General features: G+C 43.9%; 1 protein-coding gene across 5 annotated transcripts; it reads right to left on the bottom strand.

Annotated features, from left to right (window-relative positions):
• Positions 1–36794: 36794 nt before the first annotated feature.
• ZBTB38 (zinc finger and BTB domain containing 38) lies at positions 36795–122784 on the bottom strand. 5 transcript variants are annotated; one of them, XM_047783578.1, is made up of 6 exons: positions 122466–122784; positions 121232–121306; positions 102066–102131; positions 101125–101483; positions 85444–85548; positions 36795–43380 (listed from the first exon to the last, which is right to left on the bottom strand). In XM_047783578.1, exon 6 carries the CDS (start codon positions 43378–43380, stop codon positions 39787–39789), a length of 3594 nt encoding a protein of 1197 aa, XP_047639534.1. In that variant the 5' UTR covers positions 85444–85548; positions 101125–101483; positions 102066–102131; positions 121232–121306; positions 122466–122784; the 3' UTR covers positions 36795–39786. The 5 variants fall into 5 exon arrangements, with proteins under 5 accessions (XP_047639534.1, XP_047639544.1, XP_047639554.1 ...); XM_047783588.1 differs by lacking the exon at positions 101125–101483; XM_047783598.1 differs by lacking the exons at positions 121232–121306; positions 122466–122784 and adding an exon at positions 102459–102668.
• Positions 122785–125197: the final 2413 nt, after the last annotated feature.

The following is a 125197-nucleotide window of genomic DNA, read 5'->3' as shown; positions in this document are numbered from 1 at the left end:
TAGATAGTGTCAGAGACTGCACAATGTCAAGGTGAAGATAGCCCCAGCTCTCCAGCAGCTCAGAATTCAGGGAAACACAGAAAAAGACATAGGGACCAGGAGGAAAGAATAAGGTGATTAAAACTGGAAAGTCAGGAAAGAACTTCCTGGGAAATGTAGAGATGAACCGAAGACACCAGGGGAGAGGCAGAAATGTGCCAAGGAACAGAAGCCACTTGTCCAAAGGCTGGACAGCCAGAGAAAATGGCCTTGGTATATGTCCATGGCCGGGGAGTGACACTTCCAATTCTGCTTGTGTTGCCAGTGATTTTACACACGTTGGAGGAAGTGAACCTACCTCCTCTTATATGAATGCTTTGCTGTCATTTCAAACAATAAATCCAAAATTTAATTCCCTATCTTCCTTTCCAAATCTGAATTCATAGCCATATTCTGTTATCTGAGCTAGAGACTGACTCTTTTTTGAATCCCTTGTCCCCATACAGTTTTCAATTGCCACATCCTTCTGACTCTGCTAAAATATCTTTTCTCTCTTCCTTCCTTTCCATTCATTCCCTATCAACATGTTATAGTGGGGTTTTTTTTGTGAGTTTTATTTTCAAAAAAAAAGAGACAAAGCTGGGTTGAAGCCTAATTCTATCCTTTTTACATGCAACATTTGGGCAAGTTAATCTTTCTGAACCTGTTTTTTAACAGTAAAATAGGAATGTTGTATACTTACTCTTCCTTCTTTAGAGGGTGATTTTTGAGCATGTATGTGTGAAGCAAATAGAGGAATGCTGGGCAGTTAGCAGAATTAACTCAGTAAACGTCACCTCCTGCTCTTGACTGGAACTCTTGTCACAGATCTCCCATCCCTCTCATTCCTCCTGCACACCGCTTAAATTAATCTTTTTAAAGAAAAATTGGAGTTTGTTACTTTGCTCAAGAAAGCATCAGTGGCTTCATTTATCCCTTCAGCCAGCAAGCCAGCTATACTACAGGTCATGAAGAATACTAGAATGACTAAGAGTAAAGTTCAGATTCCTAGGGCAAGTTTTCAGGGTTGGTCCTGGACCCAGCCTACCTAACTTCTCTTATCTCTGGCTACACTGAGCCACTTGGAGGGCTTCCTGCCTCGCCAAATGCTGCCCTATCCCTTACGTTTCTTTCTTTCTTTTTTGTCTTTTTAGGGCCACACCTTTGGCATGTGGTAGTTCCCATGCTAGGGGTCAAATTGAAGCTGCAGTTACCAGCCTACAACACAGGCACAGCAACGGGGGATCCGAGCCATGTCTGCGACCTGCACCACAGCTCACGACAGCACTGGATCCCTAACCTACTGAGTGGGGCCAGGGATCGAACCCGCATCCTCAAGGATACTAGTCAGGTTCGTTACCACTGAGCCACAATGGGAACTCCCATGTCTCTCTTTCTTTCACAGAGTTTCTGATTTGTACCTGTTTGTGGCATTGATCATTTTCTACCTGTGGTCATGCACCTGTGTACTTGTTTATCTCTTCCTCTAGATTCATTTTTTTAACTCTCCCAATAAATAGCTGTTAAATGAATGATTTGAATCATGTTAGCTCTCTTACTTCCTCTAGTTCGCAGACTTGAAATTTTCCTGTTTTGGAAATTCTGATTGGTACTTATTATCCATTTTCATACCTGTCCAAATGGTTAAAATGGTAACAGGAAAAATTAACAGCACCCTATAATTTTGTTTGTTTGTTTATATGCACCTACAATATATGGAAGTTCCCAGGCTGAGGGTTGAATCGGAGCTGTAGCTACCAGCCTAGCCACAGCCACAGCAATGTGGGATCTGAGTCTCACCTGCGACCTACACCACAGCTCATGGCAACACCGGATGCTTAACCCACTGAGAGAGGCCAGAGATGGAACCTGCATTCACATGGATACTAATCTGGTTCTTAATCTGCTGAACCACAATGAGAACTCCAACATCCTATAATTTGAAATTAAAAGTTTTTAAAGATTTGTTCTTCCCTTCAAAATATCTGATTCTCTTAATATCCAGATTCTCCTAATTTCCTTTCTTTTTACTAGCTTAATTCCAAATCTATAACTCTATCAGTAAATTGTATGAAACAATTCCATGTGGAGTACACAATGACATTTTTTTCCCTCCCAAGCAGCCTTCCTGCTGCAGATTGAAGAATTATGATACTCTTTCACTAAAATGCAGAAACTCCATTTTTTTCATCTGAAATCATTCCCAATTACTCTAATTCTGAATAAACATAGAAGGACAGTAATATTCTTTTTCTGGTACTGGTCTGGCTTGCAGAGATTTTTAGCAGAGTCAGTGTTTCCTTGATGAAAGATATTTGGGAAATAAAGTTTTGTAAAGACACAGAAGATCTACTCACAATACTATGACCAGAAGGCTGGTCCCTCCCCTCCCTTCATCGTCCCTTGCATTGTGTTTTAAATTCAGCTAAGTTCCTCTCATTTCTTCATGATGTTTAGCAACTGGAACAATATTGCATCATACACAAACTTGCCCTTCACTTCCTTCCTCAAATTATTAATGAATGTGTTTAAAGGCCCTCACGCCTATCTCTACCCCCTCCATTCACTACTTTGTCTTTTCCTATTTCTTCACCAGTTTTTAACCCATTCAGTGATTTCACCTATAAATTGGCTGGCTTCCTGGTGGCTGAGGTAGGGGAACTCAATAAGAATATGTCCTGCAGTTAGAAACTAATCGCAGAACCCTGTCAGTTGTACAGCATTGTTTTGAGTCAGCACCCACCAACCTGTAACATGGTGATATAAAGGGTGTCTTCCGCCCTGAGTTATTCATTCATTCACCTTCTTTCTGGTGAGTCAGGGGAAGAGAAATGTGCTTGCTATTTAATATTTAAATGCAGATCATTTCCATAGGGCTGTACACTCAGGAGGCAGGGCTGGTGGAGAGGCAGGGTCCTTTGGTCATTGACGACTTAATGAATTCCCCATTCATCGTATTAGAGTACCCTTTGTATCTCAAGTACTTTGTATTCAGTTATGTTGTACAAATAGCTTCTAAATCCAATCAGCATTTTTCTTTTGGATGAGTGAGAGTGTTGGAAGGTGAGGTAAGAGCTTACATATTCAGAATATTTTGCAAAATATTCAAAATGTACTTTTTTTTTTTTTTTTGGTCTTTTTAGGGCCGCATCTGAGGCATATGGAGGTTCCCAGGCTAGGGGCTGAATTGGAGCTACAGCTACTGGCCTACACCACAGCCACAGCAACGCCGGATTCTTAACTCACTGAGCGAGGCTAGGGATAGAAGCCACAGATGGATTCTGGATCTGACTAGCTTCCAGAACTCATGGATGCTAATCAGATTTGTTTCTGCTGAGCCACAACAGGAACTCCTCAAATGTACTTTTAACAGTTTACCTCAAGAGCAAACAGGGCCATAACAGGGATGTGCTCAAAAATATGCCCACATTTTTTAATCCTAAAGCCTCCAACTCCTTTAAAAATATTTTCCGGAGTTCACATCGTGGCTCAGTGGTTAACGAATCCGACTAGGAATCATGAGGTTTCAGTTTCAATCCCCGGCCTCCCTCAGTGGGTTAAGGATCCGGCATTGCCGTGAGCTGTGGTGTAGGTCACAGATGCATCTTGGATCCCGACTTGCTGTGGCTCTGGTGTAGGCCGGAGGCTATAGCTCCGATTCGACCCCTAGCCTGGGAATCTCCATATGCCACGACTGCAGCCCTAGAAAAGGAAAAAAAAAAAAAATTCTAATTCACTCAGCTCTAGGAACAGAACATTGAAGACCTGAATGTTGGAGCATGAACAGCTCTGTGCCCTGAGGCCTGCCTGACTTCAGTTTTTTCTCAGCCTTTCTCCTTTGAACTGTGATGGTATAGCCGCTCCACCTCCATTACAATTTTCTTTCATTTTAGACTGATAAAATGATGAGTGCAAAGAAAACTGAAAAGTTGGACAATCATGAACTTGTTTCATCTGCTACTCTGTACTCAAAAAATTTCTGTATGTCTGGGCAGATTTGTCCATTCCCCATGAACTCTGGAGACATGTTCCATCCAGCTGGCAAGAACTGGACCATGGCCCAGCTGATTGTCATGTTCTGAAGACAAAGCTAAGGACTTCTGCGGCCAAGAATCCTGTCACTTGCCTGGTTGGTACACATTTTTTTTTTTTTTCTTTTTAGGTCCACACCTGTGGCATATGGAAGTTCCCAGGCTAGGGGGATGAATGGGAGCTGTAGCTACCAGCCTACACCACAGCCACAGCAATGATGGATCCCAGCTGCATCCTTGACCTTTGCCATAGCTGGCAGCAATGCTGGATCCTTAACCCACTGAGCGAGTCCAGGGATCAAACCTGCATCCTCACGGATGCTACATTGAGTTCTTAACCTGCTGAGCCACAACGGGAACTCCCTGATTGGTACACATTTGAGTTAGCACCTCCAGGATTCATTGAAGGATGATGGGGCCTCCTGGCTGGATCCACCTGGCTGGACTCACGGCAAGTTGGAGGTCAGTGTGTCACCTTCCCATCCCCTTCCCAGTGCCATGGGAGAAGAATGGAGTGGCATCTGGGTAAATGACGCCCTTGAGTACTTCCAAGCTCTGAGGAAGAAGAAAGAAGACTTGGGAGGAACTAGAAATGATCTGGCTACAGAGCCGTCCCAAAGCCTCCTCCAGCAGCAAAGCTCAGGGGCAGGGGTAAAACATCAAGAAGGAGAGAGGTTTAGCAACGCAGGTCCAAAGGGGCACTTCTCCAAAAAGTCTCTCTACCCTCTGGCAAAGCACAGGAACAAATAGTGCCCCATGTTGAGCACTTACTCTGTGACAGTCTCTTCACATGGAACCACAAGGGTTGATGGTATTGTTAAATATTCATTTATTTGGGGGTCCTTTTAGGGCCACACCCATGGCATATGGAAGGTCCCAGGCTAGGGGTCGAATCAGAGCTGCAGCTGCTGGCCACAGCCACAGCCACAGCAATGTCAAGTCCGAGCCACGTCTGCAACCTATACAACAGTTGGCAGCAACACCGGATCCTTTAACCCACTGAGCAAGGCCAGGGATCAAATCCATATCCTCACCGATACCAATCAGATTCTTAACCCACTGAGCCACAACGGGAACTCCAATAGTATTATTATTTATTGTTGCTTTTGTTGTAGTTATTCCCATCTTCTAAACGATGTGTCTGAGCACAGAATGGCTGAAAAATCTCACAGGTCAGACAGTTAGTAAATAACGTACCTGGGATGGGAACTGATGCCCTTCTGACTACAGGGCACCAATCACACCACTCCAGTGCCATCCTGGGAAGATCTGTCTCCATCAGGGCTGTTTTCCTAGTGGTAAAAGGTTGGGAGAGCCCAGTTTGAGAGACAAACACTCCCGATGGTAAGAGCGACTTCTGAGCAGCCTCTGTGGTATTTTGAAGGTGAAAAGCTGTTTGGGCATTTAGCTCCAAAGCGGCAACACCAGCTCCAGAAAAGAACCATAGGAGAATCTTATTTGAGCAGAGAGGAGCATGAATTGCTCCTGGAGACAAAAAGGACTTCAGAAGGAGGGGACCTGGCTGGAGGAGGACGAGCCAGCAATTCCTGCACCAGCCATTCCTGCAAAGCCATTTTATTGCATAAGCAGCATTCTGTGGGTACAAAAACAATTTTATTTCCCCCTCCATGGCCTTTACTCTCAGCCCCGAGTGAACTCTCTCATGAAGCGTCCACTGCTTGTTCAATCACTTTTAGTTACAAAGCAAGGTCTCAGGTCAGTAATTTAAGTGTCTAGTTGAGACTAATAATCAAACCTTTTCAGCTCAAAGTTCGGGCTTCTCCTCTGCCCTGATTTAGATCTGCCCCTGACTGGAGGGCTTGCAGGAGGAGGGAGGATGAGTTTGAGTCCTTGCCTTTTTCCTGAGCTCTTTCTGCGCTTGGGGAGGTTGAGGAATCCTTGGTCACAGGTAGGGTCCAGGGGAAGGGGGGGATGGAGAACAACACTATCTTAGATGACCTGTCCCATCATCTAAGACCTTGCTGCTCTCTGAGTCTGACGATGCCCAGAGTAGCCCCTTTCTTTCATGGGCCACTTAGATGGGTTTCCTGAAGAGTCTCTGCTCTGAACCTCAACTCTGGCCATTTCCCCTCCAAACAGTGGTTGACAACTCCAAACATTTGGCCCCTAGATTTCCTGAGCCCACCCCTCTGCTTGGTCAGTCCATCTGGCACCCCCTTCTTTGGGGGAAGCCCTTTATGAGATGCCTCTGGTCACTCCTTCCTGCGAAATGTGTGCCCACTCAATGGACGGGAACCTCCCTCCTATTCCATCTTACTCTTGCACCTTCCTTCTCTCTCACTCTTGCTCTGCCATCCTGCAACCTTAGGGCTCTAGCCTCAGCCTCTTGCCTTTGGATTTCTCAGGTGTATCATACTCCAGTGCCCCCCACCCCCGGGTGCAAGGAGGTGTCCCTTGGAGGTCATTTTCATTTGTCTTGATAAAAAATGCTCTCCTTGCCTTTGCCCAAAAGGGGAGCATGGAGAAATGTCATAGCACAGAGACAAGTCTTTCTGAAAGACTTCTCTGCTGTCTTCCTGTTATAGACCAGAGTGCAGAGTTGGCTATAGCCAGCCCACAGAATGGATCCCCTAGACTCTTGCATAGGAGGTCTGGCCTGTGAGAATGTGAGAAGACACCAGCCAAGTAAGACAAGAGAGGCTAAACATGCAACTCGTCACTCCCAGACAGAAGAAAGTAATGGACCTTAAAGGAGCCTGGTAAGGAGTTCCCGTCGTGGCGTAGTGGTAAACGAATCCGACTAGGAACCATGAGGTTGTGGGTTCGATCCCTGGCCTTGCTCAGCAGGTTAAGGATTCGGCGTTGCCGTGAGCTGTGGTGTAGGTCTAGATGCAGCTCGGATCCCACTTGGCTGTGGCTCTGGAGTAGGCCGGCGGCTACAGCTCTGATTAGACCCCTAGCCTGGGAACCTCCATGTGCCATGGGAGCGGCCCTAGAAAAGGCAAAAGACAAAAAAAGGAGCCTGGTGGGGCAAGGTCTCCCAGCTCTTGGAAGGGAGTGGTCCAGAGGCCCTCTCTGACACCCTGAGAGGAGAGTCCAACAGTGTGAGAATCAAGGGCTGATGAGTTTGTTGAGGCTGGAACCCTGAGACTGACCCAGGAAGACATCCCATCCGAAACTGCTTCTGCAAACTGAGGACTCTCATCCCCAGGGTACATGGAGTCTTGGAATCTGAATGACTGGCTGTTCTTGGGGAAAGTAGTGTGATGGCCTAATAGCGGAGATCTTCCAGAGGGACTGGAGAGGCCTGCCAAGGTCTGTGGAGGGCGAGTGAAGGTTAGCTGACCTGAACCCAGGGAGTGAATTCCCTGAGGACTCACTCTCCAGGAGTGGAGGAGGAGCGCTTGTTCAGTAGAAAATGCACTGAACCCTGATAACCACAAGCACCTACATCTAACTCATCAAGTCAAAAAATGTATTCTTTCAAAACACTTTCTCTTTAGAGATATTTTAGGCACACACACACACACACTTTACCCAATTCTCTAAATGTTAAAATTTTTAAATATTTGCTTTTTGGCTTTACAATTCATTCTCTTTCTCTCTCCCTCCCTCTCCCCTGCAACCATTTCAGAGTATGTGGTGCCTCTACCCATAAATACTTCTGTGTATATACTCTACAAACAAAAGTTCTCTTACATGACCTGATGCAATTATCAAAATCAGGAAATGAACATTGGTACCTGATACTCTCTAACTTATAGGCTTCATTCCAATTTTACCAACTGTCCCAATAATAATCTTTCTAGAAAAAGAAAATCTTGAATCATGAGTGGCCTCTAGCATTCAAACTTATGTGTCTTTAATCTGGGACCGTTCTTCAGTTTTCTGTTGTCTTTCATAAGCTTGACATTTTTTATTAGTAAGGCCAGTTATTTGGCAAACTATCTCCTAATTTGTGTTCTGCATTTTCAGTGGGAATACTCCAAAAGCAATGCTGAGTTCTTCTCAGTATGTCTTTTCAGGAAGCTCCTGGGGACCATCTATCCCACTACTGGTGATATTAACTTTGATCTCTTGGTCAAGGTGATGTCTGCCAGATGTGTCCTCTGTGAAGTCACTACGTTCTCATGTCATGAATAAGTGTCTTGTGGGGCGATACCTGATATTGAATAAAAGTTCATTTCTTTTTCTTCCCAAACCTGTTCCTCCTTCCATATTCTGCTTGGATGAATTGCACCTTCACTTGGCCAATGGCCCAAGCCAGAAACTAGGCAGTCGTCACTCTTTCCCCTTCCTTGTCTTTCATGTTCAATAAGCAAATCCTGTAGATTCTGCCCCTTGACACCTTTCAAATGGATCTTCTTCCCCATTTCCATTGCCACTGTTTAGCTCAGCTTCTCATCATCTTTCCCTTGAGTTACTGAGACACCCTAAGTAGACTCTTTACTTTCTTTCCATCCTCCTCCCACCCTACCCACTTTGCCACAAGAGCTGTCTTTTAAAAATGCCAATATTCATTTTCCTGCTGAAAAAATCTTTAATGAAAATGTTGCAAACTGGAGGTTTTCAGGCAGTGATAGGAACCACATGACACATGTATTACCACTTTGTACCATAACAAAATACCACAGACTGAGTGGCTTAAACAACAGAAATTTACTTCTTACTGTTCTGGAGGCCAGAAGTCCAAGATCAAGGTTGTGGTTGATTCTATTTCTGGTGCATGCTCTTTTCCTGGCTTTCCGATGATGCCTTCTTGCTCTGTCCTTGCATGGCCTTTCTTTGATGCCTACACATGGAGAAAGAAGGAGCTCCCTCTTGTCTCTTCTTTTAAGGAGACACTAATCCTCTTGGATCAGGGCCCCTCTCTAATGACCTCATTTAACCTTCATTATTTCCTTAAAGGCCCCGTCTCTAAATACAGCCACACTCCATAGTACATACATAGGTTAGGGTTTCAACATGTGAATTTCTGAGGGAGACAGATATTCAGTCCATAGCAAGCTCCCAGACCTTCCTTTCTTATACCCTCAGCAACACTGTTAATCAATCCCAGCATCCTGTCCCATGAGCCTCAGAACATTGTGTCCCGCCTTTTCAAGGTCAGAGTCTCTCTTAGAGCTGGGATGCATGCGTGTGACTCAGTTTCCCCAGCGAGCTCTAGCCATAAGAAACTTTAATTTAGAGGAGAGGAATATGCAGAAGAAGAGGACATTGATGGCAAAGGTAGCAAAGCATAGTGGAAAGACCATAGGTAGTAGAGGTAGAGGCTTCGGCCACTGTATCCTGTGTGAACCGAAGTGCCTGTACGTGTTGACCAGATGTGTGACCTGGGTGTTGTTCTTAGATGAAAAGCTTTCCAACTTGACCCTTTGACCCTTCAAGAGATTCTTAGTAACCCAAAACCTTTAATGTATTTGTTTCCTGCTTAAACTATCTGGGGCGTGTTCCATTGTTTCAACAACAAATACAGCAGATAGATTCCTGCACTTTATGTGCTGATATGTGGGGCTCTTTTCAGTTTCCTAAATGTGCCAGGTGGTTCTAAGCACATCTAATGTACTTTAACTGTTCCCTTTGTCCAAGATCCACTCCCTATCCCATCCCCCATCATATTACGTAGGAGGGTCTTGGCTGCAAGTAACAAAAAAACAAAAACAAAAACAAACTATCAGAAAATGGCTTAAACGATTATAGTTTATTTTGTCTACTAAAAAAAAGAAGTCCCTATGGGTCCTTACAAATTTAAAAATAAAATAGTGATTCTATATGATCCAGCAATTCCACTTCTGGGTATATACCCCAAAGAACTGAAAGCAGAGTCTCAAAGAGATTTGTACACCCATGTTCACAGCAGCATTATTCACAATAGTGAAAAAATGGAAGCAACCTAAACGTCCACTGACAGATGAATGGATAAGCAAAATGTGAACTATCATATAATGAAATATTATTCAGCTTTAAAAATGAAGGTAATTCTGACACATATTACAACATGGCTGAATCTTGAGGCTATTATATTAAGTGAAATAAGCAGGTCATAAAAAGACACATACTGAATGATTCCACTTATACATAGTACCTAGAGTAGTCAAAATCCTACTATCAGAAGGTAGAAAGGTGGTTGCCAAGGGCTGAGGGGAGAGAGCTATGGAGAGTTACTGTTTGATGGGCACAGAGTTTCGGTTTTGAAAGGAGTTCTAGAGATGGAAAGAGGTGATGGTTGCACAACGTGACTATACTTAATGCTACTGAATTGAACACTTAAAATGACTAAGATGGCAATTTTATGTTACCACAATAAAAAATTCAGGGAGAAAAGTTCTTAGATACACAGCCCTAGGATGATTAAGTCAACTCAACACTGTCAAAGTTCTGAGTTAGCTTCTTTGCAATTCTCTTGGCTTTGGCCTCATAGGCACAAGATGGCTGCTGCAGCTCCAAACATCTCACTATCCAGTGATAGGAAGGAGCATTTTCTCCTAAAATGTCCTTTTTTTTTTCTTTTTTCTTTTTTTTGTGGAAGTCACCCCCTACCCCCTCTGCATTCCCTCCCACCCTGTTCAGGTATCTTCTCCATTAACATCTCATTCACAATCATGATGAATGTATACTTATCTTAGCCTGATCAACAGTAATAATACCCTGAATCTGGAGATGGACTCTCCTTCCCAAACTGTACTTCTGCCTGAGACATGAGACCTGAACTAAACCAATGTTATAAGAAAGGGGATCAATAGCTTCAGAGTAGGCAGCCAGTTCTGTGCACTGCACCAACATATCTACTTATCTTTCCATAATGAGTCTAACTGAAAATATTTCAATACATGTAATACCTGAGATTCATCTCCTAGTTTGCATAAAACTGACCTCTTCTTTTTTGGTACCACTATAGTACCCTGTATGTACCTTCACTGTAATGCCAAAGCACATTTACCTTTCCTGTTTGTCTACCTCTATGTAATATTCTCAAAGACTGGACTTCTTTTTGTCTTTGCCTTTCTTGTGCACAAAAACATGGAAGAACATGGGAAGCACTTATTAAACAACTGCCAAATGATGAATGAATAAATGAATGAATGAATGAGCAAATGAATGAAATGGCCTGTTCAGAGAAGCTGCTAATAAATGAGCTGAGAATTTTGAATTTAAAACCCACAGGGGAAACCAGAGCAGACCACATAACCATGCTGGGCTGAGCCTAAGCTTTGCAGAAAGCTGAGGTGCAGAAAAAGTCAGCCTCTCAAAAGTCAGATGAGGAAGGAGGAAGGGAAGGAGGCAGGGTCTGGGGTTTGCAAGCCTCCCCCTGGGCTGGGGCTGTGCATGTCACAAACAGCTCATTTTTGGCAGATCTAGCAAGGAGAGCAGAAGCTCACAGGTCATGAACTGCTGTCTAGTAGTGTTCTAGCTCTAACTATTTTCCATTCATTGTGGGTTGTTGTAGAAGCTGGAAAATTGATTTCAAAGTTGCAAGTTGTTTTCATGCTTGTTACTATCGTCAAATCTCCAGGCAGCTAGATCAGCCTGTGGCTACATCCTTACTCGTAATAATCTTTTTTAGTACATGTCTTATCTGCAACAGCACAAAATAAATGTATTGGGACCTCAGTGAAAGTGTCCTGAGGGGTGGGATGGGAGGAGAGCAAGATTCTGAGGATTCTCTGGTAGTGAGCAAAAGTTGGAGAATAACCATGACTGCTCATATTGATCACATCTTGAATGTGATCTTTAACCCACTGAGCAAGGCCCCATGTCCTCATGGATAATAATCGGGTTCATTACTGCTGAGCCTCAATGGGAACTCCAGGATTTCTACTCTTCATCTCAAGGACTGTGAGATCCCAGTATGTAATCCAGAGAAGCTCTAATCAAAACAGCTTTCCTCTTCTCTAATATCCAGTTATCCATTCCTCACTCTCTTTCCCAGGAATAGCAATTCTCTTACCTACTCATCCTTCCCCTACACAACTGATGCTTCTGGACATATTCGTGCCCCTGCTTGCCACTTTTTCCCTTAGAATCTACCCATGTGGCTTATACCACTCTATCCCTCTGCCTTTCCCCTGATTCTCCAAAGATCCCGTCTGGACCCTCCAAGCTCTTCTCCGCATTTGGGTGTGGGTGGATGGGAGGAACTGAGCAGCCCAAGCAGCCCCAAATTTAGCAGCAGGGAGGAGGATGGGGAAAGCTGGCAACACTCACATGTGTGAAGGGTTGCAGATTTTTTCACCCTACTCACAACTGTGCAAAGATGCAGCATTTCATTTCTCCAAAATTGTTCTCATCTTTTTTTATGAGCCTCTAACCACTAAATAGAGGGGAAAGTATTCTGGCACAATTTAAACAGGCATTTTAGGTAAATGGTCCATCTCTTTAGGTAAAAAAATGCTACATCTTGGGAGTTCCCTGGTGGCTCAATGATTAGGAACCCAGCATTGTGATTTGCTGTGGCTCAGGTCACCACTGTGGTTCCAGTTTGATTTCTGGCCCAGGAACTTCCAAATGCCACAGGCACAGCCTCCAATCCCCCCCTCCCCACACACACACTGGCCCCAAACCTACATCTCTCAGTTATCTGCCTCCTCCTTGTCTGTCTTTTTGAGCTTGTGTCTGGGTGTTTAGTGGAGTTGTGGCTAACTAACCCTGGATGGACAGAGAGTGGATGGGATCCTCAGGTCCACACAGCATCTCTGCTTCCTTGCTGACTGCTATCATGGGGTGGGGGGGTGGCTCTGGGCCCTCTTGGTTTGTATCTAACCCTCCCCTGGGAGTTCAGTGAGGACCTGCTACAGAAGCTATGTCTATAGCACCTGTGGTCTGGGTCCTCCTGGCTCAGAAGCTCACGGATGACTCCACTTCCACTCTGGCTGCTACCACAGCCCCTGCATCCCCCATCTGGCCCTCACCTAGAATTGCACCCCACTGGGGGTCTTGCTGCTGACTCACTGCTCCCTTAGGATGGCTAAGGTGTGGAGGCCTCTTGGCTCTCAACTCAGCTCCTTTCCAAGTCTCTTCTCCGGAGCAGGTGAGGACTCCTTCATCCAACCTATTCCATGCTGCTTCCGAGGGCAGCCAGGGACGTTAGGTTCTGCCTCTCTCCCTGCAGAATCTCGCTGTGCCCTTGCGTTCAACCTGGAGACACTCCCAGGGTGTGGCCAGCCCACCTGCAAGGTGAGCCCCTCTCAGAGTCCCAAAGATGAAGTCTTCAGAATCCCTCCACCTTTCCTCCACCTCCTTCACAAACCTTCCCACTTGGGGTGAATCAGGGGAAGAGTGATTAGTCACCTCCGACAACCCAGGACTGCTGGGAGGGCATTCCTCTTTCCCTCTGTGTCTACTCCACAACTTCCCTGTGTAAAACTCTGTGATCAATTTGGGTTTTGATATGCCCATATGAGAAACGAAGGAATCTGGAACATCTTTTCTCCCTCTTACATAGCCTAGCTTTTAACATCACCTGGTTGAAAAATCCTACAATCCTATTTTGACGCTAACTTTTTCTTTCTTTCTTTCTTTCTTTTTTTCTTCATTTCCTGCTGTAACAACCCTAAACCTCCCTGAGACAAATGGAAACTACTAGAAATACAGGGCCGGGGGTGGGGGAAAGGCAGTGTAAGGAAATTAAAAACAGAAAGCAGCGTATTTGGGTGTTTCAAGATGAAATTATCACCACTGTATACACTGATAATTTTTCCTATCACGTCATGTTCTTATGCAGTCATTCCATAGAGGCGTGCAAGGCCAAGACCACAGCCTGTGGGTAGACTGCGTCTGTCCAGCAAGTGGCCGGAAGTAGATGTACGTCCTCAGACAGGAAACCAGAACTCTGAGGCAAATCTTAACAGACAGGAGATCTGTTTACCATCCTTGAGGTCTCTTGGCCTGGACTCACAGGGCCTCAGGACAAGGACAGCCCTCCCAGGTGTGGGCTAATTTTCTCTTCCAAACGATGTCAGGCCAGAGCCTGCCAAGGGAAACTTCTTTGCAGCCATGTGCTTTCCTGACTCCGCAATTCAAAAGATCAGTGTAATAAAATATTCGAAATGGGAAGACTGCCATAGAGTTATCAATTTTTCACTTTGCCAAGCAAGTATGTTTAAAACAAGCCCCTATTCCTATCATCAATGTTGATTAAAAAAAAAAATTAACACCTAAAAAGTTGGTGATTTGGGGAGTTCCCGTCATGGCTCAGTGGTTAATGAACCTGACTAGCATCCATGAGGACGCGAGTTCAATCCCTGGCCCTGCTCAGTGGGTTAAGGATCCAGCATTGCTGTGAGCTGTGGTGTAGGTCACTGACGTGGCTCCAATCCCAAGCTGTTGTGGCTCTGGCATAGGCCAGTGGCTACAGCTCCGATTGGACCCCTAGCCTGGGAATCTCCATTTGCTGAGGGTGTGGCCCTAAAAAGAAAAAAAGACAAAAAAGAAAAAAGAAAAAAGAAAAGACAAAGAAAGTTGGTGATTTTGTTTTAAAGAAGGCATCATTTATTGATAAGAGAAAAATCCAACAGATACCTGGAAAAGCATGGAACAGAGGTGGAGAAGGAAGATAGGCAACGTCTATTCCAGAGAAGTATGTATCCTTCTTTGCCTCTAGCATTTGTATCAGGGTAAATGGGAAATGGACTGGAAGGAAGTTAGAGCATGTCACAGAGATCCCTTAGGAACAGGGTGAGAAACCAGAATGTCAGCTTTGAGAGAGCCAGAGCTTCTGACTCTTTTTTTTTTGCCATTTCTTGGGCCGCTCCTGCGGCATTATGGAGGTTCCCAAGCTAGGGGTCTAATCCGAGCTGTAGCCACCAGCCTACGCCAGAGCCACAGCAACGTGGGATCCGAGCCGCGTCTGCAACCTACACTACAGCTCATGGCAACACCGGATCCTTAACCCACTGAGCAAGGGCAGGGATCGAATCCGTAACCTCACGGTTCCTAGTCGGATTCGTTAACCACTGCGCCATGACTCTTTCATGAGAAGGGAATTGACACAGCAAAACCATGTTGGGGAAATGTAAGTTGTAGGTTGTGCGCAGCCTCTGATGGAATTCCTACAGGTCGAGGGAGAGAGGCTGGAGGAAGGAAAGTCATTTAGGAGAGAAAATATGGAACCATCTCAGACTTTGGCTGAAACAGAACCTTTAGCAGGAGATGAATGGGGCACTTTTTCTATGTCTGTTGATTCTCGTGTCAATCAGTTATTATGGCAAGAGTGGTGGGTGATTTTAAAGACTGCTATATATACTTCTAACAACTTAATGAAATAGTCACAGGGTAGTTTTTGTCTTGTTTTGTTTTGTTTTGCTTTTTAGGGCCGAACCCACGGCATATAGAGGTTCCCAGGCTAGGGGTCTAATCAGAGCTACAGCTGCTGGCCTATACCACAGCAACGTGGGATCGGATCTGCATCTGCAACCTACACCACAGCTCATGGCAATGCCAGATCCTTAACCCACTGAGCGAGGCCAGGGTTCAAGCTCACAGTCTCATGGTTCCCAGTAGGATTTGTTTCCACAGCTTCACAACAGGAACTCTCACAGGGTAGATTTTAACATTTTAGAAAATTCTCGTTTCCAGAAGTTAGTCTGTATTTATGCAGACTTTCCACCTTGATTCATCTTATCCTGGGATCTGTACAGTTACACGGATTGTACTTTTCCTTTAGATCACTTACCACAGTTTGTGATTACTTCATTCATATGAGCATCTCAGTAATGGTTATTTCATCCACTAAGCCCTAGGAACAGGGTCCATGGATTTTCTTCATGACTGGTTCTCTAGTACCAAGCAGGGGCCTACCCAACAGAGCATGGGTACTCAATAAATACTAATTGACTTAGTAAATAGGTGAACAAATAAATAAATTTACCCTAGGAAGAACAATTGGAATCATCCTCCTCGAGTACACTCCATTAAGCGCCTCTCTGTGTGTGGGCCTGTGCTAGGTTATGTTTTGTGAAGGAGTGAAGCTCTCGAAGGCCACAATCAAACACAAATAATAGATCCCATGATCTCTGCTGCAGGAAGTGGTCTTGGTGGTTCCTGGTGGCCTTTCCCCAGCTAGTGTTCGTAAGGCAGGGTGTTAGTGCAGTGCCACCTGCTGGAAGAAAACAGAAATCTAGCTTTTTGCTCAATCATGTACTTCATTCCAAGGTTCATCCATGTTGTGGTATGTATTAGTACTTCCTTTCTCCTTATAGCCAAATAATATTCCACAGTGTGGATACATCACATTTTATTCATCCTTTTATCAGCTGATGGGCATTTGTGTTGTTTAAACTTTGTGGATTGTGTGTGTGTGTCTTTTGTGTTGCACATGTGGCATATGGAAGTTCCCAGGCTGGGGGTTGAATCAGAGCTGCAGGCCTAGGCCATAGCCACAGCAATGTGGGGTCCAGGCCCCGTCCGTGACTTACACCACAGCTTGTGGCAACACTGGATCCTTAACCCACTGAGAAAGGCCAGGGATTGAACCTACATCCTCAGAGAGACAGCATTGGGTTCTTAACTTGCTGAGCCACAATAGGAAGTCCTACTTTGTGGATATTATGAGTAGCCCAGTGCTGCTATGAACACAGGTGTACATGTCTGCATGCAGACATATGCTTTCATTTCTCTTGGATACATACTTAGAAGTGGAATTGTTGGGTCATGGAGTGACTCTATGTTTAATCATTTGAGGAACTGCCAGACTGTTTCCAAAGAGGCTGCAACTTTTCACACTGCCAGCAGCAGCGTACAGTGTTTCCAATTCCTAGACGTGCTCCCTAACACTGGCTATTTATTATCTGTCTTTTATATTATAGCCACTCCCTTGGGAGTGAAATGGTATCTCACTGTGCTTTTGACCTTGAAGATCAATGGGGTGGAGTATCTTTTCATGTACTTACTAGCCATTTGTGTATCTTCTTTGAGAAAATGTCTATTGAGAATTTTGCCTATTTTTAAAATGGGTTGTCTTTTTATTATTGAGTTGTAATTGTACATTATATATTCTAAATAGAGGTCCTCTATCAGATATATGGCTTTCAAATGTTTTCTACCATTTTGAGTGGTGTGATTGTCTTTACATTTTCTTTTCTTTTTTTAAATTGATTGATTGATTGATTTTGCTTTTTTTTTAGGGCCACACCCATGGCATATGGAGGTTCCCAGGGTAGGGGTCAAATCGGAACTACACCACAGCCACAGCAACGCAGGATCTGAGATGTGTCTGCAACCCACACCAGAGTTCATGGCAACGCCAGATCCTTAGCCCACTGAGCGAGGCCAGGAATCAAACCTGCAACCTCATGGTTCCTAGTCGGATTAGTTTCCGCTGTGCCATGATGGGAAATCCATTTTTTTTTTTTTTTAGGGCCACACCCACAGCATACCGAAGTTCCCAGGCTAGGGGTCGAATTGGAGCTACAGCTGCCAGCCTATGCCACAGCCACAGCAATGCCAGATCTGAGACACATCTGTGACCTACACCACAGCTCACGGCAATACCATATCCTCAACCCACTGAGCGAGGTCAGGGATTGAACCTGCAACCTCATGGTTCCTAGTCAAATCTGTTTCTACTCTGCCACAATGGGAACTCCCTTTTTTTTTTTTTTTTTTTGTCTTGACATTTTCTTGATGAAAAGGTTTTCATTTTGATGATGTCCAATTCATCTATTTTTCTTTTGTTGCTTTTGCTTTCACTTTAAAAAGTTACTATGATATGAAAATAGATGTTCTTTGTGTGTGTATATAATAATTTAAACACTTTAAGTTTATATGTACATTCTTAGTGACTGGAAGTCCAGTAAACAAGATGTGACCCTAGGCTCAAATTCCATTGAAGAAGAGAGTTATTTTCTGTCTGAAACAATTACTTTAAAAGTTGGAGGAGGATGGGGCGGGGACTGAGGGGATGGCTTTTATCCATGTGAATGGCAATATTTGTTATAACAAGAGCACTAAATGTGGGAAATAATTCTAGAGCTTCTGTGGTAGGAAAATATCTTTTACCTAGGAAGGTACTCAGTTCAGGAAGCACCACCAACAGGTTTCCCAAGATTGGGGTAAGAAGGAGTAATCGTTTTACTCACGGATATCATAAAACAGATTTAGTGACTTCTTTAAACCCAGAATCAGTGGAAATTTGTTTTTCTTGGGACTGGACACTAGATGTCTCAGTTCCATTGAGCCTGCAATGAGAAAAGAGGAATTTGTTTAAAAGATCGGCTAGGCTAGAGATGATCAGACTTAAGTGAAGTTAGTGAAAAACAAACATCATATGATATCACTTATATATATGTGGAATATAAAAAAGATACAAATGACCTTATAAGCAGAACAGAAACAGACTCACAGACTTTGAAAGCAAACTTATGATTACCAAAAGGACAGGTGATGGAGGGAGGGATGGACTAGAGGTTTGGGATTGGCATATGCACACTATGGAATGATTAGCCAATGAGGACTTGTTATATAGCAAAGGGAACTCTACCCGATATTCTGTGATGGTCTACAGGGGAAAAGAATCTGAAAAATAATGGATGTGTGTACATGTAGAACTGAATCACTTTGTTGTACAGCAGAAATGATCCCAACCTTGCACATCAACTATACGTCAAGAGAACTTTAAACGTGAAAAAAATAAAAAGATGGACTAGGAGGCATGAGTCATGTAATCTTGTATATGATGTAGCTTTTTATTTGGGATACTGAAGTTCGATTTTAATTGAACCAGATTTCTTTGAAACCAAGCTATAGGTATTACCTTTAGAATTCTGAACTAAAAACTCACTGAAATGTCAGTAATGTAATTTCCTGGATGAGGAAATAAAAAGAAAAATATTTAGAAATTTATCAAAAGACTTAGATGAAAGTAGGAATAAAAAATTGGGGTACAAATCCAGAAATTACCGCCTTCTTCTATTATCCTTTAGAAAGCAGCTATTTCTGTTGAGTAATTTACAAGAAGATTTTTGTTACTGTAAAAACAGAAAGTGCTCCAGAGGAGAGATATATTTAACAAAAGTATGGTGTGGAGGAGCCCAAAGCCTTGATTTTTTTTTTTTTTTTTGGTCTTTTTAGGGCTGCACCCACGGCATATGGAGGTTCCCAGGCTAGGGGTCAAACTGGAGCTGTAGCCACCGGCCTACGCCAGAGCCACAAGCCACATCAATGCGGGATCTGAGCCTCGTCTGTGACCTACACCACAGGTCACAGCAACACCGGATCCATAACCCGTTGAGCGAGGCCAGGGATCAAATATTTGTCCTCATGGATACTAGTCAGATTCATTTTCTGCTGAGCTACAATGGGAACTCCTGGGTCTTTCTCTCTCTCTCTCTCTCTTTTTTTTTTTTTTTGCCTTTTAGAGCTGAACCTGCGGCCTATGGAAGTTCCCAGGCTAGGGATCCAATAGAAGCTACAGATTTTTTTTTAAATAATGAAATCACTGCTCTTATGCTCTAAGATGCTATGATTCACGCTCCCTGTCTCTGGGTCCAGCACTAGGGAGAGTTTAGTATTCTTTTCCTGGAGGGGGAGCCAGGAATCGATGGTATTCTCACAAGCACCATACAACTTACAATGTTTTTTTTAATAATGAAAAGTTAAAATAAATACCATCAAGTGTTTGGCTATGAGCTGTTGAAATGATCTCGGTGCCTTTAATGGTACACATACCCTGTTCTTGGGGGAGGTGGGCTCCAGACTATTACAGCTATAGATAGAGAACAGGAAAAGGAATGAGGGTAGAAGCAGAACATGGATGAAGGTAGAAAAGAGGTCCAGAGACCACATGACAATGGTGATGACCTAGCACACATGTGTTCTTCACCCAGTTGCTCTCATGGCTCCTCCCAACCCAGGGAGGGAGGAAAAAGAATGCCATCCTGTGGACCCAGGGTGACCCCCGAGAGTGGGTTAATTACAAACAGGTGCCATTCACTCTCTGGCCCTCCCCACTACACACACACATCCTGCATCCAGGGTAGCCTTGGTCCTGCCTCCATAAATGCAGAGAAGGGGTGGAAATAAAAGGCTAATTGTTCGTACATGAGCTTCTTAGGTGACATTTTTGGTACTTCCTGGGAAATCACCCCTTGCCCTCAACCTCTACCCCCACCAGGGTCATTGCTCACCCCCACAGCCCTCCCTCACTGGGCCATTTATCCAGGCTCCCGTGGGTGTGCTCTCGAGGTGGAGCTGGCCAGGGATGTTGAAGGGTACTCAGTTCTGTTCCCACACTGCTGAGTTTCACTGACAAGGAACAAATGATGACTGTGTTACAAGGCCATACAATGAGCAGCTTTCTCCTAGAGCCATGACCTTTACCCAGGAAGAGGCCAAGCACACTTACCAAGTCTCTGCATTTGCTGGAGAAGATCCGTGGCAAACAGAGCAAGAAGGCTCTCATTGTCACTGAGGGCCTCCAGAAGCCACCAGAGCTTTTTACTCAGAGCCCTCAGTTGCCTGGGCCATGGCTGTCATCCAATTTTACTATGGAAGTGGATTATTTAAAGTTAAAAAATAATTTATTTAGTTGAATTTGGAGTGGCCTGGATGATGGCCAGGGACTGCCCATGCGGCTGCACTGCAGCAAACATGTCGGCTGCGCATTTGTAGCTCATCTCTTCTCCTTTTGTGCTCAAAGAGCCCATGTTTTGTGTAGCCATTTGGTGATGAGCCCAGTTCAAGAGGAAAACATTTAGTGTGACCATCAGTTTCCTTTTTTTGTCAAGGATTGGTCTCAGTTGTGGCCTACTGAGGGCCTCTGATGAAGGGAGAAAAGCCTGGCCATGCTGCCCTTTCTTCTTCTTGCTCATGGGTTTGTGTAAAGGCATGTTTAGACTGGCCTGTCTGTGAGGATAGATTTTACAGAGTTGACAGGTGTGAATAAAGGCCTGAATCCTTGTTGACACAAATGAGCTTCAGAATTGCCTACTTTAAGCCTTCTCATTAAGATGGTTTTTCTGTGGATTGCAATCCAAACCATATATATACCTTTTTTTCTCCCCAGTGGATCTAACATTATTAGGCATAAAGCAAACCCTTCAGCAAACAACTGATGAACACTCTGGGTTCATTATGGCTTAAAACAAGATGCTAGGGAGTTCCCGTCGTGGTGCAGTGGTTAACGAATCCGACTAGGAACCATGAGGTTGGGGGTTCAGTCCCTGCCTTTGCTCAGTGGGTTGACGATCCGGCGTTGCCATGAGCTGTGGTGTAGGTTGCAGACGCGGCTCGGATCCCACGTTGCTGTGGCTCTGGCGTAGGCCAGTGGCTACAGCTCCGATTCAACCCCTAGCCTGGGAACCTCCATATGCCGTGGGAGCAGCCCAAAGAAATAGCAAAAAGACAAAAAAAAAAAACAAGATGCTGGACTCCAGAGGACTTCTGGGGAGTCTGATTCTGCAGTTAAACTACCAAAGAACTAGAAAATGATTTGAACAATAAGCATCAGGCTGGATGACTTTCCCATCAAGACAATACCCTCAGAATTGGTTTTCTTTTTTGTTTAGTCCTTTTTCTCTCCCTGAAAGATTTGGGACAGAGATCAATCCATCCATCCATCCATCTAGAAAATATTGATTAAATTCTCTCTGTGTGAGCATTTGCCAGTGTGGCTGTGATGGGGTCCCCTGGTTCCCCTTTGCCAGTGGCTATGTGCACTGTAATAGGTACAGCAGTGCTGCGGGCCATAGGCTTTTTAGTCAACTGCCTTCTGCTCCCAAAGTTGGGCTTTTCTGGAGGGAGTGTTGAGGTGGCCCTTAGGGGAACTCAGCCTAACAAAGAATTACCCTGTGCCAATCATGCAGGGCCCCTGTGTCAGGTATGGAGTAAAAGGCCTACTGCAATTGTGATGTAGGTGCTATTGCATCAAAACACACTGAATGGGTGTCACTGACTTGGAAGAAGTCCCTAGGAGAGACTTAAGAAGTGCTGCCTCACTAACAGTCACCTGACACATGAGGACGAGTTACTTGTTTAATAATTAAATTAAATTCATTAATTAATTTATTTATTTTGTCTTTTGTCTTTTTTAGGGCCACACCCACGGCATATGGAAGTTCCCAGGCTAGGGGTCCCATCAGAGCTACAGCTGCCGGCCTGCGGCACAGACACAGTAATGCCAGATGCGAGCCGTGTCTGCGACTCACACCACAGCTCACAGCAACACCAGATCCTTAACCCACTGAGCAAGGCCAGGGATCGAACCTGCAACCTCATGGTTCCTAACTGGATTTGTTTCTGCTGCGCCATGACGGGAACTCCAAGTTACTTGTTTTAAATGTTAAATCCATCAAAGTTTACACTTGAGGCTTGTGTGCTTTAGTTTATGTTTTTCTTCAATAAAAAGGCAAAAAAAGAACAAAATAAAAAATGACCCTAGGTATTTTTTACCACCACACAAAGAAAGGAAGAAAGGCAGAGAACTTTGAATAAAGGGAAAATCAGTGATACTTTACCCAGTTAAATTAGTAATCATGGGAATGATCCAACCAAGTTAGCATCCTTTGCCAGCTGGAAGCTCTTCTAAATCTTAAGTTGAAGTTTCAACTTCACTTGCAGGGAGCTGCTTCTAAATATGTATTGTTTTCTGCAAGTGATGTGCCAAAGAGAAATGCTGGTATCTCAGTGTTGACCTTAGGGTTCAAATTCATACCTTGAAGTTGTTGGCTTCCACTCTGGGGTCAGGAACTGTCACCACAATTCAGACTGGTCTGGATGTTTGTAAAAGAACGAACTCTGAACTCTGGTGACCTTTTGAGCCTGAGCTGCTTGCCTTGGCTGATTGGGTTTATCTCAGATCAGACTCCATATCAGGAATCCTAAGAGTATCAGATGTCGGAACCTGCTCAGAGAACACCTGCCCCAGCTCTCCCAGCCTAGAAGACATGGGAGTGCATTCTAATGGGGACAAGCAGAGCTCATAGCCTGTCGGAAAATCCAGGAGTAACACAAACTTAGCACTCAGTTGCCCTCCATCTAGAGATAGTCATGATTACAGGAACTCCAAAGTGGCCCCACTCAGCTCCAGCTTTTCCCTCATGCAAGGAGGAGGCAGTATCTCTAGACTCTGCATCTCCTCAGCTCCAAGTCCACTCAGGAGAGAGTCACACCTTCTCTCTGACAGCATCACCAGGAGTAATTAAGTCTCATTGGCTCTGAGTGGGTCACATGCCCATTGCTGAGACAATCACTGTGGCCATGGATAAGAAGTGTAGTGATTGGCTTAGGCCTAGGTCACATGCTTCTTCCTCAGACCTCTTCCCAAATGGACTGCTTCCTCCCCTTCCCATAGGGTTTCCTGCTGCCTCTCTGCCTCTGTATATCTTTCTGGTTTCATAGGACTATCAGACATCAATTGCCCAGTGACTGTGAGGTGCAATTATCTGGCTGCCTGTGTGGGGTACAGACCACATATCCTAATGGCTAATGAAGTTGGTATTCTCACCTGGCCTCTCAGGCTGGCAGCATCTTAGCCTTGGACAGTATAAGAGGTAGGTGCTGCCAGATGGCTATTTAATGGTTTTTAGGTGCTCTGTTACTCCCTCCCCCATCCTGCAAATGCAGTCTCTTCCTCTCCACCTTGATAGGTAGATGCCCCCTGTTGGCATCTCTTTGTTCCATTGGTGGCCATCTGAGAACACTGGCAAGTAAGTCTATTGTCTGCAGCTATTGTCCATGGCTAGCCCTTTGCCCACAAGTGGCTCCTAGATGCATTTGTTTCTGTGCAGGCAGTTCACAGGCTCCTTCTCTTTTCATCCTTCTGGCACCCATCCTTACCCTTGGGGTCTTTGCTTGGAACCTCAGCCCGACCACCTCTCATGTGTGCGTGTGTGCGTGCATGCGTGCGTGTGTGCATGCAGAGGCATATATGCATGGTGGGGTCACCTCTCAGTCATCCAGATAAGAGGCAAGTGTAACTAGTTTCTGGAATTGGAAGCACCTGGTCAGATATAACCCAAGGCTGAAGCAGAACGTGATGTCGTTATTATCTGTCTCCATCTGAGTGTTAATTAACTCAGTGTTAATCTAAAAACTCTAAGGTTTGGAATATCGAAAGGTAGGTACTACTGAAAAAAGTTGCTGAGAGCATGCACACACTTGGTCAGTGTAATAACAACATTTATTTCCTTTGTTAAGCTAAGCAGGGAGCAAGTTAATGGAAAGGGGCTGGAAGAGGAGCAGGCACAACCTTATTGGGATGGACTGTCCTGCAGAGTCCCATCTGGAACATCAGTGACCTCTGCTGGCAAGATTTTCCTCTCTGGGCCACACCAGGGTTATTAGCCTCCTCCTGGTCTGGGTGTCGGGGTTCAGTGTTCTTCAGAGAGATGCTAGAATGATCTCAGAGCAGGTAGGGCAGACTGGGGTTTCATGCTGCAAATTTTGCCTCCAGGGGGCTGGAGGATATAGTAGTCAGGAATTAAAGTACAGATCCTACTTCTGCCTCCATCGACTTTCTCTCAAATGTGGATGGAGGGTTTACATTATGTATTTTCCAGAAAGAAACATGTTTTCTTTCTTTCATTTTCTCGCTTTTTTCTTTTTGGCCACCTCATGGCATATGCAGTTCCCAGGCCAGAGATCAGATCTGATGCAACCTATGCTGCAACTGTGGCAACACCAGGTCCTTAAGCCACTGTGCTGGGCCAGGGGTCGAACCTGCCCCTCAGTGCTCCCAAGACAGTGTTGCACCACAACTCTTCCTTCCTTCCTTCCTTTCTCTTTCTTTCTTTCTTTCTTTCTTTCTTTTCTTTCTTTCTTTCTTTCTTTCTTTGTCTTTCTTTCTTTCTTTCTTTCTTTCTTCTTCCTGCCACACCCATGGCGTGAAGAAGTTCCCAGGCCAGGGATCCAATGCTCACCACGGCAGCAACCCAAGACACTGCAGTGACAATGCCAGATCCATAACCTGCTGAAACACATGGGAACGCCTTCCTTTTTTAAAGAATACTTTTCTCAAAAAGAACATATTTAAAAAACAGGTTTTGGAGTTCCCATTGTGGCTCAGTGGTGAACGAATCCGACTAGGAACCATGAGGTTGCAGGTTCAATCCCTGGCCTTGCTCAGTGGGTTAAGGATCTGGTGTTGCTGTGGCTCTGGTGTAGGCTGACAGGTACAGGTCTGATTTGACCCCTAGCCTGGGAACCTCCATATGCTTCGAGTGCCACCCTAAAAAGATAAAAAAACAAAAACAACACAAAAAACCAAAACAAAACAGGTTTCATGTAAACAAGTTTATAAAACTTCTTAAGAATAACATGTTTGCAATTTGGCAAAGTGAGGTGAAAACACCCTATCAAAGTAAGTTCACTTTTTTATGTGTGTGAGTCAGGGGATGAGGTGTCCTTTACGAATACCTCCAGCATTACACAGGTCACACTGCTGTGCGTCATCTCACCCGCAAAGACATGACATGCTATCGTCAGATAAGGCCTGAGCCCACCCCTATGCCAGGCAGATTTTTTTCACATTCTTCTCCATTATGGTTTATTACAGGGTATTGAATATAGTTCCCTATGCTGTACAGTAGGACCTTAGTGCTTATCTATTTTACATATAGTAATGTGTATCAGGCTGACCTCTTAATAACTGTCTGGGTACATCTGTAATGGGAGAGACTCTGGGGGGAAAAAGCTGGGCAGCAATGATAAAGCCATCATGACAGGTTTTGAGGGACACACCAATGCAGAGCTGCTGCCTGAGCAGCTCTCGTCCCCATGGGACCATATGGCAGGCCTCCCCCAGCCCACATACCTTCTGGGATTAGGGATCACGGTTTGCCCTCCAGGTTGGGCCTCTGTGCCCTCTTCTGCTAGGGCTCTGTCCCTTTAACTAGAGTTCAATTGACCAGTGGAATCAATCCCATCAATGGGGAGTGGGGGAGGGTGGGAATCAGATTTCCTTTTCCAGAAATTGGCCATCAGGACCCAGGGAAGGCAGTCGGTCTCTGATGGAGACTTTGCCTGTCCTGTAGGGCTGGCCAGCCTCTTCCACTGCAGGCAGGGAAGGGCAGAAAAGGCTGGTCAGCATGGCAAGGACTGAGTAAAGGTGACACAAGGGGGACACAGAGATGAGGTGGTGCGGAGAGAGAGAAGGGCTCTGCTTCCTGATCCCAATTTTCATCCATCCTCCTTTATGTTCTGTCTTACACTTTCTCTCCCTCCCACACCCCATTTCCTTTAAACAATAAAAGACCCCTAAGACACAGGCACTTGTGTTTAGTTTGCTTTTTTTTTTTTTTTTTTTTTTTTTTTTGTCTTTTTAGGGCTACACCTGCGGCATATGGAAGTTCCCAGGCTATGGGTCAAATTGGAGCTGCAGCTGCTGGCCTACACCACGGCCACAGCAACCCATGATCGGTGTCTGCGACCTACACTACAGCTCATGGCAACACTGGATCTTTAACCCACCGAGTGAGGCCAGGGATTGAACCCGCAACCTCAGGGATATTAGTCAGGTTCGTTACCACTGAGCCACAACAGGAATTCCAGTTTGCATTTAATGCAGAGCGAGACAATCCTGAAACTTTTGCTTGAGAGCTCAGAAATTGAATGATGGTGATCCAAACTACCAGGAATCCTCAGAGTGAAGCCTCTGTTAATTGGAGTTTTGGGAGAAATGAGAAGTACAGAAAATTCTGTTTGCTTCTATCTTGGTTATAAAAATCTGTCGAAAACGTATGAGTAAAGAAAACATTGGAGGAGTTCCCCAATGGCAGCAGGTTAAGGTATCACTGCTGTGGCTTGTGTCGCTGCTGTGGCGCAGGTTCGATCCCTGGCCTTGGAATTTCTGCATGCCTCAGGCATGGCCAAGAAAGAAACAAACAAAAACCAAAAATCACCAAAACTGAAATAAATAAATAAATAAAAGCTGTGTCAAAGTAGCTAGAAAAAAAGATTGGAAGCAAATGTCTATCAGTAGGTGACTGGCTAGAGATTCATACAGTGGAATACCATGCAGGCATTAAAAGAATAAGACAGACCCACATGTTCCACTATGGAAATTTCTACATGATATGCTGTCAAATAAACTAAATTAAGTATTGAATACTATGCAGAATGTGATCTCATTTGTGCAAAAAAAAAAAAAAGGAAAAGGAAATAAAAATATATAAGTTCATAGGTAACACACGCATATATGCTTGGATATACATACATACCCTATATACACACTATATAGTGTATGTATATATAGTATATAACTATATACTATACAATGTAATATAGATACTATATAACGACTGTATATAGTTTAGTGTATAGTACATATACACATACTATATTATACTCATATAATAGTACTGTAGTATATAGTAGGACACATGTACTTATACTGTATGACTATATATATAAAAATATATAAGTTCATAGGGACACATGCATATATGCTTGGATATACATACGTAGGACATGTAGGGTAGCCAAGGTCTGAAACAGTACATGTGCCTGGGGAGAAACCTGGGGGCAGAATGAGAGGGAAATTAACTTTTCTCTGTGCACCCTTTGGTGCTATTTGAATTTTTTTTTTTGCTTTTTAGGGCTGTACCCGAGGCATGTGGAGGTTCCAAGGCTAGGGAACCTCCAATTGGAGCTGTAGCCGCTAACCTACACCACAGCCACAGCAATGCCAGATCCGAGCTGCGTCTGTGACCTACACCACAGCTCACGGCCAATGCCGGATCCTTAACCCACCAAGCGAGGCCAGGGATCGAACCTGCAACCGCATGGTTCCTAATCAGATTTCCACTGCACCACAATGGGAACTCCAGAAAATTTTTTTTTACCATGTGTGTTAGCTCTTTAAATACATACATAATACATAAGCACATGCAAATGCATTAGGCTGCTTTCCACCCTTATGAAGTACAGAGCAGTTACTCCCCTTGGCCACGAGAGTGCCGGGTCACCTATTCTAACATTTTCTTTCCATGGTGAGTTGTTGAGTGTTCAGGTAAAGGTGGTGACAAGTGCTAGCACAGTGTTCCTGGGGCAGCAGAGTGAGGGGAGAAGGAAGGGGGAGGACTTGTTCTGAGCACCAGCAAGTCTATCCAAGGTTGAGGACCTGCCAGTAAACTGGGTTCTCACTTCCCCTGTGGATTCTCCCATCACTGAGTGTGGTGAAGGCCTTGGATTTGGACCTTTTGCATCTATTAAACAGTGAAAACAAGATCTTCAAGTTCTTCTGAGGAACAAAGACGAAAGCATCTGGCACTGTGCCTGGCTCAGTTTTAGCTGAATGCTCTGTGCTCTGTGGTCCTTTTGACTTTTCTTCAACATGTTCTAGAAGAAGGTGCCTAATCTCTAGTAGTAGGATTATGAGTGTCAATCATGACGTTGGATGTTCTGGGTTTGAATTCAGACTGATGTTCTGAGGAGCTTATTATTTGCTCTTTTTGAAGACTTTTTTTTGGGAAGAGAAACTTTTCCATTTGGCATGGACATCTTTACCATCGATTGCAGAGAGAATATCATTTTGCCTGAGACCTAGTATCCAGTTTTGCTTAAAGCCAACTATTCTGTGTAGAGCAGTTGAGAAGATCCTGACTCGGTTTCCTTTTTTTTTTTTTGCCTTTTTTAAGGCCACACTCATGGCATATGGAAGTTCCCAGGCCAGGGGTCCAATTGGAGCTACGGCTGCTGGTCTACGCCACAGCCGCTCGGGATCGGAGCCATGTCTGCAACCTATACCACAGCTCACGGCAATGCTAGATCCTTAACCTACTGAGTAAGGCCAAGGATCAAGCCTGTATCCTCACGGATCTTAGTTGGGTTTGTTAACTGCTGAGCCATGAAGGGAACTCCTCGGTTTCCTTGTTCTTATGTTGAGATGTAGAAATACAGTGTACTAGAAACCAAGTCTTATATTTCCCACCCATCCAGCCCAAGGTAAGGCTGAGGAATAAGGGAGTGAGGGGTGGTTTTGAAAGGTAGTTCAGGTGCTTCCACCATGAAAATAGAAAAGGACTCAGCAGGAAAACACATAGCTCTTCCCCAGACTTAGAAGGTCAAATGTGGGAAGAGGGTTGGAGTGAGAGGGAGGGGAGAGAGGACCAGGAGGACAGGCCATCCCTTACTCTTAGAGTGGACTCTATAAAATGCCTTGTGTTAGCACCTGGAAGTTGCATGATGAGCTGTGTTGCCCCAGAAGGTTCTTCAGAGAAATGAGAAGAGAGGGAGTCTTTGTGAAATAATTAAAGGATGTTAGTAGGCGTTGCCCCTAACATCCTTTAATTATTTAAATTAAATAATTTAAATTAATAATTTAATTGTTAAATGGTACAAACAACACCTTCTTTCCAGGTCCTTCTGAGGACTAAAGATGAAAGCACCTTTAACCACAGTCGCCCCCCCCCCCCATTCTCCCAGCCCAGACTTGCACAGCCTGGCTAGATTTCTGTGTTGGCCTAGATGTTTCCTCACACAGCTCAGGAGTGGGTGGTGGAAAGTCAAGAGTCCCATTAGTTGTTTCAAACTTAAATTGAAAACACCTCGTTCTACGTGCGTCATGGCTGCTGACACCCTGTTTCCTTCTGAACAGCCTCTTCCCCAGGAGGGTGACCAATCACCCCGGTTTCCCTGGGACTGTCTGGGTTTAGCACTGCCAGTCCTGCATCTTGGGAAAACCCTCCTTCCTGGATGTACCGGGATGGCTGGTCACCCTAGAAGGAGGAGTCGGCGCTCTTACTAGGTGACTCATGTTTGACAGTGCCGGGCTGATGCTGGAAACATCAAGCCCTGAGGGGCTGGTTGTCTGAAAGTTGGGGTGCAACTGAAAATGGATGATCCCAGGAGTTCCTGTTGTGGCTCAGCGGAAACAAATCCAACTAGTATCCATGAGGTGGTGGGTTCGATCCCTGGCCTTGTTCAGTGGGTTAAGGGTACGGCATTGCCATGAACTGTGGTGTAGGTCGAAGACAAGGCTCAGATCCTGCGTTGCTGTGGCTGCGACTGGCAGCTGTAGCTCCGATTCAACCCCTAGCCTGGGAACCACCAAATGTCATGGGTGCAGCCCTAAAAAGCAAAAACGAAAACAAAGAAAATGGATGATCCCAGATTGCTGTGTGGGACTGAGGTGAAGGTCAGCAGAAGTCCTGGGGGCTGTCTCACACAACAGTGCAAACTGGACCCTTTTGAGTGGGCTTTTGACCTAGATATTGAGAAATGATTATGCTTGTGGATGGGTGTGGGGTGGGGGTGGGAATGGACATTTCAATATGGCTCGGGGCTTGTACAGAGTGTGACAGAAAGCCAGGCATTTTGAAGACTGGTGACAGCAAGCCCCCCTCCCCACCCCCAAACATTTGCAGCCTTGGGAGCAAGCACAGAGATGGAGGCCTATACGATGTGTATCAAAATGTTTAGAAATTCTAAATCAGGCTAACGAGCTCTTAATTAAATAGGCTCTATTCTCTCTCCTTGACAAACTCACCTTCATTGCAATCTGGAAGGCCAGGCCTGAGTTTGGAATTCCCATCTCTTTGGTGTTCCGGGCTGGAATGAGACAGCACAGGAAGGGCTGGGCCCTGGTCTTCCTCCATCCCTTCCTATCTGCCCTCCTGCTCCTTCCCACACTGCTGGGGGCCTCGTGTGGACCCTGAAACTACATCCCAAACTCTATCCACATCCCTTGCAAACAGCTGTCCCTTGCCCATCCCTAGGACCTAGAGGAGTGACACTGACAGAGAAGAGGCCTGAGCAGTCCCTGGAAGAGATCAGGGAATTTTTCTTTCTTTTCTTTTCTTTTTTTTTTTTTTTTTTTGGCCACACCCACAGCATGTGGAAGTTCCCAGGCTAGGGGTGGAATTGGAGCTACAGCTGCCAGCCTAGCCCACAGCCACAGCAATGAAAACAGGGAATTTTCAGGTCCTGGGTACTCTGAGTAGGATGGCACAGACTCGCGGTGGGCACATCTCTGTTGGTCCTGCAGACTCTTTGCCTTGAGGGGAGGGGACCCCTGGAGGGGTCTAGGACAGGGCCCTCTTGCCTGGTGTAAGAATGATGCAGAGTAGTGAGGAGCTCCCAGCGGCTGGAACGTCGTCACATCAGCTGATTCTCACTGTGATGAGAAATGACAGAAACAGTGGCCCTGAATTCTTACCTTTGGTCTTTATGAGCGGAAACATCAGAGGAGACCTGGGAAATGGACCACCGCTCTCTTCAATCACCACATTCACACAGGAGCTGGTCACATCTGAGTCAATGTGTGAGACCTGGCCTTTCCACCCAGTAAAAGTGAGAAGCTAGAAATTAATAGGACCTAAGCTATACAATTCTCAGGTTGTCAGAGTTCGGGGGAGAGACAGGCCACTTGGGAACGAGTCGGTTTCTTTCTGGAAACCACCCCATTGCTCCGGGGATGTAAGTCTTTCTAAGTAGAGATGTCATTTCCTTGTTTTTTCATAGAACGGTCAAAACTTGCGGAAAGTAAGGGATGATCCAGACTTTTAGGACTCTGATATTGTACAGCAGGGGCGCAGAAGAGCTTAAAAAAACCTTTCTGAGGCTCCTCTACACACTTCAATCCTAACTCCCTGGTCCCAGTTAAAGGCTCCCTCTTGGGTCTGACCCTTTTGAGTAGATGACTAAGTTTCATATTTCAATTTGCTTATAGGAAAAAACCACACACACACACATACTGCCATTTCCTGACTGCAAGCACAAGTATGAAGCCTTCCATTTGCCTCGGGCCCCACAAGACAGTATTTTCAACCCCTCCCCCAGGTAAAAAGAGCCTTTTAGATCATCCTTGAAATGTGACCCAATTTTTACTCTCCTCATTTCTTTCCCTTCATAGTGTTTTTAGAATTTCTTCCTCTGTCCCAAATTCCTGAAGGGTAACCCCAGGAACTCTCTGGTTCTACTGTGAATAACGCCATGCTCTTTATCATCACAGCTTTGCGGGGTGAGCCTGTGCTCTGTTCTTGGGCTCCAGACCGTTTGCCTTTCCCAGTGGGTTCTGGAACTCAATTGCCTGGGATTAACTCTGTTTCTCCTGCTGGTAAACCGTATGAACTTGAGTACCTTATCTAACTTACCCATGCCATGAGAAGTCACCGGGAACTACCCTTTGCAACGGTTTGCCTCTAAAGACGGCTGCTGTCAATTCCACCCTTCCCTAAACACGCCTGCCCCTCTCCTATGGAGAAGTGGAGTCTATTCCTCCACCCTCTTGGATCTGGGCTGAGCTGTGACTGCTTCGAGATTCCACCTCACCACCGACCATGAATGCATGAGAGGCCCCCTCAACTGACCCCAGTCAAACCACAGAACATATGAAATAATAATAAATATTTCTTTTTGTCTTTTTTAGGGCTGCACCTGCGGCATCTGGAGGTTCCCAGGCAAGGGGTTGAACTGGAGCTACAGCTGCCGGCCTACGCCACAGCCACAGCAACACGGGATCCGAGTCTTGTCTGCAACCTACACCACAGCTCATGGCAAAACAAGATCCTTAACCCACTGAACAAGGCCAGGGGTGGAACCGTCGTCCTCACGGATACTAGTCAGATTTGTTAACTCCTGAGCCACGATGGGAACTCCGTATAAATGGTTGTTTTTTTTTAAATTGAAGTATAGTCAATTTGCAATACTGCGTTAGTTTCAGGTTACAGCAAAGTTTTTGATATATATATATATATATATATACACATATATATTTCAAATTATTTTCCATTATAGGTTATTACAAGATACTGAATATTGTTCCCTGTGTTACACAGTAAATCCTTGCTGCTTATCTGCTTTATGTATAGTAGTCTCTGTTAGTCCCATACTCCTAATTTATCCCCTCCCTTTTCCCTTTGGTAACCATAAGTTTGTTTTCTGTATCTGTGAGTCTGTTTTTGTCTTGTCTATAGATTTATTTGTATCATTTTTTTAGACTCCACGTATAAGTGATATACGATGGTTGTCTTTGTCTGGCTTACCTCACTTGTATGATAGTCTTTAGGTTTATCCATGTTGCTGCTAATGGCATTCTTTCATTCTTTCTTATGGCTGAGTAATATTTCACACCCCACATCTTCCTTATTTATTCGTCTGTTGATGGTCATTTGGGTTGTTTCCATGTCTTGGCCATAATAAATGCTTGTATTAAGTCACTAAGGTTTGTGGCACTGTGCAGCAAAAGATAACCACACTGAACTGGGGATGACAATACTTACGTCTACCTCACAGGATAGATTTGAGGATTAAATGAGTTAAGATTTGTTAGAGGCTTAGAATAGTGCCTGGCAACACTAACTGCCATATAAAAACACACTGAATGAAAAGTGAATGGCCTGGGACCCTGAGGGTATTAGAGTCTTAAGCTAATAAACACTCATTTTGAGGAAAGCACAATAGTTACTATCCCTGTCCCAGGTCTTCCAAAAAGTACCTTAGTCAGTGTAAAGTCAGTTGTTGATTACAAAAACAGTATTTTAAAAACCCAAAGGCTCAGTGTTGGTCCCGTCTCTCTGAGTCTGGGGAAGGGCCTAGCCTTCCCCATGGCTCCATATCCACAGCTTTCAAATAAAGACAAAAGTCACTGCCCCCACAACAGAGCTGCTGTCAGGGACAAGGATGAAAGTGGTTATGAAAGGGCTTTGAAGAACATAGATCCTTTAGCCTTTCCTGAGACACCTCATGTCTGACCCTCCGTTGGTGTCTATCAGACACTGAGGTCTGTGCTTCCTTAAATTAAACCCAGGGCCCATAGCTCTCGGCTACAACCAGTCTCTCACCAATACCAGATCCATACCTGAAGCCAGTCCCCTCTTCTGAATTTCTGATCCGTGTATCTAGTTGTCTCCTGGCAACTCCATCCTTCCAATCGCTCAGGCCCAAAGCTTGGACTCATCCTTCATTCTTCTGTTTTCCTCACCTCCCGGGGCCTAAACCATCTGCAAATCCTATCAGATCTATTTTCAAAGTACACCAGTATGTCAGCTGGACCATAGGGGCCTCCTGGTGGAAGAACATAACCTAACCTAGGAAGTTGTCTTGCTACTTTCTAGACTGCAAGAAACTCTTCAGGACCTAATGTCTTCAAAAATAAGCTGCAAAGAGGAAAAAAAAAAGAGAGAGAGAGAGATAAGGAGGGAATCTATAGATTAAAAGACACTTAGCTGTATCAGCCAAATGTTGTATGCGACCTTATTTGGATTCAGATTCAAACTGTAAAAAAGATTATGACAATTATAAGACAATCAGAAATTTTAATGGATGTATTTGACACTATTAAGGAATATTAGTTTTATAGGTGTGATAATGGTATGATAAAAAAATGCTTATCTTTTTAAAAAAGATACATTCTGAAACATTTACAGATGGCATGGTATGATTTCTGGGATCAGCTTCAAAATAATACAGTACAGAGGGGAAGGAGGTGAAGGTACAGATAAAACAAAATTGTTGCACAGCAGAAATTAACACAACACTGTAAATCAACTATACTTCAATAAAATAAAAAAAGTTAAAAACAAACACAAAAACCCCAAATTGGCTACGAATGGTGGATTGTTGAAGTTGCATAATGGACAGGTACACTGGGGTCCACCATACTACTTTTTTCTTAATTTTATTGGCGTATAGTTGACTTACAACAGTATATCAGTTTCAGGTGTACAGCAAAGTAAATTAGGAATACATACTCTACCTTTGCATGTGTGAAAATTTTAATGAAGGTTAAAAAATATTTATCTGGAATGTGACCTAGTCTTACTGTTTTTATTATGCCCACTCTTGTCCAAGCCACTGTCGTCTCTCACCTGTAGTGCCACAGCCCCTCTCTGATCTCCCCACTGCCACCCTTGCCTTGTGCTGCAGTCTCTTCACCACGCTGCAGTGAGAGTGATCCTTTAAACTCATCTAGCGGTTTCCTCTCTGCTTAAGCCCTGCAACAGATTTTCATCTTGCTTGGACTTGTGCTACATCTCTCTGATAGCATCTCCTAACTCTCAGTCCCTCATGGGCTCCCCTCACTCAGCCATAGCCCTTCTGCTCTCAGGGTAAAGGTTCAAACTCTTTGGCCAGGCACACGAAGCCCTGGTGATGTGTCCTTAGCACACCTCTCCTGACTCACCACCCCAAACCCCAAACCTACACTCACTCATGGCTTCTTTATTTTAGACACTGCTACTTCGACCTGCCCCCACAGGGAAGCCCAGGCTCTGCCAGCACTAGCTCAGTGCCAACTCTCTCCGCTTTGGTTCTGAGCCCCTAGGAGTTTGGGACTTATTTTGAAACTGTCTATTGCTTCCTTCCCTGGACTCAAGTTCCCTGAAGTCAAAGGTGACCTCTTATATCTCTCCAGCCATAGCCTTGACAAATGCCCAACACTCAAAATTAAGCATATTTTCAATAAATGAATTAAAATTCTAAGTTAGCATTGTTACTAAATTTTAAATCTCTGTAAAGTGTAACATAATGAAAATACCCCTATAATTACACAGAAGTCATCACTTTAGAAATTATTGAAAAAGATGCTTTCAAATTAGTAAAATATTCTAAATCAAATTACTTGCTATCTTAGATACCAAGAACGAAATAATAAAAATGTAATCCCATTTCTGTTATAACCAGGTCGTCCATTAGTTGTCTCACTTTGGAGCATTTAGTTTTAAAAATAGCACACCAAGTCAACTTGCCTGGTCCCCCATCATCTTGCTTGAAGAATCAGGATCCAGGGTGCAAACTAGGGAGAAAGGAAGGGGCAAAAAGGGGTTAGATTAATAGACGGTCAGGATGGGGGTGGTGGTGAGAAATTCTCAGATACAGAGGAACTTGAAATGGAAGAATTGTTGCCCCTGCAAAGAGGAACCAATGCAGACAGGGGGCGGGGAACCAAATCGATCAACAAGGGATGAGAAAAGAGGAAGGTCAGCGATAGGAATGAAAAGACCTGAAGTCATTAAAAGAATAGGTACAAGCAGGGCTGCTCTGCATGATTTTTGTCTTCCATCCAGCTAGTGTCTCAATTGTTACAAATTCTTTCTGTTGTCTTGATAATTAGTTTTGGCATATAGCAGTTACAGCAGTTTGGGAGAATTTGGTTTGGGGTGCCCTTCAAAACAAAATTGATGCTATGGGCCAGCCATGCGGACTGGAAATCTGAGTTGTTTTCCCTGCACTGGTGATGGATTGAGCTGCTTGAGCCACCAGCCCTCCCTTTCACACTACCCTTTGTGACCAACTCTATGGTCTGGGATGACAATTTTTTTCTCTCTACATGAAAAACAACTCGTTTCTAATAGTATTAAATTATGATTTCATTCCATATTCTTAAAAAAGTGGACAAACTCTTACAAGCTGACTTCATAGGGCAATATCCCAAAATATAAGAAAAAACCAAATGCCCAAAGTATTGAGGCCTCAGTCAGTGAATCAGTGTTGAGTCTAGGGATGCTGAGCCTAACACGGCTGCCTTACAGCTGTCACTGTAACAACTACCATCACAAGCTGCACTGCTTTGTTGGGTCTCTTTTTCTCACTCTCCATTCAGTTCAGTTCACATTATGCATTTTTCTCCAAGGTGTTGAGAAGGAACAAAACATGGGCTTTGGAGTCAGGCAGCCCTGGGTTGGGGGTCCTCGCTCTATCTGGCTGTGGGATCTTCTCAAAGTCACTATTAAGTATGGAAGGTCTACCTTCTAGGGTTGCTGAGAAAGGACAAATGAAACAGCCCATGGAAAGAATGTTGCCAAATACCTAGGAGTCAGTATGTGTAATTTCCTGTGGATGAAGTGGAGCAGACTACTTCCAAACTCTTGATTTATCATAAGCTCCAGTCTATCCAAAGCACTACATGATAACAAGATTTCAGTCTCTTTTATTCTGCCTTTTTTTAATGTCATATTCCATTTGAGTCCTAAGCATGTAAGCAGGTACCATGGAATGTAAACAAGGAAACAGAATATACTGAATGAATCATATGTGAAACAATGCTGTGACTCACACAGATGCAAGAGCTGCTTGGCTGCCCGAGAGAATTAACATTAGAATGTTTAAAAAGAGACAACATAGGAATAAACTATTTTAGTCAAGCAAAAACAAATTTATATTCATTAGTTCTGAAAATAAAATTAGACTTTTCCAACCCTTAACATCTGCATTTAATAATATCTTCTAACCAAAATACAGATGTGAAAACAGCAAATTACAATATAATCTTGTACAGCATACAGTATGTTCACTGTTCACACTTTACTTGAATTCTAGTTGGTCGTTATGTACTCAATGCATAAACATCACTTATAATAAAATTTTCACAATTAACAAAAAATGTGACAAGGCTGTCTTAAAACGGCTCTGCTATAAATTGTATAGAATATACAGAATTACAAAGTCAAGTATTTTTTATCAAAATATACAACCCTCCCTGAAACTAACACAAGCTATCAACATTTTAAACGAATAATACAGTTATAGAAAATATTTGCAAAATTATTTTTTCATGTATAAATATTCTGCCATATTTACTTTGGTCTAGAATTATTAGCATACAAGTCCACTTAAAAAATACCCACGTGTAAGGGCTGGGAGACATCACTACATGTAATAATTTTATATTTGGAGTTACCTCAAATCAAAATGACTGAAATACACAATAATTCTCCTTGATTCATAAGCCTAATTGAGATTAAACAAATGAGTCGGTCACAGGATTGCTTATTCGATTTTCTAATCAATGCAAAAATGATTTCCATAAGCCCTTTGTGACTATCTCTTTAACAAAACCCAAATGAATAGTGCAGGTATACATATATACAACATATAAAATAAAGTTGAATTCATCTGCATTTTCCCATTTTCCTCTATTACATAATACTGTTTGTAAGTGAAAGTAGATGAACAAAAAAGATAAAAGATAAATGCAAATACAGTATCGGGGTTATTTAACAGCAAAGTACTACAGTATAAAAAGGTCAGCTTTGATCATGTCCTTTTCTAGGTGTTTAAATGCTTTCTTGCCCACCCCAATCCATACTAAGTCTTCTTTGTGGAGGCGTCACAACACTTGGAGAGAGAAACTGGAGTCTTTTGAGCTACTTCTTCACAACAATTAACTGTGCAACCTTGGGTAACCTTGGGTTTCCAGCTCTCAAATCCCATGAACATGCAAGGCTGCAGGTCCTCCTTGAGCCAGGTTCCAGATTCTGCTCATACTTGTGATCAAAGGGTAAGAATGTATTCTCTCTCTCTCTCTCTCCTATTCAGGCCGATTAATAAGTAAGAATCATGAATTCCAGCTCCCCAGGAACCTAGTCCACATGATAGCATATCCTACAGGGCAATTAGATTTTGAGGGCAGTGTTCATGGTGTGGGTTAGCTTAAAAGAACATTAAGAAACAGAAGTGGGTTTTTAGCAAAGTTGTAGATGTCTACAAACATGAAGACAAGGCATCTGGCTTGTGGATATATTTCTGAGTCACATAAGTAAGTGATGGAACTGCGTCACTCCACGTTCTATCCACCCACCCCCAAAAGACAAAGCTCTGTTGGAGGCAAGGAAGGTCATCACTTCCTCTGCCCACCCAAGTCACTAATGGGTAGGGCAGGGCTATGTCTTTCTTTTCTTAATATACTTGTGGGCTGCATAATCTCCAAGAAGGCTAACAGTTGTAGGGATTAGGTTTTCTGTCCCTTTCAAGTGCCTGGGAATTCACCACCGTACACATGCCTTGTGCTACATTTCCTCCACACTCTTTCGGCGGCATGGAAGGTGTCAGGTTTTACTTGAACCCTTGAGCCTGGTTACATCTATTTGGAAAGACCTCCATGTCCATGGTCTTGTGGTAGATGGAAGACTGCAGGGAGTTTCAGAAGAATGTGACCTTTCTTCATTTTCTAAAGTGAGGCCACTAAAAAGGAATATACAGCACAGCACAGGTAACCACAGGTAACTTCTGGGAAGGCTCTCCCCCACAGATAAGGCATGACCTATGTTTTCTGTGACTTGAGTAGATCAGTTTAATAACAGCTCAGCCATAACTTCAAGAGAACAGCATTCCATCTGAAAGCATACACATGCTCTTAAGTCATATTCAAAATGCTCTCGACTGATTTTTACATCAGTTCTCATTATTTGCAGGTCTATTGCTCATCATTATAATTCTCTACAGGGGACATGGACAGTTAAAAGTTACCGTGATTTATATATGCATTTTACAAGGTTTGTGTTGCAGAAAAGTAGTTCTAGATAAACGTAGGAATGTCCTACTTGGGTTACTCATTTCACACACATTTTCAGCTATGTTATTAAGTATTTCATATGTATTCATTAATTTAAACAATTTTTAGTAGTGCAGAAGCTGGATGGGAATAATGACTGTCATAGCTCATTTACCATTTAACATATTTAGGAAGATGACATTTTCATGCTATTTGACCCTTTTTTTCCTCCAGTGACTAAAGACAGTTCAGCAGCCAGTTCCCATCAGCACTTATCAGAAAGTTTTGAATTGGGCCAAAATTAAACTCTCTCCCCCACCCCCCACCCCTTGCCACTGGCAGAAATATCCCGACTGAGCACTTCATAAACTTTCACAAGATACTTGGGATATTGGAAGATTCAGCTATTTTGTTTTTGTGCACTCTGCATGAAGTTAATGCCAAAACCCAAAGTAGATATTAGGATCCTTTTTTTTTGAATTTTCAAAAATGAGATTTTCTTTGTTACATTTCACTCCTTCATGACTGTTATGTGAACAAAACTAAACAAAAACAAAACAGTTAATTAAAACACACACAAAAAACCAAAAAACCCCAAACCCATCAACTTATATTTTTTCTAACTATCACCATTCAAAGGACATTATCAGCAAGGGTTTGTACATTATCCTTTTGGTCACTGTCTTCTGAATCAAGGAAATGTGGATTCTCCAGGGGATGTGAGTTTTCCTGGCCCACGTCACCTTCTGTTTTCTCCCGCTGACTTGGGCTTTTGAACAAGTGTTTCTTCTGGTGCATTCCCAGGGCAGCAGCTGTTTTGCAAATTTTGGGGCACTGGAAGCAGGCATAGCCCTTCCCATTGTGCTCCTGAACGTGCCTCTGCTCATGATTCCTTTTCGTGGATAGATACAAAAAGCTCTGAAAGCAGAACTGACAGTGGTATCGTTTTTCACCTGTGTGGATTCTTTCGTGGATTTTGAGGGTCTCGTTCAAGGTGAAGGCTTTGTTGCAATACTGACAGACAAACTCCTTCACGCCCAGGTGGATACGCATGTGCTTCTGTAGGTTGCCTTGCACCGAGAAGCAGCGCCCACAGGTCTTGCACTGGTATGGCTTCTCGCCCGTGTGACATCTCATGTGCATCTTGAGGGTGGAGGGGCTTTGGAACGGCTTGGCGCAGAGCTCGCAAGCATAAGGCCTGGCCGTGAGATGCCGGTGGGGCCTCCCTGGGTTCCCGGCCCCCGAGGCTTTGTCTCCGTCACAGAGCTCACACTGCAACTTGGGCATCTCTTTATTTTCTTCCTCCTCCAGGGGCTTCTCCTGGGGCACCTTCCCCACGGCGCAGTCCAGTTCAGCAGGGTATTTACACTTACCACTTGGGCTCCTGTTCTCGTGCTCCTTCCTCCAGTTGGCTTTCCTCATCTTTCTCAGCTGTCTGGATTTCTTCTTGGGTTTGTAGTTGTAGTAAGGGCGCCACGGTTTGTCCGTGGAATCCTGGTCACTGGCATCGTCAAACATCTCACTCATCTCCATGCACTCGGCCTGGCAGAGCCCAAGGGGACTGGCCCTGTTCGTTTCCTGGTCACTCTCTTGGGGCAGGGTCTCCTCTTGGACTTGGTACTTGGACCTCCTCCCCCGTTTATAGAACAACTTCGATCCTAGGATGTGCCTTTTCACAATGGCTTCATTCCCAATTTTCACCGTTATTTGGCAAAGGGGTGCCACGTTGCTGTTTGTGGAGGTTCCGGGGAGAGCGGGCTTGGCGATGTAAGTTTCAATTTTACTGGTCTCTTTCATGATATTGGTGGTTTTGCTCAAGGACCCTCCAGGATCAGCAACGTATCTGGGCTCCTCTGGTATCTCCCCCCTGTTACACGGGATGGTTTTCTTTTTCTCCTTCCCACTCTTGGGTCTGTTGACGCCCCTTCCCATTTTGTCTGGTTCAGGTCTGCCATCCTCTTTCGGAGTCTGACTGACAGCCAGGTCCAAAGGGGCTCTGGGCTTGTGGCCCATCTCGGGGGTGATGGCATTGCTGTGCATTATCACTGATGAAAACTGGCTGCTGTGCACGATGACCGAGGGGGCCGAGGCACTGTAGCTGATCACAGAGGCGGAGTTCTCACTGCCATTACTTGCGGACAAAGTGGGTGCTTCCCCCGCCCGGTGGTCTGAACTGCAGGTGTTTTCAGTGGAAGGAACTGACATCTCCGCTGAATAAAAGCGACTGTCCAGATCAACTTTCAACTCTCCCCTCTCTCCCCATTTGGTACCCTCTGTGTTTTGTACACTGGCGGGAGTGGGCAGGTCCTGGCGTGCTGGTGTTTCCAATGGAATGGCTGGACTGTTGGTCAAGGTGCTTACACTGTCTTGGAAATTCAGAGTAGGTAATTCAGAGCCGTGTGGATTCTGAATAACATAGGGACCAGGTGCCGACTCATTCATCTGACTGTTTTCTCGAGTGTTTTCGTAGGAAGAATGTCGGTAGCTCTTGTAAGGAGCCCTTTTGCATTTCATGGGCAGAAGCCTATAAAGTTTATATGGATAGACACTAGGCTTCAATCCTCCATTCGCTGTTTTTTTACTGATGGAAAGTCTGTGATCGATGGCATGGAAAGACTTCTGGTGGTTTTTGAGTATATAGTAGGTCATGAACGTTTCCAGGCAGAAAATGCACTGATACCGCCTCTCTCCTGTGTGCCAAATCTCATGTCTTGTCCTGTACTCAGCCAATGCAAATACTTTGTTGCAGTAATGGCAAGGATATGTTCTTCTCCATGAGTGAACATTTGCGTGTCTTCGGAGGCTGGATAAAGTCACATAACTACGTTTGCATACAACGCAGCTGTAGAGCATTTGCCCATTAACGAATTTGACCATGTGGTCTGTTTCTGGCAAGGTACTTCCAGGACTGGAAAATTCACCCATCCTGTTCTCAGATAATAAAGATTCTGGACCTGTGAAGGAACTTCCGTTCTGCCCAATGGTGGGATAGTTTTCTAAAAAGCGCTGATTCCCTCCAGGAACGGGCATGTGGCTTGACCTCATACAGATCTGCTCGTGCCGATCCAGTCTGTTGAGGGTGCTGAACTGCTTGTTGCAGTACTTGCACACTAAAGGCTCCTGGGTTGGCTTGTGAAGCTGCATGTGGGCACTGAGCAAAGTGCTACTGTCGAAAGATTTGGAGCAACAGCTACAATTGTAAACGAGAGGTGGAACCTCTGTGGCTGGTGGCCCAGGGACTTCAGAGGATTTATTTTCATCTTCTCTGGGAAAACGGACCTCTCCTTCATTATTGTTGGGAGACTTTGAGCGGGAAAGAATTGCCACTGGCTGGGGACTTTCTTCTTGATTCACCTCTAAGTTGGAAGCTGGAGGGGGTGATATATTTTCTGGAGTGGAATCCGAATCCTGGGATACAGAGGGTGTCTTTGGCTTTCGGGATGTTTTCGGTTTTGCTGCAACGGCTTCGCAATTTTCTGTACCTGTTTTCTCAGGTGAACCACTGTCCTGTTCACGCACAGGCTGACTCCTGTAGGCCTCGGCCATGGAAGACACGGCGTAAGAGTGCTCGGCGAGGGTGCGCACGGGCTCCACCTCGTGGCAGACGTCAGTCCTCTCCAGGCAAAGGCTAGTGGTTCTCATGGAGTCGGAGACCTTTTTGAAACTTGCCCTCAAATCCAGTGGAGAAAACATGTTATTACTATTTTCTGTTTCAATGATGGAAAACGCATTGGTGATCCTTGGCCCATTAGTGATGGCTGGTTCTTCGTGCCTTTTTTCATTTTTTTCTTCTTTAACCACTCCCTTTTCGGTAATGCAGAATACATAGGGACCTGGGGAATTTGAGAAGTTGCGATCCGTAAGATCTTCTAAGAAGGATATTCCCAGCTTTTTTCCTGCAGCTGCGAGATCAGTGACTGTTTCCTGTCTCTTGACGACAACAGTGGAGCTGTAGATATAATTAAGGATTTCTGTAAACACTTCTGCTTTGAGATCATCCAGTTCCAGGACGTGGCTGGAAATACAGATGGTATGGCTCCAAAAGATATTTTTGAAATAAAGGCTTGAAGCAGCCAGGACATTGCTGTGGGCTTTAAATTTGGTGTCTTCCACGATAATAGTGACATCACATAAAATGCCCCGGATGCGCTGCTCATTTAAGATGGAGAGCACTGTGTCACTGTGAAAGTCGTCCTTGAGGTCCCTGGAAAGGGACATGACTGTCATCTGAAACAAGAAGAGAGAGGTGATCAGAGACCCATCCACAAGGAGCTCCTTTATTCCTAGGCTATTTTCAATTTCTTTGGAAAAAATTTTTTGTGTGTGGAAATACAGGTTTTTTTTTTTTTTTTTAAATCTTATTCTGTTGTTGCTTCCCAGAAGACTTGGAGTCAACCTTAGAAGCTAAATCTTTATCTTGCCCCAGCCTGTTTCTCATACCATTGCTAATAGTTGTTATAGTTGGAAATCCTCCCAGAACTTTTTCTTCTTTCTCCAAAGTTGTAGCTACATATACATGTCCAAAGATGGGGGGAGAAGGCTCCCCTGCCAAATGTTAAGGGTGTCATCATCACTCAGGGCTGCTGCATTGAACTCCTAGAGTCGCCAATGCTGTGGTCCTACCACAAGCCTCCCAGGTATTTTCAAAGATTGTCCCAATGATCTGATCCCATCATAATTCATGAAGCAGGAAAATTATTTTTCAAAAGTTTCCACTAAGTAACCAGTACCTGTAAGTCAAAGTGTTCTACCTGCTCAGGGAAGAAGCAGCACCTGCAGGAACAATTCCTGATCAGCTGCTCTGAAGAGTCTCTTGGGGAAAAGTCTCCCTCTGCCTGACCAGGTCCGACCACTGGGGCACTGGCCCTTTTGGGGACCCATTCCCATTCCTTCCGATTTCCCTTTCATTTTAGCCAAAATAGACTAGGGTTTTCAAAAAGAATTCTGTGAGGTACTAAAGGCAAATAAAAGGATACAAAACACAAAACCAAGAAAGTATGTTTCTGAATCTAGTCACAAAGTTCTGAAATCAGCACAATTTAAAGGCACAGTGGCTCCTGCTCTGGTCTGAGGATCCTACCTCTGCTGTTCCCAGAGCCCAGTTCTTGTTATTCTCTCTGTGTGTTTTATAATGATCCTGGGATGGCCAGGATCATTACCCACTAATATTCCAGTGAGGGACAGTCCAAAGCAGCAGATTCCATGGTTCCCCACAGTAAGAAATACATGGTACTTAATGATTTAAGACAGAAATGAAGCTAAAATTTACCCTCACTATGTGTGATGCAGTCTGTTCTGTCCTATTATCTTTCATTCAAAAAATGCTAATAGCAACTCACAAACTATTTTCACTGTACACTAATAGATCACCTCAAACTTAAAAAAAAAAAATCCAAATCCTCTGCTCCAAAGGATATATACCACCCAGTGATTTGTTAATCCCTGACCCAAGTACTGTCCATAAAGCCCTATAGCTTGTTGCTATCTCCTTACCTCCCAGTGGCATTGTCTTCCTAGCACTGGCGTGTAATGTTTAGCTCAGGGCATTTATTCAGTTGGAAAGACCAGATGGCCACATAAAGAATCTCTTTTTACCTTTTTGTAAAGCAATTATAAGCCATGCCCATTATGTTATTTATACAAGAATCCATTTGATAAATTCTTTTATCTCATTCAGCCTTTGGAAAAAGCCTATTCTTACTAACAAATTCTTCATCCTTCAGAGAATGAGAACAATGTACTCACCATGTATCTCTTTTAATTCTCCAGAGGAGGAAGCTTAGAACTAGCTTTTATCATCAGTTGCAGCCACCATGAGCCCAGGTTTCTGGTGTGGCTATTGTCTCACGTGCTTTATTCAATGATAGCTCTTCTACTCTTTATTTTCCCTGCCTTTAATTGTAACCTTCTGTGAATCTTTGCTAGGGATGTGGGGGATTAAATCTATAAATAAAATTAAATGAAAAGGGAGCTTTCTGGCTTCCTCTGTGGTGCTGAAAGGAGAAAGGGTCACCCCTGAACAGACTGCAGGAGTCTGTCTTTCACTGGGGTAGATCGATAACATCCTGGGCTGGTGCTTCCTTGGCCTTCCTCGCAGTTTCTCTGTTCTGGGCCCCTGCAGGATCTACTTTCTCTCCTGACTCATATCTTCTTCTCCTGTTCAGGTTATCTGAACCCCATGCATTATTTCAATTCTTTACCTTGCCTGACTGGGCCATCTCAGATCTTGCAAAACACATGCTTTATGATGAAAAAAAGGTAGTTTCTAGGTACAACCACTATGGAGAACATGGTGGCTCCTTAGAAAACCACTATGGAACCATAGTGGAGTTTCCTTAAAAACTAAGGATAGAACTGCCATATGACCCAGCAATCCCACTCCTAGGCATATAGCCAAAGAAGATCGTAATTTGAAAAGATACAGGCACTCCTATGTTCACTGCAGCACTATTTACAATAGCCAAGGCACAGAAACAACCTAAATGTCCATTAACAGATGAATGGATAAAGATGTTGTACATATATACAATGGAATATCACTCAGCCATAAAAATAACAAAATAACACCATTTGCAGCCACATGGATGGACCTAGAGATTAACATATTTAGTGAAGTCAGAGAAAGACAAATACATAATAGAAATCACTTGTATATGGAATATAATTTAAAAATAATATAAAAGAGCTTAGTTATAAAACAGAAACAAACTCACAGATTTTGAAATCAAACTTAGAGTTACCAAAGGGGAAACCATGGTGGGTGGAATAAATTGGGAGGATGGGATTAATGCACACACTAATATATATAAAATGATAACTAGGAGTTCCCATCCTGGCTTAGTGGTAACGAATCTGACTGGTATCCATTAGGACACAGGTTTGATCCCTGGCCTCAGTGGGTTAAGGATCTAGCATGAGTTGTGGTGTAGGTCTAAGACACAGTTCGGATCCTACATTGCTGTGGCTGTGGCGTAGGCTGACAGCTGTAGCTCTGATTCGACCCCTCGCCTGAGGACTTCCATTTTGCCACAGGTGTGGCCCTAAAAAAGATAAAACAAAGACAAAAATGAAAAAACCAGATGACTAACAAGTGCCTACTGTATAGCACAGGGAGGTCTACTCCATGTTCTGTAATAACCTCTGGGAAAAAAGAATAGTTACCTGTATATGTATAACTGATTCATATTGCTGTAAACCTGATGCTAATACAACACTGTAAATCAACTATATCACAATAAAAGTTTTTAAAAATAAAAAGGTGGTCTCCATCTTGGCTTAGTTCTCTGTTGATGTCACCTACAATGTCCTACATCAAAACTACTGCTTCTTCCAGAACACTTCACATCACAGCACTCTGAACCTCCCACTAGGCTCTCTTCCATTTGGAGGATACAGTATTTCAAGTCGAGCTAATAAATACTCTAGCGTGTCAGATTATAATTCCTACTCACTTCTGCAGGCTGCTCTGATTCTTAGATTCAGTTAGGACAGCTAGCAAAAGGCCAACTGTTAACACTTAATCATTTCTTGTCATACTTACAGTCAGAAAAAAAAATACAATAGGAGATAGCATTATATGTTATTAAAACACCCTTATAACTTTGGAAAATCCAAGTATGACATCTTTCAGGGAAGTATCTACCACCACGTGGCAGAAATCCTTTTAAAAATCACAATGACTAGGAGTTCCCGAAGTGGCTCAGTGGTTAACGAACCTGACTAGGAACCATGAGGCTGCAGGTTCAATCCCTGGCCTCACTCAGTGGGTTAAGGATCCGGCATTGCCGTGAACTGTGGTGTAGTTCGCAGACGCAGCTCGGACCCCATGCTGCTATGGCTGTGGTGCAGGCCGGCAGCTGTAGCTCCGATTGGACTCCTAGCCTGGGAATCTCCATATGCCTTGGGTAAGGCCCTAAAAAGACAAAAAAAAAAAAATCAATGACTACATAGCAGTTTGACACACACACACACACACACACACACACACACACACTTCATTCTTATATCAACTGTGTCCAGTAGATACGGAATTCCCTAACACAGTTAGACATAGCTAGAGATGCTAAAGTGATATAAGGCAAATCTCTGCCTTCCAAAAGCCCAGAGTCCAGGGAAAGAAAGAGAACTGCTAACTAATAATCGGAATCCATAAGGGCAGGTCTCATTCAAAAGGTTTGTACAGAGTGTCACAAGATAAAATGACAACTTATTTACAGGGTCCCTGGAAGGCTGGGCATCATCAGACCAGTCAGAAGGGCCTGGGGGCTGATACTAAAACCCAGGACCATTACAGAAACAGAAAATCTGCCCTCAAAGACTTGTGGTATAGCAGGGAAAATAAGATGTGGTCATGAAATGCTGTAAAACAAAGATTCCCAGTGAATGTGCAGGATCAGGAGGACTGGGAGAAGGTTTTGAGAATTGGAGGAGGGAAGGTAGAAAAGCCCAGCAAAACCTTGCAGGGGTAAGTGACCCTGACTTTGCTTCTGCCAATATGGACAAAGCTAAAGAAAAGGACTTCCAGGGAGTTCCCGTCGTGGCGCAGTGGTTGACGAATCCGACTAGGAACCATGAGGTTGCAGGTTCGGTCCCTGCCCTTGCTCAGTGGGTTAAAGATCCGGCGTTGCCGTGAGCTGTGATGTAGGTTGCAGACGCGGCTCGGATCCCGCGTTGCTATGGCTCTGGCATAGGCCAGTGGCTACAGCTCTGATTTGACCCCTAGCCTGGGAGCCTCCATATGCCGTGGGAGCGGCCCAAAGAAATAGCAAAAAGACAAAAAAAAAAAAAAAGAAAAAGAAAAAAGAAAAGGACTTCCAGTCAGAAAGAGGCAGGGTTAAGAGTTTCATGGCCTCAAGAAGCTTGTAATCTAGGAAGGAGTCTAACAGTTTAGAACAAAGAATCCAAATCTGCAAAGGCACATTGAAAAAGCAGTGAAAATTGCTGAAGATGCAATTTCCAGTCACGTTCTGCATGCCCAAGGGCAGCAAAGAAATGAGTTTGAAGTGTGCAGACCAGAGGGGACCCACTGTAGGCCATGAGCACAGCTGGTCTCCATGGTTTTTGAAAAACTGAGCTGATGTTGAAAAAAGTGAGATTTAATATAAAAACAATATATCTTATCTCGAAGAATAGGAAGACTGGGCAACAGCAAGGCTGTTGCCTGCCTGGCAATCAAGGAGCCAAGTCTCTGCATCACAGTCACCTGCACACATGTGCTACTTATACAGGCACTTACTGCCAAGTGGCTTCTCTCAGCCACAAGCCCAGCCTTGCCCTTTTAGCCGGTTTGGTTTGTGCAACTGGTAAGAATATTAAGCAAAATCTCATTGGACTCACAGTTCTGATCAGACATACTTACTTTAAGGATATCCCTAAAGTTAGAATTAAGACATCAATTAGGTGTTCCCGCTGTGGCTCAGCAGGTTAAGAACAGGACATAGTCTCTGTGAGGATGTGGGTTCGATCTCTGGCCTCGCTCAGTGGGTTAAGGATCCAGCCCTGCCATGAGCTGTGGTGTAGGTCACAGATGCGGCTTGGCTCGGATCTGGTGTTGCTATGGCTATGCCCGTATATTGCAGGTGCAGCCTTAAAAAGAAAAAAAAAATGAGCTCGTGGCGGGGGAGGCAGCCATTCTTACCCAAAACAGTATTCTTTGATTTAAAAAAATTAAAGTGATCTCCTCTTCTATTTCTCCATAGAAAGTAAAATGAAAACAGAAGTCTTGGGAGTTCCTGCCAATGGAAAGCCCACAACAGACTTCAGGAAAAGAAACAGAAGTTGGAACGCAGATGAGATTTAATTTACACATAATTTTCTAAAATGTTTTCTAAAAAAAGGCAAGTCTCCTGTAATATATTCACTATTTTCAGTAGTACTGCTGAGATGGAATAAATAAACATGGAAAAGGCTAACAAAAATGTTATAGAAGCAAAATTTTGGGGAGCTAACATTAAAAAAAACGAATTTGTAATTAGATAACTGGTTGTCTGACTTACGCTATTTTTCTGAGTTTGTATTTTAGGTGTAATAGCTTTTAACATATACCTTTCTAAATATATAAATACACATATATCCACATGTATGTACAGTAAATATATGACTCTATATGAACATGTGCTATAGGTAAATGTATTTCATAAGCACATAAAATAGGATGAACATATAATTCAGCATCTAAAAAACAGGACACCTAAAAGAGAGAAGGGGGTGCAACAAATAACTATGCCAGGGAAACAGGTATCCATGGGAAATGAGGATGAATGGCCATCTGTATTTATATGTATAAATATATAAACAAAACATACACTGCTATATAAATTAAAGTCCTCTATTATAGTTATAATTACATAAGGATATTTTACATAAAATATACTTAATATGTACAATGCTTTTAAGAATTTTATAAATATTGGATAAACATGCTTTATAATTATACTTCATAAAAATGCCATTGGGAAATTATACCAATTAGCATATTTAGAATCTGCTGCTGCTTTTGTTTTCTGCCATATTCTAATCTCATCTCATAAATACGCAGAAGTTCCCACTGTGGCTCAGTGGTAACAAACCTGACTAGTATCCATGAGAACGTGGGTTCAATCCCTGGCCTCGACCAGTGGGTTAAGGATCTGGCGTTACTGTGAGCTGTGGTGTAGGTTGCAGAGGTGGCTCAGATCTGGTGTTGCCATGGCTGTGGTGTAGGCCGGCAGTTCCTGCTCTGATCCAAGCCTGGGAACTTCTATATGCTGCAGGTGCGGCCCTAAAAAGACAAAAATAAATAAATACACATATATATCGTGGAAAGATGGTCACTTAAAGGAGATGCTTTCAATGATTAAAATGACGTTTCCTCACCTACTTTTAGAATTAACTCATTTTAGGGAAGTAAAGTAAATTCATGCTGATAGTAATACATTCAAACGGTACAGAAGTGGATTATTATCCAAAGCAGAAGGCCCCTTCCCCATGTGAGCCTCCCCCATCTCCCCCAGATACACCCACAACACACATAGCACATTGCACTCCTTACATGGGTGCCTTTTCTTATGACTCAGAAAGATGTCTATGTGCAATCTGTATGAAGGTTTGGATGAAAAACTATTTCTCCCTGAGTTCTTCTTCTATCCTCGCTTGGAGCTTCTATGCCCGGCAATTCCTATAATTTACTCATCTCAGGTGACATCTCTTCTGGTCAGCCTCCCTCCTCTAGAATTTCCAGTTTAGGGCTCCTACCTTTACCGTCGCATGTAATATTATGCATTTGTTCACATTTCTGTCTTTTCCTGTTTGCTCCCTGAGTGTGGGGACAACCGAACTCTTCCTGGCACCCTCTGCGCCTGTCGGGTACCATGTGTTGTTGGTGCTGACAGTGAGCAGAGGTGCACTGGCTGCTCAGGCCTCAAGCAGCAAATGGCTTAAATAATATACTGTGCTTAAGAAGCTTCCTGATGTAAACCTTTAACAATTAGACCTAGGTGAACCCAAATTCTACTCTAGAGAAATCGCAATTACCAGGACAATAAAAATGAATTCCTTTTGGATGAATCTGGAGATTATCATACCAAGTAAAGTCAGTCAGACTAAGACCAATATAGGATATGACCTATTATGTGGAATCTAAAAAAATGATGCAAATGAACTCATTTACAAAACAGAAACAGATTCACAGGCATAGAACACACACTTATGGTTACCAAAGGAGAAAGGAGGTGGGAGGGATAAATGAGGAGTTTGGGATTAACATATACATACCACTATATATAAAATAGGTAAACAACAAGGACCTACTACATAGCACTGGGAACTACATTCAATATCTTGTAATAACCTATACTGGAAAAGAATCTGAAAGAGAATATTATATATATATATATATATATGTTGCAAACAGTGGTTACATCAACATTTGTGTGCACAATTTGTATAGTATATACCTTCTTTTTTCTTAGATAAATAACTATGAGTGTTACCAGTTATTAGTTTTAGTAGTTCCTTTTTTTTTTTTTAGTAGATCCCAATACATTTTCTACATAGAAGTTCATATCATCTTGGAATGAAGGCAATCTTACACATATGTATATGTATAACTGAATTACTCTGCTAGACACCTGAAACTAACACAACTTTGTAAATCAACTACACCTCAATTTAAAAATTAATTTAAAAAACGAATTCCTGTTTTGTTTTGTTTTTAAGTTTTCTTCTAACCTAGTAGTTCTCAAAATGTGTTTCATGGACCTCTGGGTCTCTCAAGACCCTTTCAAACAGATTTGTGAGGTCAAAACTATTTTCATGACAACACTAATGTCATTTGTTCTTTTTTCTACGTTGACATGTACGTGAATGGTGCAAAAGCAAAGTTGGGGAAAACTGCCGGCACCTTTGCAAGGATCAAGCCAGTAACACTTGGATGAAGGAGTAAAAATGATTAATTTCATCAATCTCGAAACTTGAATATACATCTTTTTACTACTGTGTGATGAAATGGGAAGTACAAATACTGAAAAATGCTACTGCCTTGAAATAAAAGTACTTGGGTGTTTGAGTTGTGAGTTGAACTAGCCAAGTTTTTTTTTTTCTTTTTCATGGAACATCACTGGTTTACTTGGAAAAAATGACTGATAAATAGACCCTGGAAGTTCAGATACAAGCAAATATTTTCTTGAAGATGAACTAAGTGATTCTGTCATTTCAAGGAAGCAGCCATTTTGTTGCCAGTAATAAAATGTAATTGTCATGAGGAAAAAATAGAATTCTGGAAAACTCGTATCCACCACCGTTGAGTTCAACACTTCTCAATACATAATGATATTTCTGGTGAGGCTGGTGGTGATTTTAATGAAAGTGATTTCTGGATACTGAGCAATTAATTTGGAAGATACGCATGTCTCAGGAAGCCATTATTTTCCAAATGATCAATGCATATTACTCCCCAAAACGCATGGGCTAAAAGGAATAAGAGAGTGCAGCGGATTTAAATGTAAGAAAGCACAGGAAGTTCATTGACAGTTTCAGATTCCATGTTGCAACTTTTTTTTTTTTTTTTGGTTTTTAGGGCCACACCTATGCATATGGAGGTTCCCAGGCTAGGGGTCCAATCGGAGCTACAGCTGCCAGCCTACACCACAGTCCCAGCCACGCCAGATCCAAGCTACATCTGCAACCTACACCACAACATACGGCAACGCCAGATCCTTAACAACAATGAGGCTGAATCCAAATACGAAAATCCAGCTTCCTTTAAGACAGCTATTAAAGATACAGTAGATCACTGAACAACACAGGTTTGAACTGCTGGCATCCACCTAAACATGGATTTTTTTCACTAAATACATACAGCAGTACTACATGGTCCGTGGTTGGCTGAACCTGCAGATGCAGAACTGTGGACATGGAGGAGGGTAGACTGTGGATTTTCGATGGCATGGAGGGTCTGTACCCCAACTCCTGCATTGTTTAAGAGTCAAACTGTATTGCAAAAATGTAAAACAATGAACTCTTCTCACTTTATTTTTTGCTTTAGAAAATAGGTATTTTTTAAATAAAATGTCATTTTGTCATGTAACTGGGTTTATCATAGCCAATTTTCATAAGTTAATAGTTTCTGAAACTTTCATTTAAATTTTTGAATATGATAAATATTCTTTTTTCAGTACTCATAAGTGAAGTTTTATTGGAACAGTGCCACTCTCATTTTTTTTAATTTTTTTCATTTTTTTAATACATTTTCAATGATAGTTTTTGCACAAAGGCAGAGTCGAGGAGTTGTGATAGAGACTGAACAATGCATGAAATAAACAAAATAACCATCTGTTTGGCTCAACCAAATATAAGGCTCAAAAATTGCAACATAATTAATTAGTTTTTACTTTTAAAGAAGAGTAGATGAGACTTAGAGTCCTTAGAATATCAGAATGAAAATGACAAAAACGGATTCCATACTCAAACCACAGCCATAGAATATGATAACTATTAATAGGTATAACTTAGGTTTTTTTAAAAAAGCTCTTCAAGTCCTTAAAGGTTTATAAAAGTGCAAAGGGGCCCTGGGGATAAAAAGCTTGAAAACTGCTGCTCTAACCTGTAAGAAAACATTTAAAATCATTTAAAAAAAATTTTATTATAGTTGATTTACAATGTTGTGCTACTTTCTGCTTTACAGCAATGTGACTCAGTCATACATATGCACTTACATATATATGTATACATACACACACCCTTTTTTTTGTGTGTGTGTCTTTTTTTAAGGCTAAACCGTGGCATATAGAGGTTCCCAGGCTAGGGTTGGAATTGGAGCTGTAGCTGCCAGCCTATGCCATAGCCACAGCCACGTAGGATCCAAGCTGCATCTATGACCTACACCACAGCTCATGGCAATACCAGATCCTTCACCCACTGAGCAAGGCCAGGGATGGAACTTGCGTCCTCATGGATGCTAGTCAGATTTGTTTCCGTTGAGCTACGACAGGAACTCCACTTTTTTTATATATTCTTCTTCCATATGGTCCATCACAGGAGGTTGGATATAGTTCCCTGTGCTATACAGCAGGACCTCATTGCTTATTCATTCTAAATGTAATAGCTTGCATCTACTAACCCCAAGCTCCCAATCCATCCTAGTCCCTCCCCCTTGGAGACTACAAGTCTGTTCTCTATGTTTGCGAGTCTGTTTCTTTTTTGTAAATAGGCTCATTTGTGCCATATTTTATTTTTATTTTTTCCATCATAGCTGGTTTACAGTGTTCTGTCAATTTTCAACTGTACAGCAAGGTGACCCAGTCACACATACATATTCCTTTTTCTCACCTTATCATGCTCCATCATAAGTGACTAGATATAGTTCCCAGAGCTAAACAGCAGGATCTCATTGGTTACCCATTCCAAAGGCAACAGTTTGCATTATTTGTGCCATATTTTAGATTCCACATATAAGTGATATCATATGATATTGTCTTTCTCTTTCTGACTTACTTCACTTAGAATGATAATCTCTAGTTGTATCCATGTTGCTGCAAATGGCATTATTTCATTCTTTTTTCATGGGTGAATACACAAAAGCATTTTTAAAGGAACTATTTAAAAATTATTTTACTCAATAAAATGAATCCTATGTAAGCCTAAAGGAACTGAAGAGAAAAACAAATGAAAGTGTGCTAAAATATGAAGCAGAAGAGGTCCCATTGTGGCTCAGCAGGTTAGGGATGCGACATTGTCTCTGTGAGGATGTGGATCTGGTTCCTGGCCTTGCTTAGTGGGTTAAGGATCTGGTGTTGCCACAAGCCATGGTGTAGGTCACAGATGTGGCTTGGATCCAGTGTTGCCATGGCTGTGGCACAGGCCAGCAGCAACAGCTCCGATTTGACTCCTGACCCAGGAACTTTCATATGCTGTGAGCCATAAAAAAAAAAAGAAGAAGAAGCAAAAATACCCAGAAGACAGAAGGAGAAATCAAGGAATAGAGAAACTCAGACAGACAGACAGACAGAGACACATATGCACACACACACAGAGAAAACACCCACAGTCACACAGATACACACACACTATAGCCATCTTTAATTTTCCAAGTTTTTTTAATATTGTTTTCCAATTCCTGAATGCGAAATATCTTTTTATTTATTTAGATAGTCTTTAATTTCTTTCAGCGATGTTTTGTATTTTTCAGTGTATTAAGTCCCAACTTTGTTTTTTTTGTTTTTTTTTTTTTTTTGTCTTTTTGCTATTTCTTGGGCCACTCCCGCGGCATATGGAGGTTCCCAGGCTAGGGGTCGAATCGGAGCTGTAGTCACTGGCCTACGCCAGAGCCACAGCAACGAGGGATCCGAGCCACGTCTGCAACCTACAACACAGCTCACGGCAACGCCGGATTGGTAACCCATTGAGCAAGGGCAGGGACCGAACCCGCAACCTCATGGTTCCTAGTTGGATTCGTTAACCACTGCGCCATGATGGGAACTCCCTAATTTTCCAAGTTTGAAGTGATTATTATCCCTGGAGTTTGAGCATGCCTGAAAAACCAGCTGGACCAATAGTCCTTACACACGATACTCAGATGAAAACTATCTCCTAATGTGCAGGGCTGCTGCCTACATTCCCTTTGCACATGGTTGCTTGAATCCTTGCCTTCCAAGTCTCAAAAGTTAGCTTGGTCACAGCATTCTGTTTGCCCTACTAAACTAGCCCCCTCCCCATTAAATCCTGGAGACTGCTTTGGTTCACTCATTTGGGGACTGAACTTGAAAACAAGGGAAAAAATTCTTGGCAATGATCTGACCAACCAGCTCCCAGTATTTCCAGCTTAATGAAATCTTCCCTACCCCAATTAGACAAGGCGCCTTTACTAAAATACAGAGAAATGAAAAAACTTAAAATGATAGTTTCCCTAAAAATTCTCTCACAATATAAATGAAGCCAAAAAAACAAAACAAAACAAAAACCCAACCTTGAAAAACCTCTTTAAGTTGTTTAACCAATGTTAACTATTATGTAGAACTTTACAGGGCACGTTAATAAAATCTGGTGCACTTTTATTAGCAAATCTTTAAGACACGACAGACGGAGCGTGAAATAACCCTGTCCAGTCCTCACTCTCAGTGAGAATTAGAAGTCACTTACTCAAGGCCACTGTCTAGGGCCAGACTGAATCCCATTTTTCTAAATCTTCGGATCAAAGGTAAAGGCCAAGAGCCCGCCTGCAGGACCTTGGCCACTCAATTCCTAATGTACATAATAACGAAGCTGAATCAACAGAGCAACTTCCTCCTCTCTCTACTGCAAGTCTTCTTCTAAAAAAAGAAACTTAGAAATAAAACCCAACTAAAAAAAGAACGCACTGCATTAGGATACTGACCTGGAATCCTGCAAAAGTCAAGCTCGCAGTCCGTTTTGGGCCAGCGTGGGGCCTGTATGGAAGTGAAGTGGAATCTACTGCATGGATCTGCTATTTTCTGTGAGCAGGGTTCTGACAAAGGACCCTGCTTCAGTGATCCAGCTCCACCATGCCACACACATCTTTACAGCGCATTTTCTCATAGTCATGTTGGGTGACTACGTCAGACCTCCTCACGTGACAGGGCGTTAGAAACACACGCATCAGATCTCGAAAACAGATTACAAAACAGAAGCCCTTTATAGAGTTCTGCCACATCGAGGAAAAGGAAAATCCTCTTGATTTGCCTTCTAAATGCAGCCCAAAAGGAGCAGAGAAGAGCTGCATTTATCAGACTTTAATGCCTTTAAGCTATCAGATTCAAGATGGTGTAGCGTGACAAGGGAAGTTTGTTTTTTCAATCTGAAATTCGAGGGGTGGGAAAGGCTAGCATCAGGAAGCTGCCAGAGCACATTCAACAGACAGGGAGGTTGGCTGGAACCACCTTTCTTGAACATGTTATTTTGAAAAGGTAAACATTTGGTCTCCAGACTTGTAGTTGCGTGCATATAGATTGTGAGAACGAGTATTATCAGATTCACAAGTGTCGCAATGTGCCCAGTTAAGTATTTCAGGTTGCTTGTTTAGAAAGATGAAAGGGGGAAAAGTCCTTAGTTTCTTTCTTTACTTTTTTTTTCCCTGAAACACAGCAGTGTTTAGGGTAGCCCTTGCGTTCGTCTCAGGATCAAGCTTGCACGGATAATTGCTTGCTTAAGAAAGCTGGCAAATGGACTCAGAGAATATCTCCGAAGCCCTGAAATTCTGGGTCCATTTCCTGTCTCCACCAAATTCAACTAACATTAGAGATGCTAATATGAAAAGGCATTTTAAATCTGAATGCTGTGGGAACCAAGTTACCAGAATGACCAGGACTGGGGTCCTGTCCCCTGAAACTTCGTAGTTTAGGGTAAGCTTATCATGCAGAGTTGTTTTAAAAAGCCAAATACCATTTTCTTAAAAAAAATTTTATTATTATAGTTGATTTACTGTACAGCAAAGTGACCCAGCTATACATGTATATATATATATATATATATATGTATTTTCTCTTTATAATATCTTCTGTCATGTTCCATCACAAGTGACTAGATATAGTTCCGTGTGCTATACAGCTGGATCTCATTGCTTGTCCACTCCAAATGCAATAGTTGGAATCTACTAACCCCAAACTCCCAGTCTGTCCCTGTCCCTCCCCCACAGTAACCATAAGTCTGTTCTCCATGTCTATGTTTCTTTTCTTAATATATAGGTTCACTTGTGCCATATTTTAGATTCCACGTATAAGTGATATCATATGGTATTTTGTCTTTCTCTTTCTGACTTCATGTAGTATGAGAATCTTTAGTTCTATCCATGTTTCTGCAAATGGCATTATTTTGTTCTTTTTATGGCTAAGTAGTATTCCATTGTGTAATGTACCACATCTTTTTTTTTTTTTTTTGGTCTTTTCGTCTTTTTAGGGCTGCACCCATGGCATATGGAGGTTCCCAGGTTAGGAGTCTAATCGGAGCTGTAGCCACCGTCCTACACCAGAGCCACAGCAATACCAGATCCGAACCATATCTGTGACCTACACCACAACTCACGGCAATGCTGGGTCCTTAACCCACTGAGCGAGGCCAGGGATTGAACCCTGTGACCTCATGATTCATAGTCTGGATTCGTTTCCACTGTGCCACAATGGGAACTCCGAGCACATCTTCTTAATCCATTCATCTCTCGATGGACATTTAGGTTGTTTCCACATCTTGGCTATTGTGAATAGTGCTGCAACAAACATAGGGGTGCATCTATCCTTTTGAATGAAAGTTTTGTCTGGCAATGTGTCCAGGAGTGGGATTGCTAGGCCATATGGAAGTTCTGTAGTTTCCATACAGTTTTCCATAGTGGTTGTACCAGTTTACATTCCCACCAACAGTGTAGGAGGGTTCCCTTTTCTCCACACCCTCTCCAGCATTTGTTGTTTGTAGACTTATTAACGGTGGCCATTCTGACTGGTGTGAGGTGGTACCTCGCTGTAGTGTTGATTTGCATTTCTCTAACAATTAGTGATGTTGAGCATTTTTTCATGTGCCAAATACCATTTTCTTAAAGGGCCCGTTGATTGAATAGCCCCATTTCTCTTAGTTGATTGCTACCTGTCCAGGAGGGTAGAGGGAAGAACTGCTGTACATTCTGGCTTCTGAACAAGAATAAACCTCCTGCTAGTTGCAAGATGGGTTATCCTAAAAAAGGACTGAGGCCAACTGCTGCTTTGGTGTTAAACTATCTAAATCTACCTGCCACCACACCCTTGCTCTCCACCTCCAGTCCCCTGTACCCCAGCTTTTGGGGGACTCCTGCAAGGCAATGAATCAGTGTATACGGACTCTTTCTGGATGGACTAGAAACTGGGCAGAGAGGAGTGAACCAGATAATACACATGAAAAGCACCAAGCACAGTGCCTGGCACATAGCAGGGGTTCAATGTGCGCAGGAATCAGCCCACAAAATTTGTCCTGCTGGCTTCTGACCGTGAAGAGAGAACTGCTCTTGTAGGCCAACCTTCACGCAGTGCAGGATGGCCTTTTAACAACACAGAGGAGATCAGGTCAGGCCCTGCTTCAGGGCTGTCCCCAGATGTTAGGGGAGAGTCCAGACCCCTCACTGTGGCCTGTGAGGCCCTGCTGCCCATGGGTCCTGGCCACTGCTCCCTCTGCCCTGCTTTCCGTTCTCACACTTGGGCCTCCCTTTGCTAATTCCACCTGCCCAGTCTCTTCAAGCCCCTTTCTGGTCCTGGTCCTGGGTCCTTCCCAGGGGTTGGCTCACTGAGGGCTTCAGGCCCAGCTCTAATGTCACCTCAGAGGGACCACCCCATCTCTCTATTTGCTCCTGCCTTTACCTGCCCTCACGTCACCTGGTTTATTGCCTTTATGCTTCATACCTCAACCTGCAATTATTACATATATTCGCCTGCTTGTTCATTATCCACTGCAGTTGCCAGGAGGTGAACTCTAGGAGGGAAAGGACCTCCATTCGTCTTGTTCACTGCTGTGTCTCCAGGCCACAGCGCATGGAAGGCACTCAGGAAATATTTGAAAGCACAGACACTCAGGCTGATGAAAAAAGGGACCTGCACTCCTGCCTCCCCTTATCTGCTCTGCTTTTTTCTTTTCCAAAGCACTCATAATCCCTCCATCCATGACACAACTTATGTATTATTTACTGTCAATCTGCCTGCTAGAATTAAAGTATCACAAGGGCAGCAATCTTTGATTTTCTGCACTAATGTATCTTTTTTTTTTTCTTTTAATGGGTGAACCTGTGGCATATGGAAGTTCCCAGGCTAGGGGTCAAATTGGAGCTGCAGCTGCAGCCCACATCACAGCCACAGCCATAGCAATGCCAGATCTGAGCTGCATCTGCAACCTACACCATAGCTCATGGCAACACCGGGTCCTTAACCCACTGAGTGAGGCCAGGGATCAAACCCATGTCCTCATGGATACTAGTTGGGCTTGTAACCTGCTGAGCCACAATGGGAACTCCTGCACTGATGTATCTTAAGTACCTGGAACAGTGCCTGATATACTGTAGGCCCTCAAAAAATATTCACATACTAAATGAATGATCTGTACTATAAATAGATACCTGTTTGTAAAAGAGCATTATATATGGATAGGTACCATAAATATTAGGAATTATAATTTTCATCTTTCTGAATTTCCCCAATTGATTTTGAATAAAATTGCTTTCATCTGATATATTTCAGGTTGTTAAGCACTTCACATGTTAATCTATAACCCCCTTCATTATCCTGCAAGGTGGGCATTTAAAATGGATATTACTACGAACTCATAGGGCTAAATGAATTAAAGAGAGTCAGTGCTCACTATATGGAAGCTGCTCTTCTCTGCCCACAGTATAGATGTGAAAACTGAGCCCAGAGAAGTGCCTTGCTTACCCAGCAGAGATGTAATCTCTATTTTTTTTTATCATGTCTCTTCATTCTTGGTTCTTCTTATTTTTAAAAATGTTATTGAAGTATAGTTGATTTATAATGTGTTAATCTCTGCTGTACAACAAAGTGATTCCATTATACATATACACACATCCATTCTTATTTAGATTTTTTTCCCCATATATCGAGAATATGGGAAATCACAGAACACGAGTTCCCTGTGCTACACTCAGAGCTGTAATTTCTGAAGGCGGTGCAGCACCCCATCCCCCACATTCTGCTGCATCACGTGCACGCACACAGAGGGCAGGAGGGAAGTCAGAGCAGCTGACTTGCTGTCTCCAGCCCAAAATGGCTCTGCACCAAGTCCAAGCTGCAGGCCAGTTATACAGAAGCCTGAACAGGAACAGGCCCAGGTGAGATTTAAGAGCTAGGGCTATTGGGAGGAGCCAGGCCAAGAGTCACCAGGAAATGCTGCCTGTCATGAGGCAGAATATGCCAGAGGGATCCCCAAAAAGGGCAGCTGAGGATCAGAGTTCAGGCAAGCAAACCCCTGGCCACGGGAAGCAGTTATTACCAGGGCAACCAGAGCATTGCTAGATGATGGGCCATGGGCCTGGGACCCATCACAGCTGGGGCAAAAGGCATCTTCAAGATACTGACCGAACAGGTAGTCAGAGCATCTGTCCCACAGCCCAGAATTTGCTAAACACACAACACCAAGGCCTTCACACTCAGTCACAGGTTGCCAACTTAAAATTTTTAGTATTAAAGAAAGTTGATTTTTAAAAGTTTGTTGCCAATTTAGTTTAAGCTCTTGGGAGACAAAAGCCAAGGATCTGCACTGCCAGGATTTTCTAATCTGAGGTCAATGCTCAGGAAGATGAGTTTTCATTTGCCTCCCCTCCCCCGCTATGAGTATTGAGATTTATCCTGTCATTACAGCCCAGGGATGATACAGTCTCAGGGATCATGAGGTTCACGCTGGGGACTTGTCAGTCAGGATAAAGCATGAGATCAGCAGGACAGAGACAGAGAGAAAGAGTCTCCTGGCCAACATGGAGCTAAGTAAGATGTGGTCGTGAAGCTTATTAAAACCTTAAAGCCAAATTCTAGCACCTTTACCAAGGCTATAAGGTATTCTGAGATTTGACCTCATTTCCTGCCACTCTAACCCACACCAGCCTTCTTTCTGTTCCTTGAATGTGCTGAGGATCTTTCTGCTTCAGGGCCTTTGCACATGCTGCCTCTGCAGCCTAGAAAGCCTCTGTTGCCCTAGCAACAGCCAATCCTGATCACTCTCCAACAATCCTTTCCCCCTCAACCAAGTTCATCTGTCCTGCACTCTCAGCAAGTGTTTCTTTCACAGCACTACAACTGTAATTAAGTGTTATTTGACAAATGTGTGCTTACCACAAGAGTATATATTCTGTGAGGCCTGAATCTGTTTACCATAGTCTCCCCTAGCTCCCAGCACGCTTGGCACATAACAGTGCTAATAAACCTTTATGAAATAAATGCAAAAGCAAAAACAAAACAAAACAAACAAAAAAAAAACCCAAAGAGTAAGCTTTCCTGAGCCCACTATACTTGGCATTGTTACCAAGCTTTTTGGATGCAGTGTTGGGTCAGTGCAAATTGCCCCACTATTTGTAACCAGTGCCTGAAAGGAGAAATACATGTGTCAAACATAAAACAACCAAAAAGGCTGTTCTGACATGGTAAAAGGAAAAAAAACAAAATAAAACACACACACAAAATCAACACTGCTGGCCTAAAGCTGAGCTGGAGAAAACAAGCCAGGGCCATCCGCTGCCACAAAGTTATTACTGCTTGAACAAGTTAAAACAATGAAACACATCTCTGAAGCACTGAAAATCTGCTTATTATTAATGTTTTGGCTCAAAGAAAGGAAAAGAGAATGCTTTCAAGCTCTAATGATATGCTTTGCTCTGTTAAAAATAAGACAACAGGCTCAAAATGGGGTTGGTCATGCTAAGCCCCATGTCACCAAACTGAAATTTACATTTGGGTTCTCCCTGCAATGGAATCGTAAACTAGGTATTGGCTTAAATATCTAGTATAGGAATAGACTGAGGAGCACCAGTTAAGTAATCTGCCTGACAACCCCCATCATCTTCTACAAGGAAAGGAATCTTGCGATAACCAACCCACCTTTTTGCTTCATATAATTTCCTTGCTCTGTTCCCTTCGTCATTAAAACCTCTCACTTTATATAACTCTTTGGAACTCCATTCCATCTGTTAGATAGGATACTACCTGATTCATGAATCACTAAATAAAGCCAGTTAAGGTCTTTAAATGTGCTCAGTTGAATTTTGTTCTTTAACTTTTTTTTTTTTTTTTGCTTTTTAGGGCCGCACCGGTGGCATAGGGGTCTAATTGGAGCTGTAGCTGCCAGCCTACACCACAGCCACAGCCACATGGGATCTGAGCCACGTCTGCGACCTAAAATACAGCTCACGGAAACACCAGAGCCTTAACCCACTGATTGAGGCCAGGGATTGAACCTGCGTCCTCATGGATGCTAGCCAGATTCATTAACCACTGGACCGTGATGGAACTCCTTGTTCTTTAACCTTTAAACTCCAGGGATTTGACCTCTGTCTTCTGAGAGCCTTGAGTGAATTGGCAATAGACTTTTAAAAATTAAAAAAAATTTAAATACTAAAAATATAAAGTTGTCACCATGTGGATGTAGCATAAAGCCCTGTGTTGGGGGTTTTATAGATTCCATTTCTGTATCTGTCCTCCTTCCAAGCGTCCCCAGAGGAATCCACTCTCTGTAACCACTTTTCAGTTTCTTCCACTGTCATCTCCCTCACTCAGCCTCCTCTCAGGCAAAGCTGATCAGGAGAAGGTTCTGGGCTGAGTGAAACACAGCTGGGCCTGTGGCCTGCTTCCACATCCATAACTATGGGTGGTTTTGCTTCCTGGTACGCTGACATGTGACCCATCTCAAAGGCATACACAAGCCCTTCCCCCACCAGCCAACCAACACTTAGATGGAAAAGGTATCATACTGTGGGCTTAAATAGTGGCCCTCAGCAGAGCCACACGTCAGACTCACCTGTGGAAACTTTAAAAAGAATATGAACCAGGGGACATGGCTGACACTGAATCAGTTTTAAGAACAGAGTCTGGGCAGGCGGGCTTGTTGCATCCCACTGAAAATTACCCAGGTTTGTGGTGCACACAAGCTGGCCCAGGACTTGTAACTACGCTATGGAGAAACAGGTCACTGTGTCTCCTGCTTGTGTTGGAGGCCCTCTGGCCAGCCTTCCTGAGGGCTGCTTTAAAGTGACATTGACATCCCACCACAAATGCATCGATGTCCCCAACTTGACTGACTCGTGTGACAGGAGGAAGTTCACCTAAATATCCAGCTATGTGCTACGCCTCCAATGCCAAACCAGCACATCTCTATGCCTGGTACCGTTCTACATACGTGGTTATACATCATTCTGACGAAGCCTCACAGCAACCTCATTTGCCAAATGAGAAAACCAAGACTCAGAGAGGCTATGTAACCTGACCAAAGTCATTCAGCCAGTGAGAGGCAGAGGTGGAATTAAACCCTGGGCAAGATGACTAAAAACCACACTCTCTGCTGCAGGTTCAGGAGTCCTGGGAAGGAAAGCACTTAGCCTTTCCATGTTTTGCTTGGTATCAAAGGCTCCTATGCTCCATGACCCCAGTCCACCTACCAGTGTGTGTACACTTGACCATGGGTAGCGTGGACTTGAGCAGGCACCACATGGGGAGAACAGGTCATGCTCTGTGGTACTCTGGGGCGGGGGGGTACTCTGCTCGGCCCTGCACATACCCCGCTGGGAGGGGCCATTTCTCTAAAATGCTTAAAAATGCCACATGGACCACACGGTGGCTCTGGGGTGAACACTTCAGGGAAATTCAGACTTTTCTATTTTGATTTATTTTCTTTTAAAAATGTAAGCTTCAAAGTAATAGATGGCATTCATAAATATTATCATTTTCATCCATTTTCACTTTAAGGTAATATTTATTGTCTTTTTGCTATTTCTTTGGGCCACTCCCGCGGCACACGGAGGTTCCCAGGCTAGGGGTCAAATCGGAGCTGTAGCCACTGGCCTACGCCAGAGCCACAACAACGCGGGATCCGAGCCGCGTCTGCAGCCTACACCACAGCTCACGGCAACGCCGGATCGTTAACCCACTGAGCAAGGGCAGGGACTGAACCCGCAACCTCATGGTTCCTAGTCGGATTCGTTAACCACTGCGCCACGACGGGAACTCCTAAGGTAATATTTATTAAATGCCTACTACCCACCAGTTACTGAGTGTAACACAAGGGCTACCACAAGAAGTGGGTACGGAAGGGGCACAGGAGAGAGATTAAAGGTACTGAACTAAGATACCCCAGAACACTGTTTTAGTCCACTCAGGAAACAGGGTCCCCCGAAGGACAATCTAGGATAAGGCAGCCCCCATCTAGTCTGGCACCACGGCTAAGAGCCAGGACTTTGGTGTCAAGTGGCTCTCGTGACATTCTGGCTATGACCTTGGGCAAGTCTCCTGAACTCTGCACCTCAGCCTCTCCATCTGCACAATGGAGCGAATAACAGAAACTACCACATTAACCTGAGGATTAAATAATAATACCTAGAAAGTGATTAACTTACTGTCTGGCACAAAATCAAGCTTAATAAACATTAGCTATCATTAGCATTACTATAACAAAATAATTACTGTTATTTTTTTCCAATTAATTATTATCAGTCTCAAATGTCCACAGCAGCAAGTATTACCAAAGTCTTGGCCCCAGGCCCCAAATCTAGGGACTGTGAAATTCCTCAGTGGCAAAGACAAGTGTTCTACTCCACTGTATGCTGAGGGTCCCCCCCACCACCCCCAGTTTTTAAGACCCCAGAAGCACTCATTAACTCAACATTCTTCCGTAAGGCAGAGAGCAGTTATTACATGCCAGCCTTAGCTCATATGTGGGCATTCTGTTACAAGTATCATGGAAATGATTTCCTTTTCTTTAGTGGCACTGTTTGGTAGCATTTCTTCCCAGCCTGTGGAAGAAGGCACTGAGAACTTAAAATTATTCAAGTTGGCTGCTAGCAATTTTCCAGTAAAAAGCTTAATACAGAATGAAGCTAAAATAATCTAAGACACAGACTTAAATCATCTACACATTTCCAGTCTGTGCCTTTGTCCTCTTAAGTCAGAAGGTCACTCAAGTTTGGCTACAGAAACAAGGCTAGGTTCTGTCCATTTATGGGGTCATGTGCCTGTTTTAGATGCTGATACCCTTTTATTGCCTAAAAAAGCCTCCCCTGTGTTCTGCTTCATCCCCTCTCCTATCTCTTTAGACTCCTGGCAGACCACATTTGCTCCTTTGCCCTCACAGCAAAGGGATTTGTGGGGGGAGCACAGTCTTGAGATCTCCTCTCTCTTTAAACTAGAAACTTAATACTATGTCAGTCTGGTTATGATTTATTTTAGAGAATACTTTGATGTTTTGGTTTTTAGATTTTAAAATCCTTTTAGTTTATTTCTCAGTTTAATAGGTTCATTAGGTTGTGGTTTATTGAGTAAAAAATAAATAAATCTGGGTTCAGTTTGGGGTTTTGCACATTTATGTGCTGATTCTGAGTTTTGGTTCAAGCTCCCACTGAAGTTCCTGATTAAAATTTTTGACAACTGTCAGATGTAGTTAAGGGTTCCAAGCTCTTTTCCCTGTTCCCAGGGCCGTCCTTTCTCCTCCTGTAGAGTTAGTCACCTTTATCCTCAGAGGTAGAGCTGGGGCCCTGATCACACACTCCTCAGTTCAAACTCCAGTCCTGCCACTTAAGTAGCTGTGTGAATTTGGACAGGCTAATTAACATCTCAAGACTTTAAAAAAAAATTCTATTAAGATGGATATAATAGTGCAACTTAGTTCTTAATAGGATTAAAAGAGACCATCCAGATCAAATGAAGTATCTCATTCCACTGTTCTTTCACCCTGATAATTTTCCATGAAAATTCCAGAAAACAAAACAATTCCTACAACTCTTTTCTCTAGCCCGTCTCATTATGATAACAGAAACCAACTTAATGCTTGTTGGTTGAAAGGGTGTTGGAAGCAGGGGTCATTTTGGAAGTGGGGATTTCCCTGGGGCTGCAGGGGAGAGATGAGTGGCCTGGAGAATCTCTGGCTTCGAGGGCATCCCGGGAGCCTGGGCGACTTAGGTCCGGTGGGCTGGACAGTCAGGAGCTACTGGGCTCAGGCCAAGCCAACCCCAGGACAAGGGAAGTTAGCCAGAACATATTTGTGGACGGTAAGTGCAAAAATAACTGTTTAGCAAAGCAAGGGACTGTGGGTAATACACCAAGTTTTCCTATATTAAGGTCTTTGGAGAATGTTAATATAGGTAATGTAATGGAAAGAACAAATACTCGCTTTTAAAGAATACATGCAAAAAAAATACAAAGTACATGCACCACAATATAATTAAGCCAATAACTGTATATTGATGGATGCAAACCCAGTGATTCTTGTTTGGGGAGCCCTCCATGCCTGTTAAAAATAATCCCCCAATGCTCTACCAATACTGCTGTGAAGAATAAGCAGAGATAAGGAGGCTAGGGCTCTGAACAACCAGAGGGGGCTTCTACCCCTCCAGTGACCTCTCGAGGTTCACAGGTTGCTCCTTCCAGTCTGATAAAGGCACTGAGCAAGACTACCCTCGGACTCTTATCTCAGCATGGATAAGATTCTTACTCAGTGTCTTCACATACAGAAATAGTCAAAACATCAAGGTGCTTGGCCTCCCCAGTGTCAGGAGACAGGGTGGGGGAAGGCAAAACATTTTCCAGCCTGAGTGCTCTGTTTCCTTCACACCTTCAATCTATTCCATCCTCACCTCGCTGGGAAGGGGGTCTTGAAGCCCAATAAGGCTAGTGATGCTCTGAGTGGCGTTCAATCACAGCAAGAAGAAGAGGAGGCAGGGCAGAGTCCTGGACCAGGAGAGGTGGGGCTGGATGCAGCAGACTGGGGGAGGGAGGCCAGAGGGGAAGGGACCCAGGGCTCCCTCTTGGGAAGGCCTCGGTACTGATGCTCTCCCTAGGAAACAGGACCCCAGATGCTGTACCACAACTCCGGGAAGGTCCGGCTCACTGTATCACTGAGCCCCACTCTGCTCTTCTAAGTGTCAGGGGTATAATAATAGGGTAAGTTATGGAAGTAAATTCCCCAAGGCAGATCCTAACTCGGAGAGCCCCTCTTAAAAACAGGGCCTTCAGATAGAGCCTTTCTCTGGCAGCGGCTTTTTCAGGGGTGTGTCCTGCGGTTCCTTTGTTTGAGGACCAGACTCCATCCCCAGTGCACAATGCCACGTCCACAAGATGGTGCTGAGTCCACACAAAGAAATGCTCTCAGGTCCTGAGGGACTGGAAATCCAGTCCCCCAAGCCTTTCTCAAAACGGGCAGATGAGTGACCCTCACTTCAAAATAGCAAAAAAAAAAAAAAAAAAAAAGGATACCGAAAAGCAAAGAGAGCAAGCTTCTTAGTGGAGCATGTCTTTTAACTCCTTAATTTGCCACAAAGGGATTCTAGAGATTCTTCAGACCAGGGGTGGGGACCATTCCACTCCGTGTGGGAATTTCCTCCTTAGAGGAGCAATCCTGCTGAGGAGCCCTCAACGGTAACCACTGCCACGTGACAGCCCTTGGAAGGTTTACTCTGCAAGGGCCCTTTCCTGGGCGTAAACATCTCCCATTCCTTCAACTACGCCCCAGCAAAGAGAATTTTGTAGACAAGGAAATTTACACCGTTTAGACCAACTCCCTCGTTTTCAATGTGAACAGAGGCACAGAGAAGCAGGACGACTTGCCTAAGGTCTCATTGTGTGACCAAAACAGGTTTCTAGACTTCTGGCCCTGTGCACCTTACAACACACCATATTCCTCAACTGGCAGTTTCTGGGACCTGTTCGCTAATAGCGTGACCTTAGAAAGTACTTGAGCTCCCCAAGCCTCAGTCTGTCCACATTTAAAATGAAGCAAATCAGGGAGTTCCCGTCGTGGCGCAGTGGTTAACGAATCCGACTAGGAACCATGCGGTTGCGGGTTCGATCCCTGCCCTTGCTCAGTGAGTTAAGGATCCGGCGTTGCTGTGAGCTGTGGTGTAGGTTGCAGACGCGGCTCAGATCTCACGTTGCTGTGGCTCTGGCGTAGGCCGGTGGCTACAGCTCCAATTAGACCCCTAGCCTGGGAACCTCCCATATGCCACGAGAGCGGCCCAAGAAATGGCAAAAAAATACCCAAATAAATAAATACATAAATAAAATGAAGCAAATCAGACACACCACACCTCACGGGGTGCTGGGAGGATTAAATGAGAAAATCGGAGCGCCCAGGTCGTGCAAGTGCACAACAAACAGTAAGTGTGCAACAACTGATTAATATACAGACTTTGTGCGTGGGGGGTGGGAGGCAGCATGGAATTCTGCATTCTTCCCTTGTGTTCTTCGTCCTCGACTTCCCAACTTCCAAGGCTGAATTTTGTTTTTTTAACTGAAAATAAAAAATTCACTCATTCCAGTTAAACTGAATTGTGTTCATTTGGCCCATTATCTCTAATCTGTTGGAGTATGTTAGAATGATAATTCCATCTTAAAATGTACCTACTGATTCTTTAAACATGATAAGCTGACTCCTGCTACAGAAACATTCAGGTCAGTGTAGGGTGGTGATGGCTGTTTCCTAGGCTCACCTCTGGAGAACATTTCGAGATCAGGACTGTTATACCGACAATGACTTAGAAAGTAGTCTTCAGTCTATTAGAATAAAAAAGATAAAGCCTCAGTTCATCTTTAAAGAGGAAGGAGGTTGAAGCCACATTATTGACCCTATGAGAAGAAGCTCCAGCATGTTAATACATTAACAGGTTTGGAATGGGAACAGACCTTGGGATAAGTGAGGTCTTGCACTGAGACTCCAAAACTGCAGAGCTGCTGGGAGTGATATTTTGGGGAATAACCTCTAAGTAAAAAAACAAGATGTCAAGCTGCTGGAGCAGATCTGTGGTCCCAGGGCTGGTGCTCGGTTACAGGTGGCTCAGTGCAAAAAACCCTGGCCATTACATTCTCTAGCTTCATTGTATCAATAAGCATAGCAAGACTAATTTTCCAACCACTCATCTCATCCCCTCATCCTAACTAATTCAGATCACTTGTCTTTCAGCAGCTCCCTTCCCAGCATCCCCAGACCCTGCCCCACTAGGGAATTCAGCCAGCCTGCAATAGTTCCAGGGCCCATATCTGCTCAGGCTGAAAAACAGGGCCTTTCCCATCCCAACTCTTCCCAAATGCCAACTCTCTGGACCTAAACATAGAATAAAGACCTGAACACCTCACCTTATTCCTGTTTAGCCCTTATAAACCACTTATAAATCACTTTCATACACACCATCTTCTCTTCTTGCTCACAACACCCCTGTGGGCTGTGCAATAATATTTCTATTTCAAAGATGAAGGCACTAAATCTCAGAAAAATTAAGCCAGAATCCCAACACCACATGGCTTATAATTGGCAAGGTTTGGTTTTCAACCCTGATCTTGTGACTTTGAGTCACAAACTCCTTCTAGCATACTTTAGAGAAAGACTCTACTCACATAGTTCCAAATGTCAGTAAATACAAGTCACCATCTTTTTTTTTTTTTAATTTCATGACTGGACTCGTGGCATATGGAAGTTCCTGGGCCAGGGATTGAATTCAAGCCACTGCTGCAATCTATGCCACAGCTGTTGGTAATGCTGGATCCTCTTAACTTCCTGTACCAGGCCAGGGATCAAACCTATGCCTCTGCAGCAACCCAAGCCACTGCCATCAGATTCTTTTTTGTTTTCCTTTTTAGGTAGGGCAGCATCCATGGTATATGGAAGTTCCAAGGCTAGGGGTCGAATCTGAGCCACAGCTTCCGGCCTACACCACAGCTCATGGCAATGCAGGATCCTTAACCCACTGAGCAATGCCAGGGATCGAACCTGCATCGTCCATGGATACTAGTTGGGTTTGCAACCTACTGAGCCATGGCAGGAACTCCATTATCTCATCGTTTGATTGATGTTCAATGGTTGTGTATGTTTTATGCCAAATTCAGTGTCAAATGTGTATCTGCCACTCAAAAAACTACATATCATTAGCTATTTTTAACAATAAGAATGTTTTTTTCTCCCAATCAGCCTATATCACATAGGCATACTGCTAACCAGGTGGTCTATGCATTCTACTTCATATTTTCTGCCATTGTGCATTTCCTGACCACACAGAATTTTGTGGACTTCATTCTGTAAAGTGGGAATGATACCTGAGTTGATTGCTGTGATAGTTAAATAAGGCAATGACTATAGAGACCTTGGCAGCAAGTGTTCAATTAATACTATAACATATACTACTGCTAGTACAACTTCATTATATTCATTAAAACCAAGTAGAGTTTTGCTTTCTTAACAAGTGTCTGATGAGCTATCAGATGGCATGGTACAATAATTCAGAGAAACAGAAAAATGATTTCATACTCTTGGGCTTGTTTAATCCTTTCCCTTTTTATTTCTTTTCCTTTTCAGCAACCTCCACAGTCCAATGGAGGAGACAGACATGCAGACAAATAGCTCCTCCATGATGAAGAAAGTGCTCTAGTGAGCATGCCCAGGACTTGGAGTTTGGGGGCGGAGAGTCAGGGAAGGTGAGGTATTCGAGAGGGAAAAAGGCATTCTATTCTAGGGAGAGATCAAGCAGAGGCAAGGAGGCAGGAAATGAAATGACACCTTTGAGGAATGGCCAAGAGGTGGAAAGTCTGCTGCTCGGGGCGTGGGCAGGGCCAGATGGGAGATGGAGGGAGAGACTGGCAGGGACCCAGTCATGAAGAGAGCATCATGATGACATAGAGGACTTGAACCTCTAGCCTGGTAGCTCTCAACCCTTACCTGAATATTGGAATCATTAGAGGATCTTGGAGTAAATAACAACAACTCAAGATTCTGATTTGTTTGATCTCGGTTTTTCTAGGCATTGGGATTTCTTTCTTTCTTTTCTTTTTTTAGGGCCACACCTATGGCATATGGAAGTTCCCAGGCTAGGGGTTGAACTGGAGCTGCAGCTGCTGACCTACACCACAGCCACAACAACGCCAGATCCAAGCCGCATCTGCGACCTATACCTACGCTGGGTCCCTAACCCACTGAGCGAGGCCAGGGATTGAACTCACATCCTCATGGATACCAGTCGGGTTCATTACCACTGAGGCACAAGGGGAACTCCAGGTATTGGGGGTTTTAAAAAACAAAACTCTCCAGGTGATTCTAATGTGCAGCCTGGACAATGGTGCATCACTTAAAAGATTTGAAGCAGGAATCGTTTGACAAATCTGCAGACAGGTCATTCTGGGAGCAGAAGGGGTCTGGAAAGAAGGCAAGGAGACAGGTGGGGATGACAAGAGAAAGGAGTGAAAGCTATCTGGGTAGAAAAATCAACTAGTTGGAAATTCGAGGAGAGAAAGGGAAGAATGAAGGTTTCCACACCTGTTCTATTGTCTAGAATTGCCTTTAACAGGTAGGGAACCGGATTGGAGACCTGGTCTTGGAGGAGGAGAATGAAGTCTGTGCTCCTTCTGAGGAGCCTGTGAAGATGCATGTGGCACACTCAACTAACGGGCATCCACAAGGGACTCTGATGCTGAAAGGAAGCTGGGCTGAAGGCTAAGCTGCACGGGACACTGACACACAGGAAGTGGCTGCACAAAGGAACATGGACAATGCCCAGGGGAAGGGATGAAAAGGAAATGGGACAAAACCAGAACTTAAAAGGACTACTGATACTGAGAGGGTAATGGATGTAGCAGAATCACCTGGAGATCCTTACTAAAAATTCCATTTCTTGGTGCCACCCCAGACTGACTGAATCAGAAGAGCCAGAGGTGAGACCCCAGAAACTGAATTTTCACAAGTTCCCAGATACTTCCGGATCCAGGCTAGATATGACACTGTACCTGTCTGTTACAATACTGCCATAACAAACCACGATATACTCAGTGGCTTAAAACAACAGAAATGTGTTCTGTCGCACTTCTGGAGGCCAGAAGTCCAAATCCCAGGTGTTGGCAGGGCTGTGCTCTCCACGAAAGCTCTGGCAGGGAGAATCCTTCCTTGCCTCTTCCAGCTTCTGGTGGTCCCAGGGTGCCTGGGCTTGAGACTGCATAGCTCCAGCATCTGCCGCCATCTCCATACGGCCCTCTCCTCTCTACATCTCCCTCTTCCGTGTACCTCTTATAAGGACACTTATCAAATTTAGGGCCCAGGATGGACTCATCTCGAAATCCTTAAAAAAAAAAATGTACATCTGCAAACACCCCTTTTATTCCAAAAAAAAAAAAAAGTCACATTCACAGCTTTGGGAATGTAGACATACCTTTTGGTGCTACCAGACACTATGGCAATACATCTGGGTAGGTAGGAGAGAGGCCTGGGGTCCAGAATGCCAAGTTCCCCAACAGTGGTAGGAAGAGGTGGAAGAAAGCAGGAGAGCCATTGCAGTTTCTACTAAGCATAGAGCTCTATTTCCAAGTCATGTGCAGCCCTAAGGACCCCAGGCCATCAAGTGTTCATCTGCAAATACTACACGGAACAGAAAAAAATCATCACAATCACAAACTAGCAAAATGCCAGACCGAATTACCCTCAAAACACAGGCGGGAGCTTTGAATGGCTGAAAAGGCTTTTAGTTAATTTACTTTCTAAACTAAATGAATTTGATATGAAGCTAGGTGTTCATCTCTAAGATACTGCGGCCATTTTCTCCTCACCACTGTCCAGTCCAAATAATGAGTCACCATGGCAGCACAGTATTGGTTATTTCTATTTTTCAAAATGTTCCTTAGGAGCAGGGAATACTCTCTGTCACCAACATTCAAGAAGGTTCAGCAATACCTCCCTTCCCATCATCTACCAGGGCCCCAAAATCATGGAGTGCCCTCATTTTTACAACGATACATGTTCTACTCTTATTTTTTCTTTTTTTCTTTTTAGGGCCGCTCCTGTGGCATATGGAGGTTCCCAGGCTAGGGGTCGAATCGGAGCTACAGCTGCTGGCCTACGCCAGAGCCATAGCAACGCGGGATCCGAGCCGCGTCTGCAACCTACACCACAGCTCACGGCAATGCCGGATCCTTAACCCACTGAGCAAGGCCAGGGATCGAACCCACAACCTTATGGTTCCTAGTCAGATTCGTTTCCGCTGTACCATGACAGGAACACCACATGTTCTACTTTTAAAGTTCTACATCATTACCATTTGCGTCGGCTCCCTGACACAAAAAGATTGTCAGTCCTCTCACATGAATTTCCCTTTTTGGCAACAGGGTTTGCATGGCCAGATGGTCAATGTGGGGATGGGGGGGAGTGGAGGCAGAGCATGGAGGGAGAATCAGGTACTTAGGGTTAAAGTCACAGCCTGGGGACAAGAGCCTTCAGAATCAGATTCTTAGTGTGGTCAAAACACCCCATCTTCCATCCCTACAGTAGAATGTAAAAAGCACACCCCTCCCCAGCTTCCACCCCACGACTATCTCACAGCACTGCCGAGCTAGAACATCTACGAAGACCAATCTCTATGCGAGTCGGTCTCTGTTTTTCACCACAGCACCTAGAGCAGTGCTTCCCAAACATTAACATGCAGGAGTGAGCTGGGGATCCTGTTAGGTGCATTTCTTGACACAGTTGGTTACATATGTGTGGTCCATCTTTATTTATGTCAGAGTAGAGATGGTGGAGGTACACGACCAGGTTTAAGGAAACCAAAGGTGTGCTGTCTTCTGGGGAAATGACAATCATTAAAATGGTTATGATGATGATGTCAATGACAATAAAAATTAATATTTTCTGAGCACTTTCTACATGCCAGGCCCTGTGCTAAGTGTTTCGCAGACATTATGACTCACTGAGCACCAAAAAGAGCTGATGAAAATGAGAGTGATTAAAAGATGTTTAGAAAAAGGGAAGGCATTATAAATTCCAGGGTGTGCAGGTCAATTGAGCGTCAATAGAGAGAGAGCACAATTGTCACACTGTCCCCGTCTAGGACCAATTAGGAAGGCGCTAACTGCCTGATATTTCAGAACGCATCCTTGGGCCAAGCAGGTCAATAACATAGACCAGGTTATCAAAATAAGCCTGCTGTCCTCTGCTGTCACTCCACGGCCCCCCACACCATCCAGGTTGGCCTCTGTAGGCAGGCCTCCATTCAGCTGCTTTGGAGAGTGACATGCCTGGATAAGGAGGGGCTTCCTTTGGTGGGTCCTTCCTGTTTTGTCCTGGGATGGGCCCACTAAGCATTGGGCAGCTTAATCAAGGCTGCTCTGCCCAACGCCTCCCCCATGTCCTTGGCCATACAAACTGTGGACGGCTGCTGAGTCTACTAACAGATCACTTTGCCTGTATGAGATGGACACACTTCGCATTCAAAGTAGCTCCTTTATTTGCTGTGACATGGAGAAGGTTCAGTGGCCGTGAGTTTTTCTTGGGCTGGGTCTTGGAGCACTTCAAGCCCAATGCTTTGCAGGAAAAGACTGGGCAGGTTGCCACTGAGGAAATCCAGCCTGGTGGATTGAGTCAGATGTTGTTGCTTTACAACTGCTATGCAAAGCAGCAGTCCAGAGGCTGAATGCGGCCTGCAGGCCTGTTTCATTAAGCCCCACAGTATTTTAAAAAGTTTTAATACCCTCCATTTTGCCATGATCTAACCATTCCATCTTCCTATACCAAGCCCACACTGAACATTCATATTACCATCCTGTTCCTGTATGGATCTGAATTTTAGACCTTAATCTACAATGGCATATGGAGAGATCTCTTAAGCCTGTAACATTTCAACCTCTGTAACTGCAATGTCCTCCTAAAATGTACTTATTTATTTTTACAGCCCCACCTGTGGCATATGGAAGTTCCTGGGCTGGGAGTTGAATCAGAGCTTCAGCTGCCAGCCTATGCCACAGTCACAGCAATGCAAGATCTGACCCACATCTGTGACCTACACCACAGCTTGAGGCAATGCCAGAGCCTTAAACCACTGAGCAAGGCCAGGGATTGAACCCACATCCTCACGACTCTAGTCGGATTCTGAAGTACCACAGGAACTTAGCCACCACAGGAACGCCCACCCTTCTAAACTTTAAATGGTGAAATACCAATATTCAAGCTTTCAAAACTACCAAAGTGTCCCATCTTAATGAAGAAGAGGTGCTAAGAAGCTTTAACATGGAATATATCCAGGTCATATAACATTTCTTCAGGATCCCTCCAGTTCATTTCCATGTGGAAAATGTCCTACTATATGAGTTCTGAGGAAGTGGCAGATAGCCAACGTTTCACTTTGCTTCAAAGTAGTTTTAATGATGTGGTGTGTTCAAGCTGCAAGAAGGAGATGATGACTCTTAATCAGGCCCCCACCCAATCAGACTCACACTCTCAGAGGTACCCAGCTCTCCATCTACAAAGAGTTCCATACGCATCACTACCAGGTGATACAATGAGGGAAGCAGTAACTGCTGAGAACACATAGCTCCTTACCGGGTCAGAGTATTCTGAATGGGTATCACCCTCCATCACTGCGTCATACAAAAAACAATTCTAAAAACTAGATCACAGAAAGAGAGCCCGGATATCAGACAATGGGGTCAACACAATAAAATATATCCAGCAAGATCACAAGGGTCCTTGGGGCTCTTAGAGAAGTACTCAGCAGAACAATGGGAGTCAACCCGAGGAAGCAAATCCCACTCAAGGAACACTGGGGTGGCAATGGAAGGAGAGAGCTGATCCCCTTGGTCTAAGCATCTGTCATGCTGGTGGGGACATCCTGGAGAAAAGCTGCTGATGCCCTTGGCTTGTTCTGCCACATCTCCTCCCCACCGTCAACTGACAGCCCCCCGTTTGTGGTGGCCCCCCATCTGGATGCACACACAAAATGCCAATGTACAGAGATCATTTTTACGACCTGGGCTCTCAGATATTTACTTGAGTCCCTGCACATACTTTCCTTGCACACACATTTCCTTCTCCTCTGTTTTCCACAATCCCTCCTCCCATGTTTTCCATCATTTCTCTTCCACCTCCCATTTTTCCAGCTTGAAGCCACCGCTGGCAACACTGCAATCTCTGGACGGAGGCCAGGCATGGCAGCACAGATCTCTGAGGCAGCACGGGATTGTGAAACCGTCACCTCTTCCTAGTAGGGCTCGGGAGATGCAAAACCTGCCAAGCTGTCAAAGCAAGCCCACTGGCTGGCCTACGCATGACCAGGAGCACAGAGGCTTTTCTACACCGTGGACATGCTACAAAGGGATGCAAGACGGTTTAAACAAAAGAAACTGACTGGGGAGAACTGTTGGGCTGGGAGAGGGAGGAATACTATAGGTACTCAGTTCCCTTTAGCCTTTGCCCATTTCACCCCGAAAGAAATTTGATTAAAACTAAATGAAGGTTTCTGGCGGGATGCATCCAACAGGTGCCCTGCTCACCTGTTTTAGAGTGAAGTTACCTGGGGATGAGGGGAACAGAGAGCAATAACATCAATAAATGTGTTGTCTGCCCTTCAAAAAAAGTAAGAGTCCCCAAACAAACCCAAACCCACACAGATAAAACCCCCCAACAGCCTGTTTAGAAAAATTATGCTTTAAATACACTGATCTTAAAAAAAAAAAAAAAAGTCTGAAGAACAGGCTGTTCTGTAGAACAGCTCGAGTTTCTGCCTGTGCTTTCATTTTAGAAAACAAATGCTCATAGACGCCACAGGGGGAGGAGTTTAACCCAGGGATTCAAACTCACAGAAAATGGCCACCGCCACCGGGCTGCAGAAAACCTGAACACAACAAACAAGGCACTCAGGGGACCTTCTGGGAACACAAGGCACTTACCTTTCACAAGAGTCACTGTCTAGAGACAGACAGAACCTTTCTTTCCGACCAGTAACACAAATCATGGCCTCCAAAGTATTTGTTTGCTGAACACCAAGAGGACTAATCACCCGACTTTTATTACTCTCCCTGAGCCAGGGGACCTCATGGGGGGTGGAAAATAGGTCATTTTGAATGTAAGGTGGATGCCAGGATTGGAGGTAAGGCTCCTGTTTAAGCTTCCTCAAAGAAAGAAACGAAAAAGACCTTGAAAAAGGATTTCCTAAAATAGAGAGACGCGCAAATCATCTTATCAGAAATGCCTATCATCAAATAGAAAAGAAGGTCTTAAAATAGATCATTCGAACACGGCACAAAGCTTTGGAGTGATTTCCTGAAAAATGTCAAAACTGAAAAAAAAAAACAAAAACAAAAACAAATAGTAAGACTATTAAACAACAAAATGAGGTAAGAATTCACTTCGTAGTGTCTATTCACATAAGAAAAAAAAAATGTTCTCCCAGGTAATTTAAATGCTGCTGCACAAAAAAGTCAACGTAGGATATAGTGGCTAAAGAAACTCCAGAACTGTTAGACCTTGACAGGAAAAAATCTAAAGGTCAGACTTTTTTTTTTTTTTTTAAAACCTGATTTAGCACAGCACTCGGGGTAGGCCGGTTCTCTAATGTCTGAGCAAAACCCCATTCGGGGCTTCATTTCACAGCCACGTCATCCCTTTTTCCGTCTACCTCTGTGCCCTCTGCTTTCTCAAAGGGGTCCTCCCGCCCCTTCCTGTTTTAAAGCAAAAGTAGAATGTGCACTCGTCCAAGGGAAGAGCAGAACACACAACAGGACGTAGTCACAGGCACCTGGGATGCAGGTATGACTGGCTGCTTCCTCCCCCGATGAGCATCTTGCACCCTGTGACCTGAGTTCGAGTCAGAGATCACAAGACCCGAATAAATAGGTTTCCCAGCAGAAACAGACCAGAAGGCCGAGTAGCTTTTGAAAACAGAAAAATCCTCACTTTGGTCTAGAAGTGAATCAGCCTTCTACTAAAGCGAGTCAGCAATCTCCATGCTTACATGAAAATGCATATACGTTTGGGGAGACTGATTCTGAACTCCAGTCTCTCTTGCCTGGCAAGACAATAAATGCAGCTTTGTTTTTACTGAGTCGGTGGGCTTCTTATCTACTGGTAATCAACTCTGCAAGGGATCAGAAGTTGTTCTAACACCCGAAAAGAACACAAACAGCACGGGGACCTAGAAATGATATCCAACTCACAAGGCAGGAAGTGGTAGCTCCCAGCTCTCTCACCTCACACAAAGCCGGCCTTCAGGGGTTGCCGAAATAACCCCAGGATGTCCCTCTAGCACTTGAAGAGCCACTGGATCTCCCATGACAACAAGGCACCTTGTGATGGACACGCGCACAGAAGTGGCCCGCAACTAGGGTTGCTCGAGCCGAGTCTTCCTCTTCTTACTCCCTGAGAAAATGCTTCCTTCCTCTCAAGTCTAAATTATTGTAGACCTTTGCCATTCTCACTTCAATAAAAGAAGGAAAATGCTTTAAAAAATAGGAAATAGCCTCCTGTCTCTTCCGGTTTAAAAAGAAATCTTCTTGGCTACCTTACTTGACAAGACTCCACGGGCTTCGGTAGGATGGACGTTTGCCTTGCACTATCCTTCTAGCAATGCCTGCTACAGGCCCAGCGGGCCCTGTGGGCTGCTCTCCCTAATAGAACAGTTCTAGCACCTCTTCAGGCTTTGCTTGCCGACAGCCACATCCTGCTCTCCTGCTCATCTGCTTTTAGGACGGGACCTACCTGCTTCCGCAGAGAACGTACTGGAACAGCACGGGGACGCTGGCTTCTGTTCCCAGTTTGCCACTAGCTATGTGACCCTGAGCAAATCCTATGACTTCCCTGCACTTCCGTTCCCTTATCTGGAATGTGAAGAGGTTGGGCTAGTTTATGTCTAAGGTTCTTTCTAGCCATAAAATTTAAAAATATCATTCCCTACCTCCTATTCTGTCACCTTTTGATTGATTTCCAGCCAGTAGGAAGCCTTACTTCCTCCAAAGCAGTCTCTCCCACCCTTAACATCCATGCACTTTCCTCCAAAGTGTGTGGAGCAAAGGCAGGGCCCAGTACTGACTCTCTGAGGACAGTCACAGGGAGCTCTGCAGTTGGGACCTCTGGCGGACCTCAGAGTTACCATTTGCTTATCTCAGCACCTCTGCTTTTCTGCTAGAGAGGAAACAGAATGACTGCACTCTGAAGCTGGAAGGAACCTTTGCCATCATTGAGCCAAACCTGCTCTGGTTACAGGTAAAGAAATCAAGCCAGCAAAGTTACATGCTCTTCTTTCCCAAGGTTGTACAGGGGGTCACGGGAACAAGCCCCAGGCCTTCAGTTCTGTCTCTTACACTGTGGTGTTTTTGACCTTGCCCCCCCACCCCCCGCCCCGCCAACTCTGGTGTTTTCCCCTCGCCCCCTATAAACTTCCTCAGGGCCTCAGAGAGTAATCAACAAACACTAAACACCTCTGGACACCCCCAAGCACCTGTTTTAAACTTTTTTTTTTTGCTTTTTAGGGCAGCACCTGTGGCATATGGACGTTCCCAGGCCAGGCATCAAATCAGAGCCGTAGCCGCCGGCCTACACCAGAGCCACAGCAACACAGGATCCTGTAACACAGCTCACGGCAATGCCAGGTCCTTAATCCACCTAGCAAGGCCAGGGATAGAACCTGCATCCTCATGGGTGCTAGTCAGGTTTGTTAACCGCTGAGCCATAAGCCACAGCGGCAACTCCTGTTTTAAACTTTCAAAGTGACAGGGCGACTCTGGGAACATCTAGCCCCCCCCACAGGGACAGTGATAGCTAGCGCAAGTCAAAATCTTTAATCTTATCAGTGCAGAAATCCATTGGTGTTTTTCACTTTTAGAAAAGCTTGCCGCAGCATGTGGATGGTAGATAAGAATAGGTGAGAAAGATTGGGAGGCCCCATGAGGGCGGAGTCCTGATCTGATACCTGTTCAACAGATAGTTGATATCTGTTGAACAAACTTAAGTTTGCACGTTACCTCTCCCTATTTGCTTCTTGTCAAAAATTCTGAGGTTACTGTAACATCAGGGACGGGTTTCTAAGCCACAATCAGAAACAAGGATCTACTTCATGCCCTCAACACGTGGCTGGGGAAACAACGTGGGGTGTGGAGAGGGGAAGCTGGAATTGACAGTCAGATAAGAGCCCAGGGGGTGAAAATCTCATTTCTCCAACATCAGCCTCAGTACTGAACCTCTTTGCCTCAGTTTCCATCACACCAGTTTATTTGGCAGTTCTAGTCAGAAGGCTGATATAATGCACCCAAGGTATAGAATGGACTCCATGATAGTCAATTCTGTCTTCTCCTCCCCCGGGGCTGTTGGGTATAAACAGAGAAACCCTGCTTCTAGGCCAGGCTCCAGGCCACTGGCAATCCTGTTCCAAAGAAGCAAACTGTCAGCGGAATACCAACAATGTTACAAAATGACTCAGTATAGTTTTAATAAACATCTGCCTGTTAAGTCATCTGATTTTTAAAATTATATACAGGGGGCCATAAAGTGCAATTTAATATACACAAGTCAAATATGTTTTATATTCTTCATACATAGCTTAACACCAAACATTAGAGACATCTCAGTTCTTTTCCATGAATAAGCAGAGAAGAGAGCTGGGACTAGGAGGGGGGAAAAAGGATAAGTTATTCTCTTGTCTATAAAACGAGGTTGGGGTAAATGAACAACGTGAACTAGCCTAAAATCCAAGTCCAAGATTCGGAAAACAAGGGAAATACAATGACACAGATGTTTATCCACTGAAGACACAGAGTCCGAAAGACAAATGCATCAAAATATTTTAATGGTATGACTATGCACTGTTACTGCCATTAAATATATTATTGGATGGAGTTCCCGTCGTGGCTCAGGAGTTAACGAATTCGACTAGGAACCATGAGGTTGCGGGTTCAATCCCTGGCCTTGCTCAGTGGGTTAAGGATCTGGCATTACTGTGAGCTGTGGTGTAGGTCGCAGACATGGCTCGGATCCCGAGTTGCTGTGACTGTGGCGTAGGCTGGCAGCTGTAGCTCCGATTCGACCCCTAGCCTGGGAACCTCTATGTACCGCAGGTGCGGCCCTAGAAAAGACAAAAATATAAATAAAAAAGGTAAAAAAAATGTATATTATTGGTAACAACACCTAAAGCTACACTGGTTTTGAAAATTCTGGACACAGGGACAGGGTGTCACCATTTACTCCATAGGAAAACATGCTGATTTGGGGGCTGTGTCACCCACCCTGCTGTGGACACAATGCAGACAGCAATGGTGAGGAATGGTAAGACCACTGTTCCTTGACTATCTGGGATCCATTTGTTTTTATCTTATTACTATCATCCCCAAACATGAATAATGCAAACATAAAACTTTGGGGCACAAGCACATCTCTAATAGCAACTGGATTTGAAATCAGCTTATCCAGTCTCAGGTTTACCCCTTTCCTCCGCTTCCTAGAAACTGGCATTTGTTAATCTTCATCACAGCAGTGCTTGTTTAAAATGAAAATTCTTAGGGGTCCTGCCTTAGATGTACTGAATTCAAATCTCTGTGCCAGGGACCTGAGAATCTACATTTTAATAAATTCTCCAGATTGATTTTTTTTTTTTTTGGCTATTCCTATGGCATGTGGAATTTCCTGGGCCAGGGATCCAACTGCCATAGCAGTGACCCGAGCTGCGGCAGTGACAACACCAGATCCTTAACCTGTTGCACCACAAGGGAACTCCCCCAGATGGATTCTTATCCACACCAAATTGCAAATCACTTGAACTCTCACAGGAGAGGTTAGCTGTCGTGGGAGGGATGTGCTTTCCATGACAAAATGACAAAATTAACACATTAAAATAAGTCATAAAGAGAAGGTTTTGTGTATAGATGAACATTATGCAAAAATATATATACCTAAAAAAAGTTGTAAGAGGAAGGGAAACAGCATTTATTAATTGCCTACTATGGTATAGATCTTGACCAAATTATACATTACTCAGTCTTCAAAATAATCCTACTTGAGTTATGGATGGAAAAAGTTAGGCTTAGAGAGAAACTTTTCTGAAGTCACAACCCTGGAAAATGGCCCAGCTAGGTTGTGAAACTAGATTTATCTGACCCCAGCCTTCTCATTCCATTGTACTAAGCTCATATGCCCATGAAAACACACACACATATACTCTCTTTCATGTCATACAACAGCCATATGTATGGTACAAGGCAAAATAAAAATTTAATTACTGTTAGAAATCTTTGCATTAACAGAAATGCAGTTTTTAAAGAACTTTCTACCAACAGATTTTCTTTGGTCAGTCTGTTGACAACAGAATAAAGCTAAATTTTTGCAAATGAAATGACATGCTATTCATTTTGCAAGTCATAATACCTTACAAAGGAAAACACCAACAAATACGTGATATAGCACTTGTCAATGCAATGGCTGACCTGGGCCTCAACTCTCCCCCTCTTGCTCCTGACACTGCAGTCTCCTTCATCTGGGAAGTCCCCTTCTTCTTCTTTTTTTGCTTTTTAGGGCCTCGCCCACAGCATATGGAAGTTCCCAGGTCTGGGGGTTGAATCGGAACTGTGGCTCTGGCCTAAGCCACAGCCATAGCAATGCCATCTGAGCCACATCTGCCACCTACCCCACAGCTCACAGCAACACTGGATCCTTGACCCACTGAGCAAGGCCAGGGATTGAACCTGCATCATCATGGATACTAGTTGGATTCATTTCCACTGTGCCATCACGGGAACTCCGGGAACTTCTGGAAACCCCCTTCTTCTCCCTTGGGGTGGTGGGTGCTAGGCTCGTGCTCTTCCTCACTCTCTTGCCAGACTTCTCTCCAGGTCCTCCCTGGGTCTTTCTTCATAAGGTTCCATCCTCAATCCTTGCCTCCCTATCACCTCTCACTGGAAAATCTCTTCTCTCACCTCTTGGCTTCTTCTTACATCCCAGTGACTCCCTTCCTGGGTGCAAAGCCCTAGGAAACTGGGCCAGCTTGGGTCACTGCTGTGGCAGTTGGATCCCTGGCCCAGGAAACTGTCTGGGGACACCATACCTCAACACTTCAAACTCAGCACCTCTCAGTGCAGCCCCTCACTTCCTTCCAAGTTACCTTCCTGGTACCACTGCTTTGGAAATCTCGGTGTCAGCTTTAGCTGTTTCTTCTCTACTAGGATGTCAGATTATGTCAGTTCTTTCCTTTGTATCCGCTCCTTTCCCATTTCACTGCTATCACCCCTTTCTGGCCTTTCCCAAGTCCCTCCCATCCCGTCTTTTCCTTGGTGGACTGTGGTTTTCTTCTAACTGGTCTCCTTGTCTCGGGTTTCTGCCTGGCCTTTCCTTCTGATTGCAGAGCAGATACTCAGAAGTATTTTCTGTAACATTGATAGAAAAGTTTGCAAAGCCCATTCATTCTCAGCATCTCCTTTGTTCCATCTGGAGCTTAAATTCATTACAAGCAGCATTCAAGGCTTACAATCTGACTTCTGTTACTTAATGCAATGACTGGAGCTATCGCCAATACTTTACCCTTTGAACACTCAGAGCCCTGTGTGGCTTACAAGCTAAAAGAGGAGAGATAAATAAATAAATAAATTTAAAAAAAAATAAGAGGAGAGTATTTCAAGTCAAAGAAAGCCCCCTTGGAGTTCCTGTCGTGGTGCAGCTCAAACAAATCCAACTAGGAACCATGAGGTTTCGGGTTTGATACCTGGCCTCACTCAGTGAGTTAAGGATCCGGTGTTGCCATGAGCTGTGGTATAGGTTGCAGTGGCTTGGATTTGGCTTGGCTATGGCTGTGGCTGTGGCCAGCAGCTGCAGCTCTGATTAGACCCCTAGCCTGGGAACCTCCATATGCTGCGTGTGCAGCCCTAAAAAGCAAAAAAAAAAAAAGAAAGCCCCCTTGCCAAACTGCTTTTTTCTCTCTCTGTAACTGTACAAATAAAAGGCTTTGCTATAAATGTGACAGTAACAGCAAAATCAGAACTTAAAAAAAACTCCTTTCTGAAAATTTTAAGAGTTTAAAAGTTTCCTATTTATCCAGTTGGAATCCCATTAATGGGTCAATCTCCAACATCCTCAGAGCTGATAGTCTAGCATGTTAACAGAAAAAAAATTCCAATAGTTGAATTTTTCTAATAGTTGAATTTCCACTAATTCCTTGCTAAGAGACTGAACATGACCATTATCACAACTGTGAAAACACAGGAAAATGTTTGGTCTTAAGATTTAAATCCCCAAATAAGTACCTTGTAGAAGCTCAATAAACATCTGCTGAATGAACAAATAAACAAGTGAATTCAGAGAAGGGTTTACTATTATTTATAAATTGAAAGCATAAGTTTTCATAAATGGATGGAAATGTACGTTCAATTTGAAAAAAAATGAAAAACTGCATTAAGGGGCCAGAACTGGGATACATCCATTAATCTGGTCTCTTGCATGACAGATCCCGCTCTGGCAGCTGGAGAAGCAGGTGAAGGAGAGAGGGCTGAATGTCAGGCACTGCCCACCTGACTGTGCTTCTTTGGAATTAAGATTATAAGCTTCTGGAGGACAAGCACTTTCCCCTGAACTTTGTGGTCCTAACACTGATTTGCATACAAAAGGTGCATCATAAATATGGTCTGGGATGCAAAGCCCTCCATGACTTGCTTGCATTTTCACATTTCAATCCTTCACATCTATTCCTCCTTACTTCACAGGGGTGTTGTAAGGAGTAAGAAAAACACAGCATTTAAAGTCCTGAACACACTGCCGTACACATGCACACACATACACACACACAACTGCTTAATAAACAGTAGTTGTTATAATCACTACCTGGGGCACTGTATACGCCTCAAAGGGAGAGTCAGCATGCTGGGCTGTCAGCACTTGTCTGTGCGAACTTCATATGTCCTGGGGGCGGGCTCTTCACTCTTGTATCCTCAGCACCTGGCACCATGCTCAGCCTAAAGCAGGCCCAGAAGCTGGCTGTGTGGGTGAGCAATCGGGATGCAAGCTCCAGTCCTGCCCCTACCCAGCCCACTGGGTCTCCCTGAAGAGTCATTTAAACTCTCTGGCCCTCAGTGATGACTGTGGGTCCTTCCGACCTGAAGAAGGGACTTACAGAAGCTCCCACGACAGTCACTGGCAGAACTGGAAGGAGAAACCAGTCGGCTTGAAGCCGTGTTCCCTTAGTTACCCCTTCATCACAGGCGCCTCATACATCAGGTCTCCTTAATAACAGCTCGCTTAAATGTCAATGTCGCTTTGTAATCCCCAAACCTGGTGGATTGCTGGCTGGCCCAAATCATAAGCCCCTTGAGCGTCATTCAGTCCCTCAGAAAAACCATTTCCTGTTTCATGTAGAGTATGGAGAGATGCAAATTCAGTTACCTCAGTTAGAACAGATCGGCCTTAACAGAGTTAGTTTCTCGTGCTTTGGAAGAAATCACTTGGAAATCCTTGGTTCTGAGTTCTCCATCTCCTTCACATTGAGACCTAAAAAGAAGAAAAAGCAGCGTCCCATGACTAGCTGCCAGGATTGCATGTATCAGCAACAAAAGTGACTGCAATGAGTATGTGTTCCGAACATCTACTGTAAGTAGAGCCCTGGGCGAAGTGATTAGCATATGTGACCTCATACAGTCTTCATAATGTGGGAGACATTTACAGCTATAGACATTTACCCCCACTTGACAGCTCTACAAAAAGAGGCTCTGAAAGGTCACAGAATCTGTTCAAGGTCACAGAGCTGGTTTAAGACCTGCGACTTAAACGCAGGTTCAATGATTCCAAATCCTGGGTTATTAACATGTTAAGTCAGGGTTTAAAAACTTTTTGACAGGGACCCATCGTTTCTAAAAATCGTATTATATAAACTGAAACCCCCAAATCTGAAAACGATGTTTACTCTTATTATGTGCAATGCACTCTTCATTTTCTAGTCTATTCTACTTTTTTCTATATTGCATTACATATTCTATATCTCAAAAAAGAATCCGGTAGTAACTCACTAAACTGATTTCACAATCTTCTAATGGGTCTATTCTTGTTGGAAAACTACCGCACTCAGAGATAGTACTTCACTAGAAGCTTCTCTGAAACAGCGGACTTAATCCTCCTATGCTTTTTAACCATAAGAACCTGACCCAGTAGCTGAGCTTCATAAACAGGAGAAAAGGATTTAACCTTTAAAATATGTATAAGGCACCACAATACGTATCATCCATAATGGATCCTTAGAAGAGATACTCAAGTTGGGCCAGAGTCCAGAATGGAATCGGTCACTTACCTATAGCAGAAGAGTTATAAAGTGGCACCGCGGACAAACTAAAGTCTCAGGTGATTTATGATATACCTTGCAAAGAAGTGGCTAACAGCGGGCGGTCGTGTTGTACCAACAGAGACCTAACTACTGCAGAAGTTGGAGGCTGAGATTGCAAACCCCTGGGGGCAGGGCCCTGCCTTTGCACGACCCATTCAATTCCAGGGCCTTGATGTTCAAGTAAATCCTCAGGTTTCCGATGGGTCGGGACCTGGGTCCAAGCCGCAGTCCGGAGGAGGGGAGATGAGACTGTTAGCGCAGTCCCCTAGTCTGCTGGACCGAAGCCCATCACGTCCCCAGCCCCTTGGGTGCGCATCTGTCCCCTGCCCCCCCGTCGCCCTCCAACACAGCCACTTGCGGCGACGCAACGTGCCCGACTCCGCGGCGGGACCCCCTCCCCCGGGCCCGGGTGTCCGGGCACCTGAGAGCACTCGGTGCCCGCAGCAGCTCGGCTCTCCGTCGTCCGCGGAGCTCCCAACGCTGCGAGAGCGTTCCCCAGCCGAGCTTCGGGGCTCCCTCCTCGGAGAGGAGGGGTCGGGCCGGCCGCGCCTCGCCCACCCGCCCCGCATACTGCCCCTGCGAAGGCACTTACAGGGCTCGGCCGTTGCCCCGCGAGCGCGATCCCCGGGGGTCCATAGCGCTTCCGGACCCGGGAGTCAGGCCGCGGCGCCGCGCAGCACCGCCCAGAAAATGGACGCCGGCGGCTCGGCGCGGCCGGCCCGGCCCGCCCCCGGCGCGGGGTCGGGGACGCTGTCCGGCGGGGAAGAGGGCTCCCCGGCCTCGGCCGCGCGCCGGGAGCTGGGGTACCGAAGCGCCCACACGCGGCCTCGCGAGGACAGCGGCGGGGCGGGGGCGAGGGAACGCATTTCGGCCCCGCGGCACCCCAGACTCTACCTGGGTGCGGTGGGGGGTACTCACGACGGCCCCAGACGCCACCATGGAAGCAGCAGCCTCTGCCTCCCTCTTCTCGGAGGAGAGCACTGTTCACAACAAGGACAACCCAGTTAAGGGTCTACGGCCACAGTCTCGTCGCTGTCAGAACCAGGCCTGAGTCCGCTAAGGGACCCTGAGTTCTGGATCCAGATCTTAGACAGCATCAACTCCTGCACTTTTGAGAGGGGCAGTTTTCAAAGAAAGTCAAGTGCAATTTTAACTTAAATTCTCAAGAACCGAGTATCACCTGGCCTTTCCCACGGCTGACAGGAAGGGCTTAGATTGATTTCCCTATCGTGCTTTTAAAAAAGAAAAGCTAGTTCACGCAAAAGACCCAGTTCTCTTCCTTAAATAAAGGGCGCCGACTGCCTGCTAGGATCTTTCGTCCAAGATTCAGGGACTGCTCATTGAAAAAGTATTTACTGAGGCCTGCCACAAACTTGCCTTGTGGAGGACCTAACAGCTTAGCGTTCTAATATACACGTTTTGTTTGCTTTTTCTTTTTTTCTTTTTAAATCTACGTTCCCTGGGTTTGGGTAGCATGAGTCTTATTTTAAATTTTTATTTTGAAAAGATCCATTCCCAGGTTACAACTTAAAAAGATGTCTTGCTTGACTTCCATTCCGTCTTAACTTGGAATACAGCGTTTCAATTCTGCATCCCAGTTCCTGACCATGTTTTGCGATAGTGATCATTCTGATGGATAGATTCCAATGTCACAACGCTGGTAAAAACATTTTAATAATCAAGGAGAACTATATTGACTTAAAGTCAAATTAAAGCATCATGTCATTTAAAAGTAAAAACAGGGTTTTGAGGGTTCATAGGTTGGGCAAACATGCACACACAAGTACACTAGCAGTTCCCAACCTCCTCAAAGCCAAGAACCCTTTATTCTCTCTCCGTGGGCCACGTTCAGAAAGCGCTATTCCACTAAATTGCATTTATTAACTAATGATTCATCTTCTTACTTAAAAAACAACCCTGCAATGTTTTTGTATAGTAATTGCCAATCAGAGCTTCTACAAAACTTGAGGGAACCTGTTGTTAATCATGGATTCCAAACTAAGGAAACTTGTGATCTGATTGCAAGTGTATGTGTTTCCACTGAGGCTTTGGGGAAATGGGAAAATCATTCAGAGACCTCCAAGAAAAGTAAGGCACATGGATTAGGAAGCTCAGGTTGGGAAGTGCCAGTATGAGGCACTGAGAGCTGTGCTGCCCTGCGATTGGAGGGTGGGAGTTAGCCGAGCCAGGTAATTTGGCCTTTGGATTCTGCCTGCCTGGGTTAAAGCCCAGCTTTGTCACGTACAAAGTCACTCTGTAACTTTAGGCAACTTATTTAGCCTTCCTAACCTCAGATGGATTGCTCATCTGCAAAATGGGGCTGGTTTTAATATTACGCTTACCTTGTGGGGTTTTGTGATAATTAAATGGGATAATACATGTGAAGCAGCTACATTATGGCCGTTGGTGCTGGAGGTCAAGTATTCAGAGCTCTAAGTTCCTACCATCCAAGCAGTAAGAATCATAGTACCCATGTGTAAAGCAAATTTTATACATTAGGAATTTTCTGTGGGTAAGCTGCCAGGGTCACATGGTGAATGACATAAAGAGATTTAAATACAGGTCTGACTCCACAGTCCACTTTCTGTCCTGCTAACATGTTCCAGGTGGTACCTTGATCAGACGCTGTCAACAGCTTGTTAAGGGTGAAATCGGCTCTGGCTTTCATAAGAAGCTTAGCAAGTGAATGGCTCCTTACATCCACTTGGGAATTCACAAACAGTGGCATTTCTTTCTCATTATGGGCCAAATGTTTCTCTAGAAGGGAGTAGATTTCCCCCAAATTGTTATAAATAACTAAAATATCACGGCAACAGTTTTAAACACCACAGCCTAAAACTTACATAATCAGCCTGTCCTTCAAAATTTTCCACCCTTCCTCATAACCAGTCACAGATTTTCTCTCTTAATCATTCTTCTGAGTATGGGGAACTATCTGGAAATTTCCAAGAACGTCCCAACTTGTCATAATTTTATTCTTTTCTGTAAAGGTTTATTCCTTTCAAAACAACCAAATGTGATCATTTTTTATATCCTTCTATTACTTTTCATTTCAGTGCATTTGCAAACAAGACAAAAAAATCCTAAGACTTTCAAGATTCTCTCCTCCTAAATTTCTACGAGTTCTTCAACATCTCTACAACATGGCTCCTTTTTCTTCTTTAAAGGCATCACCTGTGGTATACTGAGGTTCCCAGGCCAGGGGTCGAATTGGAGCTACAGCTGCCAGCCTACACCACAGCCACAGCAACACTGGATCTGAGCTGCATCTTCGACCTACTTTGCAGCTTGCAACGCAGGATCTTTAACCCACTGAGAGAGGCCAGGGATCAAACCCGCATCCTCATGGACACTGTATCGGGTTCTTAACCTACTGAGCCACAATGGGAACTCCTGAACCCTTTTCTAGCGGCCCTCTTCTAGGAGGTTTCCCTTGTTTTCTACCTCATTTCATTTAATTCCCATGTGACTTCTGTTACGTTACAACTGCCTGCTTGAGCTTTCTGATTGAGGACTCTTGGCCAATTTAACATTTATTGCCCCCCCCTTTCTTTCTCTTTTTTAAGGTTTCAATATTATCATAATACATTAAAAATCTACAGTTGGTCTCTTTTAAACCCACTTGCTTCCTTTGTTTCCCACCATGGCTTAGAAATCTATAACTCATTTGTCTCCCATCCTTGCTGCACTCACTCTTAATTTGTTTTACTTCTCCCTTTCCTCATCCTGGGCACTCACCAAATTCTACCACTTGGCTTCCTCTTATACAGCTGCTTATCTCTTTCCCTTCAAGCACTTTAAGAAAGTCCCTGTCCAAACCATTGTCTCTAATTTCCACCACATTCCTGAAGGGCCTCTTGTGACGTTGTGTTGAGAAGTCTACCAAAGCCTCTGCAGAGGCCGTGTGCAGGAAGAGGGTGGCAGCCTCCCACCCCTGGAGCCAGGCTGGAAGTGGTAGGAACAGGGGCCTACAGGATCATTCATGTCCCACCGAAATGGGGAATGGGGATGGTCACTACCCAGACCCAGACCAACAGTGGCCAGGCAGGAATGTCAGATCGGCAGAATTTTCCAATAAAGCCCAAATCAGGATTTTTATATAAAATAAGTGAAATATTGACTGCTTAAAAACGGGTGGGGGGGTCTGTATCTGATGAAGTCTCTAATGGTAACTACCAATTTATGGAAAATCTCTGAGAGGAACATGTAAAAGAGCATCAGGGAATGCAGTCTCAGGTTTCTGATTGTGGGAAGCTCTATGGGTCAAACAAACTGTTTCTTCAACCAAAAAATGTTTTGTGGCCACACACATGGTATGTAGAAGTTCCTGGACCGGAGAACAAACCTGCACCACAGGAGTGACTCAAGCCGCTGCTGTGACAATGACAGATCCTTAACCCACTGAACCATAAGGGAATTCCTCATCAACAATTTTTATTTTATTTTATTTTTTGTCTTTTTAGGGCCGCACCAGTGACATAAGGAGGTTCCCAGGCTAGGGGTCTAATCGGAGCTACAACTGCCAGCCTACACCACTGCAACTCCAAATCTGAGCTGCGTCTGTGACCTACACCACAGCTCACGGCAACGCCAGATGCTTAACCCACTGAGTGAGGCCAAGGATCGAATCCGCAACCTCACGGCTTCTAGTCGGATTCATTTCTGCTGCGCCACAATGGGAATTCCCAAAAAATGTTTATAGCAATAACAAAGATGAAAGAAGGAGGAGAATAGTTCCTGTCATGGTTCAATAGTAACCTGACTAGTACCATGAGGATGTGGGCTCGATCCCTGGCCTCACTCAGTGAGTTAAGGATTGGCATTGCCATGAGCCGTGATATAGGCCAGCAGCTGTAGCTCTGATTTGACCCCCAGCCTGGGAACTTCCATATGCTGGTGGTGCAGCCCTAAAAAGACAGAAAAAAAAAAGGTAGAGGAAAGAAACCTAGAGAGTAAATGAAATTTAAGGAATATTAATTGTCCTGTATGGACCTTATTTGGAATTTTGCTTTAAACAAACAAGTTTTTTTTTTTATGACCTAACTGGACAAATTGCTGACTATTATATTTAATGTTATTCTAGAATTATTGTTATTTGTTGGTGTGATAATGATACTGTGGTTATTTTTTTCTTACACTTTTTTTTTTTTTTTTCTGGCTGCTCCTGTGGTATATGGAAGTTCTGGCCTCACCACAGCATCAACCTGAGCCATAGCAGTGACAATGCCAGATCCTTAACCTGCTGAGCCACCACGGAACTCCCACATTTAAAAAAAATGTTTTTTTAGTATTCCATATTTTTTAAACTTTTTATTTAGAACTATTTCGACATTCTAGAAGAGTTGCAAGAATAGTACCTATACACACTCCACATATCATTCTATTTTTTTCTTGAACCATTTGTAAGTTGCAAATATCATTCTCTCTTACACCTTAATACTTGAGCATTTATTTCCTAAGATAAAGTGTTTTCTCTAAGTATCTTCTATTTAGAGAATTATACTAAAATATTGAGAGATAAAATTATATGATCTGGGATTTGCTTCAAAATAATACAGGAGAGGATTTACATGAGACAAGATTGGCTAGCCATTGAGAATTGTTGAGCTGGGCAATGACTACACACAAGTTCATTAAACTAGTTTTTCCACATTGTATGCATGTTTAAGATTTTCATAATAAATTTTTTAAAGATTATGATAATGAAAGACTTTAAAGTGATATAAAATACTTATACTATATTAACTAAAAGAAGATATAAAATTGTCCAAAAAATATTATCTCAGAGTTTCCGTTGTGGTGCAGTAGAAACGAATCTGACTAGGAACCATGAGGTTGCTGGTTCGCCCCCTGACCTCGCTCAGTGGGTTAAGGATCCAGCACTGCTGTGAGCTGTGGTGTAGGTCACAGACACAGCTCGGATCTGGTGTTGCTGTGGCTGCGGTGTAGGCTGGCAGCTGTAGCTCCGATTGGACCCCTAGCATGGGGACCTCCATATGCCTTGGGTGTGGCCCTAATATAAAAAAAAATTATCTTTTTCTTATTAAAAAAAATCACCAGGCATAGATAAAAGACTGCAAGAATGCAGGCCGAAATGTTAACATTTCAAATTATTTCACAGTGAATATATATAACTTTTATAATGAGAAGTAAAAAAAGGTAATACAATTAAAAATTAGAAAACAAAAAATTGGCAAAAGATTCAATTAAAATTACTGTTAGAAGTTAAATAAACAAATAAAAAAGAAGTTAAAGCACATATGTGAGTTGAATTGACCAACAGGCCTCCTGTTTGCAGCTTTTGACTTAGAAAATGGGTTCACAAACTATGGCCCACAGGCCAAATTTGGTCTGCCATCTGTTTTTGTATAACCTTAAATCTGAGGAGGGTTCTGACATTTTTAAATGATTGAAAAAAATCAAAAGGAAAATAGTATTTCATGACATGAAAATTACATGAAATTCGAATTTCATTGTCCATAAGTGAAATTTTATTGGGACACGCCACAGTCATTCACTTCTGTATCTATACAGTGTACACACACACACACACACATATTATACAACTATTATACTTAATATTATATATTATTATATTTTAAATTTCATCAATAAAAAGTTTGTGGCAATTTGTTTTCTTTGTTGTTATGTGAATACCTACATATTTTTTTTTGTCTTTTTAGGGCCGCACCTGTGGCATATGGAGGTTCCCAGGCTAGGGGTCGAATTGGAGCTATAATCACCGGCCTACACCACATCCACAGCCATGCCAGATCTGAGCCGTGTCCTCAACCTACATCACAGCTCACAGCAATGCCAGATCCTTAACCCACTGAGTGAGGCCAGGGATCGAACCCGCAACCTCATGGATACTAGTCAGATTCGTTTCCACTGAGCCACGATGGGAATGTACATAATATCCTCAATTTACCTCGATCCACAAAGCCTAAAATATTTACCATTTGGCCCTTTACAGAAAAAGTTTGCCAACCTCTGGTTTAGGACTGGGCTTCCCATATGACCTAAAGGCCTCTTGATTTAGCAGAGAGAGCACTGGACTAGCAGTTAGGTATGGCCACTTAATTCTCTGGGTGACCTGGAGAAGTCACAACTTCTCTGGGCCACAGTTCACTCGAGGACAGAATAAAATGGGTCTAAGTTTCACACGGCAACTGAGGTCTGTGGTTCCCATTCCTGTAAGAGCCAATCAAGAGGAGGAGGGTGGCAGCACTCGGTACTCGACCAAGGAATCCAAACAATCGGAATATTCAGTGGGGATGGTTTAAAGGGCATTCAGGCCAGGGCCTGGATGCGCAGGTAAACAGCAAGGGTGGACAGTCCTTAGTGGCTCTAAAAGCAGAGCAGTGCACTTGCTGTGGACGGCACAACTTTGGGCAAAATTTCTAAAATCTGCAGCTTAAAACAGGTATTTGAGGTTTATCTCCAGTCTGAGCTTTGTGGAAAACCAAAAGCATTTGGTCACAAAACATGTCTCTCATTTTAAGTTTAATCCAGATCTAGACAAGTGATGGGTGCGGGGTGGCTCTCTGGCATCCTCAGCTTATAGAATAGAGCCCTTGGGATAAAGACTTCACGAGATTCTGGGATAAATCACCCTCAGGGATGCCAGTGTGCAGGCTCTTCATAACAGCCAATGTGGGGCGGTTAAGCCCCAAGGCCAAAATCACCCTGAAGCCAGACGGACTATGAGAGCACCCAGTCCCTACACAGCAGGCCCACAGCCTGCATCTTACCGGCTCTTTCAGCCTTCTTCATTGCAATCCCTCCCACTCTTTCTCCTGTGTACCCCTGCAACACACCCCAGCTTCAGGGTGCAGCTTGTTCCTGAAGGCTCCCTTTGTTCCCTCTTTCTGATTGTCTGCAGCCCCTCCCCACTCCCCAGGCTGCCCCTGCTTCCACCTCCCCATTTTGCCACCCAAATGACTCCCCACTCTCTTCCACCTTGTTCCCCCAATATCCTGCATTGTCCCATCTTTCGGTGATGTAGCCCCTCTCTTTCCCTACTAAAGGTCTCCCGCTTCCCTTCCACAGCTCAAGAAACATGAGAAAAGGGGAAAAAAATTACAAGGGCACTGCCCTTCAGGGATTTAACCACATTCTCAGCTGGTGGCTTTTGTTTTCTCGTCTCATTGGCTTGTAAGGCCCTCAGGGCAGGGACTCCACGTCATGCTCAGCGTTGGGGAAGATGGGCAGGACTGTTAGGCCTTAATTAGAGCAAGGCCTCAGACAGGGTAGAAGATTTTAGCAGGCAAAAAAAAAAAAAAAAAAAAAGGCAATTTCAAAATATCCGTTTGGCAACAATGACCATGGGGTAAGGAAGAGGTTTATTTAATCACATAAAGAAAATCATGAAAGCTCTCACAGCTTTTCGTGAACACAGAAAAAATATTTACATTAGCATTTTAAAAACAAAACTGAACCAGAAAACAAACTTCCTCCACAGGCCAAATATAGCGTCTGCGGACACAAGTGCTAGTCTTGAACCCTGAGTAGGAATAGCTGCAGAAGCAAGGAAGCCAATACAAGAAAAGATGCAAAATGAATTACAAGACCAAAAGAGCCATTTTCTGGTCAGTGAGATGTTTGGGCCATGGCAGAGACATGCTGGGATCACCTCACAAAGACAAGGGCTTTGGCAACTGGTCTTTGATTTACCTGCTTCCCACAAAGCTTTCTGCAGAACAGCCAGGAGGGAGACCCCCCCTCCCAACTGTGCATCAGGGAATGTAAAAAAGCAGGAGCATCTTGTGTGCATCACAAATTTAAAATTTTGCATTCAAAGGCTTCTCAACTTAACATCTGCTCATGAATGCGAAAGAGTGGCAGCCCTTATGGAGGTCACCTGGCAAGGCAGGCAGACCAGCTTGGAGCAGGGCAGCCAGACATACGGTGGCCTATTAGGAGCCAAGATATTTTGAGAAGGTGATGAGGATGAGACACGGAGCCCCAGGAAAGAACCATCTTTGCCATCAGTTGAGATGCCCCCACAACGAAGGCTGGCCTACAGAAGACAGTATAAAAGGCCACGAAGAGGGAGTTCCCTGGTGGCTCAGTGGGTTAGGGATCCAGTGTCGTCACTGCTGTGGTTTAGGTCACTGCTGTAGCACAGGTTTGATCACTGACCCAGGAACTTCTGCATGCCAGGGGTATGCCCTCTGCCCGCCCCCCGCCCCCAGAACAAAAGGCCACTAAGAGAACAGCTTGCCACATGTTTCTTCTAGAAAGGAGAGGTCATACAATTGTTCCTGTCTATACAACGCCCTACCCTTTTCTAGGAGCCTGGACGTGAGCATTACATGGAGTTTCTTGTCCTATTTTCATTCCACCTGGGTTGTAGTGGTGTCTGTTACACAGCAGATGCTCAACAAATATTTGGTTTTTGTTTGCTTGTTTGTTTTTGTCTTTTTAGGGCCAAATCCTCGGCATATGGAAGTTCCCAGGCTAGGGGTCAAAGCGGACCCGCAGCTGCCGGCCTAAACACAGCTACAGCAACGCAGGATCCGAGCCTCGTCTGCGACCTACACCACAGCTCGTGGCAACGCCAGATCCTTAACCCACTGAGTGAGGCCAGGGATCAAACCCACATCTTCATGGATGCTAGTCAGGTTTGTAACCTGCTGAGCCACAACGGGAACTCCCTCAATAAATATTTGAAGAAGTGAACTGAATTGCTGAAGCCTCCTCCCCACTGATGGGCAATATCCTACCACAAAGGACTAGAACATTCTTTATGCAGTAGATTATTTCATGGCGAGTCAAAATCAAACCAGGTGTAGGGAGTCAGCCAGGCCACTTCTAACTTATGATAAGCAAAGCCCACTAAATTATGAATCAGTTTTAGAAGGTATTTCTGAGACATTCAGAAGACACTGAAGGGCCTTATAGTTTCTATCTTGTACAGCAAGCCTAGCCCCTTTTTCTTGGAACTTCATTTGCAGACTAACCTGAAAAGCATAAAAGAGTTCTGGTTCTGAAGAATTTCCTTAGTATTATGTGTTCAAATGGAGAATGATCACTCAGGGAGTCTTTAGAAAGCCACCCAAGGGCAAAGAGTTCTGCAGAACCAAAGCATTTGAGGCACCAGACAACAACATTTGCTGGCAAGATAAGACAGACCCATCCACCCATCCATTTGCATCTGGAAAAAAAAAAAATTAGGAGTTCCCACTGTGACACAATGGGATGAGCGGTGTCTCTGGAGTGCCAGGCACAGATTTGATCCCAACCCGGCACAGTGGTTAAGGTTCCTGTATTTGTCACAGCTGAGGCTTAGGACAGATCTGATCCCTGGCCCAGGAACTCCATATGCCACAGGGCGGTCAAAAAAGGAAAAAAAAAAAATTAAAGGAAGTGGCTATCTCACTGTTTTGCCATGAATTGAGGTTCTGGAGTTCTTATGAAAAATAAAGCAAGAGGCTTCTCAGAAATTTTCTTGCTCCGAGATTCATTTCTTCTATGGATTTCTTGGGTTAGCCTTGAATCTGTGCCGAGTACCTAGGTGTTCACTGCCACCTAAGACTGCAAGTCAAGAGCTTCACTGCACCTTCTTAGGCAGTGCTGGGGTGGGGCTGGGTCAAAGGCAATGACTCTGTCAGCGCAGAGACCTGGGAATCTGACTAAAACGAGCCACGGGCCTGGCTTACCATTTCACTGCAGGGGAAGCTCATCTAAGTCAGGCTCAACCCCCAAAATCCTCAGACCTGGCACTGATACAATGGCAGCTGCATAGGGAAAGGAAAGTCTGCAGTCCAAGCATGAGCGCCTCTCTGCCCTGAAAGGCTCCCCATCAGATCTTCACCTAACTGGAGCCATTCCACCACACAGAAAGCCAACCATTTGTCATTGTGTTTTTTTTTTTTTTTTTTAACTGCCCCACAGCATATGGAGTTCCTGGGCCAGGGATCAGATCTGAGCCTCAGCTGCAACCCAAGCTGCAGCTGTGGCAATGCCAGATCCACAACCCACTGTGCTGGGGCAGGGATCAAACCTGTGTCCCAGCGCTCCCAAGGCACCACTGATCCCATTGGGCTACATCGGGAATGCCTCCAGAAGGCCAACCATTCTAAAGTGACTCTTCTCCCAACAAGACACCATTGCTTTTTACATTTTTCTTTTCCTTTCTTTTTTTTTCAGCCACTACCATGGCATACGGAAGTTCCCAAGCCAGAGCTGTGACCTATGTCACAGCTGTGGCAATGCTAGATTCTTAAGCTACTGGGCTGGGCCAGGGATCAAACAGGCACCTCCACAGAGACAAGCCGGATAATTAACCCACTGTGCCACAGTGAGAACTCAAAAATTTTCTTTTCCTTTTCTTCTTTGAGCTTGTCTTCTTTAATTCATTGGGATTTTTTTTTTCTTTTCTTTTTACAGCCACACCTACAGCATATGGAAGTTTCTGGGCTAGGGGTCAAATCAGTGCTGCAGCTGCCAGCCTACACCACAACCACAGCAACACCAGATCCAAGCTGCATCTGAGACCATGCCATAGCTTATGGTAATGCTGGATCCTTACCCCACTGAGTGAGGCCAGGGATTGAATGCTTATCCTCACAGAGACAATGTTGGGTCCTTAACCTGCTGAGCTACAATAGAAACTTCTAATTCATTGTTTACATAGTTATTTTTGTGTCCCTGGCCCCTACCACTCCAGCACACCAGAGATGGCTCTGTGAGAGGCAGCCCTGGTCTCTCTTGTTCATTACTGTATTTCCAGCCTCTGGACTATGCCTGGTATATAGTAGGTACTCAATAAATGTGCTGGATGTTTAATTACCAAGAAAGCTGTTGGGAACAGCATTTCTCTTGGAAGGGAGCTGTTAGAATGACCATATGGTACCAGGAACTCAAAAGCTTAGCATAATTTAGTATTAAAGAAAAAGGTACTAGATCTTTTTCTATCCATCTCCCCATTTCAACGAGCCCTAAGATGTGGTCTGGTTCCCAGTCCCTCTATGGGGGGACGATCCATGGAAATGGTTGAGGTGGATCAACATCCCTCTAGTAGCAAGAGGTGCAATCTTGGTATTCTCACTGACTTAAGGCTTGGGAAAATAATTCCTATTCTCCGAAAAAAAGAAAAAAAAAGGAGTTGAGAATTTTTAGAGTACAAATCATTCAGGCAGAAAACCACAGATTTGCCCATTTTGTTTTGGTGAGAACAAAGCAACTGTTCGCACATTCTTCCTGTCACACCTGCTCTGGCCTGCCCAGTGCAAACACCTTAGCCAAAAATTGTAAATGGGCTAAGCATAGCTTTTTAAACGTCAAGCAGGGAGAAGTGCCATCCTCTACAATCGGCAGGAAGTGTTTTTGGCTAATCTAGGAAATGCAGTGATCATTGTAAATGGGTAAGTTTAGAAAAGCTTTGTGCCTTGTAAACATTTCTGTGAAATATGAAGGCAAAGCATTAAGGCGAAACACAACAAAGTAATAAATAATAATTATTCTTCCATTCACTGATCTATTTATTAGAATGACAATGGTACAATATACTTCCCAACAGTCTTATTTGGCTTTCAAGCTCCTTGAATTGTGTTTAAAATTCTTTTACGAGAGACCAAGAACAACATAAGTGAATAATGCCTCCAAAAAATCATGAGGTATGAAAATCTACAAGGTGACGCAACCATGCTTGAGTTAAAAACAAAAGGATCGACATTTTACAAGGAAGAAATACACTTTTGAATCTCTCAGGCATTCATTTATAGGGTAAAACAATTCCATCGCATCCATCTAATCTTGTGATTAAGATTCAAATGGGCTCAAAATGATTAATTTGTACCGGCCTATCAAAATAGAAGACATTGAGTTGTAATCTTTCCGAATAGCAATAGTGTTTTAATTACAAATGCCGGGCTCATTATTTGCTCAAGAGCGAATGACAATTAGCTTGATCCTCCTGCAACTGTGAATGCTACTGGTACTAAAATAAATAGGCAATACTGAATCAAGTTTCTGACATTTCCTTCAGTTTACGATCTTCTGATTGACGCTATATTCAAAATGTACTTAGTCATTTTAAGTCACAGGCAAAAAAGAAAATGGCTCCCGAATAGCCAAAAAAAAAAAAGAAAAAGAAAAAAAACCCTGTATATATAAATATAGATAGATAGATAGATAGATAGATAGATAGATAGATAGATAGATAGATTGTTGCAGGAAGGCTATTTCATGGCAAGCCCAAAGAATGAATTCCCTGTGAGATGAATCATGTTCTCATATAATTGAGCCAGAGAAAAACTCCAAGCAAAATATTAAGTTGGCCTCAAAACAACACAACAACAACAACAATAAAACAACAACAACAAATCTGTAGTCCACAAGAGGTTTGATGTTACAAACAGTGCTTAGAATATTAGACAAACTGCTAAGATAAAGCAACTATGTACACCGATGGTTCTGCATCTCAATGTTCTTCACATTGGAGCAAACCTCAGAGAGGTTTTGGATTTGGCAGCATCTTCCCCCTAACACACTGACAAAGACGTTTCCACAGAGGTTCAATGTGCACTTATCATTGGGAGGGTGGGCTTGGGTTTGGGTTCTTCTCTACCGAGAGCTCAGAGGTTACCAATGGAGGGACCAGGCAAAACGAGAGCATAAGCATTTTCTGATTCTCGGAATTTCTGAGATACCTTTTGTTTCAGTGGCGCTGGTGAACTCGTGATAATGAAACTACACCTTTGCACACAAACCTTGACCAGCATTCTGGAGCATATTACAAAGAAAACCTTAATTTTGAAAGTACTGAGCACAAAGGAGGAAGGAGAAAGCTCTCCTTCCTGTGCAAGATTCCTCTCTATGTCTAGAAATATGGCATAATTCTTAAGGCTTGAAGACCGCATTTAAAAACGTCTAAAACCAGTTCAGATTCTACAATGAGAGGCAAAAGAACTGCAAAATTTTCCTGAAACATTTTTTAAGATGATTTTTTGCATCTCTGTTATTGCATTTTTAAATAAGATGTGGTTGCTAATGTGGTTCTGGCCCAGTGTTAATTTGAAACCAATATGTATTTGAGAAGTTAAGCTCAAGGAAAGAGCCCATGAAATTATTTTGAAAAGTGCCAGAATTTGGTCCTTACAGAACCACAGCTGTATGGTCTGCAATGAACCATTTTAAGGACTCTGTTTCATTCAGTGAAGCTCTTTTTCTTCTAACAGAGCCACCTATATTTAATATTTCCCCCTTTAAAAATTATAATTCCTCATCTCCCTAAATAATAGATATACAAATAATGCATTTATTCTTGTATATTATTTAAAATTGATTTTGGAGGCATCTATGTTTTTATTTTCATCTTTCATATAACACGTTTAAAGACCGCTTCTTAAAATTTAAACATTTTAAATGTTTCTTATTAAGCTTGTTTGCGCTGTTCGAAATTATCTCCAGAAATCCATTTATTTTTAGTTTCAAGCTAAAATGGAGCTGAATCCATAGACTTTTCAAAAAATTCTTTTGTTGTCAATGGCGCCACACCTATCATATATCTGATTTTTTAAAAAAGGATCACCTCATTTTTATAGCAGCATCATTTTATAAGTTTTTAAAAGCCATATATTTATACAGTATCTTAATAGGAAAGGCCATCCAATTTAATACCCTCCCCCCTCAAATTACAACTGTCTTATTTCATTTTTGTTGTAAAAGTCATATTTTAGTCTATCTAATGTTCCTGCTACATGACTCCAAAAAATCTAAAAAACATGCAAATTTCAACCTACCTGTATGTATCACTTAAGGCAGTGTTAGCATGACAAGACACTCAGCCATTTTTATGTAAAGCGATGGAGACCAACTGATTTCTCCGTCTTCTTGCTCTCAAGTTTTAGATGCAATTGTCACACACACAAAATCATATGCAGAACAGCTTGAATGTACTGTGATCACAAGAACCGAATTTATCAACAGGAAAACAGGTTTGAAAAAAGAAGTTTCTCATCCAAGGTTTCTCGGAGACTGCAACCAAGGAGGTAGTGTGTTGAATTTTTTTCCCTTCCTCCTCTGAGAGTTCAAAGCCCGGAGCTGACCACTGCAAAGGCCACTGTCACATTTGCTGAAAATCAAACCACTGATACCAGCACTGAAAATACAAATTTGAGAACCAAGTTGTTTGCACACGGTGGAGTGCCTAAGAGTTAAAAATAGATCCCACCTTGCCTCCTACCTGCATAATAAACATGTAAGTTTCAAGTGTTTAATTTGATATTCACATTAATTAACAATACAACATACATTATTTAAAAGACAGCAAATGCAAGAAGAAAGGGGAGACACCATCTGGTAGCAGAGTTTTGTTGTTGTTTTTGTTTTTAGGGGTGGGGTTTTTTTTTGGCTTTGTTAAAAAAAAAAAGGTAAAATTCTATTTTGAATGTGATGAAAAGCAAACATCCAGAAGCAAATGAATCGGAACTGAAAGGTGATGCTGAACTATCTCAGGCTGTAACGAGGCAAAAACAAGTCTTCGCTACCAGATGATATGGCATACCAAGCATTTACATACTCACATCTGAAATACTAGGCAACGTGTAATGAATTCTATACACAGCATGCACACACAGCACCAGCACGGCTAATCCTGCCTGCCATCTTAGCCTCGCAGAAGCAAGATACAAACTGCATGCAGCACACAAGCTGGGGAAGGAGGAGGCAAGGGACAGCTCACCTTAAATGCAGTATCTGATTAATGTTGTAAGTGACATTGCATATCAGCCTCAGAGTCTTGGTTCAACTGGGTAGGAGGGAACAAAGAAAAATGTCATCAACTGGTGATGCAAGATGAGCCCAATCACTAAACACTGTTTAGCAAACTCCAAATTCTGCAACCAGGCAGTAGAAGGCATTTTGTACAGTTAAGCAGAGCTGCTGCACAATGAATGTGTCCTTCTGCTTCTGAGAATCAAACAGTCCTTTGGCTAAGGAAGAAAATAAGCTGGAACGAACACTGTCATATCTTCTTCCTGAAGAAAGCTTTCAATACAGTATGTATCTGGTTCGGAATGCATTTTTTTAGACTGTTAATTTCCTAGAATGGCTAGAAACAACAACAAAAGCAGACCTTTTAAGCGATGGCAAAGTAAAGAATAATATTATAAAGGGTGTAGCCTTTCTAGATTATTTTTCAGAATCCTAACTGGTGCCGGCAGGCTTGTAGAAGAATGCATGATCAGCTGTCTGTATCCGTGCTATAACCTCTAACCACAAGCCGTGTAAATGTATTCTGCTAAATGTATCTGCAGTACAGAACGGCAGATACCTCCTCAGTTGGAATTATATTAAAATGTGAATGAATCTGCTTAAACTTAGAAGCAAAATTAAATCAGCTACAGAAAAATAAATTGATGCCGAGTTCCTTCGGATATATAGCTGACCGTCATGAACGATAAAAGCTGTCCTTAGGACACTGACCTAAATAATGTTAAGTCTTGCAATTGCATACCGTACGTGCTCAGAACCTAGGCAAAGGCAAAATGATTTTTCTCTTCCCTCCCCCTCCAAGAGCTAAATTGTAGAGTAACAAGCCATTAATAGGAATACCAAAAGGCTGTGTGTATATATATATGTACCGTACATACTGTAAGAAAAGAAGAAATGGTGTTGAGCCGACATGCAATGTTTCTTTGTTTTACTTTGAGGCTTATCTTAGCTATGCTCGCATGGATGACATTGACATCACAGAGGTCAGGGCTGACACTGGGGTGCTATCCGTTTTATGAGTGAAATGTTTTCCGAAAATTAAATCTCATCTACTCTAACACCGAATTTCATGTCTTCTTCAAGATCACCTCCCTCCCTACCCCCGCTGCTCAAGATTGATGGGCTCTAGTTTGGCTGTGTGTAATAAATTGGAATCACCTTCTGTAGAGAATCCAATATATAATTGTAGGAATTAATTTTTTTTAAACAAAAAACCTTCTAGAATTCTTATGCATCCCCTTTCAATCTTTCCTATCAACACACACACACACACACACACACACACACACACACACACACACAATTAAAGCTCAAATTGCAATGAAATGTTTAACATGTGGAACAAAAAATGTGGAAAGAGCTGCTTATTCAGGGTTTTGAAGAAATGCCTAATAAGCAAAGACTGTTTTGCTACAAAACCAGTGTTACCATGTTCCCAAAGAGAAGAAAACAGCATAGCTTGCTAGAAAAATTTCCCCCAGATCTTGCTGGCAGGTAAAAAATCAGAAAAGCATTTCATTTATCATGCTGTATAAAACACGAAGTCTTTTATTTTTAAGGAAATAGAACAGATTCTTTTCTACTCTTCCTTAGCTGCAAAGAAACCATACCCACCCCCACCCTTACTTAGATCCTGGACATAAGCCAATATTTTATAAAATGCCACAGACTGATTTTGAATGTATAATATGTACGTTTTTCTTCTTCTTATCTCTCCAAAAGTCTTTAATTGCATATTGCATCACTAAATATGCTAATGTTAATTAATTTTAATACATGCAAAAGTGAATTAATCTTTTCTGGGGTTGTCTCTATCTTCTATAAAGACTGGCTGCAAATAATCAGGCTAGCAAAACATTCGAGTTCCCCATAATTTTTTTTTAAAAGGAGAATATGTATTTGAATATCTTAACTTAGGTACTAGGTTTCACAACCAGACCTTTTGTTTCTAGCTCTCATTCTATCTCCTTCCACAGAACCCAAGTGCTTTTTAGCTCAATGTGTGGAAAGCACCCAGCCCATCTCTATCCCATACACTTTAAAGTCTCTGGGTTGGGGTTGTCCAGATGGTCGGTCATACCTGAACCACACCGAGTCCTCTTCTCGTTGGAGCACATCTCTCTCCCACAACTACTCCAGAAATAAATATAGCTCTAACGGAAACAGTAGCTCCTGGTCTAACACCAATGGTGGAGCCATCTTCCCCGCCCCCACTCATTGCTCTATGGGCTCTGGTTAGCATTGACAGCGACAGAAAATGAGAATGAAGTGTCCTTAGACTAATTCTCCTTTACCAGGAGGGTCAAGAATTAGAGACAATAATGCCAAGTTACAAGGGTACCAATTTAACAGATGGTCATCTATAAAGCAGGGTCCTCAGAGTGGGGTTTGAGGAGGCTGAAACGAACACCTAGGCATCCGATGCTCCTAGTATCTGTTCAGATACCCCTCATCAATAACACTTGAAAGCTAGACAGTCATGTTAAAATACTCACAGGTTATTATCCTGTAGGCTAAATATGCATGATAGGGAATTACTCTGACCGCATAGAATGAAGTCGCTGCCTCCCCTGCCTGAGATAATAATAAATGACAGTGACAAGGACAGTAATCCATATCAGGCTCCCACAAGATGAGTGAATAGGGTTATGTCCTCTTTACAGAGGCAGAGTGGTGAATGTGGTCAGGTCCCCTACTGGTACTCATAAGCTGGATGCTAAGGCAAGTGGTTTCCAAATGTCCCAGTACGGTTCTCTACCTACCCTCTGTCAAAACGAGCCTAAAAGCTACGTATTGGTTTATTTTGTGATGTTCCAAAACACCCAATGAGCAAATACGGCTCATTTACCAAACCCTGTTTGTATTAAACAAATTCGAGTTAGAGTTGAAAGCACTTAGATGGGTGAGCTTGTTTAGACAGACATTCTTGACTAGTAAATCCTGTTTTGCACTTAAAAAAAAAAATGCTCATGCCAGAATTACTTAAGCTTTGTCATGAGTACAAGGGGCAAGGGTATGCCTTCACCTATGGTTTTTAAAAATTGTGTGCGCATCAATCTCCTTGGGGCAGATGAACAAACATTAACACACAAATCCTTTTTCCATGATGAAAATTTTAACCTGTTTTCGCCCCTTTGATGAGTCAAGCAGGAGGAACCCAAAATAATTTGGCAGGAGCAGACTTGAGAAGGACAGAGTGAGGGTGCCTCTTTCACTTTGATTAACACTCCAACTTGCTTACAGTCTCCTTCTGCAGTCTGAGCCCACTTTATTTTCAGTCTTGTGGGTTAAAGTTAAATTGCATGACTTATGCAAAGTACATAATTCAAGCATGAACAAAGCTTGACTCTCTGTTTAAAACAACAACAACAACAACATAAAGTCAGGGCACTGAGTCCCAGAGGAATCCTTGGTTTATAAACATTTGGACTGCTTTGCACATTTCTTCGCTCCATTCACTGCATTAAAAACTACAGCTGGTTTCTGTTTATACCTAATATAGATATTCAACATTTGTGGGTAAATTGTTATCAGGTTAGGTTATACTAATCTCAGTTTTTAAAAATTAAAGATTTACCAAATGTAACATTTTTGTTTAGATTTGTAGAATTTAAAACATTTAAACATGTTTATGAGGTTGGTTATTACATCAGTTTGTAGGATATTCAGTCCTAGAAACAACATGGTGACAATTTATCAATGACTAAAAATGCCTTTGGGTGATATTTTAGCCTAAATTTTCAGGAAAGTCCAATGCTACTTCGGACATCTACATTTTAGAGATCTGGGCAGGAACTTTTGCTTTCTACCTAAGTCCAACCTAAATCTGTGTCTTTCCACCAATCCTAAGAGGATAAAACCTCCTCCATCCACATTCCGCCCTGATATAGGAATTTTCTGACTGTGCAGACTTCTGGTAGAGGGGACTCCTGCTCCCTGGAACCAGAACTACCCCTGTTTAGATGAGCCTGACTCAACTCCCCAGGCCCTGGGAATTATGGGTATCAAAAACGCCACCAATTGGAGACAGTTTGGACCAGCAGGTGGAAAAGAATAAGAGGAATTAACTAGACCATGTTGGAAAGTTACATGTAGAGAGCAAGGTAACAATTTTGGTCAGAGATCTGTCATAATTTGGAAATGGTTTATCAGGTGAAATAAATGGAAAGGCTTACATTTCCACCTGAGCAAACCACTTCACCTAATGAATCCAGTCCTTTCATGGAACAGATGAGGAAACTGAGGCTGCAAGAGATCTGATCATTTGCCCAAATACTCTGATCATTTGCCCAGGATCATATACTTAGTGAGTTTACTCATTTGCTATATTAAGATTCTTCTACAAGTCTGCATTTGTGAATAAATTTGTTATCCAGTTGTTAGATTATTCTAATCTAAATTACCAAAGAAAAATCAGTGTAATAATCAAGACTGACCTGACTTCCACTCACAAATAGTACTTTTGTCCTGAACAGATAACCTCAATTTGTAGGATAAGTTCCTTCCCAACATGTTATAAAAATGGACTTTTGAAAAGCCTAACTTTTGAGCAAGAGCCTTTTCTCAATCAAATTTAGTGTTTCAAATGCATCCTTTCTTTTTTTTTTGGGGGGGGGGGGTCTTTTTAGGGCCGTACCCACAGCATATGGAAGTTCCCAGGCTAAGGGTCAAATTTGAGCTGTAGCCACTGGCCTACGGCACAGCCACAGCAAAGCCAGATCTGAGCTGCATCTGCAACCTACACTACAGCTCACAGCAACGCCAGATCCATAACCCACTGAGCGAAGCCAGGGATGGAAACTGTTCCTCACAGATACCAGTCAGATTTGTTTCTGCTGAGCTACAATGGGAACTCCTCAAATGCATCATTTTAATGATGGCCTCTCTGTGTATCCTACATCTGTACATTTTACCCCTGTTCAAGATCTCTTCCAGCTCTGAAGGTTTGTGATTCTAAAAAATCTAGCCCACCTTGCTTTCTAGGTTGGTTAGGCCAAGAGCTGGACTCCAAATCTCCTGCCTCCTGGTTATGTGGCCATAACTGTCTCTCACTCATTGGTAGTAACTTTAAATGTCAACCAGATGGCTCTCCAAGGGAGCCTTCTAATCAACTCCATCAGCTCCACCCTGCTTGGAATACAAGAAGAGGATTACTTCTCGGTGCTTCTGAGGCAGTAGAATGAAGGGTTGGGTGAATGGATGTGTATGAGGTATTTGAGCTCCAGGAAACCTGCTCCCATTCAGAGACATGAGCTTTCTCACTTTCATCCATTAGCATGTGTGTAAGATGTGGGCAAGGAATATGGGCAAGAACTGGGCAGTAAGCCTTGGAGACCAAACCAAGGTTACCTTTAAGGAAAGAGATGGAGGGAGAAGGGCAATGTGAACCTTGTGGTTTTCAACAGAGAAAAGGTGGTAAGTGACTTAGGGTTGCAAGGGAGACTGTGGTGGACAACAACCCACCCCCAACTTAATCCAGCTCAGACACACCCATGGGCATATGTTCATCATAGCTCACCACCATTTTCTATTTTTTTCTTTCTATGGCCGCACCTGCAATATATGGAAGTTCCTGGCCCAGGGGTTGAATCAGAGCCGCAGCTGCCGGCCTGCGCCACAGCCACAGCAACACCGGATCTGAGCAGCATTTGTGACCTACGCCATAGTTTGTGGCAATGCCGGATCCTTAACCCATGGAGTGAGGACAGGGATCGAGCCCACATCTTCACGGAGACTATGTCGGGTTCTTAACCTGCTGAGCCACAATGGGAACTCCTCACCACCATTTTCAATATTGCTACCTCATGTTTAGCAACAGAATAGTCCCTGCTTTCATTTCTCAGTGCATTTGAAACATGGCACTAATAAAGGCCTTGCATGCCCACAGAGATCAAGAACATTCCTGTTCCCTAATCACACGTTCGTTTGTAGCCGTCATTGGGAGCCACTCCTCAGAAGGAGAGCGAGTGGAACAACAGGGTCTTCTTGATTCTGAATTGGTAATATGCATATTCAGCAAGAAGGCTGAGTTTCTTCTTTTTAGAGAGATTGGCAACTAGGTTGAAGAGAGAAGGAGAGGATGTCAAGGAAGGTGAAGGAAGAAGTCTTACAGATGGGTAAAATCTACCCTGTGTGAGAGCGTAATCCTTTCCTCATATCTTTCTTCATCCTGGGCAAGAAATAGTCCAAGACAATCTGGGAGCAAACTCCTGTGCATTCTCTTCTCTCAGATAAATGACTTTGGAGCTCAGAAAGGTCACAACAATGAAACTCTTCTCCCCAGAGCAGCTTAACAAACCTCAGTGAATCTTCACTTCCTTTGAACTAAAGATGAAAGCACAACATGGTTTTGTTGTATTGAATTATCTACCTTGACTCACGTCTCTGGCTTGTACCCTGTGAGATCTGTGTATCTTCCATGGCACCTAGAACATGGCCTGGTGCAATGGAGGGGCTTATATGGGCGTGCTCTTTTTCTTTCTTTCTTTTTTTTTGTTTTTTAGGGCTGCGCCCCAGCATATGCAGGTTCCCAGGCTAGGGGTCTAATCGGAGCTACAGCTGCTGGCCTACACCAGAGCCACAGCAACGCCAAATCCAAGCCGCGTCTGCGACCCACACCATAGCTCACGGCAACACCAGATCCTTAACCCACTGAATAAGGCCAGGGATCAAACCTGCAACCTCATGGTTCCTAGTCGGATTCGTTCCGCTGCACCACAATGGGAACTCCATATATGGGTGTGTTCTTGACAGACTAACGCCATATTGGGGGGTCCTTTCCCTGCTCCCACTGCTACCACTGGAATCCTCAGCTTTGTCTCATGAAACCACTTCTGAAAATTAGAGAACTTGCTCCCTGAGTTAAGGAACAGATCTGGGGACTAAAAATACCTATGGAAGTCTTGCAAGTTCTTAACCACTTGTTTACCAAGGGGCGGGGGGCACAGTAGTCTGGCAAGAAGTCCACAGGCTTTGTTTAAATCCGTCCCTCCTAGAACAAGGCAAGGGGAGACAGAAGTAAGAGTGGCCTGAGAGCAGCATCCCTGCCTCCAAAATGTGCCTCAGCATTTCCTGGGGCCCTCGATGGCAGAACATGTTTCTCAGAATTATAAGATGGGGAAGGTACTTTAGAGGATTTATCTGAATGCTTTTTTTTTTTTTTTTGAGGAAAAAAAAAAAAGAGAGAAAATCAGATTCCAAAAGTGTTATATCTGAAGACCCCAACAACTTCAGGATAAAAGCCATATTCATTAACTGCTAGTACTCTGCTCTTTGCAACTTAACACACTGGCACCATCTTCTAAAAAATCCATCTTTCACTTAAATAGGTGCCTAGCAAATGATTATAGAATAGGTGAATTAATAGATTCCAGTACAGAGGGTTTATAACTTCTTTCCCAAGTCTTCTTAGAAGAAAAATGCTATAGAATACTTGTGTATTTTTTTCCCAGCTCAATTAACTATAATTTTAAACAAAACAGTATGAGCCAAACTATCACCTGGGACCAAGTGACACTGGAGCAGTATCAGAGAGGTTGGCTTGATTGCTATATTCAGTCAATCAGATTAAGTTCAGTCAGCTGAAGTAGCCTCTATCCTCTTTGGTTTGCAAAGAAAAATCTCATGAGTTAGCATGAGCAGCTAAAAATAAATTGCAGGTTTCATTTTCCGTCGTTCGGTATGGTTTTGAAACCAAAAGGTGCAAAACTAGGAGATTCACCAACGCCTACTGATGATCCACAGTTCAAACAGCCCCCTTTCTGGCACAGTGTTCTGAGTAAAACTCACAACCAGACCTAAGGCATGTACACCTCTGTCCCTCTCACCATGGTCCCTTGAGATGAGTCCCTCTAAAAAATAAGGCATGGCAGGAAATTAGAGGCTGAGGCCAGTCCTGGGGGACAGGGGACTTGTCTGTGTGTTGTCATATCCGGACAGGATGCCACATAGGCTTCATTCAGCCCCATATGCACAACCTCAATCTTAGGTGAGGCTGGGGACCCCGCCACAAAACCAGGGAGAAAATAAAGCTAGAATTTTATTAAGCCCCGAAAGGCAGTGAGTAGGGCAGGTACCCCTTGACCTAAATGCCCAGGGCCTTGTGCAATTCCACGCTGCAAACCCAGGCAGCTCGAGAGAAGTTGACTTTCAAAAGTTAACTTTCCTCCCAGGGCCAAGTCTGGCAAAAAGGTGTTTGACAGAGGCGCAAACTTCAAAGGGAAGGCAGCCATCTCACACTGGAGCTTTCGGCGGTGGCACAAGCCCCAACGGGCGCAGTGCTGGGGGAAAGGAAGCCCTCAGCTGAATGAGACTGAGAGGGGCAGAGAAGGGTTAATCTCCTTCCATTAGAGGCGGGGTCATGTGGTGAAGGTGAAGAAAATAATCTGTAGGAAGAGCAGGGAAGACAAAGAGCCACCCCAGAGAAAAAATTACTGTGCAGGGGTGAGAAGGATGATTTGTCCTAGATTTTCACCGTGAGACCATCTCTTAGATCTGAGTCTTTACTTTGCTTTGAAGTTATAGTCTCAGGGCAGGGGAGAGGAGGCATAGTCACACCTGGTGCTGGAAGACAAGCTCTGATTGGATCTGAGATGGGCTGACTCCGAGGAGCAGAGGGTGAGGCCAAAGCCACCAGGATGCCTCCTTAGAAGCCTAACCATACATTAGAAAGTGGCAAATAAACAACAGGAGTTGCTCATAGAAGAAAAGACGGTAGTTGAATCCCCCTTTCCTAGAGTAAGGAACAACCTCCCTCTTTTTTTTAAACCTTAAAAAAAAATTTTTGTGGCCGCACCTGCGACGTGTAGAAGTTCCCTAGCTAGGGATCAAACCCATGCCATAGCAGCGACCAGAGCCACAGCAGTGATGATGCCAGGTCCTTAACCCACTGAGCCGCCAGGGAACTCCAAAAAAACTCTTTTCAAAGTTGCTTTTGATAATTTTCTTTTAGAAATAATTTTAAGATTCTCAAGAAGTCACAAAAATAGTACAGTAACTGTATGACATCATCTATCTTCCCAGAACGATAATATCTTAGACTGGTTGTAGGACATTCTCCAAGCCGAGAAAGTAACATTGGTACAACATTGTTAACTCAGGTACAGACCTACTTCAGATTTCACCATTTTTTTTCATGTAGTGTGTGTGTATGTGTCTAGAGTTCTATGAAATTTTATCACATGCGTAGACTGGAGTAGCCACCAACACAATCAAGATGCAGGAGTTCCCTGGTGCCTAGTAGGTTAAGGATCCGGCATTGTCACTGCTGTGGCTCAGGTCACTGCTGTGGTATGGGGTTGATCCCTGGCCTAGGAACTTCTGCATGCTACAGGCATGGCCAAAAGAAAACAAAAACAAAAAACACAATCAAGATACAAAACTATTCCATCACCAGAAAGAAACTCCCCGTGCTATCTCACTGTAGTCACACCTTGCCCGAACTCTAACCCCTGGCACCGATCTGTTCTCCAATACTTAATTTTGTCCCTCTGAGAGTGTCATATAAATGGAATCATACAGCCTATAACCCTCTGAGACTGGCTTTCTTTCAACCAGCAGTATATGCTCTTATGATGCGTTCAAGTTGTACAGAAAGATGTGCCTTTTCATTACTAAACAGTATTCCATGGTACGGATATACCACAGTTTGTTATCTACTCACCTACTGAAGGACATGTGGCTGGTGTCCAGTTTTAAGCCATAACAAATAAAACTGCTATGAATATTCATGTACAGGTTTTTATGTGAATCTAAGTTTTCATTTCTCTTGTATAAATAGCCAGGAGTGGGAGTGTATGATACATGCATGCATAACTTTATTAAAAACTGTCGGAATTCCTCTTGTGGCTCAGTGGAAACCAATCCGACTAGTATCCATGAGGATGTGGGTTCGATCCCTGGCCCCCTCAGTGGGTCAGGGATCCAGCGTTGCTATGAGCTATAGTGTAGGTCACAGATGCAGCTGGGATCCTGCGTGGCTATGGCTGTGGCTGTGGCTGGAGGCTACAACTCCAATTGGATCCCTAGCCTTGGAACTTCCATATGCCGTGGGTGTGGCCCTAAAAAGCAAAAATCAAAAAAACAAAAAACACCGCCCCCTCAAAAAAACCTGACAAACGGTTTTCTGGAGTGGCTGCACCATTTATGTTTCCTACCAGCAATATAAGGGCAATCCGGGTTCTCCACGTCCTCACCAGCATTTGGTAACACCAGCATTTTTTTTTTTTTTTTTTGCCATTCTGGTAGGTGCACAGGGGCTCCTTTTGATGGTCCTCAGTCAAGATGACAGGCAAGTGTGGGATCTTCATAGATTATACGGGATGGCTTCAGATCTCGCTCACTGTTCCAGCTTCCCTAATACTTGTCGACCCAGCAGTTTGGGCTGTCTGACATTTTGATGATGGAAAATGGGGATCTTGATTTGAGGCGAGTCTTCAGGTTTGTCCAGTTACTCCTGACTGCAGTAGTGGGACATTGCCATCTGGGAATGTTGGGCTTTTTTTTTTTTTGTCTTTTTTGTTGTTGTTATTATTGTTGTTGTTGTTGTTGCTATTTCTTGGGCCACTCCCGCGGCATATGGAGGTTCCCAGGCTAGGGGTTGAATCAGAGCTGTAGCCACCGGCCTACGCCAGAGCCACAGCAACGCAGGATCCGAGCTGCGTCTGCAACCTACACCACAGCTCACGGCAACGCCGGATCCTTAACCCACTGAGCAAGGGCAGGGACCGAACCCGCAACCTCATGGTTCCTAGTCGGATTCGTTAACCACTGCGCCACGACGGGAACTCCGGGCTTTTTTTGAGGCAGCAGCTCTTGGCAGAGCAGGCAGACTTGATACCAGTGACATTTGCTCCCATGGGTGATATGAAGGTCATGGTATGACAGTCACGAGGCAGGCACAGACTATGAAAGTGCTTTTCATTCCCAAAGTTACTTATTTGCAGAGTGTGCATGTGGGGGTGAGGATGGGACATGGAGTCCGCACAGACAAGTAATGATGAGACCACCAGTGGCCCCTGTCAGATGTCACAGGCCTCACTGGACACCTTTTGCCCTTGGACCTTCTACTGTGTTGCCCACTCAAGATTCTCCAGCAGTATGCGGACACCTTGTCTGGATGTCACAGAATTCAAATTTTCCAGCTCCTGGGAGTTAGTTCTGGAGGCACTGCTGTTGCCACTACATGAACCTTCCTAGCCTAGAGACCCAGGTCTGGCCAACAGTTAGAACTCCATCTGAGTAGCAGAAGGTGCCTCAGCCAAGGGAGTTGTTCAGGTCACCAGGGAAATGTGCTTTGTAGAGGGCCGACTAATATCGATGACTCAAAACAACCCCAGCCATGTCTGAAAAGTCACCCCTGAATCAAGGGAGGATATGGACCTTCCCCGAATCCATACTCGTCAAGACCCTGGCCCACAAGTTTGAGCCAGGAGGCCAAGCACCAGGAGGGCAGTGATCCTGCATGGGGACAGCCGAGAGATAATGGAGACCGTGCCCAGAAGCAGGGAAGCTTGGTGACCCTGGACAAGGTCCCTTGTGTTTATGTGCACAGCTTGGGGTCTCTGAAGGTGTGCCTTTGGGTTCTGGCTCTTGTGCTTCACCTGGTGCATGCATAGAAGATGGATATGAACTTGGGCATGGAGGAATCTTAGTGGTGATTTATAGAACTCGAAGATGAACTGGGCACTGTTGGACACTGAGTAGTCTGTAGAGGCTGAACTTGAAAGTCAAATGATCCAACAGTGGCCCTCCGGAAGCTGGTGTAGTAAAACGAATGGAAGGGCATCCAGATACTGTCAGGTGACCAGTAGGTGTGGTCTGGTGGCTTTGAGCAGAGTGATACAGACCGGATGGATAGTCATACTTCCTCTTAGAAAGTAGTGAGAATTTTTTGTTGTTGTTGTTGTTGTTGCTATTTCTTGGGCCACTCCCGCGGCATATGGAGGTTCCCAGGCTAGGGGTCGAATCGGAGCTGTAGCCACTGGCCTACGCCAGAGCCACAGCAACGCAGGATCCGAGCTGCGTCTGCAACCTACACCACAGCTCACGGCAACGCCGGATCTTTAACCCACTGAGCAAGGGCAGGGACTGAACCCACAACCTCATGGTTCCTAGTCGGATTCGTTAACCACTGTGCCACGACGGGAACTCCAGAAAGTAGTGAGAATTTTAAACTTTAGTTGTTGTTTGTTCACTATGTTCTCTGGTATAACAGAGGATTTCCCAAGTTCCCATTTTCAGGTACCTCTTCTCTGACCCAATGCCCCTCTTTCGGCCAGGTGCTCTTACTTACTTGCTGTCAGAAGGCACCTTTCAGATGTAATGAGGCAGGTGCAGATTGGGGCAGGTACCTCGCCTGACCATGAGGTTGGGTAATGGGATTCCATCCTCAAAACTGAACCCACAGCACCTCCTCACAGCTCTGGCTTTGTCTTTGCAACTTATGTCTTCCTTGACCTAATATATGCCCACAGGGCGAGTCTTGCCCTTCCCTGCCCCAGCAATGTTCTCTTGGCTTCTAACTCTGGACCCCGCCTCCTACCTGGCTATCATGGCCTGGATCCGCGTGGCTGCGCCATGTCTTCCTCAGTCTAAGTGTTATGACCTTGGGGCTCAGGACACAGAGTGGTCTCATGAGGTGACCCTCACAGGGTCTGGGCGGCCCGCACACATCCTGAGATATGCCCTACCTATCAGAAGGCAGGTAAAAATTCCCTGGTGGGAGCAGGAGCTCACTTCAGCAATCAGTTTCTCGCAGGTACCTTCTCTTTATCGCTATAACAGACAAAAACAAACCTGACTCCATACTGCATCTATTCCTTTAGCTCTAACCTTCATGCTCTGTTGCCTGTGCTTAGTAATGCTGGCTTTGCACCTTTTGTAAAAGAATTTTGCCTATAGCCTGAGATATACAAGATCACCCATTCTCAAGGCTCTGACCTTTCCAGGTATAATCCTTTTCTATTCATACAGAGATAAAAAGTTGCAGAACACAGAATAATGTTTGTCTTGTTGGAGGTTTATAGGAACACTGTGACCAGACAATGTGTAAGAACAAAGGATTCCTGCACCAAGAAGTTTGCAACAACCAGACACACTCCCTCCCCTTTTAGTATAAAAGAAGCCTGAATTCTAACTCAGATAAGATGGTTTTTTGAGACATCAGTCAACCATCTTCTTGGTCTGCTGGCTTTCTGAATAGTCGCTATTCCTTGCCACAACACTTCGTCTCTCCATTTACTAGTCTGTTGTGCAGCAGGCAGTATGAGCTTGGGCTCAGTAACGCTACCTAGAGGGTGGGTAGATCTGGGTTCTTTACCTACTCAAGTTCTAGTTCTACCTCTGCCACAACATGTCTGGCTAACAACCACAAGTGAGTAAATGAATCATTCTGGGGCTCAATTGTCTCATATTTACAATAGTTTCCTAACTCCCTAACTGATAATGTTTCAGCTATACCATACCATGATTAAGGAGAAATCTAAAATTCAGAAGCCAAAAAAAACCACTTTAAGTTAAATCCTAGTTTAGATACACTAGCTTAAGTTTCCCTGACTCTTCTCTTTCTAGTAAGTATTGCTGAAAATGAATGTTTTGAATTGAACTCAGCATTATCATTAGTTTTCAGGCCTTACTGTGCATAAGGATTGGGAGGGTACGTTAAATTGCATATTCCTAGGCCCTCCTCCTCAGAGCTTTTGATGACACTGGGGCCTAGGGACATGCATTTAACATGAGAAACTGAACGGGACTTAGGTTTTGAAATAGACATTGGTAACTTTTTGGAGGCTAATTTATCAATATGCTTTAGGAATTTTAAAAATAGGTTGTTTGGCCAACTGATCCAATTCCAGGAATTTTCCCTAAGGTGTCCACCAGATTTATCTACAAGAACGTTTTCATGTTTATAATAGCAGAACACTAGAGACAATAAAATGTCCATCAAAAAAATGGATAAATTAAGACATATCCCTGCAATGGAAACACAGCCATTAAAAATCAAATTTTTAAAAATCATTTGGTGACTTGGAAAAATGTGTACAACATAATGTTAAGTGAAGTGAGAAAAAGCATATAAAATACCATTTCAATAATGTTTAAAAGAAGAAAAGAATATATATGAAAAGTTGGAAAGAAATACATCAACACATTAATATTCAATTACTTGGTGGTTGGACTACTGGAGATTGTTGGTTTCTTCTTGATATTTCTCTATTTTCTGGATTTTGTATAATGACTAGTTATGGCTCTCTCTCTCTCTCTTTTTTTTTTTTGGCTATGCTCATGGCACAGGCCAGGGATCAAACATAACCCACAGTAGTGACAGCACCAAATCCTTAACTGCTAGGCCACTAGGGAACGCCTATGGTTCTTTTTTATTTGAAAAACTGTACAGGAGTTCCCGTTGTGGCCCAGCGGGTTAAGAATCTGACTAGTATCCATGAAGATGTGGGTTTGACCTCTGGCTTCGCTCAGTGGGTTAAGGATCTAGCATTGCCGAGAGCTTTGGTGCAGGTACCATACAGACAGCTCCACCAGGTGCAGCTCAGATTCTGGTGTTGCTGTGGCTGTGGTACAGGGTGGTGGCTGCAGCTCTTGCTTCGACCCCTGGCTTGGGAACTTCCGTATGCTGCATGTGTGGCCCTAAAAAGACAAAAACAAAACAAAACAAAACAAAAATGAAGAAAAAGAGTGCCAAATTTTTTGAAAGTAAAGAAACGGAATTTGCCTCGTCAACTGAAAACTGAGAGAAGAGAGGCCTCTTGGGAACCCAGCCCAGCCCAGCCCTGGCCTGGCTGCTGCAAGAGACTTTGGAGGACAGATAGACTGAGTCCAGGGCCCAGGTGAATTTTAAGCTATACTCTCTTTAGCAATGTACCTTACTTAGTATAGTCAGTATAAAGGCATTTGGGTCAATGAGAAAGTCCTTTTTACTAGCTACTGCTTTTCTGTTACATTAAAAAATAACAGACTATAGGAATTAGGACGTGGAAGGGAGTTAAGAGTTCAGCATCTTTACTGCCCTTGGGTTGATCTCACACTTGTTGCCTCTGGGTAGAATCCACCCCCCCGGCCACCACCGGAAAACACCAAGCAGACGAACTATACTCTGCTTAGGGGCTACTGGACAGATGACAGGCTCCATTCCTGATTAGGAGACACCACCCAGACCTGTCCTTCCATGGAGTGCTTTCAAAACCTTTGGCCAACACATTGGAAACCTCGTGGTTACGCCCTTGGCCAAACCTTCCTAAAGGTCCTTGAAAATTTTACACTACATGCTTTGGTTAGTTAGGAAGCGGTGCTAAGGATCTCTGATGAAAGCCAATTTAGAAAGACAAAAAAGAAGATAAAAAATAAAAATATACTTACAATATTAACAGCAATCTCAAAGCCAAACACCCAACACTGGCCACAACTATGATAATTATTTTCATCAACACGTTTGTCTTGCCACACATTTTTCTAAGTTGTCCAAACCATTTCACATATATTACCTTACTTATGCTGACAGAACTTCAGTTTTACATTTTTAAAAAATACCATTTCGGAGGCGGGAGGAAGCTATAAAGTTCTGATGAAAACCAGAGGCTTGAGTTAAAAACAAAACCCTGAGGTCTTCAGTGTGGTGTTTTCCAACTGTGTTCTTGACAAGAAGTCAGGGGATTTCAGCATGAGAAATTATGAAGCCCCATTACCATGAATTCTTAGCTTTGGTGACTGTGACATGGCCTGATTGCAAAATTCTCCAAAGGGAGTAACAAAACATTCATAATGCTGACCCAGGGCACGAAGGGGGACTTGTACTTCAGTGCTATGAAAAGTATAAAACCTCTGGGATTAAAAATAACCAACTGGTCCAGGCACTGCCTACGTCAGCCAGCTGTGCCCAGACCACATTTGTGCATCATGAATCAATGGTAATGACCTAAGCTCTAAAAAGACTATGGGGCCCCAGGGAGTTCCCGCTGTGGCACAGTGGGTTTAAGAATCCGACTGCAGTGGCTTGGGAGGCAAGGGTTCGATCCTCAGCCCAGTGCAGTGGGTTAAAGGATCCAACATTGCCACAACTGCAGCATAGGTCACAGCTGTGGCTCGGATTCAATCCCTGTCCAGGAACCTCCATATGCCCTGGGTGTGTCTATTAAAAAAGTACAAAACAAAAAGACTATGGGGCCACATTGGAATTCTACCCCTCATGTGGAATTAAGAATGGAAAAGAGTATGAAAAAGAATATGAAAAAGTATAGCACTTTGCTGTAGACTGGAAACTAACACAACAGGGTAAATCAACTATACTTCAACAACAAATTAAAAATAAACTATAAAATTATAAGCTAAAGAAGTTCAGGAAGTCTAGCTTTCCCCAAGATGTCTACTTTGACCCTTTTTTGAAGGTGTCTAAGGTCAAAATATTTACAAAGTATGTATTTGTTACCTCTCCCTTGCTGGTGGGTCTGTGATGTCGGCCAGATGCTGTACCAGCCCTGTGGAGGGGTGGTATTGATGGCAGTGAAATTCCGACTTGGCAGCTGCACACCTCTCCCTGTCATGCTAGGCAGCTAGACATTAAAAATCAGGAGGCTGACCCCAACTCAATTCCTACATACTTAGCGCTTTGGGGAGTCGTGATCACATGGCAGTTGAAATTAACAAGCTGTAACTACCAAGCCTCCCCAGTGAATGGACTCTGACTCCTTTCCTCCTTGACCGTGGCCTTCGGTCCTGCCCTTCCTGGCAGAATCCTTTTCTTTAGGCTTGGACATCCAGCAACAGATCGTCCCCACTTGGTTCCAGCTTTTGAAACCTGATACTTATTCTCAAGTTACTCCTTTTGGCTGCTCCCTTGTGGCAGGCACTGTATTCTCCCAGTCTACCTGGTCTTATCTATAGTTTACTCTGCTAGTCCAGCCAGCTCTCTGCTTAGTAGACACTTTGGGGACCCACCAGCCCAAGAAAATGGACATTCAAAGGTCGAAGCATTTTTGCAACCAGTCCTACTTGTTATTCTATTCCACTCTTCCTTAGACCACTCTTGATGTGAGGGGACTGGGCAGAGGCGAGGCTGCAGTAATAGGAGATGAAAGGGCCTGAGAGCTGTGTTAAATCAGCCAGTTGCCAGCCTTCCCACACAATGGACAATGTGTATTCTTCAGGGTGTAGGTGCCAGAAAGGTCAAGTCTGGGGGCAAAATATAATTAAAAAATCAGAGTGCCTAAGTCAGATATTACAACAAAGCTAGAGAACTAGGTACCAGGCAGCTCAGGCAAGGACTGTAGTCCATTTTTATAGTACATGTGTGGCTGAAGTGAGCACATGTAGACCATTTTTATTGGAGGTCTTTATGATGCCTTAGGGGCATCATAAAGGCACCACCATTTGGTTTCTAATATTTACCGGCAAGGGGGATACTGCCCGAAGACCAACAATGGTGAAAAGGCTACATAAGAGATAAAATTAGTTCAGGGTTATCCAAACAGGGCTGATAACCTTACTGCTCATTATTTTAGTCCATGTGTTGAAACTTTTCCTGAAAAGAAAAGGCTAGAATTGTATCAAGACCTTTGGGTAGCATTAGACTCCCCAGCCTGAGCCTTTTTAGCTTCCTTTTATTTTTTATATTTTATTTTTGTCTTTTTAGGGCTGAGCCCATGGCATATGGAGGTTCCCAGGCTAGGGGTCGAATTGGAGCTGCAGCTGCCAGTCTACACCACAGCTCACAGTAATGCCGGATCCTTAACCCACTGATAGAGGCCAGGGATGGAACATGCATCCTCATGGATACTGATCAAGTTTGTTTCTGCTGAGCCACAACGGGAACTCCTAGTCTTCTTTTATATGTTTCTTTAATAACTCATCCTCTCAGGGATTCCCACCTTTACCTCTCAATACTAAAAAATATGCCAAGATCTAGAATAGATCAGGCATGGTAGCTCCCCCTCCAGGCTCAGACACAACCATGAATTAAAGAAACCACTGGGCTCAACTTTGGGGAAAGAGAATTCGGTTGGACAATTCCAACAGCATGACTAGACCCAGAGACAGAGCCAGAATGGTCCTAAACCAAGAGGATCATTGAGTAGGAAAAAAGGGAGAAGAGTGTTCTTAGTGGCTCACTGGCCACTGGTGGCCTGATGTTGCTCATGTAAAAGGCTCAGGGTCAAAATGGACAAAAGTGTCTTGAAAAATCTTACCTACTGCTCCTTATCCACTTTTTATCTAAGAGTGTCAGAGAATTCTAAATATCAGATCATTTTTTACTTCCCCCACGGCTTCATTCTGCTATCTTTGAGCATCTCTAAGGTCCTTATTATGCTGTGCCAGAGAGAACTACCTCTTCTGTAGAAACTCTCCAGAGCTGTCACTAGAAGTGGCTGCCCCCCTCCAGGGACTACATTTCCCAGACCCCTTTGCAGTCAGATGTGGTCATGTGACTGGGTGTTAGCCAATAGTGTGTGAGCAGAAGTCTTGTGTATCACTTCTGGGCAGGGGCCATGAAAACCTTTCATGTCCACATTTTCTTTCTTTTCTTTCCTTTCTTTTCTTCTTCTTCTTTTTTTTTTTCTCTTTCAGCTTCACCTACAGCATGCGGAAGTTCCCAGGCCAGGGATCCAGCCTACACCACAGCAATGACTTGAGCCACAGCAGTGACACCAGATCCTTAACCCCACTGAACCACCAGGGAACTTCTCCAGGTGCACTTTTCCACATCCTTTTTCCCTCCTCTACTGGGAAGTGGAAACAATCCCAGGTGATCATGACAACCACACACTATAGAAGGTGGAGCCTCTTTCAACCCGTGTCTCTGAATGAATGCATCAAAGAGAATTGCCATACTAACCGGTATTATTACATGACCAAGAAATAAACTTCGACTGTACTTGAGCCATTATACATTTCTCAGTCTATTATAGCAATTAGCCTATCCTCTGGACACTAGTCAGGTTCCTTAAGGGCTGAGCCACAATAGTTAGCCTATCCTAACTATTACTGTTATCCTATTTGATACAGCCATTATCCTTGTGTGCAGAAGTCCCTGTGCCTCCTCCTCTTTCCTTAAATCTTACTACAAAGCAAAAGAATAGAATTAGTAAACTAAATTTAAGCAGCCATTAAGGGACAAATGACACTCACCAAATTAATGATCACAGCATTCAGATCTTATAGCCGGAAGAAGAGTGGTTTAGCAGAGCCTCACTTCAAGACAACCTGATGTATTAAAATAAAACAGAAAGAAAAATGTAAGACCTACAAAACAGTATTAGAGTGTAATGGTTAATTTCCAAAGGGTGCTGTCAGTTTACAAAGGAACTTACCACTCTTTTCCAGTAGGCGATGAGCTTCCCTACCGCATTTATAAAAATAAGATTCATTTTTAAATACCCTGTCATCATTATAAAAGAGAATTTATAAAGAACAATTCTACTCAGCTAAGTTAGCTATACAAAGACTAGATGCTGACTCAGGAGATGACTTTGGAAGCCAGGAAAACTGGATACGATTTCTATGTCTATGTGCTCTGCAGTTCTTAGGTACACGTTAAAACTTTCTCTTGGGAACTTAACTTTTTTGGGAGAAACTTCCAGAGCTTGTAAAATTATCAACTATGCAAAGACTTAAGATTTTTTTAAGTGAAGGTATAACTGTCACCAAAGGTACATTATAATTTGTCTTTGTGTTTAATATCATCCTGGATATGAGGGCACAGATAGGAAGGAAAATAAGCTTTCTGTAAATAGGGCAATGAGACAATGAAGGTGCAGGCACCAGAACAGCCACAGACAACCAGAGGTACGCTCAGTAAGGGCACCAGGTTGTGGTCATTTTCTTACCAGAGCTGCCATCTTTTAAAAGGTTAGGTGTGAAAACCCACTTGACGGCACCAGGCACACATTTGCTTAGCACAGGATTTGTTTTTGTGTCTGATGATTTGGTAAAAGATTCGGGAAACCAGCAGTTCAGAACTCTGAACGAACATTCTGGTAGTCCAAAACAGAGCACTAGGGCGGAAGGAGGAAGAGGAAACAAAACAAGGGGGTGATGGGGGGAAGGCACGACATGGGCCATTTTCCCCAGGATTCATTCAGCCTGTGTGTGCATGAGTGTGTGTGTGTGTGTGTATTTGTATGTGTGTGTGTATATATATTTATAAATTTTTTCTGGAAAGGAAATGCGTTCTTGTCTGATCCTGTGGGGAAGAGAAAGATCAGATAGAACCCTTTGGTGCCGTAATTGAAGGGTGTCCCAGATGCAGCTCCCACTCCCTCCCTCCAGGCTGGGGCCTGCCAAGCGCAGGTGTCAGGGAACAAGATGGCGCCCCACAGTGAAGGGCGCTGAGTGAGGGGGCCCAGGGGTGGCCTTCACTTACTCGGAGGCGCTGGCTTCTCTGAAACCCACACGCTGCCAACTCCCTGGGCTCAGGAGTTATAACCGCTGTCTTGCTCTGGGTTCTTCACTTCTGGTCGAGATCAGCTCCACATATTTTTCTGATGATGTCATCCATGCAGACTTCCTACATTTTGAAAGTTGATCTATAAGTAAAAGCTTCTGGGAGGCTTCAAAACAAAAAAGCAGCAGCAGAAAAGAAAAGAAAGGTGTGCTGTGGGGCGATGGAGAGGAGGAGGAGAGAGGCGCTTGCCTCCTTATTTTGAGATTTGCTGCAGCCTGAGTGCCACTCCCCAGCCAGTTTCCTGGCTGCAGAGGGAGGCCAGTGGCCGGGCGTGGGTGACGTCAGGGCCAGGCCTGAGTCATCGCCAGCGGCCGGGCTGCCCTGCCACTCGGAAGGGGACAAAAGGAACCTTTGATGTCCAGAGGCCCTCCTCTCGGGACACTCGCCTGTCGGAGCAGCAGGCCAGAACATTCCTGCTGCCTCCCCACCCCCGGCCGCCCTTCCTACTTCCGGAACAGAACAGTCCCAGGCAGAGTCAGCAAGGTCTCCCCAGGGGACATCGCCCTCCTGCATGGCAGGGGCATGGCCACCCTCTGCCAAAGAGAGAAGCAGCGGAGGCTGTTTCTCTGGGGATTTCTCACCTCACCCTCTAGCATCCACGTCCCCCCCCCCATCCCCTGCTTCCCTGTGGTGCCACCTTACCTAGGGAGTCGCATTGGAACTAAAAGAGATCGGGAAAAGGTGGAAGGTGCTCTTGTCACCCTCCATGGGCAGCGTGCAGTGCTAAGTGTCTATTCTCTGCCTTTGTGGCATGGTGCTGGGGCTCAGCTCCCTGCTCTCTGGGCACCAGTGTGAGCCTGTGCTTCTTGCACTGAAGATGGCCGCTCTCAGTAAGAGGGGTATTTATGTCCTAGCTCCAGACATGAGGCTCAGAAATACATGATGAATAAACGAACAATAATTTTAAAATAGGAGAGAATGTGCATTGGATACTTGCAGTGAATGCTGGAGCCTCGGTGTGATGTCTTTACAAAGATTATTTCCCTTTACTGTCATAATGACAAAGCTCTGAGGTAGGTACTATTATCATTTCCACTCAGATGAGGTGCTCAGAGAGATTAAGACACTTCTCTCAAGTTTCACAGCTTGTTAGTGGCACAGTCTGGATGGTCTGATCTCAGATCCTGCATTCTTAAATGTGATGCTGAGTGGCTGAGCATCATAAATAAATATTGACAAAGAGCAGCCTGTCCAGGTGAGGGGAAAGGAGCGTAATCACGGGCTGGAAACCAAATCCTACAAGGAAACACTGGAGCATTTACAGATGATCTGGAACTACTAGGCTTCATGCTCTCTTGATGGGTCAACACCACGTCTGAGGCTTGGTGGGACGATCAGAGCGGCCAGGAGGGCAAGTCCGGTCTCTTGTCCAAGTGGAGGTGAGGAGCCAGAACCAGAAGACAAAGCTAGGGAGGTCTGGTGGCCAGTAGTGGATGCAGGGTCTGAGAGCACAGTGGTCAGGGCAGCTCAGAAGAGCCAAGGCCCAGACTTGTCTTTCTTGTCCCTGGTCTCGTGGGAGTAGGTGGGAGGGTCAGTGCAGTTCAAGGCACAAGCCTAAGACAAGCATGGAGACTGCTGGGAAGAAAGGCATGAGAGCTTTCGCAAGACTCCGAGAGCTGGAGAAGGGGTTGGAACTACCATATGGTTTTGAAGTACCAAGAAGGGATGGAAGTGACAGGAAACAGACCTGGACATGACAGTGGCAGTTGTTGCCCTCTCAGGAATCAGCTGCCTTCCTGGGACAGAGTGAGAGGCCTGTTATTGGCCTTGGCTAGTGCTCAAGCCAAGGTGAGGGGGGCTGGCAGAGAACAGCCACTTAAGGGGGGATCTGGGCCCGGGATAAGAATGACCTTGAAGGTACCTTCTCCACCTATGGTCCATGACTCTGCGGTTTTTAATTTTCCATGATTCTCCCAGGGTAAATGTCTCTCATTCCAAGAGGAAGACAAAAGCCGGAACTTTCCAGCCCCTTGTGGCAGTGGGCAGGGAGGTGTCGATGGCCTCCTCAATAATGCCACTCCCCTGCTCTCCTTCCCACCGTGGGGTGGGGTGTCTGTCATGGGATCCCTCCCTGGGCTCAGGAAATCACTGTGATCCTTGGGGACACTGTGTTGTTCCCTTGATCCTGGGACCTCTGCCAGTTGCCACTCTGAGGAATTACACTCGTGCTGTGGGGTCTGACTCCCCAGGCAGGTGGAATCAGTAGAGGTGAGTTTCAGAGAGAGAAAGCCACATGCTATGGATGAAGGGAGCAGTGACAACTGACCCGGGTCACTGTCAGCATCCACACCAAGCCTGACCTTGGGCTGAGGAAAGCCTTTTAAGTTCCAGGCATTTTTTTGGCAAAGGCTTGTTGATTCTTTTCTTCTCTGCAGAAAATGCCTCTGGGCACCTCCCTGCTGTTTTCCCAAAGGCTCAGTGGCCTTGCTTGCTTCACACACACAGGTATTTATTTCTCTAATAAGATGAACAGAGGCTGATTATTCTTTCAGTCTACCTTGTGGGGCCAGGATAATGTGAAGAGGAAAATAAAGGAAGGAAGGAAAAGTAAGCATATGTGAGACACGGCTCTTTGCATGGTATGCACCAGGGTTGATTCTAACAGTGAGGATAAAATCAGAAAGTTGGGCAAAACATCTATTTGGGGACAC

Source organism: Phacochoerus africanus, chromosome 1 (genome assembly GCF_016906955.1).
Source record: "Phacochoerus africanus isolate WHEZ1 chromosome 1, ROS_Pafr_v1, whole genome shotgun sequence".
In the NCBI taxonomy this organism is placed as follows: Eukaryota; Metazoa; Chordata; class Mammalia; order Artiodactyla; family Suidae; genus Phacochoerus; species Phacochoerus africanus.
Note: the sequence above shows the minus strand (reverse complement) of the source record. Positions and strands in the feature narration are given on the sequence as shown.

Excerpts from the sequence above, each read along its gene's own strand:
- ZBTB38 (XM_047783578.1), bottom strand. The coding sequence starts at position 43,380 with ATGACAGTCATGTCCCTTTCCAGGGACCTCAAGGACGACTTTCACAGT.